The sequence below is a fragment of the Mya arenaria genome, chromosome 3 (assembly GCF_026914265.1).
Source record: "Mya arenaria isolate MELC-2E11 chromosome 3, ASM2691426v1".
NCBI classification, from domain to species: domain Eukaryota; kingdom Metazoa; phylum Mollusca; class Bivalvia; order Myida; family Myidae; genus Mya; species Mya arenaria.
Window position 1 is genome coordinate 784,442 of NC_069124.1, and position 122,500 is coordinate 906,941.

General features: G+C 33.2%; 2 protein-coding genes and 1 long non-coding RNA gene across 4 annotated transcripts; 1 reads left to right on the top strand and 2 right to left on the bottom strand.

The window, feature by feature from the left end:
- Window positions 1-44,303: 44,303 nt before the first annotated feature.
- Window positions 44,304-50,267, bottom strand: LOC128226151 (galactosylceramide sulfotransferase-like). 2 transcript variants are annotated; one of them, XM_052936048.1, is made up of 3 exons: window positions 50,193-50,267; window positions 46,928-47,042; window positions 44,304-45,802 (listed from the first exon to the last, which is right to left on the bottom strand). In XM_052936048.1, exons 2-3 carry the CDS (start codon window positions 46,957-46,959, stop codon window positions 44,746-44,748), a joined length of 1,089 nt encoding a protein of 362 aa, XP_052792008.1. In that variant the 5' UTR covers window positions 46,960-47,042; window positions 50,193-50,267; the 3' UTR covers window positions 44,304-44,745. The 2 variants fall into 2 exon arrangements, with proteins under 2 accessions (XP_052792008.1, XP_052792007.1); XM_052936047.1 differs by having other exon boundaries at window positions 50,129-50,263.
- Window positions 50,268-70,048: 19,781 nt separating this feature from the next.
- On the top strand, window positions 70,049-73,737 carry LOC128228857 (uncharacterized). Its single transcript, XR_008259994.1, has 4 exons — window positions 70,049-70,129; window positions 71,442-71,605; window positions 71,851-71,891; window positions 72,266-73,737. It is a non-coding gene; the product is annotated as an uncharacterized LOC128228857 (long non-coding RNA).
- Window positions 73,738-74,964: 1,227 nt separating this feature from the next.
- Window positions 74,965-110,071, bottom strand: LOC128227883 (beta-1,3-galactosyltransferase 5-like). Its single transcript, XM_052938795.1, has 3 exons — window positions 110,058-110,071; window positions 106,643-106,943; window positions 74,965-76,623 (listed from the first exon to the last, which is right to left on the bottom strand). Exons 1-3 carry the CDS (start codon window positions 110,069-110,071, stop codon window positions 75,604-75,606), a joined length of 1,335 nt encoding a protein of 444 aa, XP_052794755.1. The 3' UTR covers window positions 74,965-75,603.
- Window positions 110,072-122,500: the final 12,429 nt, after the last annotated feature.

A 122,500-nucleotide genomic window follows, 5' to 3' on the forward strand; every position in this document is an offset into this window, starting at 1 on the left:
ACCCTAACCCTAACCCTAACCCTAACCCTAACCCTAACCCTAACCCTAACCCTAACCCTAACCCTAACCCTAACCCTAACCCTAACCCTAACCCTAACCCTAACCCTAACCCTAACCCTAACCCTAACCCTAACCCTAACCCTAACCCTAACCCTAACCCTAACCCTAACCCTAACCCTAACCCTAACCCTAACCCTAACCCTAACCCTAACCCTAACCCTAACCCTAACCCTAACCCTAACCCTAACCCTAACCCTAACCCTAACCCTAACCCTAACCCTAACCCTAACCCTAACCCTAACCCTAACCCTAACCCTAACCCTAACCCTAACCCTAACCCTAACCCTAACCCTAACCCTAACCCTAACCCTAACCCTAACCCTAACCCTAACCCTAACCCTAACCCTAACCCTAACCCTAACCCTAACCCTAACCCTAACCCTAACCCTAACCCTAACCCTAACCCTAACCCTAACCCTAACCCTAACCCTAACCCTAACCCTAACCCTAACCCTAACCCTAACCCTAACCCTAACCCTAACCCTAACCCTAACCCTAACCCTAACCCTAACCCTAACCCTAACCCTAACCCTAACCCTAACCCTAACCCTAACCCTAACCCTAACCCTAACCCTAACCCTAACCCTAACCCTAACCCTAACCCTAACCCTAACCCTAACCCTAACCCTAACCCTAACCCTAACCCTAACCCTAACCCTAACCCTAACCCTAACCCTAACCCTAACCCTAACCCTAACCCTAACCCTAACCCTAACCCTAACCCTAACCCTAACCCTAACCCTAACCCTAACCCTAACCCTAACCCTAACCCTAACCCTAACCCTAACCCTAACCCTAACCCTAACCCTAACCCTAACCCTAACCCTAACCCTAACCCTAACCCTAACCCTAACCCTAACCCTAACCCTAACCCTAACCCTAACCCTAACCCTAACCCTAACCCTAACCCTAACCCTAACCCTAACCCTAACCCTAACCCTAACCCTAACCCTAACCCTAACCCTAACCCTAACCCTAACCCTAACCCTAACCCTAACCCTAACCCTAACCCTAACCCTAACCCTAACCCTAACCCTAACCCTAACCCTAACCCTAACCCTAACCCTAACCCTAACCCTAACCCTAACCCTAACCCTAACCCTAACCCTAACCCTAACCCTAACCCTAACCCTAACCCTAACCCTAACCCTAACCCTAACCCTAACCCTAACCCTAACCCTAACCCTAACCCTAACCCTAACCCTAACCCTAACCCTAACCCTAACCCTAACCCTAACCCTAACCCTAACCCTAACCCTAACCCTAACCCTAACCCTAACCCTAACCCTAACCCTAACCCTAACCCTAACCCTAACCCTAACCCTAACCCTAACCCTAACCCTAACCCTAACCCTAACCCTAACCCTAACCCTAACCCTAACCCTAACCCTAACCCTAACCCTAACCCTAACCCTAACCCTAACCCTAACCCTAACCCTAACCCTAACCCTAACCCTAACCCTAACCCTAACCCTAACCCTAACCCTAACCCTAACCCTAACCCTAACCCTAACCCTAACCCTAACCCTAACCCTAACCCTAACCCTAACCCTAACCCTAACCCTAACCCTAACCCTAACCCTAACCCTAACCCTAACCCTAACCCTAACCCTAACCCTAACCCTAACCCTAACCCTAACCCTAACCCTAACCCTAACCCTAACCCTAACCCTAACCCTAACCCTAATCATAGTTCACCACGGGAATATGCAGTCCGAGATTAAAAAATTAATATAAAATTAATTGTTAGGATTTGAGTGATAAAATTCACACATAAGCTGTATTTAGTGGCCCTCTACCCATAATTATCACAAATTCCCGAAAGGACTAACTTTTTACCGAGATATTCCAAGTCTACTTCGGGACTGCATATTCCCGTTAAAAAGTTAGTCCTTTCTGGCGTTCTGTACGACTATGGCCGTTTTTTTTAGGCTTACATCTTATGTCTAACTATAACAGTTACTATAACAAACATAAAAAAGTTAGGAGAAAGATTTGAAATTTGTCAAAAAATCGGTTGGTCTTGGGATATCCCCACGAACTTACTTGTAGCAACTCAAACCGACTTAAAAGCTCTTACTTTTTTATTCCTTGATGGATATGGAAGGTTTTGGTACCTATGGATGCGGAATGACGAGACCTACAAGACCATGTCACTTTCACCCCTGTAAGGTCAAGGTCAAGGTCAAAATCAATTTTTTCCATTTTGGGCCACCAACGGGAATATGCAGTCCGGGCATTTTTCGAGGGTTTGGTACTTTTTTTAACAATAATTAATTTTTAAACACATATTTTAAAAGAATTTAACGTTTTCTATCCATATATATGAAAAATATTTCAAAAAAATAAAAAATAAAAAAGTTATTCGATTTTTAAAAAAACACACTATAATTACAACAATACTTGGGGGTTAAAAATCTTTTTTTTGCAAAGTAATTTCAAAGGTATTATAACAATTACTTCAAGTCTGTACTATTCTGTAGGGATTCTGAAAATTTTACAGTTGAGTCTTTTCATTTAAGACACTTTCCATCCCCCCAAACTTAGGACCTAAATCGTAAGTTTTTCGACTTAGGATGCAAATATTTTTTTTATTTTTATTAGTTAGTGAATAATTTTTTGACATAAAACACACATTTTTATACTAAGTTGAATGATATATATCAAATTAACACAATAAAAAAAATGTTTATTTTTTTGCTGAATATCCGAAATCCGGATTTTCCAGTGATTCAGTACACATTTCGGATAAAAGAGCACAGTTTTTTTATTTCTTGAAATTTTAGCTCACAACCCCCATTTGTTTTGTTCATATATGAAAGCTGGATTTAAAAATATAAACAATAATTCAGTACGTTATTATATCGTTGCAAACCGGTTGTTCAAAGTCATGATTTTACATAGGGTTGGGGTAAATAATTAGAAAAAATCATTATATTTTTTTATTTCCGCATTTATTTTAATATAACTTCACATGATCGTAGATACTGATGATTTAAACCACATTAACATAAAAAAGTTATGCTGAAATATAATTTTTATGCAAAACATAGGGGTAAAATGGTGCTATATTTATGTCAATATACATTTCTGGTGGGGTATTTGGATCATTGATTAAAAAAAATTGGGACGGAATTAAGAAAAGTCTATACTTAAAAATACTTGCAACATATCATTCTTTAAAATTAAATAAAGTTCATTGCTCAACTCGAAAAATAAATTAGGTTTTAATAGTGGTACTTGTTAACGTCTTTACTATATATTACTATAGGGGAAAAGTACAAAGTTAAAATACTCGTTTAAAAATAAATATTAGTAAATTAAATTTAGAATGTAGGGATATATAATGTATCTGAATTCAAATAAATACTCGCATTCATGATTTAACCATTGGAAATGTATTTTTTCTGTATCTGGGTTATGACATAGTTAGGTTACTGAAAACGGGAATATGCAGTCCGACAATAAAATCCGTTTTATAACTACATCTGTCATTAAGTCTTATATTTTCCACCGTTTACATGTTAATTCTATCTCTAAATATATTTATACAAGTTTCTATGTACGTAAAATATGGAATTTATGAAGAAAATTAAGTTTTATTCTCGGACTGCATATTCCCGATTTCAGTACCCAAAGTATAACACTTGGCGCGAAAACGAAAAACATTGTTTTTTGTCCAATTTTAATGATTTTGAAGTAAAACAACTATGGAAGGTTATAGAATATAATTTATTTCTTACTACTACGAACTATTATAGGTCGAAATGACAACAATCTGGCCACAATATTGGTAAAAACACCAGCAGGTGCGCGAACTAAAAATAGACTTGGCGCCAACTGAAAAAACGTTGTTTTAAGCTTAAATACTCAACATAAGGCTAATGAAAGTATATCAATATCTTAATTATTGCACACTCATTCAATTACATATTAAATATCACATTAAAAACGATCATAAATAGTGATTTCCTTCGCCTTTACTCTATGTATATATTGAAATACTTAGGGTAATGAAATCGGGATTATGCAGTCCCACACTTTAACAGTAATAAAACCCCTAACAAGGTATTTTTTAATCATATTGATACAAATACATACATATCTAATTGATTTACGTATTGTATAACAAATGTAGCCATGAGAAACGGCCCTAAATAGCATAAAATTGATTTTCTTTACCGGACTGCATATTCCCATTCTTGAAACCCTAACTATTTCAATATAGACATAGAGTAAAAAAAATCTACTTTGTTTAAGACCTCAAAATCTTTAAAAAGAAGCATCTGCCATATGTTTTAATACACATAAATGGTATTTCCTACTGGTTACAACATAATAATAAGCCTGAAATATTTTTAACTCTGTAAAACTATGAAGATTTATTAATTTTCCTTCAAATTGGTACATCTAAGCACTAATTTTTTTTTATTACTTTGTTAAACAATGTCCAATCTGGTTAAAACTTGGAAATAACCTTCATTGGGACTAGTTCTTACTATAAGTAACCCAGAAAATAACTTGGATAAGGTTCAAATAATTTTTATCTTTGAATTACAATGACAATATATCAATTTTTCATCGAGCCGGTACATCTTAACACTTAAAAAAAATCCTAACTCTGTTAAATTATGTCCAATCTTATTGAAACTTGGAAATAACCTTCATTGGAACTAGTTCTTACTATATATAACACAGAGAGAAACTTGGATAAGTTTCAAATAATTTTTATCTTTGAATTACAATGACAATATATGAATTTTTCATCAAAACGGTATATCTTAACACTTGAAAAAAATCCTAACTTTGTTAAACAATGTCCAATCTGGTTGAAACTTGGAAATAGTCTTGATTGGATGTAGATCTTACTATTAGTAACACTGAAAATAACTTGGATAAGTTTCAAATAATTTTTATCTTTGAATTACAATGACAATATATGCATTTTTCATCAAGCCGGTACATCTTAACACTTAAAATAAATCCTAACTTTGTTAAATAATGTCCAATCTTGTTGAAACTTGGAAATAACCTTCAATGGAACTAGTTCTTACTATTAGTAACACTGAAAATAACTTGGATAAGTTTCAAATAATTTTTATCTTTGAATTACAATGACAATATATGCATTTTTCATCAAGCCGGTACATCTTAACACTTAAAAAAAATCCTAACTTTGTTAAATTATGTCCAATCTTGTTGAAACTTGGAAATAACCTTCATTGGAATTAGTTCTTACTATAAATAACACAGAGAGTAACTTGTATAAGTTTCAAATAATTTTTATCTTTGAATTACTATGACAATATATGCATTTTTCCTCAAGCCGGTACATCTTAACACTTAAAAAAAAATCCTAACTTTGTTAAATTATGTCCAATCTGGTTGAAACTTGGAAATAGTCTTGATTGGATGTAGTTCTTACTATTAGTAACTCTTAAAATAACTTGGATAAGTTTTAAATATTTTTTTTCTTTGAATTTCTATGAAAACTTATGAATTTTAAATCAAACCGGTATATTTTAACACTTAAAAAATATCCTAACTTTGTTAAAACTATATCCAATCTGGGTAAAACTTGGAATAAATGTTCATTGGAACTACTGCTTACTAGTTATAACACATTCAATGACAAGGATAAGGTTAAAATAGTTTTTATCTCTCAATTACTATGAAGTTTTATGAATTTTTCATCAAACTGGTACATCTTACCACTTCATTTGTTTTATAACTTTATAAAAACATGACTAATCTTGTTAAAACTTGGAATAAATGTTGATTGGGACTAGTGCTTACCAGTTATAACACATTGAATGACAGAGATAAGTCTGAAATACTTTTTAACAGTCAAATACTATGAAGATGTATCAAATTTTCATAAAACCAACAAATATTAAATGACCAATTTAGACTTTGAAGACATGCCTATAAGTATGCCTTTGACATTGCTGACAGATATAGCATTCCTCTGCACAGAAATACAGGTTGCATTGAATATATAATGTCATTTTAGGAATTATTACAGGTTTATTTTTTTTTACTATATGTCTATATTGAAATACTTGGGGTAATGAAATCGGGAATATGCAGTCCGACACTTAAACAGTAATAAAACCCCTAAACAGTTATTTTTTTAATGGTATTGATACAAATACATACATATCTAATTGATTTACATATTATAAATCAAATACAGCCATGAGAAACAGCCCTATATAGCATAAAATTGATTTTCTTTGCCGGACTGCATATTCCCACTTTTGCAACCCTAACTATTTCAATATAGACATAGAGTAAAAAAATATCTCCTCTGTATGAGACCTTATAAGACTTAAAATAGAGCCTAAAATCAAATTATCATTCACGTACAGACAGACGAACAGTCGTATAATATTTTCAATACTTGCATTGTCTTTGAAATGTAAATATCTAATAAAACGGTAAGTTTAAATATGATATATTGACTCATAAGAAAATAATAAGCGCTTTACCATTTAGATGTTTTATAAGGCGTAAAATAGGTCCTAAAGTCGTATTATCGTTAACGTACAGACATACGAACAGTCGTATACTATTTTCAATACTTGCATTGTCTTTGGAATGTAAATATCTAATTAAACGGTAAGTTTCAATATTATAACTTGACGTATAAGAAATTAATAAGGACTTTACTATAATATAAATGTTTTGTAAGGCTTAAAAATAACGCCTAAAGTCCTATTATCGTTCACGTACAGACAGACGAACAGTCGTATAATGTTTCAATACTTTTATTGTCTTTGGAATGTAAATACCTAATTAAACGGTAATTTTAAATATTATAACTAAACGAATAAAAAAATTATAAGCACTTAACCATAATATGAATGTTTCGTAAGGCTGAAAAATAGCCCTAAAGTCGTATTATCGTTCACGTACAGACAGACAAACAGTCGTATAATGTTTTCAATGCTTCGTTTGTCTTAAGAATATAAATATCTATTCAACTAGTGAGTTTCAATATTATAACTTGATGAATAAGAAATAAATAAGCACTTTACCAAGATATTAATGTTTTGTAAGGCTTAAACACGCTATTATAGCCATATTATCGTTTACGTACACACGGACGAACAGCCGTATAATGTTTTCAATGCTTCGTTTATCTTTAGAATATAAATATCTATTAAACTGGTAAGTTTCAATATTATAACTGGACGAATAAGAAATAAATAAGCACTTTACCGTGATATTAATGCTTTTTAAGGCTTAAAATAGCGCCTATAGTCGAAATATCGTTCACGTACGGACGAACGAACAGTCTGATAATTTTTTAAACGCTTGTACGGTCTTCAGAATACATATATCTATAAAGCAGCAAAGTTTTAATGCTAACCCTCGATGAATAAGAAATAAATAAGCACTTTACCATGATATTAATGTTTTTTAAGGCTTAAAATAGCGCCTATAGTCGAAATATCGTTCACGTACGGACGGACAAACAGTCTGATAATTTTTTAAATGCTTGTACGGTCTTCAGAATACAAATATCTATCAAGTAGCAAAGTTTTAATGCTAACCCTCGATGAATAAGAAATTAATAAGCACTTTACCATGATATTAATGTTTTTTAAGGCTTAACATAGCGCCTATAGTCGAAATATCGTTCACGTACGGACGGACGAACAGTCTGATAATTTTTTAAACGCTTGTACGGTCTTCAGAATACAAATATCTATCAAGTAGCAAACTTTTAATGCTAACCCTTGATGAATAAGAAATAAATAAGCACTTTACCATGAGATTAATGCTTTTTAAGGCTTAAAATAGCGCATATAGTCGAAATATCGTTCACGTACGGACGGACGAACAGTCTGTTATTTTTTTTAAACGCTTGCACGGTCTTCAAAATACAAATATCTATCAAGTAGCAAAGTTTTAATGCTAACCCTCGATGAATAAGAAATAAATAAGCACTTTACCATGAGATTAATGTTTTTTAAGGCTTAAAATAGCGCCTACAGTCGAAATATCGTTCACGTACGGACGGACGAACAGTCTGATAATTTTTTAAATGCTTGTACGGTCTTCAGAATACAAATATCTATCAAGTAGCAAAGTTTTAATGCTAACCCTCGATGAATAAGAAATAAATAAGCACTTTACCATGAGATTAATGTTTTTTTAGGCTTAAAATAGCGCCTATAGTCGAAATATCGTTCACGTACGGACGGACGAACAGTCTGATATTTTTTTAAACGCTTGTACTGTCTTCAGAATACAAATATCTATAAAGTAGCAAAGTTTTAATGTTAACCCTCGATGAATAAGAAAGATATAATACCTTACTATCATATACCCCCTTATATATATATGTGATATAAATAGTATAAATAAAAAAATTGAAAATCTTTGGTCAAAAGCACATTTTTCTAACAAAATGTTATAGAATATAACTTAAATAATATTTATTATTAATGCAAAGTACAAAGAACCTAAATTTAATGCTTTTATTTCGTGTTTTTGCATCTGAAATACTTAGGGTTTGGGTTTCGGGAAAATGCAGTCCGACTTTGGGGTTAGAAAAAATTTATTTTTAAATGATATAGAATAATAAAAATAATATATATAATACACATAATTATGACGAATTCATAGATATAAACCGTTTTTTGATATCTTTAAAACAAAAAACTATAACAACTTATTTCAAGAAAAACGGGAATATGCAGTCTAACAATTTTTTTGGGGTTATTAAATTTTGACGTAGAAAATGTTAATTAACGCCATTTAAAAAAGCCATAAACGTCAACAATAAACGTCTATTCAGATTACGTTAATGTTTATAAATAAAAAAATGACACACCGAATACCGCTGACCATATATATGCTGTTCATTTTAAATCTAATTAAAACTAAAGGAATCTTTTTTGTCAAAACGGTCGACAATAATATATTACGTAATATGTGACGTTTTTGGCGTAATATATACATAAATAACAAAGATATTAATAAATTACTACCCGGACTGCATATTCCCGTCTCGGACTGCATATTCCCGTCTCGGACTGCATATTCCCGTCTCCGGACTGCATATTCCCGTTTTTCGGACTGCATATTCCCGTTTTGACGGGAATATGCAGTCCGAGACTGCATATTCCCGTACAAAACTATAACCCTAACCCTAACCCTAACCCTAACCCTAACCCTAACCCTAACCCTAACCCTAACCCTAACCCTAACCCTAACCCTAATTATAGTTCACCACGGGAATATGCAGTCCGAGATTAAAAAATTAATATAAAATTAATTGTTAGGATTTGAGTGATAAAATTCACACATAAGCTGTATTTAGTGGCCCTCTACCCATAATTATCACAAATTCCCGAAAGGACTAACTTTTTACCGAGATATTCCAAGTCTACTTCGGGACTGCATATTCCCGTTAAAAAGTTAGTCCTTTCTGGCGTTCTGTACGACTATGGCCGTTTTTTTTAGGCTTACATCTTATGTCTAACTATAACAGTTACTATAACAAACATAAAAAAGTTAGGAGAAAGATTTGAAATTTGTCAAAAAATCGGTTGGTCTTGGGATATCCCCACGAACTTACTTGTAGCAACTCAAACCGACTTAAAAGCTCTTACTTTTTTATTCCTTGATGGATATGGAAGGTTTTGGTACCTATGGATGCGGAATGACGAGACCTACAAGACCATGTCACTTTCACCCCTGTAAGGTCAAGGTCAAGGTCAAAATCAATTTTTTCCATTTTGGGCCACCAACGGGAATATGCAGTCCGGGCATTTTTCGAGGGTTTGGTACTTTTTTTAACAATAATTAATTTTTAAACACATATTTTAAAAGAATTTAACGTTTTCTATCCATATATATGAAAAATATTTCAAAAAAATAAAAAATAAAAAAGTTATTCGATTTTTAAAAAAACACACTATAATTACAACAATACTTGGGGGTTAAAAATCTTTTTTTTGCAAAGTAATTTCAAAGGTATTATAACAATTACTTCAAGTCTGTACTATTCTGTAGGGATTCTGAAAATTTTACAGTTGAGTCTTTTCATTTAAGACACTTTCCATCCCCCCAAACTTAGGACCTAAATCGTAAGTTTTTCGACTTAGGATGCAAATATTTTTTTTATTTTTATTAGTTAGTGAATAATTTTTTGACATAAAACACACATTTTTATACTAAGTTGAATGATATATATCAAATTAACACAATAAAAAAAATGTTTATTTTTTTGCTGAATATCCGAAATCCGGATTTTCCAGTGATTCAGTACACATTTCGGATAAAAGAGCACAGTTTTTTTATTTCTTGAAATTTTAGCTCACAACCCCCATTTGTTTTGTTCATATATGAAAGCTGGATTTAAAAATATAAACAATAATTCAGTACGTTATTATATCGTTGCAAACCGGTTGTTCAAAGTCATGATTTTACATAGGGTTGGGGTAAATAATTAGAAAAAATCATTATATTTTTTTTATTTCCGCATTTATTTTAATATAACTTCACATGATCGTAGATACTGATGATTTAAACCACATTAACATAAAAAAGTTATGCTGAAATATAATTTTTATGCAAAACATAGGGGTAAAATGGTGCTATATTTATGTCAATATACATTTCTGGTGGGGTATTTGGATCATTGATTAAAAAAAATTGGGACGGAATTAAGAAAAGTCTATACTTAAAAATACTTGCAACATATCATTCTTTAAAATTAAATAAAGTTCATTGCTCAACTCGAAAAATAAATTAGGTTTTAATAGTGGTACTTGTTAACGTCTTTACTATATATTACTATAGGGGAAAAGTACAAAGTTAAAATACTCGTTTAAAAATAAATATTAGTAAATTAAATTTAGAATGTAGGGATATATAATGTATCTGAATTCAAATAAATACTCGCATTCATGATTTAACCATTGGAAATGTATTTTTTCTGTATCTGGGTTATGACATAGTTAGGTTACTGAAAACGGGAATATGCAGTCCGACAATAAAATCCGTTTTATAACTACATCTGTCATTAAGTCTTATATTTTCCACCGTTTACATGTTAATTCTATCTCTAAATATATTTATACAAGTTTCTATGTACGTAAAATATGGAATTTATGAAGAAAATTAAGTTTTATTCTCGGACTGCATATTCCCGATTTCAGTACCCAAAGTATAACACTTGGCGCGAAAACGAAAAACATTGTTTTTTGTCCAATTTTAATGATTTTGAAGTAAAACAACTATGGAAGGTTATAGAATATAATTTATTTCTTACTACTACGAACTATTATAGGTCGAAATGACAACAATCTGGCCACAATATTGGTAAAAACACCAGCAGGTGCGCGAACTAAAAATAGACTTGGCGCCAACTGAAAAAACGTTGTTTTAAGCTTAAATACTCAACATAAGGCTAATGAAAGTATATCAATATCTTAATTATTGCACACTCATTCAATTACATATTAAATATCACATTAAAAACGATCATAAATAGTGATTTCCTTCGCCTTTACTCTATGTATATATTGAAATACTTAGGGTAATGAAATCGGGATTATGCAGTCCCACACTTTAACAGTAATAAAACCCCTAACAAGGTATTTTTTAATCATATTGATACAAATACATACATATCTAATTGATTTACGTATTGTATAACAAATGTAGCCATGAGAAACGGCCCTAAATAGCATAAAATTGATTTTCTTTACCGGACTGCATATTCCCATTCTTGAAACCCTAACTATTTCAATATAGACATAGAGTAAAAAAAATCTACTTTGTTTAAGACCTCAAAATCTTTAAAAAGAAGCATCTGCCATATGTTTTAATACACATAAATGGTATTTCCTACTGGTTACAACATAATAATAAGCCTGAAATATTTTTAACTCTGTAAAACTATGAAGATTTATTAATTTTCCTTCAAATTGGTACATCTAAGCACTAATTTTTTTTTATTACTTTGTTAAACAATGTCCAATCTGGTTAAAACTTGGAAATAACCTTCATTGGGACTAGTTCTTACTATAAGTAACCCAGAAAATAACTTGGATAAGGTTCAAATAATTTTTATCTTTGAATTACAATGACAATATATCAATTTTTCATCGAGCCGGTACATCTTAACACTTAAAAAAAATCCTAACTCTGTTAAATTATGTCCAATCTTATTGAAACTTGGAAATAACCTTCATTGGAACTAGTTCTTACTATATATAACACAGAGAGAAACTTGGATAAGTTTCAAATAATTTTTATCTTTGAATTACAATGACAATATATGAATTTTTCATCAAACTGGTACATCTTAACACTTGAAAAAAATCCTAACTTTGTTAAACAATGTCCAATCTGGTTGAAACTTGGAAATAGTCTTGATTGGATGTAGATCTTACTATTAGTAACACTGAAAATAACTTGGATAAGTTTCAAATAATTTTTATCTTTGAATTACAATGACAATATATGCATTTTTCATCAAGCCGGTACATCTTAACACTTAAAATAAATCCTAACTTTGTTAAATAATGTCCAATCTTGTTGAAACTTGGAAATAACCTTCAATGGAACTAGTTCTTACTATTAGTAACACTGAAAATAACTTGGATAAGTTTCAAATAATTTTTATCTTTGAATTACAATGACAATATATGCATTTTTCATCAAGCCGGTACATCTTAACACTTAAAAAAAATCCTAACTTTGTTAAATTATGTCCAATCTTGTTGAAACTTGGAAATAACCTTCATTGGAATTAGTTCTTACTATAAATAACACAGAGAGTAACTTGTATAAGTTTCAAATAATTTTTATCTTTGAATTACTATGACAATATATGCATTTTTCCTCAAGCCGGTACATCTTAACACTTAAAAAAAAATCCTAACTTTGTTAAATTATGTCCAATCTGGTTGAAACTTGGAAATAGTCTTGATTGGATGTAGTTCTTACTATTAGTAACTCTTAAAATAACTTGGATAAGTTTTAAATATTTTTTTTCTTTGAATTTCTATGAAAACTTATGAATTTTAAATCAAACCGGTATATTTTAACACTTAAAAAATATCCTAACTTTGTTAAAACTATATCCAATCTGGGTAAAACTTGGAATAAATGTTCATTGGAACTACTGCTTACTAGTTATAACACATTCAATGACAAGGATAAGGTTAAAATAGTTTTTATCTCTCAATTACTATGAAGTTTTATGAATTTTTCATCAAACTGGTACATCTTACCACTTCATTTGTTTTATAACTTTATAAAAACATGACTAATCTTGTTAAAACTTGGAATAAATGTTGATTGGGACTAGTGCTTACCAGTTATAACACATTGAATGACAGAGATAAGTCTGAAATACTTTTTAACAGTCAAATACTATGAAGATGTATCAAATTTTCATAAAACCAACAAATATTAAATGACCAATTTAGACTTTGAAGACATGCCTATAAGTATGCCTTTGACATTGCTGACAGATATAGCATTCCTCTGCACAGAAATACAGGTTGCATTGAATATATAATGTCATTTTAGGAATTATTACAGGTTTATTTTTTTTTACTATATGTCTATATTGAAATACTTGGGGTAATGAAATCGGGAATATGCAGTCCGACACTTAAACAGTAATAAAACCCCTAAACAGTTATTTTTTTAATGGTATTGATACAAATACATACATATCTAATTGATTTACATATTATAAATCAAATACAGCCATGAGAAACAGCCCTATATAGCATAAAATTGATTTTCTTTGCCGGACTGCATATTCCCACTTTTGCAACCCTAACTATTTCAATATAGACATAGAGTAAAAAAATATCTCCTCTGTATGAGACCTTATAAGACTTAAAATAGAGCCTAAAATCAAATTATCATTCACGTACAGACAGACGAACAGTCGTATAATATTTTCAATACTTGCATTGTCTTTGAAATGTAAATATCTAATAAAACGGTAAGTTTAAATATGATATATTGACTCATAAGAAAATAATAAGCGCTTTACCATTTAGATGTTTTATAAGGCGTAAAATAGGTCCTAAAGTCGTATTATCGTTAACGTACAGACATACGAACAGTCGTATACTATTTTCAATACTTGCATTGTCTTTGGAATGTAAATATCTAATTAAACGGTAAGTTTCAATATTATAACTTGACGTATAAGAAATTAATAAGGACTTTACTATAATATAAATGTTTTGTAAGGCTTAAAAATAACGCCTAAAGTCCTATTATCGTTCACGTACAGACAGACGAACAGTCGTATAATGTTTCAATACTTTTATTGTCTTTGGAATGTAAATACCTAATTAAACGGTAATTTTAAATATTATAACTAAACGAATAAAAAAATTATAAGCACTTAACCATAATATGAATGTTTCGTAAGGCTGAAAAATAGCCCTAAAGTCGTATTATCGTTCACGTACAGACAGACAAACAGTCGTATAATGTTTTCAATGCTTCGTTTGTCTTAAGAATATAAATATCTATTCAACTAGTGAGTTTCAATATTATAACTTGATGAATAAGAAATAAATAAGCACTTTACCAAGATATTAATGTTTTGTAAGGCTTAAACACGCTATTATAGCCATATTATCGTTTACGTACACACGGACGAACAGCCGTATAATGTTTTCAATGCTTCGTTTATCTTTAGAATATAAATATCTATTAAACTGGTAAGTTTCAATATTATAACTGGACGAATAAGAAATAAATAAGCACTTTACCGTGATATTAATGCTTTTTAAGGCTTAAAATAGCGCCTATAGTCGAAATATCGTTCACGTACGGACGAACGAACAGTCTGATAATTTTTTAAACGCTTGTACGGTCTTCAGAATACATATATCTATAAAGCAGCAAAGTTTTAATGCTAACCCTCGATGAATAAGAAATAAATAAGCACTTTACCATGATATTAATGTTTTTTAAGGCTTAAAATAGCGCCTATAGTCGAAATATCGTTCACGTACGGACGGACAAACAGTCTGATAATTTTTTAAACGCTTGTACGGTCTTCAAAATACAAATATCTATCAAGTAGCAAAGTTTTAATGCTAACCCTCGATGAATAAGAAATAAATAAGAACTTTACCATGATATTAATGTTTTTTAAGGCTTAACATAGCGCCTATAGTCGAAATATCGTTCACGTACGGACGGACGAACAGTCTGATAATTTTTTAAACGCTTGTACGGTCTTCAGAATACAAATATCTATCAAGTAGCAAACTTTTAATGCTAACCCTTGATGAATAAGAAATAAATAAGCACTTTACCATGAGATTAATGCTTTTTAAGGCTTAAAATAGCGCATATAGTCGAAATATCGTTCACGTACGGACGGACGAACAGTCTGTTATTTTTTTTAAACGCTTGCACGGTCTTCAAAATACAAATATCTATCAAGTAGCAAAGTTTTAATGCTAACCCTCGATGAATAAGAAATAAATAAGCACTTTACCATGAGATTAATGTTTTTTAAGGCTTAAAATAGCGCCTACAGTCGAAATATCGTTCACGTACGGACGGACGAACAGTCTGATAATTTTTTAAATGCTTGTACGGTCTTCAGAATACAAATATCTATCAAGTAGCAAAGTTTTAATGCTAACCCTCGATGAATAAGAAATAAATAAGCACTTTACCATGAGATTAATGTTTTTTTAGGCTTAAAATAGCGCCTATAGTCGAAATATCGTTCACGTACGGACGGACGAACAGTCTGATATTTTTTTAAACGCTTGTACTGTCTTCAGAATACAAATATCTATAAAGTAGCAAAGTTTTAATGTTAACCCTCGATGAATAAGAAAGATATAATACCTTACTATCATATACCCCCTTATATATATATGTGATATAAATAGTATAAATAAAAAAATTGAAAATCTTTGGTCAAAAGCACATTTTTCTAACAAAATGTTATAGAATATAACTTAAATAATATTTATTATTAATGCAAAGTACAAAGAACCTAAATTTAATGCTTTTATTTCGTGTTTTTGCATCTGAAATACTTAGGGTTTGGGTTTCGGGAAAATGCAGTCCGACTTTGGGGTTAGAAAAAATTTATTTTTAAATGATATAGAATAATAAAAATAATATATATAATACACATAATTATGACGAATTCATAGATATAAACCGTTTTTTGATATCTTTAAAACAAAAAACTATAACAACTTATTTCAAGAAAAACGGGAATATGCAGTCTAACAATTTTTTTGGGGTTATTAAATTTTGACGTAGAAAATGTTAATTAACGCCATTTAAAAAAGCCATAAACGTCAACAATAAACGTCTATTCAGATTACGTTAATGTTTATAAATAAAAAAATGACACACCGAATACCGCTGACCATATATATGCTGTTCATTTTAAATCTAATTAAAACTAAAGGAATCTTTTTTGTCAAAACGGTCGACAATAATATATTACGTAATATGTGACGTTTTTGGCGTAATATATACATAAATAACAAAGATATTAATAAATTACTACCCGGACTGCATATTCCCGTCTCGGACTGCATATTCCCGTCTCGGACTGCATATTCCCGTCTCCGGACTGCATATTCCCGTTTTTCGGACTGCATATTCCCGTTTTGACGGGAATATGCAGTCCGAGACTGCATATTCCCGTACAAAACTATAACCCTAACCCTAACCCTAACCCTAACCCTAACCCTAACCCTAACCCTAACCCTAACCCTAACCCTAACCCTAACCCTAACCCTAACCCTAACCCTAACCCTTCCACCCACTCCCCCCGGCTGTTCTGTACGACTATGGTAATATTTTTAGGTCATTTATGTATGGCCTTGACCCCTACAATAACCCCGTGATGGAATAAAAGTTACCAGAAAAAAAATAAAAAAGTTTTTTTTTGCAATGGTCCGGAATAATGAAATTTTCTCAAGTTTTCATCTTCAAAACGGTGATTTCTACAACTTTACCAAATATGGTTACAAAAAAGTGGTTAAGGTCTCAAAAGTTGCGCTCGGGTGTCCCCTAGCGATTAAAGGTAAAACCAGGGTCACCAGGTCAAGGACTTTGAAAAAATCAAAAATTTCCATATAGGTGTCAAATGGGTCCAATCTGGAAAATGAGGGTCAAATTTCGAAAAATTATCAAATGATTTTTTAAAAAAAGTAATAAGTTTTAAGACATAATCTTTTGGATTATGATAAACATTAATATTATCTAACGAATAAAACAAAAATGGAGTGAATCGGACCATATTTGGCTTTACAGGCACTAAAAAACCACTCAAAAATTCAGCACGCGCATGCAAAATTTAAAAAAATGCATCATTTTAAATCGGTTTTATATTTTTTATTTTTTAATTGATATTTTTCAAACTTATATGTCCTTTTAGGTCTATTCAAGACCTATCGAGCGCAAATAATGCCCCAGTTGACAGATTAATAATAAGGGAGATATAAGTGTCGCATACGTACCCCTGAGGACACTTAAAAAAACACATTTTTTTAGCTATTTCGCTAATAAATAATTTATTTTCGCACACTAAGAACTGAAACAAGCATTTTCATGCAGCGTTTATTTAGTTCTATCCAGAAAACCAAAATTCGCGAAAATTGGTTCGTCCGTTCGTACGCAATCAAAGGTCAAGGTCAGGACGCGCGCTATTTTTAGCGCTATTTTGCGTGTATTACATCTAAAAAGCTTATTATTTTCTTATTAGTCGAGATATAATATTAAAACTTACCAGTTTAATAGATATTTATATTCTGAAGACTATACAAGCATTAAAAAAATTATACAACTGTTCGTCCGTCCGTACGGGATCAATAATATGGCTATAATAGCGTTTTTTAAGCATTCTTAATAGGGTGTATAATAGTAAAGTATTTATTTCTTTCTTATTTATCAAGATATAACATTAAAACTTTGCTATTTTATAGATATTTGTATTCTTAAGACCGTACAAGTGTTTAAAAAATAATACGAGTGTTCGTATGTCCGTACGTGCGCGATATTTCGACTATAGGCGCTATTTTAAGCCTTATAAAACATCTATATTGCTGTAAAGTGCTTATATATTTTTTATTCTTCTAGTTATGACATTGAAACTTACCAGTTGAATAGATATTTATATTCTAAAGACAAACGAAGCATTGTAAAAATTATACGACTGTTCGTCTGTCCGTACGTACACGAAAACATGTCAATATGCGTTTTGTAAGCCTTATAAAACATCTTTATTGTGTTAAAGTGCTCATTTTCTTGTTATTAGTCGAGATATAATATTTAAACCCACCAGTTTAATAGATATTGATATTCTAAAGACTATACAAGCATTAAAAAAATTATACGACTGTTCGTCCGTCCGTACGGGATCAATAATATGGCTATAATAGCGTTTTTTAAGCGTTCTTAATGGCGTGGACAATAGTAAAGTATTTATTTCTTTCTTATTTATCAAGATATAACATTAAAACTTTGCTATTTTATAGATATTTGTATTCTAAAGACCGTACAACTGTTTAAAAAATTATACGAGTGTTCGTCCGTCCGTACGTGAACGATATTTCGACTATAGGCGCTATTTTAAGCATATTTAAACGTATATATTGCTTTAAAGTGCTTATATATTTCTTATTCTTCTAGTTATAATATTAAAACTTACCAGTTGAATAGGTATTTATATTCTAAAAACAATAAAAGCATTTAAAAAAATAACAGACTGTCCGTCCGTCTGTACGCGGACGCTTATATAGTTATATAGTCAAATTTTGAGTTAAAAGTGACACCTAGGCCCCTTCAAACCCTTACATCTTTTTTATTAAAGGAGGTATATCTTTGATAATGGTACGTATATGTAGGTATGATATATATCTATAACTACATGGTCATTATATATGCCCATATATGGAAATGGTTATGTTCTGAGCCTTACATAGTGAATATAAGGCTATGTGACACACATGTACTCACTTTGAAAGGCTATAACTTTTTATTAAGAAGTGATAATTCGGCAATTCTTTCTTTTATGTCGATAATATATATGAAATATTAATTCTGGATGATTTAAAAAAATATTTTATGTCATAATAATTTTTCTTAAGTGGTACCCCTTATAAGGGTTTTTAATACATATATACCTTGATAAACAGCTTATAACTTCCCTAATAAGCAAGATATAATCCTGAAACTTAGCAGTTATATAGATGATTGTATTATGAATACAATACAAGTGTTTAGATAATGTTCATACTGTTCGTCCGTCCGTACGTGAACGCTAATAAAGGTATATAGTAATAGTCAATTTTAAAACGTGTCACCTAGGCCACTTTATACCCTTATATCTTTTTTATTAATAGGAGTATTACTATGATTATGGTATGTACATGTAGGTATGACATATATCTTTAATATCATGGTATATGCATATGCCCATATATGGTAATTTGACCGTACTGAGCTGTACTTAGAGGAAATAAGGCTTTTTGACGTACTATTACCTTCTTTGAAGGGCTATAACTTTTTTAATAGTCAAGATATTCTGGTAATTCTTTCTTTTCTATCGATATAATAGATGATATAATAATTCTAGTATGTTTTTAAAAATATGAAAAACTTATGATTTTTTTCATAAGGGGTAACCCTTAAAAAAAAAAAATGTGATTTTTTCGTTGGTCTTCAAATAGGAAGTGTGATATACCATTCGACGCGTCTTGACGAGACAAGCTCAAAAATGTATACATATATATACCTGTGACCACTTTGGGGACACTTAGAATCCAAATATGGGCAAATATTGAAAAAAAATATTTTTTGTCATTATACCCATTTTGGATATTTTTTTCTCCTTATACCTATTATTTATATATACAATGCTTACATATCCATGTAGGTATTTCTAATACCTATCGAATGCAGTTAAATTTATTAAAATATCTTTATTTTTTAGGGAGAAATCATTTGTCAAAGTAGGCCAAGGGACCCAAAACGACAGTACCAAAATATAGCACAACAAGGGAAGTAACTCAAAAACGCGATGGAGTATGAGTTATCGGCCATGACATGTTATATAGATGTCAAATACCTACAACCTCACCAACTTTCATCCATATAAGGTAAAAATTGACAACTATTTTACACTATACTTAAATATCTGGAAAATGACGAAACCCCCCAAACCCCAAATTTGGAAATAATTAATCCCCTGCCCATATTTGGATATATATTAAAGATATGACATTCACTTATAAGTATACCAAAGTAGTGAAGGCGCTATGTCCATAAATAAAAATTTGGTGACCATATTAGGAAACGACCACTATATGAATGACCATATTTTTACTAATAAAATGTAAGGGCTATAACTCTGACAGTATGTCTGGATAACCTCCCCCTGTCTAAAAAATATTAATTCCCCCTTGTAAGTCCCATAATTAGTCATCCAGGGGGAGATAAAAAATATGCCCAGCGTCTTCCAGTTTTGCCCCTCATTTTCCAGATATGCCCCACAAACTCCAGACTTAAACCCACATTTTCCAGAAATGACCCACAAAGTCCAAAATGACCCCCTGTTTTCCAGAAAAAGTATAACCCTAACCCTAACCCTAATTATAGTTCTCCACGGGAATATGCAGTCCGAGATTAAAAAATTAATATAAAATTTATTGTTAGGATTTGAGTGATAAAATTCACACATAAGCTGTAGTTAGTGGCCCTCTACCCATAATTATCACAAATTCCCGAAAGGACTAACTTTTTACCGAGATATTCCAAATCTACTTCGGGACTGCATATTCCCGTTAAAAAGTTAGTCCTTTCTGGCGTTCTGTACGACTATGGCCGTTTTTTTTAGGCTTACATCTTATGTCTAACTATAACAGTTACTATAACAAACATAAAAAAGTTAGGAGAAAGATTTAAAATTTGTCAAAAAATCGGTTGGTCTTGGGATATCCCCACGAACTTACTTGTAGCAACTCAAACCGACTTAAAAGCTCTTACTTTTTTATTCCTTGATGGATATGGAAGGTTTTGGTACCTATGGATGCGGAATGACGAGACCTACAAGACCATGTCACTTTGACCCCTGTAAGGTCAAGGTCAAGGTCAAAATCCAATTTTTTCCATTTTGGGCCACCAACGGGAATATGCAGTCCGGGCATTTTTCGAGGGTTTGGTACTTTTTTTAACAATAATTAATTTATAAACACATATTTTAAAAGAATTTAACGTTTTCTATCCATATATATGAAAAATATTTCAAAAAAATAAAAAATAAAAAAGTTATTCGAATTTTAAAAAAACACACTATAATTGCAACAATACTTGGGGGTTAAAAATCTTTTTTTTGCAAAGTAATTTAAAAGGTATTATAACAATTACTTCAAGTCTGTTCTATTCTGTAGGGATTCTGAAAATTTTACAGTTGAGTCTTTTCATTTAAGACACTTTCCATCCCCCCAAACTTAGGACCTAAATCGTAAGTTTTTCGACTTAGGATGCAAATATTTTTTTTATTTTTATTAGTTAGTGAATAATTTTTTGACATAAAACACACATTTTTATACTTAGTTGAATGATATATATCAAATTAACACAATAAAAAAAATGTTCATTTTTTTGCTGAATATCCGAAATCCGGATTTTCCAGTGATTCAGTACACATTTCGGATAAAAGAGCACAGTTTTTTTATTTGTTGAAATTTTAGCTCACAACCCCCATTTGTTTTGTTCATATATGAAAGCTGGATTTAAAAATATAAACAATTATTCAGTACGTTATTATATCGTTGCAAACCGGTTGTTCAAAGTCATGATTTTACATAGGGTTGGGGTAAATAATTAGAAAAAATCATTATATTTTTTTTATTTCTGCATTTATTTTAATATAACTTCACATGATCGTAGATACTGATGATTTAAACCACATTAACATAAAAAAGTTATGCTGAAATATAATTTTTATGCAAAACATAGGGGTAAAATGGTGCTATATTTATGTCAATATACATTTCTGGTGGGGTATTTGGATCATTGATTAAAAAAATTTGGGACGGAATTAAGAAAAGTCTATACTCAAAAATACTTGCAACATATCATTCTTTAAAATTAAATAAAGTTCATTGCTCAACTCGAAAAATAAATTAGGTTTTCATAGTGGTACTTGTTAACGTCTTTACTATATATTACTATAGGGGAAAAGTACAAAGTTAAAATACTCGTTTAAAAATAAATATTAGTAAATTAAATTTAGAATGTAGGGATATATAATGTATCTGAATTCAAATAAATACTCGCATTCATGATTTAACCATTGGAAATGTATTTTTTCTGTATCTGGGTTATGACATAGTTAGGTTACTGAAAACGGGAATATGCAGTCCGACAATAAAATCCGTTTTATTACTACATCTGTCATTAAGTCTTATATTTTCCACCGTTTACATGTTAATTCTATCTCTAAATATATTTATACAAGTTTCTATGTACGTAAAATATGGAATTTATGAAGAAAATTAAGTTTTATTCTCGGACTGCATATTCCCGATTTCAGTACCCGAAGTATAAAACTTGGCGCGAAAACGAAAAACATTGTTTTTTGTCCAATTTTAATGATTTTGAAGTAAAACAACTATGGAAGGTTATAGAATATAATTTATTTCTTACTACTACGAACTATTATAGGTCGAAATGACCACAACCTGGCCAGAATATTGGTAAAAACACCAGCAGGTGCGCGAACTAAAAATAGACTTGGCGCCAACTGAAAAAAACGTTGTTTTAAGCTTAAATACTCAACATAAGGCTAATAAAAGTATATCAATATCTTAATTATTGCACACTCATTCAATTACATATTAAATATCACATTAAAAACGGTCATAAATAGTGATTTTCTTTACCGGACTGCATATTCCCATTCTTGAAACCCTAACTATTTCAATATAGACATAGAGTAAAAAATTCTACTTTGTTTAAGACCTCAAAATCTTTAAAAATAAGCATCTGCCATATGTTTTAATACATTTAAATGGTATTTCCTACTGGTTACAACATAATAATAAGCCGGAAATATTTTTAACTCTGTAAAACTATGAAGATTTCTTAATTTTCCTTCAAATTGGTACATCTAAGCACTTATTTTTTTTTATTACTTTGTTAAACAATGTCCAATCTGGTTAAAACTTGGAAATAACCTTCATTGGGACTAGTTCTTACTATAAGTAACCCAGAAAATAACTTGGATAAGTTTCAAATAATTTTTATCTTTGAATTACAATGACAATATATCAATTTTTCATCGAGCCTGTACATCTTAACACTTAAAAAAAATCCTATCTCTGTTAAATTATGTCCAATCTTATTGAAACTTGGAAATAACCTTCATTGGAACTAGTTCTTACTATATATAACACAGAGAGAAACTTGGATAAGTTTCAAATAATTTTTATCTTTGAATTACAATGACAATATATGAATTTTTCATCAAACCGGTATATCTTAACACTTGAAAAAAATCCTAACTTTGTTAAACAATGTCCAATCTTATTGAAACTTGGAAATAGTCTTGATTGGATGTAGATCTTACTATTAGTAACACTGAAAATAACTTGGATAAGTTTCAAATAATTTTTATCTTTGAATTACAATGACAATATATGCATTTTTCATCAAGCCGGTACATCTTAACACTTAAAAAAAATCCTTACTGTGTTAAATGATGTCCAATCTTGTTGAAACTTGGAAATAACCTTCATTGGAACTAGTTCTTACTATTAGTAACACTGAAAATAACTTGGATAAGTTTCAAATAATTTTTATCATTGAATTACTATGACAATATGTGCATTTTTCCTCAAGCCGGTACATCTTAACAATTGAAAAAAAATCCTAACTTTGTTAAATTATGTCCAATCTGGTTGAAACTTGGAAATAGTCTTGATTGGATGTAGTTCTTACTATTAGTAACTCATAAAATAACTTGGATAAGTTTTAAATATATTTTTTCTTTGAATTCCTATGAAAACTTATGAATTTTAAATCAAACCGGTATATTTTAACACTTAAAAAATATCCTAACTTTGTTAAAATATATCCAATCTGGGTAAAACTTGGAATAAATGTTCATTGGAACTACTGCTTACTAGTTATAACACATTCAATGACAAGGATAAGGTTAAAATATTTTTTATCTCTCAATTACTATGAAGTTTTATGAATTTTTCATCAAACCGGTACATCTTACCACTTCATTTGTTTTATAACTTTATTAAAACATGACTAATCTTGTTAAAACTTGGAATAAATGTTGATTGGGACTAGTGCTTACCAGTTATAACACATTGAATGACAGAGATAAGTCTGAAATACTTTTTAACAGTCAAATACTATGAAGATGTATCAAATTTGCATAAAACCAACAAATATTAAATGACCAATTTAGACTTTGAAGACATGCCTATAAGTATGCCTTTGACATTGCTGACAGATATAGCATTCCTCTGCACAGAAATACAGGTTGCATTGAATATTCAATGTCATTTCAGGAATTATTACAGGTTTATTTTTTTTTACTATATGTCTATATTGAAATACTTGGGGTAATGAAATCGGGAATATGCAGTCCGACACTTAAACAGTAATAAAACCCCTAAACAGTTATTTTTTAATGGTATTGATACAAATACATACATATCTAATTGATTTACATATTATAAATCAAATACAGCCATGAGAAACAGCCCTATATAGCATAAAATTGATTTCCTTTGCCGGACTGCATATTCCCACTTTTGCAACCCTAACTATTTCAATATAGACATAGAGTGAAAAAAAATCTCCTCTGTATGAGACCTTATAAGACTTAAAATAGAGCCTAAAATCAAATTATCATTCACGTACAGACGGACGAACAGTCGTATAATATTTTCAATACTTGCATTGTCTTTGGAATGTTAATATCTAATAAAACGGTAAGTTTAAATAGTATAACTAAACGAATAAGAAATTAATAAGGACTTTACTATAATATAAATGTTTTGTAAGGCTTAAAAATAACGCCTAAAGTCGTATTATCGTTCACGTACAGACAGACGAACAGTCGTATAATGTCTCGATACTCTCATTGTCTTTGGAATGTAAATTCCTAATTAAACGGTAATTTTCAATAGTATAACTAAACGAATAAGAAAATTATAAGCACTTTACCATAACATGAATGTTTCGTAAGGCTGAAAAATAGCCCTAAAGTCGTATTATCGTTCACGTACAGACAGACGAACAGTCTTATAATATTTTCAATACTTGCATTGTCTTTAGAATGTAAATATCTAATAAAACGGTAAGTTTCAATATTATAACATGACGAATAAGAAAATTATAAGCACTTTACCATAATATGAATGTTTTGTAAGGCTTAAAAATAACGCCTAAAGTCCTATTATCGTTCACGTACAGACAGACGAACAGTCGTATAATGTTTCAATACTTTCATTGTCTTTGGAATGTAAATAACTAATTAAACGGTAATTTTAAATATTATAACTAAACGAATAAGAAAATTATAAGCACTTTTCAATAATACGAATGTTTTGTAAGGCTGAAAAATAGCCCTAAAGTCGTATTATCGTTCACGTACAGACAGACAAACAGTCGTATAATGTTTTCAATGCTTCGTTTGTCTTTAGAATATAAATATCTATTAAACTGGTAAGTTTCAATATTATAACTGGACGAATAAGAAATAAATAAGCACTTTACCGTGATATTAATGTTTTTTTAAGGCTTAAAATAGCGCCTATAGTCGAAATATCGTTCACGTACGGACGGACGAAAAGTCTGATAATTTTTTAAACGCTTGCACGGTCTTCAGAATACAAATATCTATCAAGTAGCAAAGTTTTAATGCTAACCCTTGATGAATAAGAAATAAATAAGCACTTTACCATGATATTAATGTTTTTTAAGGCTTAAAATAGCGCCTATAGTCGAAATATCGTTCACGTACGGACGGACAAACAGTCTGATAATTTTTTAAACGCTTGTACGGTCTTCAGAATACAAATATCTATCAAGTAGCAAAGTTTTAATGCTAACCCTCGATGAATAAGAAATAAATAAGCACTTTACCATGATATTAATGCTTTTTAAGGCTTAAAATAGCGCCTATAGTCGAAATATCGTTCACGTACGGACGGACGAACAGTCTGATAAGTTTTTAAACGCTTGCACGGTCTTCAGAATACAAATATCTATCAAGTAGCAAAATTTTAATGCTAACCCTCGATGAATAAGAAATAAATAAGCACTTTACCATGATATTAATGTTTTTTAAGGCTTAAAATAGCGCCTATAGTCGAAATATCGTTCACGTACGGACGGACGAACAGTCTGATAATTTTTTAAACGCTTGTACGGTCTTCAGAATACAAATATCTATCAAGTAGCAAAGTTTTAATGCTAACCCTCGATGAATAAGAAATAAATAAGCACTTTACCATGAGATTAATGGTTTTTTTAAGGCTTAAAATAGCGCCTATTGTCGAAATATCGTTCACGTACGGACGGATGAACAGTCTGATAATTTTTTAAACGCTTGTACAGTCTTCAGAATACAAATATCTATCAGGTAGCAAAGTTTTAATGCTAACCCTCGATGAATAAGAAATAAATAAGCACTTTACCATGAGATTAATGTTTTTTTAGGCTTAAAATAGCGCCTATAGTCGAAATATCGTTCACGTACGGATGGACGAACAGTCTGATATTTTTTTAAACGCTTGTACTGTCTTCAGAATACAAATATCTATAAAGTAGCAAAGTTTTAATGTTAACCCTCGATGAATAAGAAAGATATAATACCTTACTATTATATACCCCCTTATATATATATGTGATATAAATAGTATAAATAAAAAAATTGAAAATCTTTGGTCAAAAGCACATTTTTCTTACAAAATGTTATAGAATATAACTTAAATAATATTTATTATTAATGCAAAGTACAAAGAACCTAAATTTAATGCTTTTATTTCGTGTTTTTGCATCTGAAATACTTAGGGTTTGGGTTTCGGGAAAATGCAGTCCGACTTTGGGGTTAAAAAAAATAAATTTTTAAATGATATAGAATAATAAAAATAATACATATAATACACATAATTATGACGAATTCATAGATGTAAACCGTTTTTTGATATCTTTAAAACAAAAAACTATAACAACTTATTTCAAGAAAAACGGGAATATGCAGTCTAACCATTTTTTTAGGGTTATTAAATTTTGACGTAGAAAATGTTAATTAACGTCATTTAAAAAAGCCATAAACGTCAACAATAAACGTCTATTCAGATTACGTTAATGTTTATAAATAAAAAAATGACACACCGAATACCGCTGACCATATATATGCTGTTCATTTTTTATCTAATTAAAACTAAGGGAATATTTTTTGTCAAAACGGTCGACAATAATATATTACGTAATATGTGACGTTTTTGGCGTAATATATACATAAATAACAAAGATATTAATAAATTACTACTCGGACTGCATATTCCCGTCTCGGACTGCATATTCCCGTCTCGGACTGCATATTCCCGTCTCCGGACTGCATATTCCCGTTTTTCGGACTGCATATTCCCGTTTTGACGGGAATATGCAGTCCGAGACTGCATATTCCCGTACAAAACTATAACCCTAACCCTAACCCTAACCCTAACCCTAACCCTAACCCTAACCCTAACCCTAACCCTAACCCTAACCCTAACCCTAACCCTAACCCTAACCCTAACCCTAACCCTAACCCTAACCCTAACCCTAACCCTAACCCTAACCCTAACCCTAACCCTAACCCTAACCCTGTAAAGTGCCTAAATCTGCATTTTCCCGTTTCGGACTACATATTCCCGTTTCGGACTGCATATTCCCGTGCAAAACCCTAACCCTAACCCTAACCCTAACCCTAACCCTAACCCTAACCCTCTAGCGTCCTCATCAAGCAAATTGCCCCTGTTTCGCAAAGGCCACCATTGAGCAGAATGCCCCTGTTTCGCCAAGGCCACCGTTAAGCAAATTGCCCCTGTTTCGCAAAGGCCACCATTGAACAAATGCCGCTATTCATCAAATGCCATTGTAGAGCAAATTGACAAACACTGAGCCATGTCCTATCACAGCTTTGCAGACAGCCTGACAGACAGACAGACAGACAGACATACAGAATAAACCACAGGAGGCAATCATGTTAAAAAAAAAATCGTTTTTTTTCTTTTTTAAGTGTTTTTTGACTACCAATATGTTCCTACCAGAGATTTGTTCACTCATGTCCTGCGATGATTTTGGTATGCTAGTTGGAGAAAAATGACAAAAAAAATCTATGTCCGTAGCCCTAACCTAACCCTAGGTGTGTTTTGTTTTAAAATAAAGTGGCTGCCAACTGTTAGCTGGCTGTCAATTGCCAGCTGGCTGCCAACTGTAAGCTGTTAACAGGTAGCCAGCTGGCTGCCAACTGTTAGCTGGCTGCCAACTGCCGGCTGGCAGCCGTTCACAAGGCGGCTGCCAAAGGGCGAGCTGGGCTCTACATGGCTAAGTATAAAGTGGCTGCCAACTGTTAGCCGGCTGCCAATTGCCAGCTGGCTGCCAACTGTTAGCTGTTAACAGGCTTCCAACTGTTAGCTGGCTGCCAATTGCCAGCTGGCAGCCGTTCACATGGCGGCTGCCAAAGCGGCTGTATACTGTCAGCTGGCTGCCAATTGCCAGCTGCCATTTGTCAGCCGGCTGCCAATTGCCAGCTGGCTGCCAACTGTAAGCTGTTAACAGGCTTCCAAATGTTAGCTGGCTGCCAATTGCCAGCTGGCAGCCGTTCACAAGGCGGCTGCCAAAGCGGCTGTATACTGTCAACTGGCTGCCAGCTGGCTGCCAATTGCCAGCTGGCAGCCGTTCACAAGGCGGCTGCCAAAGGGCGAGCTAGGCTCTTCATGGCTAAGTATAAAGTGGCTGCCAACTGTTAGCTGGCTGTCAATTTCCATATGGCTGCCAACTGTTAGCTGTTAACAGGCTGCCAGCTGGCTGCCAACTGTTAGCTGGCTGCCAATTGCCAGCTGGCAGCCGTTCACAAGGCGGCTGCCAAAGGGCGAGCTAGGCTCTTCATGGCTAAGTATAAAGTGGCTGCCAACTGTTAGCTGGCTGTCAATTGCCAGCTGGCTGCAAACTGGTAGCTGTTAACAAGCTGCCAGCTGGCTGCCAACTGTTAGCTGGCTGCCTACTGCCAGCTGGCAGCCGTTCACAAGGCGGCTGCCAAAGGGCGAGCTGGGCTCTACATGGCTAAGTATAAAGTGGCTGCCAACTGTTTGCCGGCTGCCAATTGCCAGCTGGCTGCCAACTGTTGGCTGTTAACAGGCTGCCAGCTGGCTGCCAAATGCCAGCTGGCAGCCGTTCACAAGGCGGCTGCCAATGGGCGAGCTGGGCTCTACATGGCTAGGTATAAAGTGGCTGCCAACTGTTAGCCGGCTGCTAATTGCCAGCTGGCTGCCAACTGTTAGCTGTTAACAGGCTTCCAACTGTTAGCTGGCTGTCAATTGCCAGCTGGCAGCCGTTCACAAGGCGGCTGCCAAACCGGCTGTATACTTTCAACTGGCTGCCAATTGCCAGCTGCCAATTGTCAGCCGGCTGCCAATTGCCAGCTGGCTTCCAACTGTTAGCTGTGAACATGCTTCCAACTGTTAGCTGGCTGCCAACTGTTAGCTGTGAACATGCTTCCAACTGTTAGCTGGCTGCCAATTGCAAGCTGGCAGCCGTTCACAAGGCGGCTGCAAAAGCGGCTGTATACTGTCAACTGGCTGCCAATTGCCAGCTGCCAATTGTCAGCTGGATGCCAACTGTAAAGTGCCTAAATCTGCATTTTCCCGTTTCGGACTGCATATTCCCGTTTCGGACTGCATATTCCCGTGCAAAACTGTAACCCTAACCCTAACCCTAACCCTATTTGAGCCGGAATTGAGTGACGAAACTGCTGCTGCTGCTGAGATTCCTCCAGAAACTAAAGAACTGATGAACATTTCTTTTGATGATTTGCCTGAAGTTAAAATTAAAAATTAAAGTGATAATGAAAGTTCAGATCTAGGTCAACAGTCTAATGAACGTAATGCCATCCCAACCATTCATGAATATAAACAACAAGGCAGTAGGTTTAATGGTAAAAATATTGTCTTAAGCAAAGAATAATGGAATATACATATCAGAGTGTAAACAAGTCGGCTTAATCTAAATAACTTACATGAAAAGTGCTGTTAATCCGTTAAGAAAAAGTAAAAAAAAATAGGAGTCGGCAGTATTAATACGATTGGGAAGGCTACATGTTATTTGGACTTATCGAGTGATGAATTGCGATTGTTGGATAATAGCAAAATAAAAATGATCTTTTATCGGTGAGATGAAAGATAGTTGTTATTATAGGTATTGAACATTAGTTTTCTGCGTTTCATTGATATATGAAGTGTCGGAAAAATTCCACCTAATACATCAATGAAAGGCAGAAAATGATATTAAGTTCTTAAAGAAATCCAGGTCAGTAATCCTATTAGCGCCGTAAATCGGCCCATAAAATGAGAGCTTCGAATTTTGTAACCTTTCTCAAGTTATTATTAAAAATTGGTTATAGGCAAATAAACATAACATATTATATACAATGAAAACAAAGTCAAAGTTCAACAACAGAAAAACGAGTTTTCAGGTCGACATATGATCAGATTTATGCGGTTACAATAGTTACAATGGTTTACAGCAAAGTTTTTGAAATGTTTTTAAAAAGTGTTGTTGTTTTTCTATCTCAAATAGCGGGTTACGCGGTTACATTGGTTACAACCGGTTACATCGAAAAAAAAGTTCAACATAAACAATTGAGTTTTCAGATCGACATATGATCAGAGTTATTCGGTTACAATAGGTACAATGAGTTACAGCAAAGTTTTTGAAAAGTTTGAAAAAGTGTTTTTTTCTATCTCAAATAGCGGGTTACGCGGTTACATTGGTTAAAACTGGTTACATCGAACACATTCAAAGTTGAACATCAAATATCGAGTTTTCAGGTCGACATATTATCAGAGTTATGCGGTTACAATAGTTACAATGAGTTGCATCAAAGTTTTAGAAAAAATTGTGGTTACAACGGTTACATCGGTTAAATCGAAAATTTTCATCAAAAATCGAGTTTTCAGGTCGATATCTTATTAGAGTTATGCGGTTAAATAAGCTACAATGAGTTAAAGCAAAGTTTTAGAAAAATTGGAAAAATTGTTTGTTTTTTTTCTATCCCAAATATCGGGTTACGCGATTACATCGATGAGTTACAACAAAGTTTTTGAAAAATATGAAAAAGTGTGTTTTTTTCTGTCTGAAATATCGGGTTTCGCGGTTATTGGTTACAACCGGTTACATCGAAAACTTCATCAAAAAACGAGTTTTCAGGTCGACACCTGAACTAAGTTATATGGTAACAGTAGTTTAAATGAGTTACAGCAAAGATTTCAAAAAGTTTTAAAAAATGTTGTGTTTTTCTCAGAAATCGGGTTATCGGTAACAGTGGTTACAACTGGGTACATCGGTTACATTGAACATTTTCATCAAAAACGAGTTTTGAGGTCGATATATGTTCTTAGTTATGTGGTTTCAAATCAGCTTTATCAGTAATGCTCTTTTTACAATCAGTTAAACCACTGATGTTCCATGACAGGATGGAAACCTCACTGCCGTCGTGTGCCTATGCCCTCACGGCGTTTCCGCCAATGTAGAGGGTGAAGTAGGCTTGGTCAGCCCTCTTACCAAACCGCAAGTAAGGGTCACGTTTTGTAGAAAATGTAAATGCATTTTTGGGTTTTAACAGCCTTTGATGGAAATAAACCGACATCTTAATGATTTGACAATGCTGAGTGGTATTACATTTGACAGTATATATATTATGATGAACATTTATTACATATACCATTGACTTATTCGTTATACCGTGTTTCGCAAAGTAACAGGAGTCGCGTTTTGTAGAATACACTTTTATGTGTTTTAACAGCCGTTGAAAAATTACAATGACATCTATATGATACAAAATGATTGAATTCGTCAATGCCGGGAGGATAAATTCACGACTAGGGCTCGGGAATGTTAAGTTTCCCTTACATGATGAATATACTGGCGTGTACAAATCCCGTATATTATAGTTCGGAAATATACAAGTAACATAACCCGTACAAAATGGTAACACGGACATGGTGTGTTTCCCGTACACGCTTAGTGTTCGGGAATGTTTAGTTTCCCCGTATATGATAAATATATCAATGGGGCATATACGTTATGAGGGGAGAGGCTCACTCCTAAATGCTAGGACTTATCTACATATAAACACATAAGGCTATATCACTTTTAGTAAATCGTAGGAATTAACTAATTCTTTTTTCAGATCAGTCCACAGACGACTGTTTCAATTTATGGGTGCCGAAGAAATAGGATGCATAACTAATATATGTTGTTTTTATATTGAAAGTTGACACCTAATATATTTAAGAAGTGTCATCACTGTCTTTTTCTCGGGTACTTTTATGGCCCTTCCAATTAGTGTGTGTCGCGCGGAGATCATTTGTATGCATAACCACATGGACAGTGGGTCACATTGCCAGTGGATCATAAATCTACAAAACACAAATTATTAAAATTATTAATAAATTTTATCGACAAACTGCGGAAAATATTATTATCATATTATGTATGAATTAAATAATGATAGATAAATATTAATAAATTAATAAAATAAATAAAAAAGTAAATAAATATCCAGCATGTTTATCCAGGCATAATGGTATTCAAACAGTTTTATATTATCTGTGACATCTGCAACAAAAATATTTATTAATTTCAAGTTTTTTTAATTTCATTTTATTAAAATTACATTAAGTTCTAATTTTAAGACACCAGATTTGTTTTTATCTTGATTTTATTGAAAATGGCTCTTATTGTTAACTTACTTTCTTCATAGTTTGATTCCTATTATGAACTTCCTTTCCATTGAAAGCAGTTTACCCTAATCCTCATATTGGTATGAGGGAGTTGAAAAAAGATGCTCTTTAAAGATGTATTTTCAAAGATTAACAATTTTAACATTTTTTAAGTTTTGTCTCATATGCTGAATTTGGCATCAATGCCTTCATTTCATTCAATCATAAAAGATAAATAACAGTATAACAGATCGTAACTATTTTGAAAACTGCCGAAATGTTTAGAATGTTTAAAGACTTAGTGTTATTGTAAAGCTTTTAGCCATTAAACATCAATTTTCAAACCTAAATATGAAGAACTGATCATTTGTCAGCAGTCTTATATCACTGAAATCCAGATATTTACGCAAAATTGGTTCATTCCAAGACAAAAAAGTTGTCAATACGGTCAATCTGTGAGTGTAGTTTTAATACATAGTTATTATTATGTATGTTAAAGAAATGCAAAGGAAGTCAACCTCAACGTAATTTTATTAATGTCAGCGTTTTGGCTCTCCTTATTCGTTTAACCTTGATCTCAATCAGAAAGAACACACTTGTAATAAATATATAGAGGAAAACGTTTTATACTACTGAAGTGCAGATTGTAGGAGGTCATGGCGGATAGCAAAGGGCAACTGATAAGCCATGCCTTATTTGGAACCTGTTTGGTCAGTCGGGTATTGGCCGGCAAGTTTGACTGACTGCCCGCGTTATGTCAATTAGTGACATGATCATTTGCTTTGAAAAACTACATGGCAAGTGGGTCATTAAACTATACGAAATACAACTAAAACACATATTCAAAAACTTATCAATTAATTCGAAAGACTGCAGGAAATTTTATGACCGAATTAAATATAAATTGAAATAATGAAAGTAAGTACATATATAAATAGCCAGCTTCCTCATTTCACTAACTATTATATTTAAACAATTGTGACAACTGTTTTGAAGAATGCTGATAAAATCCGCTCTGAAATAAGGGGCATCTGTTTTAAAGAAACTAGACTAAAATCAAGAACAATAGATATTAATTTTAAGTTTGCATGATATTGAAAGTTCTGAACTGAAACTTATTGTTCAGCTTCGTGGTTAAAAAACAACAGTTTAACAATTAGATAAACATTTAAGAAGCAGCAAACCAGATTTTTTTTTTATTCTTTAATTTATCTTAAACGGCTCCAATTGTTAGCTTACTTTCATAGTTTGTTACCCATTATTAACTTTATTTTCATTGATATTTGACCCTAACCCATCCATTGGTAAGAAGGAGTGGCAATAAAGATGCACAATCTTTAAAGTTGCACTCTCTTAAGTTTTACAATTTTTACTTATTTAAGTTTTGTCTCAGATTAAGCTAAATTTGGCATTACTGTCTTCACTTCAGCCATTAAGATAACTCGCAATAACGATCTCAACTATTTGGAAAACCGCCGAAAATGCTATTTATTTTAACGCTTTCAGCCATACAACATCAATTTTTCGTTTTTGCTATGCATATTTATGCGACTATAATAATTTAAATTTACGATAATATAAGAATGATAATAATAAAAAAAAACAATAATACTAATAATAAAAATAATGATAATGATAGTAATAACAAGAGCTGTCACAGTATGTGACGAATGCCTCCGAATGTGACATTGACCTATGAACAAGGTCAGTACATGAAAGGTTGATCTTGCATTTACGTGTCAAATAAATATGGCAAGTTATTTTATTGCCCCTGAACATAAAAAATACCACCCATACTTAACAACCTACACTGTTATGTCCTTATATGCAGCACTCCATTGTGAATAAACACATGTGGTAAGTTATTTTAAAATCTGTCAATACAGGGGAAAGTTACAGCCCGGACACAACAACCTATACTTTATGTCTTTATATGCAGCACTCCATTGTAAATAAACACTAAGTGTGACCTTGACCTTAGAGGTAGGAACACGGGTCTTGCACGCGACACGTCGTCTTGGTATGTGGAACACATGTGGCAAGTTATTTCAAAATCTGTCCATACAAGGGAAAGTTACAGCCCGGACACAACAACCTATACTTTATGTCTTTATATGCAGCACTCCATTGTAAATAAACACTAAGTGTGACCTTGACCTTAGAGGTAGGAACACGGGTCTTGCACGCGACACGTCGTCTTGGTATGTGGAACACATGTGGCAAGTTATTTTAAAATCTGTCCATACAAGGGAAAGTTACAGCCCGGACACAACAACCTATACTCTATGTCCTTATATGCAGCACACCATTGTGAATTAACACTAAGTGTGACGTTGACCTTAGAGGTGGGGACACGGGTCTTGCACGTGACAAGTCGTCTTGGTATGTGGAACACATGTGGCAAGTTATTTTAAAATCTGTCCATACAAGGGAAAGTTACAGCCCGGACACAACAACCTATACTCTATGTCCTTATATGCAGCACTCCATTGTGAATTAACACTAAGTGTGACGTTGACCTTAGAGGTGGGGACACGGGTCTTGCACGTGACAAGTCGTCTTGGTATGTGGAACACATGTGGCAAGTTATTTTAAAATCAGTCCATACGAGTTATCGGACAGACGGACGGACGGTGCGATTTTAATATGCCCACCTTCGGGGGCATAAAAAAAATAATACTATTAATAATATTTATACTACTACTACTACTACTACTACTACTACTACTACTACTACTACTACTACTACTACTACTACTGCTACTTCTACTACTACTACTACTACTACTACTACTACTACTACTACTACTACTACTACTACTACTACTACTACTACTACTACTTCTACTACTACTACTACTACTACTACTACTACTACTACTACTACTACTACTACTACAACTACTACTACTACTACTACTACTACTACTACTACTACTACTACTACTACTACTACTACTACTACTACTACTACTACTACTACTACTACTACTACTACTACTACTACTAATAATAATAATAATGATAATAATAATTGTATTAGTAATAGTTAATAAAACAATTATAATATTAAGTTGTAATTTTCAAAAAATGAGTAAGTTTCAGCCAATATTAAGCTGCTGGTCATTTAACCAATCAAGAGCGTATAATCAATAGCCAATCGTAACAGCGAGATGCAATAAGCGCGAGAATCGATATCATCTGTGTCATAACATGAGACAAATAGCAACAAGGAAGAATACCCAACAATAATGAGGTAAGACTACGAGCTAGCATATCATAAGATATCATTGTTATTTATTTTTTGATGGGATTATTAGTTAGTTAGTATGTATGTGAACCGTGCATTGGTATTAACAATTCGAACGTGAACCATTGAACGACCGGATAAACTTTAATTCTGATGAAATGTGGGTTTGTCATTTTAATTAAGGTACAACATTGTGAGCTTTAAATAATGTTTAAATAGAATAAGTTCACATCAGAAAAAAAGATGGCAATCTTAAAGGTTTGACATTTTGACATTAGACAATTTTTGGCTCGCTCGTACAATTTTGAGGGGAAACAAAATAATAAATATGTATGCCTTTATGAATTAATACAAGTTATGTATTGAATTTTCTTTGATTAAATATTAGTTGGCATACATCAAAAATATATCATAGGAATATCATGTACAGCACATATCTATGTTAATGCATTATCATCACATCTCGGAATAGACTGGCTGAATTGTTTAGAGCTGCACTCTCTCAGATTGACCGTTTTGACATAAACTATTTTTGTCTCAGATTTAGGTAACTTGCTTATCAATTCAAGCACAAAGATTACAGTAAATTGCTAAAAACTGCCAAAGATTACAGTTTTTAATGCTTTGAGAGTGCATCTTTAGCAAATCTAGACATTTAAAGGTTGTGTCACATATTCTAATAGATTTCGATCACGGGGTTCAAATGTCTGTAAGCCATAAGCTTGTTATGTCTGTATAATATATTTTTTTAGTGACCTGATGTCCGTGCGCAATTTGACCTAATGCCTGAAGCCAAGAAATCGTGGAATGGAACTTATATCAGTTGTGTAATGTGTTCTTGATGTTTGTTTTAACAGCCTGTATAAATTGTTGTTGACAAGACAGTGGAATTTTAATCTTACCACATTTTGTTTGAGCAAATGCTGCAATAAAATGATTATGTTAAGGCAGATCTAGAATGATATTTAAAATTGATTTATCAACTATGCTATTTTTAAATCTTGTGAATTTATATAAATAGTAGTTTTGTCTATGTCTATAAATAATGTTTTATATAAAACAGCATGTATTTGTTTTTTTCTTATCATCCGTGTCTAACACGGTCAAACCTTACCTAGGTCCATACCGTATAAAGACCGTTCATTCATCCGTCTACGGGGTCCGTATTCCAATCCCGTACATGTTGCGTGTACGGGTCCGTATATCCATCCCGTACACGTTGCGTGTACGGTGTCTGTATATCCATCCCGTACACGTTGCGTGTACGGGCTCCGTATATTTATCCCGTACATGTTGCGTGTACGGGTCCGTATATCCATCCCGTACACGATCCGTGTACGGAGTCCTTCATCCATCCCGTACATGTTGCGTGTACGGGGTCCGTATATTCATCACGTACACGTTGCATGTACGGGGTCCGTATATCCATCCCGTACACGTTGCGTGTACGGGCTCCGTATATTCATCACGTACACGTTGCGTGTACAGGGTCCGTATATTCATTCCGTACAAGTTGCATGTACGGGGTCTGTTAATTCATCCGTTTACGTTGCATGTACGGGGTCCGTATATTCATCATGTACACGTTGCACGTACGGGGTCCGTATATCCATCCCGAACCTGCGAGTGTACGGGCTCCGTACATCATACATATATTTTTGCCAAAAAAATGATATGCTAAAAATATGTATTTCTTCAAAAATAAGTGAAAGAAATACATTTTTTTTACTTTTATAATTTTGTATATCTACGGGTACGTGGATGGTTATACGGAAGTCCATACACGTGGTGTTCCGTATACGTATTCGTGTACGGGTCCGAACACGCCCGTATATTCAAGATGTACGGGACCGTTCTTTCCCGTATATTCAACCATTTTCCGCAGTGCAAATACTTTACCGTCTAAATTTTCATCACCGTAAAGCTAATGATTATTCCTGTTTAGAATGTCACTAACAGATGTAATTCCAGTGTCCAGATCTCCGGAAGCGCCTCTTTGTTTACATATTTTCCGGATATTGGTTTTATTGTCACTATCATTTATCTTTTTTTTTTTTTTAAATTTAGTCATTATATTTCATTGCGGATGTATTCCAAGCATTAAAATACATTAAATCCAGCATTTAACTAATATTATAAAGATTTTATTTTTAATGTATTCCAAAATTATTTTCACATTCAAAATTCGAGTGTTCGCGCCTAGATCACGTGACATAGAGCAATACATTGCAACAAATCAAATAACAACAATAGCGAGAGGTTTAGTACGTTTCTTCATAGCTTTAAATATTTATTTTGAAAGATGTCTAATATTCCGACTGTTATTACTTGACACGATGGCAACAAATTTATTTTTATAATTAAAGGATCTATTCAGGTTAATTTTAGTTTTTAGGTCACTATATTGAGGACAAATACACAAAAAAGTGGAACTCTGATCAAACCGTATTAATATTACATATTTTACATTTTCTGTTTCCTCTAACAATATTGTTGTATCTACTAGTTTCTATTAACAATGAATGTGCACTCAATCTTAATCTTGACAAAGCAGTTCGATGACACTCGTTATCAATGGTATCAATATATTTTTCAAATACAAACTCCTTTTTCAATTTAACGTAATATTCTTATTTACTTTGTGAATTAACAATATGAAATCATTGTTGAACAAACTGATCTCCTAATCTTTGTTTAAGCCTGTGGAATCAGCTTGTTTCATTGTTATAATTTAACCAAATATTACTAAACCCTAATTCATCGAGTAAACCTTTTACCGCTTTTTGCCCAGGAGTTGTCTCGAACAGTGTTACAATAAACCGGTACAATTAAAGAATTTTGGGAGTTCATAACTTAACACTTAAACTTAGAGCTCTCTCTTAACAAAGAACAGAAAGTGGAAAGCGACTATGTTCCCCCAGAACAGAAGCATCCGATATCTGCTGACGGACGCCTAAAATGTATTTACAAAATTTGTGATGTAACTTGTCAACTTTATTCAGATTATAAATTCCCCACACTTCAGTTTCATATGTTTTAATAGGCACAACTAAAGAGTCAGACAATAGCAGTTTATTTTTAACATCCAGTTTTACTCTGCTCAAAGATTATTAAAAGCAAAATATAATAAAATACCAACAATATCATTATTGTCAAGATAACTTAATCTTTAGTGTCATAATTACAATATCCTTAGTGCTAATTGTCATTTTTCAACAATTATCAACACTTGTTACGTTTTTCACTATAAACTGTCTTAATGTTCGTTTTATTTAAGGCAACCTTAGTGTTTACTTTGCTTGGCTATTACTAATCTGTACAAATGTGCTTTACTTGTATTTTACACAGGAAGCGCCATGTAGAGATTGTCTGTAATACATCTTGAGTAGATAACTCTGAATAGTTATCGTTCATATATTTTGCCAATTTAGACTACATCTGACTATCTATACATAATTGTATGTGCATGGAAGATGTTGGTTTTGTAAATGATTACTGAAAATGTTTAATGTTCGTAATATCCATCTATATTATACCACAATGGTCTTTTGATGTTCGTGTTTATCATATCATCGATGTGTGTATATATTTTTTGTTACATCTGTATATATGTTAATCTCTTCACTTATGGAGGAATAAAAAGTATCTATCTATCTATCCATTGATAGTAAATTGAACATCTTAAAAATTTGTACATGCTTCGCTGATGACGTCATTCTTTGGATGGGTTAAATGATTTTAATTCTTTGTAGAGTATATCATAGTAAGAACAACCTCCCTGTAGCTTCTTTAAAAATGAACAAAAGTAGTATTTGACAGGAAGCATGTACTCTGTTAGATGGAGGTAACCCAAATGTATAAAGTATATATTGAGAAAATATTCAGAACCATGGTGTAAATTTCCAGAATTGTCATATAAGATAGGACATCCATTTTTATCTAAAATATTCTCCTTAAAATAAATATTATTTTTATCAATTTTTATAAACACCTTTAAAATTCCGAATAACTAACTGCATTAACAATAAAATATTGTCAAAATTAAAGATTGGAATATTTTTAGATAAAAAGGTTATCCGGGAACTTATTCAATTGCATATGTGCGAATCTACTTTTAAATTTCGACCAATATGCACTTGCAATCCTGGACCACGGTCGAATCCTATACCGAATAAATTGGTGCTGGTGTAGGCGCCGATTATGCCTACACAAGTTGTAGAAAAGCACTTCATTGTGCTGTAAAGATAATGTTAATCTAAGTTAAATGTTACCGTTCGATTTAGTAAGAGAGCAAAGCTGTCCCTTTGTAAGATATGGAATAGCAGTTGTCACAATGTATATTGTACAATACAATAAAGACACATCTATCACCACACAATTATTCGCATTATTGTGCGCATTTTGTCAAATACTGAGACAAATTATAATCTTTTTTGGGAATGCCAGAAAGCATAACCATTATGGAATGAACTAAAAAAATCCTGTTTTTTATCAGGGATATTTTCTTTTATTCAAACAGTAGATACAACAACATAACAGACCACGAAAAGTAACATTCATACATACGTATTCGACTGTTTCATTATAAATAACATTGTTCAACAAATCCGTGATTTAAAAATAAGGGAAAAAAACGGAAAGAGAAAAAAAGGAAGGAAAGAAATACACATGCAAGTATATCAGATATTGTCAACGTATGTCAACGTCAATGCTTTATATTTAACTGTTATTTTAGTATAATTTTATTGAAAAATAAGTTAAAATAGAAAACGTTCTACAACTGTCAAATCACTTCTTTTCCTTTTTGATAATTTCGTGCTATTATAAATATTCAGAGCCAGTCTTAGGCTATTTATAAACCCTGGCATTGTTGGAACTATATTTTTTCTTTAACATCAAAATATGAAATTCTTAAATTTTAGGAACAATAAGTCAAACCTGAAATTATTATTTCCAGACCTTAACAAAACAAACATGCTATCTTTGACAGTATTTGGATCAATGGAAAACACGTTTTGTAAAATATGTTGTAGCAAAGGCTATATCTTATTACAATCCCCCAAAAAGATGAAAAAGAGTTTCTTCACAGCGTTCACAAAAAGAACATAGCTTATCATCGACTAATTTCATTTTATAAAGCAACGATTTTGTTGGTAGTATTCTGCGAATAAGTCTTGTCTGTAACCATTGTATATATGCGTCTCTTGCGGAATAGAATAAATCGCTATATGCAACTTTCCATTTCATATTGATATTTCCATATAACAACACTCACTTTTGTTGACTAGTTGGTATTTCATTGTTTTAATAAACGTGTTGTAAAGAAATCTATTTAGGTCCTGTTTTACCAAAATAGGATATAAATAACAATTTATACATGGGTTAATACAAAGACCAATATCAATGTCTCCTAACACAATGTTCTTTTGTTTCATATATGAATCTATTGTAGATTTAAGCTCATTGTAATGCAATAAGTTTATTTGTTTGCCAACAATCCATTCTTAAGCACTAAGACTATACATTTTACCAATTAAATCGATTAAGTCTTTTAAATAGTGTAACCCCTTATTATATAAGGCAGGTATAAAAACATAGTTTTCCTTTTTAAAGTTATGGTTATAGAATAAAGGCATATGCAAAAACTGCTTTACTTTGCCCATACATATTTTATCTATATAAAGCATATATGCTTTTATTACACCTGCCAAAAATTATTTGACAATTTTTGGCAAATATTTAAAAAAAACCATTTTACCACAATTAAACATCTTAACCACATCAAATAAACTAGCCATCACTTTGAAACATTTACTTTCAGTATGTACTATATAGTTTTTAATCCATTTTATTTTCAAGCTATACATATAACTCACAACATCTGTCATATTTATACCACCTTCTGTAAAATCATTCACAAACACTGTGCTTTGAATGCTTCATAAAATCATTTGATGGATTAGGTAAGCTGAAATATAAACAGTGGTACTACAATTGACTTTACGACAGTCAGTTTGGTGTTAATTTTATTCTTTTCCAATATCGAATGCTATTCTTCACTTTCAACAGTTTCTCATCAAAGTTTATTTCACACATTTTATTAAGGTCTACCTCAAAATGTACACCAAGTAGTTTAAATCTAGTATCACCTCATGACAATTTGAATTTTGTTTTAATTGATCTGGCAGAATATTTGAGTGTTCCAATCTAAACTAACTTCGTCTTATCAAAATTTACCTTTAAACCTGATAATTGTGAAAATCTATATAACTGCACTATGACTGTTTTTACTGTTTTTTTCTGTACCATCTAGTAATACAGATTTATCATCCGCAAATTGTGAAATCCTATATTCCTCCCCATCGACACATACACCTTTTATATCTTTACAATGTCTTATTTTAATAGAAAGGATTTCTGTACATAAAATAAATAACTATGGAGAAATTGGATCTCCCTGTCTACATCCTCTACCTATCTTAAAAAAATCTGACAAGTATCCATTTATCTGAACAGCCACCTCAGTATTATATAAAAATATTCTGATTCACCTTTTAAATTATCACCAAACTTAAATAATGCTAAGGTTTTCTCAATAAAATTAAACGATATAGAATTAAACGCCTTTTCAAAATTTCCAGTTAGAAACTAAAACATCTAATACACTTTTCAATTTGCTATGCTACCTGAAGCTATCTTGTAAATGACATTTGGCAAAGTAATAGGTCTCCAATTTTTCAAGAATTGTTTAGGTTTATTCTTTTTTGGTATACAAACAATCTTACCCAATTTTATATTTCTAGAAAACGAATTACACTTAAAGGCATGATTTATTGCTCTAACATCAAAATTGCCAATATTTTTCCAATAAATTTTGTAGAATTTTACTGTGAAACCATCACATCCAGGACTTTTATCATTTCCCATATGTTTTTACGTATATGATACTATGTTAGAAGGCCCTTCTCACCATTTTCTTTCCAGTCTGCTCTAGATATAATAACAAAGCCTTTAACTCAGTCTCTAAAATTATTAACTGTTCTTTATTATCTTCTGTTATATTACTTTGTAATTTTAAAATATCATTTAGCAATATTTCTTCTTGTTTATTTCTTTTTTCAGACTTGTAACTCGCAAAATATATAGTTTTACCATGAGCAAAGTTTCTAAAAATGATTCATCATTAATTACAAACTGTATTTCTGATCTATCCATTTCTACCACAATATCACTATCATATACAGGATTACAATGTTGTAAAATAACATCATCAATCTTTTTTGATACATTCTAAATATTCAATGTCTAATAAAAGTGAGTTAATAAATTTCCATAGTCTATTTGGAAGTTAACAATTAATTTTTGCATATTCCAATTAATAAACATTCACGTATGTACTTTACCTTGGCCTGTAAAATATCCTGTATATTAAAGCATTTATTGCTTTGAAAAATTTCTTACTTTATTATTTTATTATGTTGTTTATTTATCAGTTTTTATGATGGCTTTACACATTAACTATGATTTGCCAATTTAACTTTGTACACACGGGATGACAATTGCTGTCTACCTGGAAACAAAATCAATCCAATTTTGTGACATTTCCTTACTATTGTAATATGTTTATATATTTCATCTTCCATTTTCGTGGTTGTACATACCGTTTATTCTTAACCTATGAACAACATATTTTATATTTTTTTTAAAACTTTGATTGTCAACTTTGCGTATTAAACCAATGCTATATTTGGTAGTGTGTGACCTAGAAGATGAAAAATCCAATTTTGTGACATTCTTGACTGTTTTTTTTATGTTTAACGAATAGGTGTTAATTTTTTGGTCGTGACCAAGACAAAAAAATAAAATATTTACTACATTGTTCAAATTCAAGTGCATACGTCAACGATAGTGGAATTACATTCTGTAGTGAAATGTGTTTTTTTTTATCTCATTTATTTTTTCACATATAATCTGTATTAGCACACAGTTCTAACTTCTTATCTTAAAATTTCAATTCTATTTATTTTGTTAGGATAAATATCCATACTAAACAATTATGCTCACGCACACACATATACTATTACATTAGCACACCCAAGCGCAGGCATGAAAACACACACTGAATCTTATTCTTGCGCGTAATTATCGGCTTGTAATGTAAAGACACGGATAATTTTGTAACAATCACTTTACTGGTTCCCACTGATATTCCTTCCATTATTGTTCAAACACAACAGTGCTGAACGTCTCTTTTTACAGATTGTCATAATATTTTGCGACGCCATGACAATGTAAAATATTAATGAAAACCTGTAAAATATAATTTTGAAAAATAATACAAAGATGAACTGTTTATTATTCAGTCCCGCATATACAATATACGTATGGACCTATTATCTTACAATTGATTACATGGCAATTTTTAACTTCTTAGAGCTCACTTCCCTGTTTTTGTCGCAATACTGATATAAAATCAAGCTCATTTTTTAACATTAGGTCGCATTCTTCACGGTGCACCCTAAAGCCCGCATCCCAGGTACTTGTTTCGACCTCTAGACTTCTCTCAACGCTATCGTTCCCCGCACGACAGAACGACGCAAGACGTTCCAGAACGCGCTTGAAATAGAGCACCTCCATATGAATATCGAGTAACTCAAACCGGAACTTGCGCCAAAATTCTTCATAAAAATGGTCATACACATAATAGTCAAGCCAATTTCGATGCTTAAATTTCGCAATATCATCTGGAGTAAGGTCTTTTTTTGACCAGCCTTCCTTGCTGTGAACATTGGTTGATATAAACAATATATCCACAAGCTTCCATTTAAAATACCGTTTCAAAAGTATCAAAGATTCTTCAAAATATTCAACCAACAAAACCAATTTGAAAATGCTATTAAGCTCTGTCAACTTTGCAGCAATTGTTTCCTGATTGGTTGAAATAGATATTCCAAAGTCTCTTGCCATACTGTTTTTAGTGTATGAAAAAAATCCTTTGTCGAATTTTGGATTACGTATGAGTGCAGTTAGTTTATTTCCAGGGATTACCGATATGTATGGGAGCTGCGAGGATGGTTGAGAATAATAGTTGATAGAAGACACAAATTGTTCGAGCGGTTCTCGCACAATTGCAATGTACGTCGCATCCTTCGGTAGTACGCTTCCATAGGTCTGTATGTTAAAAATGCCATGTGTACACAGAATGTCATGGTCGCCTCGGAACCTTGGCATTTTCAGGGGAAGGTGCTGTGACACCGTTCTCGAGAAATAATTCGGATGATTTGTAAACACGAACGTTAAGTTACGCTTTAAGCCGAACCGAAAGAAAATGTTTTGCATTGTGGAACTAGCAGCTTTGTGTACCTTTAGGAAACCTATGTGCCGAACCTCTTCAAGCTGACTGGAAAGAAATATCGCAGTGCTCATGGTTATATTAACCTGCTGTGCCAACATGTAAATAGATACAATCACTGCGACAACCAGACACCTGAAACAAACACATGAGAGGGTCATTACTATGCGTGCCTTTATACACGGAATTGGTATTGTTAGTGTCGATAATATTTTAGTTCAAAACAATGTGTCAAAGAAATAATCAAATAATTTATAACACTTCTGGAATGTGTCAGTTATTTTTGAGTTATGGTTTGCGAATTGCTAGGCAGCTATTTTTGTGATTCTTAAGAAAAGTGGTCATTAGAATACGAAGAACCGCGAGTCTGAATAACGGAAGCATAAGAACAATTTTAAGAATGGTTTTGATTGTCGTCACAATTATTTTTAAAAAGGTCGGTAATATAACCTCACGTTTAAACGGAGCATGATGATATACTAAGTACAAATGAAAACAAAACTTTTGTATCGACTTTGAAATGAATGAAATTTGTTAATGTAGGTAGCAAAATTTAAGGGTCAAATATCTTGCGGTTTAATGTAAAATATAAGGATTTATATTTGCCTTTAGTTTTCATTCTTTTTCCAAAAACAAAAAAGCAGATTAGCGATATGACTCAGCTTTGACTTAAGAGGTGTTTCTGATTAAATTCGGCCGAGTGTATGTGTAGGAAAAAGGTGTAATATATTATTATTTAAAAATATTGATTAATGTTAGGACAAGTGTGAGGTTTTGGACATACGACTAGTTTAATATCGAAGTGAAAGTATGTGTGGGTTCATTGACCGTTCCAGGGCGATACCTCAACATTGATCAATAAACAAATTGTTTCTTTCGTATTGAGTTTGTCCTGCCGTCTTCTGTCATCCATTCTTCGTTTGGCTTGATAACGTGTACTGTAAATGTTTTTTTGATATATTGTAAGGACAACAGCCCCCAGTAGACTCATCCTGTAAACTGTTTAACTGGCCGTTTCGAGGCGATGATCCCATCATTTATCGGAATGCTTTTTTAATGAGTGTGTGATATGTTTGTGGTGTTTTTTTTATTTGTGTATGTGGTATTTGAACGTTTGTGTCTCTAGTTCATTGTCATTTCCGCCCTTGCCATGATTAAGTCTTGGCTTGTCTTCGAAGTTTATTTTGTACTATTAAATTGTCACAAAACAAAACAAGTGATAAAATACGTACTGAGAAAAAAAAAACACATTAAGCTTACCAAACGCATAATTTTCTCTTCATTCCTGGCATGTCGCTCACGAGATATCAGCTGTGCACTCAAGTCCTGTTATAGGATAATGTGTTCTAGCTGTAAGGATGTCTTCAGTAGGTATCTGCAATAAGACTGGAATCGGTCTCAAATCGATTGAATTCCAATATGAAATAGCTCGTCGATATTAGAATTGGTTTGAAAAAAGAAGTTTGTATTTGACATGTCACAAACATGTAAACTAGAAAATTCTAAAATTAATAATGCAAAATTGTATTGAAAGTTGCTTAAAGGATATATTGTTAACAACTCATGTTCCCTTACATCTGGTGATGTTTTAGAATATTTCAGATCTATAAATAATCCTGAATCAGTGTTGTTTTTTTTTCAACCTGATGAAGACATATTGTGTTTCAATGAATGATATTTAAAGGAGAATTAAATGTTATGTTTGAGGTTCTTAATGTACCTTTTACTATTGAGGCTATCACTAAGGCTGTATTAAATTGAATAATGGTAAATCAGGTGGCCCTGACTGTTTTTTTAATGAATTTTTCAAGTTTGGATCGAACAATGATGCATTTTGTACAGTTTTATGTAGATTGATTGTTTAACAAATTATTTGGTTATTTCTCTGAATAGTGGTCTGAAAACGTTTCAGCAAACATGACCATATCGGGCCGATGTCGGCTGAATATCGGCATATCGGCATATCGGCCAGTGTTTGCCAGTGTTTGCCGATATCGGCCAGACATCGGCCCGATATGGGCATATTGACTGAAACATTGTATTTGTAATAATACTATATGAATTAAATTTGAATGTTTAAACATTATAACATAAACAATAGCTTTTGTTTTTTTAATGGACAAAAACCATTATATAAATATGTCGATATCGGTCCGATATTGGCCCGATGTATACTCGGTATTGCTTCAAGGGAGAGCAATGCATATGTTGCAAATTTCACTAGCAGTTCATTCCCCTGGCGATAAATAAATATCTAAATTCATTATCATTAAATAATAAAACCAATATAAGTTTATATGGTTATTTTTAATAATTCTGTAATTAATAGATTCAGTTCATGTTTATTTGATTTTTATCTACGAAATGATCTAGTTTTATATTCACTGCGGTATTTGTGCCATTTCAAAAAGATGATGCAAGTCAAATCCTACTTTTGGTATTTATCAATGGTAAGTAATCTTTGAATCGTTGTTGAACGCATGAATATAAGGAATTATTATAGTACTATTCTGTTAATCTATAGTTTTATTCTCAAAAGTTATATTAATACTCTTATTTCGAGTATGTGGAAAAGGAATTCGTGTAACATATTTTCGTGACTAGTTCTCTTTGTTGTTTTATGAGTTTGATTAAAATCTACATTTAGGTATTATGTGCACACAAAAGCAAAGTATTACATTGATGATTTGGTTGGGTTTGAACGATTAATTTATCTAATTCCATTGTAGACAAATTTAAAAAGAACATTTTGTTATCAATTATGAATCATGATTGAGCCATTGCAATTTACAGTATAGTATATTGTGGAAAGATCGATCAAAGTTGCAGAACGCGGACAACTGGAATAAGGTATACGACTGGCAAATATTAGGGGCATCACCATACAAAATATATCACTTTATAACAACCTCGACGTTCAATCCGCCGTTCCATCGACAGTCACAGTATAGGTTTGCAAGTAAGTGTTACATTAACTCAATATTTATGCAAAAAGATACAGAAACAAGCTTAGTAGCAAAAAGTTTAAACATAAACCCGGTTGAATGGCATTGGGTAGACGCCACAGACATAGAACATAAAATCACAAACAAGAACATGGACGAACAGCATAAAACTCAACAAGCAGAACAGTGCATACATACTATATACAAAAAACTAGGTATATTCATCAAGGATTGTTAGGTACCGCATTTGAACGGTCAGTAAAATGTAAATTTACTGGAGGGGGGGGGGGTAAGTTTAAGTGCACATTTTGTTATTGAATGTAAATTGTATACTGGTATAAGAAAAGCTTACATTGATGAATATTATTATGCAAGACCTAATATGCTTAAATTTGACAACACAGTTATGTGTATCTGACTCAGGTAAAAATATCATTATGTTAGCAATGAAACATACTTGAACAGTATACTAGCAACATAATTGGAAAAATAAAATAATTGAAAAAAATTGTCCCATCTTCACATTATTTACTGAAAATTTGAAGATGAATCATTAGCTGTAACTAGATTCAAATGGTTTTTAAAACGTTGTTATATCGCTGTTAATCTTTATTTCTTTTTTCTAGCCCCTATGGCGGAAGGCTGACCCGGTTTATTCCTCCGTTATTAGTCTATGCAACTTGTAGACAAACGTGCTGCCACATCGTTTATAGTGTAAAACTCCTTGACCAATCGTTTTGTTTCAGCTGTATTATGATCATGCCCTTGCATAACTTCATGACGCCGCGTTATTCATTTTCACTATTTGTCGCTATTTTTCCACGTCGAAATCATGTCCGTAGCCCCCGATAGTCTCGTTAACAAGAAAACTCTGTTCCCTGACCATTTGATTGCGGTAATCCAATCTTTTTCGATAAAGCTATTTTGACGAATATATTCTGCGTGTACATGTTTGTGTCTCTACTTCATTGTCGTATAGGTCCTTGCATTGTGCCTTTAAACAGGGTTTTTTATTCATTTTTTGCCTACTGGGCATAACGACCTTAATCATTGTTATTTCTCATCCAAAATACAATTGGTATATCTTTCGTAGTGTCCTGATATAAAATGTAATTTCAAATCCGACCAGTTTATAAAGATAAATTTGACCGTCGTTCAACGTTCAACACCATTAGCTAGAAATGTGGCCTCTAAAGATAAAGCAAGTTGTCGTTTGTTATATTTGAAATTTTGAGTAACATTTTCAAAAAAAGAAAATATATGTGCCACTTTTGAAATGGCAACACATGCGATTGTAATGTATTGGTAATCAATATTAAGATAATGGACAGTAATACTTATACATGATTTGTGTCCTTGTGGTGATAAACCAGTAAATTATTTGCTTGTGTGTTTTATTAGTTTAGGTTATAACCTAATATGCTTTGCTGATTCAGAATTTAACTGACTAAGAAACTTAACGAATATAACTTTAAATAAGCATTAGAAATAAAGAAAGATAAAATAAACAACAAACCAAAAATATCTATGCTGCGGCAGTAATCTGGGCAAAATACGTTCTTAATTTCCATAATACTAACATTATATTATTTTTATACCGAGTGTAACATCCGCACACTGTCATTATAAATGCTCTTAAAATGACAAGAATATCCATGCACATAAAATATAGCATTGTACTATCACATTACGATTTCTAAACATATCAACTTACATCCGATCCGATGTTATAGGAAACATTATACTTGTCACTGCAAAAGAACAGTTACAGCAGAAATATTTTATTATATATATATATACAGTTGAACCTCGTTGGCTCAACTCACAGGGACAGGCCAGAATACCTCGATCCTCAAGCAATTCGAGCCAATGCTTACATTGAGGTTAAAATTACCGGATCTTTACATGTAGTTCGAGCCAAGCGAGTTCGAGCCAACGTGGTTCGACAGTACTACATATTGATGACAAAATTCCCCTAAAAGAGAAAAAAAATTGTGTAAACTTTTCTACCTGACACTGTTACAAATTTAACCTAACAGACAATAGCTATGATGGGCTCTAAGACGTGACGTTCGCCTACGGTATTTACGTGAAAAAGACCTTCCTTTTCTTGCCATATTTTAGGCGCCTATGAACCATAAAATAGAAACCAGAAAAAAATTGTCATTCATTGTTCATTAAATGCAATGCAGACACATTTGTAACCAAGATATACTTAGAGAGCTATGAAGGGACAAATATATTTTTTATATTGTTTGAAGGTTTAATAACAGTTATTAAGAAATACTTAAACAACATGTTAAGTTACTTTTCGTAATAATGATAGAACTCAAAACCCATCAATGTCATGTTATGGTAAGAATACTTGGCTTGAAATCAAAGAAAGTAATAGTAAAAGTAATAGTATATAGAGGTATATAAACTTCTCGTATGTCCTTATACAATGCGCATTTGATTAAAAAATGGTATTCATCCTCTACAAGGTTTTTACAAAATAAACAAAATCTTTAATCTCTAGCAATTCCAGAATGTCTGCCTGTTTCAATAGCCAGGTGGTGCGAAGAGCATCTAAAATTAGCCATACATCTTCGAAACTTGTTCACAGTAATACAGTTCACATATTTATTTACACTTAAGCACGATTTTACATGCACATACAATTTATTAAGTTTCATGCTTTCTGCACATTTATGATTCCATGTTTGAAGATGCTGATCCCTTATTCTAGTAACATACTCATTAAGAAAAACAAATTCGTTTTTAACATACTGGTCTTCCCATATATAACCAAAACCATTTTTATACAAATTCATGCGTAAAATAGTAACCCAGTTTTCATAACCTAAACTATCATACAATTTCAACATATTATAACACAACATATCTATCATAAGGAAGTTTTAAAATTTTAAACCAATATTTTAGACATCGTTTAAAAGCATGAATATGTAAAGGAAAGCGCCCTAGATCACCCAAAACCGCATCATTGAATGCTTTAAATGATACATTCAAAAACCTTTTACAAGTATAAACGTGCGCATTTTCAATAACATTTATTGGAGTCAAGCCCCAAAGTTCAGCACCATATAGCATAATCGGTGATATTTTTGTATCTGAAGGAGTGAATGGTCCGGGATTCGTTTCGACGTCCTTAGCGAGAAGCAGGATTCTAGAAAAGTAGGTATAATAACGCGCATTTGACCAAGTTGTGCCATACTGCATACAACCATTTAAATGCACTGCCATATGTGCTGGAATACACCAGTGTAATAGCAGACTTGCTTCTGGTTGAGATGAGATGTTTGCAGATATAGCGTTAATCAAGAGAACTCCACCTCCGAATATTCCAATAAAAAAAACGCCAGAAAGAAACATCACAAGATGGATATCTGTGCCAGTGGTAAAAGGGTCGTATTTAAAACTTTTGTGACGTCTGTATCCTCTGCCTGGTCCGAAGAATCCGAAATGTCAATACCCATAATGGCCCTATCCTTCTTCCGTAGAAAGTATTGCTAAATACTCGGCTTAAATGCTTAACGGTATTTCCTCGAGTTCAAAACACAATCAGTCACATACAGCACCTCTATTTAGCGTTATGCTCCATTACTTGTTATGTATATAAATCGCATGTGCAGCAAAGCATATCTTTGTCGGGTAAAACCTTTGTCAGTCTATTGTTTATGTTCAAATGTCACAATCATCATAATTATTATTATTTTTGGTATTAACTGATCATATAATTGAAGCACAGTACCTTATCAGAGTCCACATATATTTTTTATCCAGATTTGATCACATTTTAATAGTTTAATTCACGTATTTGATCGAGAGTAAAAAAACGGTGTACAACACTATTGAGAAACCTGTCAGGCTAAATGGAACACTGTTTGCAGGATGTAAGTTGGAAAAAGCTATATTGAATGGTATATAGTATTACAAAAGACATATATATAATGGCTTCAAACAATAAATAAACATAGGATTTAGTTTCAAACTAACTTTAGTTTAGATGTTTATTGTTAATGATAGATTATGTACATTCTGTTTGTCTGAAGAGAAAACCTAGAATTATATATTCTGGAATTGTGAGATTGTTCAAAACTTTTAAGTGACACTCTCTTTCAAAATCAATAAATACACGTGTATAACAAACATAACTTCTGATTGATAAACCTTTAATAACTTACTTGTATGCATTTATGGAAATCACTTATTAATTATAACAAGATTGCAGTAGTGTATTTAAAGCTGCATTCTCATAGACTTAACGTAAAAATGATTTATCTGTGAGAGTCCAGATTAAAAAGCTGAAAAAAATATTGGTGAATGCTAAAAGATTAACTGTGATGTACTATAGTCTCATAAGGTAAAACACTGTGCTTATTTCATTTAAATTAAACTCTTTATCCTTCATAAGAACCCTAGTTTTGGACATGTATTTAATCCTTTTTGGTATATTTTAACAATCATATTATTTGTAGTAAATCTTATTTTAGAGTAGTAGTGCATCTTCAATAAACAGTGTAAAAGAAATTGTATCTGCCCTATATGAATCTTTACCATTAAATTGCCGGATAGTTTTAATGCATACTTTGATAAGATTTACCTTTTGTGTTTTATCTTTATTAAGAATTGTTGGGATAAGAGTGAGGTTTGTGCACATAAACTGGTTTAAACCCCCAGTAAAACATTTAACTGACCGTTCCAAGGCGTTACCTAACAATTATTGATAAACATACCAATTATTTATATAGATATATATAGTGTGTATGCACTGTGCTGTTTGTAGAGTTTTGTGCTGTTCTATGTTTCTTGTTTGTGATTTTGTGTTATATGCCTTTGAAGTTTGCCCAGTGCCACTAAACCGGGTTTATGTTTAAACCTTTTGCTGCTGAGCTTGTTTTTGTATCTATTTTAATAAATATTGTATGAAAACTCTTGTAAAAATCAAATAAAAATAATATACTTAGTTATGAAATAAAAACAAAACTTATCTTTTTGTAAAAGGAGAAAAATAAGACCATCCTTTATTTGGTAGTTTAAAACTTGCTTGGAATATTTATTTGAAATGCATATCAAAGTTAAAGAACACTTATTTTCAATTCAATTATTATATATCTAAATAAATTGAACAAGATGCTACATCAGCATCAAATAAAACCGGTTTAATGGAACTGGGTAAAGGCAAAAATCACAAACAAGAATCATGAAAGAACAGCGCAAAACTCCACAAACAGCACATTGCATACATAATATATATTAAAAACTAGGTATGTCTATCGAGGATTGTTAGGTAACGCCTTGTAACGGTCAGTAACATGTAAATATACTGGGGATTTAAACCAGTTAATGTGCACAATATTGATGCAAAAAGCTACAGAAACAAGCTCATAGAAAAATATCCAAACAATCCTAGATAACGAAAAAAAGCAAAAGGTAAATCTTATCAAAGTATGCATTTACTTGAGAAAACTTAACAATAAAACAAATAATATTTAACTTGCAGGTAAACCCAAAGAACTGCTATCAAATGATAAAAGCCGACTTGCTCCAGATATGATACACGCTGAATCATACTGAATCCGTTCTCGCTCTACAACCGAAATATTATCCATACAATATTTGCGTATTCAAGAGTTTGGAGAATGAATGTTTTGCATCACACACTGTGGTCAGATAATAATTATCTATTATGTTTTCTTTCAATACTTTCAGCCAAACATAAATTATTTATTTATTAACCTCATAAAGTATAAAACAACGACTGTATAGGAGTGGTCTATACCGGGCCAATACATTTATTCAATGATCATACACGCAATGGTTTCATGAGGAAAAAATGACCACTGAATGTGGCATATTGTGTCCATGCACTTATACATAGTAAAATGAAAAGAAAAAGAAAAACACATTTCACATGTAACTTTTTAAATGTCCATGAAACCTCTTCTCTCAGACTTAAGAAGTATGTCATGCACACCCAACTTTCATCCGAAACGAAACAAAATCGTTTATCTGAAAAGATACAAAAGTTATTAACATATTCTTGATAAACATGGTATTTCTAATGAAACACATAAACATAAAGAACATCGAGGGTGGGCGGGAGGGCGACCAATTTTCTGATGGTTTAACTGGCCCGGTACAACCTCGAATGACGAAAACACGTGGACAAACGGCTTTTATACCAGCCGTTTGGTTATATAAACCCACTGACCATTACCATATATGGCAATAGTCGGAAATCCCCCCATATATGGTAATTATCGTAAATACGATTTATTCCGAACAGAAAATAAATATATTTATGTTTTCTTTCAATACTTTCAGCCAAACATAAATTATTTATTTATTAACCTCATAAAGTATAAAACAACGACTGTATAGGAGTGGTCTATACCGGGCCAATACATTTATCGAACGAAAAAGAACGGGAAAAACCCGATTTGTATAAACATATTTTAGTTACTCAACTTTAAAGTAACTGACTTCTTGCATTTTTCACTTTCCCTGATGTAAATATCTTTAGAAATCTCTGATCTCCATCGACCATGTTTTTTAATTAATCTATCTGGTACGCCCCTTTCAGAAGCTGTTGTCGCACCTCCCGACCTAAACGAATGCAATCCGTATTTAGAATTATCTAATCCTAAAATTGTAAGATTTTTAACAAATATTTCTCTTGCTGTTGTATATGAAATATGCTTCCCCTTTCTTAATCTATGTCTATTATCTTTCTTGGAAAAATAAACGTTTCTAAACAAAAAATCATCTGAATCTTCTGAAAGCTGAGCTGAATCCATGTACATTCGTAAACAATTCACTGGACAAATATCGTTTTAAACTAGTACCACCATAACTAACAAAATCCGTCTTATTCCGAGACAACGGTCGCCATGAACAAAATCCGTCTCATTCCGAGACAACGCTCGCCATGAGCAAAAAACCGTCTCATACCGAGACAACGCTCGACATGAGCAAAATCCGTCTCATTCCGAGACAACGATCGCCATGAGTAAAATCCGTCTCATTCCGAAACAACGATCGCCATGAGCAAAATCCGTCTCATTCCGAGACAACGATCGCCATGAGCAAAATCCGTCTCATTCCGAGACAACGATCGCCATGAGTAAAATCCGTCTCATTCCGAGACAACGCTCGACATGAGCAAAATCCGTCTCATTCCGAGACAACGCTCGACATGAGCAAAATCCGTCTCATTCCGAGACAACGCTCGACATGAGCAAAATCCGTCTCATTCCGAGACAACGGTCGCCATGAACAAAATCCGTCTCATTCCGAGACAACGGTCGCCATGAGCAAAAATCCGTCTCATACCGAGACAACGCTCGACATGAGCAAAATCCGTCTCATTCCGAGACAACGATCGCCATGAGCAAAATCCGTCTCATTCCGAGACAACGCTTGACGTAAGCAAAATCCGTCTCATTCCGAGACAACGCTCGCCATGAGCAAACCTGCCATCATAAGCATAGACTCACGTCATGAGCAAACGATTCAATTCATAGACACCTCTCATCATAGGCAAACCCTCACTTGTCATGTCAATTAATCACATTCACATTAGTCACTCCTCGTGAGCAAACGATCGCATGCATAATCATCGCTCGTCATGGGCAAATAATCGCCTTCAGAAACGTATCTCGTCATGAACCAAAACATTCGCATTAATTTCATACTAATTACTCTTGTGAGCAACACATCATCTTACAACAACGTCAAAACAACTTTATAATTAAACAAACTGAAAACTTTACTGAATGTCGCTATATATACCAAAACAAAATACGGTGCATTTAAATATGATTACAACATACATCAAGCTTAATAACGCGCACAAACAGCGAACACGTACGTTGACCTAGTATATTAACGAACGCTTATACTAAGAATACCTTAAACATTTGCAACAATTCTAATTGCCAATACCTTACTAGAAAACCTTCTAGGATTAAAAACGCATTTCTTGTTACCATTGTGTGTAAAAGTGTTTTGCTCTTTGCCAAATTCCATAATTCCACAAACGTAATCTTTCTGGACATAATTAGCATTGAACCACATAGGCCAAAAGGCCGAACTAGGCCACTTATGAACAATAAGCGTAGCAGATGCATTACAATGCAAAACATGCAAAATGGCCTTAGAAACTAGACATATGGGTGGCACCAGCCAATTATTGTCATTACCCCAATCTTGAGTAAAACAGTCTACTGCTTCCAACTCATAGTCCATAAACAAGGAATTGTATCTCTTGATTTTCCTGTTTTTGTATGTAGCAAAGCGATCTACATCATGCTCTCCCCAATTACTATCTACATAGCTAAAAAACTCGTCGGTGACTTCCCACTCATCAGTGTTGGATAGTTTGCTTATATTATCCGCAACTTCATTTAACTCTCTCGGAATCCACTGAATACGCAGATCTATCTTAAACTTCAAGCAAATGTCAAATATGCGTAAAGATTCTTGTTGTAACTCTACTTTGGTACTTACACACTGAACGATATGAACGCACGACTGGGAATCAGAAAACCATTTTACCGTTTTACCATTTAACATATTGCCATAAACATCTCATGCAAGTTTGACAGCCCTTAATTCTCTAAAAGTAGAACTTTTGACTACTTCCTCTTCCGACCATATAGAGCGAAAAACGCTGTTTCTACAATTCACTACATAAGCGCCCGCACCCGAATGGGAAGCGTCGGAATACACTAACACTTCAACTGGCGAATACGGAGCTAGAAAACTAACGTTAGATTTCTGTAAATTCAACTGCCAAAATTCCAGTTCCTTAAGAAACGGGTGTCCTTCAGGAATTTTCATACAAACATCCCAAGAACTACGGCCTTCTATCAAAATATATAAAAAACCTAGTCATTAACCTCACAATGTTGCCTAAAACTGGTTTCATAGAAATAATTTTGCCAACGCATTTTGCTAAACATCTCGCTGTGACTGAACTGTAATTTCTAAGAACGTGTTCAATGTTTGATAAACAATCTAGTACTCTCCTTTCCGGAATACTTATACAAAATGCTATACTATTCCAAAATATACCTATCCATTCAATGCTTTGAACTGGATTCCAAACTGACTTTTCGTTGTTTATGATGAAACCAGCCTTAATGAGACTATCATGTACAAATGAAGCATCTGTCAGCGTCCTTTCTAACAATTTATTTGTGCCCCATCCATCATCTAGAAACATTACAATCTTAATGCCGTTTATTCGCCAATATTTGACCATTTCTCTCAACACTTTACTAAAAATAAAAGGGGCAGTACTGCATCCAAAAGCCAACACCGTGAAACAATAATATTTCCCCTTTATAGAAAAACCTAAAAATATCTGATGAGCCGCAAAAATATCTATGTGTTGATACCCTTGACTTAAATCAAACTTAAAACTGTAGGAATCTTTTTCAAAATACTCTAAACCCGTTTTCCAATCTTCAAAAGAAAAACTTTCTTTCCACAAAAATTTATTTATTTTTCTGAGATCCAAGATCAATCGATTTTTTTTTTTGCCTTGTTTGATTATAGCAACACTCAAGGGATTCACTGTATGCGGAACAAAAGGTGTCTCGACAATACAATGCTTTTGTAACAATTCGTTTACAGCAGAGTTTACAAAATCTATATTATCCAAAGCGGACTTATTATTTCTCGCAAAAGAAGGTTCCGGCACCTCAAAAAATGGTAATTTGTAACCATTATCTATAACATCGACAATATCTTGATTTGCGCCGATTTGTTTCCAAAAATCTATGTGGGATTTTAATCTACCCTTAACATTTTTGGTTCCACTTGAACAATCTGTTATAAAACTATTTCTTCATACTCAAAGAAATCTCTATCAAACAAACAGTCAAAAGAATACTCATCATTTATATTCTGTCTTGGGCTGTGTGGTTGCCGCTGCGGCTCTGGACCTGTCGGCGTAGTAATAGTTGACTCTACGTGGAGCGCCTTCGTTTGCGCGGCAATCCCTCCGGAAGTGCCCTCGCTGACCGCACGAGAAGCAGATGTCGTTGCCGGTGCTGATACGCAGGGCACGAAAAGACTGCTGTGTCGAATGACCCCATCCCTCTTGTTGACGTGGCTGCCGCTGACTTCCGGTGGTGGCGCTCGCAATGGTAGAAGAACGCTTATAAGGATTAAATTTGTTATCTGTAGAAAGCTTGTAGAAATAGCGGCCTTTCATACTCATTCACTGTCAACCAGCCCCCGGGGGAACAATCTGCCACTTGAATTAATTTATTCCTGTGCTTAACTTTAGAAAGTAAATCTTGTAAAATTTCCTGAGCTCCTTCAGGTAAGTTCTTACACAAAGCCCTTTCCAAGCCTTCCTGAATTTCTGAATTAAATTCAAACTGATGTTTATTTTATTCACTTTTAAGTCTTGTCTTTGCTAGTTTTAGTACTACACAAATCTTATTTAAAGTCCTTCAATTGACTGTCAAGATATGTTTTAAACAACGAAAAAGCTTCAATTGCTGAGTCCCCCGAGGACTTACCGTTTCCACGTGCAACTCCGCCGCCTTCTTCGTCGCTTGCCATAATACAATACACCAATTTTCTGATGGTTTAACTGGCCCGGTACAACCTCGAATGACGAAAACACGTGGACAAACGGCTTTTATACCAGCCGTTTGGTTATATAAACCCACTGACCATTACCATATATTGCAATAGTCGGAAATCCCCCCATATATGGTAATTATCGTAAATACGATTTATTCCGAACAGAAAATAAATATATACCATGTAGGCCACCTGAAATACCATATTTTATTAATTTGAATAGCAGGGCATGGTGCTGGACTCTGTCAAAATGCGTTGGACATGTCACAAAATGAGCCATGATGTTATTGACTTTGTTTAGCGCTTGACAGAATGAATGTTTAACACAAGACAGCTGATTGACAGACGAATCTTATACAAATCCATATTGCGAACAGGTTATAACATAGTGTTGGGTGTAAAGGTTGAACGCATGTTTGTTACTGATAATTTCGAGAACTTTACTTAGCATACTCAACAAAGATATAGGCCCATAGTTACTAGCACCATGAGGGTCCTTCAATAAAACAAGTGTGAGATTTCACTGTCTTTAGGCTACCTCCAGATGTGTTGAGAATGTTTGCATTATGTAGAGAGTCTTCGAATGGGCTAGGGTAAGGGTCTGGTTGATTGAATGCAACGGCATGTTGACTGTGGTGCAGTGCTAAAATGCTTCATCAGTTTCAGAAGTCAGCAGATTGATTTGAAGGGTCCCGAAGCGTAGTTGCTAATTTGATTAATTGTTTTGCTGATCAGTTTAGTGTGTTTGTTTTGTTTCCTAGAAGATAATAAGTGGACTTTGATAGAACGTTATTTGTGTTTTGTTACATTTTTTTATCAATTTGATTTACGATTCCACTGTTTAACCCTTCATGTTAAGAGGTTCGAATTGTAACAGTCTTGGTTTAAACAATATTTATTTCGGTATAATATTTACAAATTGTTTAGTTTTAAAAAATTGAGCATAATCAAAATTAACAAAGACTAAATACGTAACGCATTGAAACAAAAAAACATGTAAATTATGCACAAAACAATAGAGTACACAGAATTGAGAAAAAGCCTTCGTAAGTTATTCACGCCGCTAGGCTGGTGCGCAAGTTGCATTGACTCGAATAAATATAATCTTATACTCGTATGGTGTAAACTATGCTATGTACAAACAAGTTGTTTTAGTTTGTAATCAATTAGTTAGAAGGAAGAAAGGATAGAGGTTGAAGAAAAGAAAGGTGTAATAAGGAAGGTGGTCAGTGACTGGTCAGATCTGGTAATAAGTTCTGGACGTGGTCAAAAATAAGTTTTTTCGTTTGATATGAAGCTTCCTTCGATCCAAAGAGTAATAGTGGAAGCGACAAATGACCAACGGTGGATAACTGACCAATGAGATGATTTCGTTGGACGTTTTAGAGTGGACAGGTGAAGAAAAAGTGATAAGTGTTCTCAATTTCACCGCATTGACAATTAAGACGGTTGACAATATTTTATGAGAATAGATGCTCAATAAGGTTGCTACAGTGCATACACAACCTCGCGTGATTGACACATGATTTGGGATCACCTTCGTAGTAGAAGTCAGAAACTTGTTTTATGTTCTTATTAAGTTTGTGTTTGAAATAGGGCACGTATGGCGATAAACGAATTTCTTCCGGGAGTGCGTTTCATTCGGATATAGTTGATTGCAGAAATGAACTCGTCAACAACTGTGATTTGCATAAAATGTTTCGAAGGTTAGCTGCATTTCGAAGGTTATACGAAGTAGTATCACCAACTCTTGTTGGACTTAGAGTAGTTAGATATGCTGATGGAAGAGAGTGAAACATCTCGTAAAAATAGGATAAGTTTATGCTTAAGTCGTCTTTCTTTGAGTGGTTCGATTCCAGTTTCAACATAAAGATTTGTCAAAGATACTAAACGAGCTGCACCGGAAATAATTCTGTCTTTTTCTAAGTCAGCCTCGTCAGCTTGGGTCAGATTATTCCAGACAACATCGGCATATTCCAACAAAGGCATAATGAACGGGAAATAAAGAACCTCAAGCGATTTATGATCAATAACGTATTTGAATGATCGCATGAAGTGAATTCGCTGCAAGGACTTCTGTTTGACGGATTGAATATGATTGTGTCAGGAGCAGGTGCTATAAAGTCTGACGCCCAAGTGTTTATGAGTTGTAACTTCATATATTTCAGTAATATTTATGAATACTGAGGGGTGCACATGCACATTGGACTTTCTAGTGAAAAGTAGCGATTTGGTTTTTGCAGGATTAAATGTAAAAAGCCATCTCTCAGCCCACATATGAATTTTGTCTAGGTCATTAGTAAGTTGCTGTGCAGCAATTACGGGGTCTTCGACAATTATATAAAAGGTTGTATCATCTGCGAAGAGTCGAATATGTGATTGAATATCACCAACAATGTCGTTTATGTAGATAATAAAGAGCAGAGGCCCAAGAATTGAGACTTGAGGAACTCCAGCTGATATTGTAACTGTATCAGACATAGAACCAGAAAGAACAACACATTGTTTACGTTCACTAAGATAATCACAAAGCAATAAAAATAAATAACCGGTAATGCCACTTTCAAGAAGTTTATGGATAAGTCCGTCATGCCATACTCGATCAAAGGCTTTCGAAATATCACAAAACACTGCTCTTTCTTCATTTCCTTCATCTAGAGCGAGGCAAAACGAATGATAGACCGATACGATCTGGTTGACAGTGGAGTCTTTAGGAACAAAACCAGATTGAAATGATGATAGTCGTTTAGACGCAAGTAATTAAACATGTCCTTATGCAAAATACTTTCAAGAACCTTACTGACAACACTTAAAAGTGAAAAAGGTCAATAATTTCCAACATCTTGAGGGTCAGATTTCTTATAAATAGCACATACATGAGCCCACTTCCAGTTACATGGTACTTTACCGAGACGAAGTGAGGAAATAAAAAGATCACGGAGTGGGTAAGAATTTTAAACACAATATTTCGGTAGCACAAACAGTCATTACGGAGGGAGTTTAGAGCTTTCAAACTCAAACTAGGGGATTAAATCAATATTCACAAACAACTTCTAACAATGGCATGCGTTTCCCACCAGTGATCACAGTCACAGTGTGTTCTTATCGCCTATTGATAAATCGATTTTACTTAACGCTTTGCTTACATACTGTTTGGTTCACGCAATAAATATATAGTCTATACTCGATTTTTTTGTATTTGTCTTTTATTTTGCTTCTTGTATTCACTAAGTTGCTTATTGTGTATGTTAATTCCGTCGACAGATGCTTGCTAATTCACTTGACGCTTTGCTTACATACTGTTTGGTTCACGCAATTAATATATATTCTTTATATCAACGGGAAGGACTGTAATATATATATATATATATATTACAGTCCTTCCCGTTGATAGAACCCGTAACGCCCATCCGGTGACATTTGGCGCCAAACATTTGTGAATTAACGGAAAAGGCAAGGAGCTGAAGTCTATTTGATTTGAACAGCTATATACGCAGTGCCGTTGTTGAACCCTGTTACATGGGACCAGTTACGTGCGGTACCGGTAGTTGACCAGTACTGTCTGATGGAATTCATAGTGAGCTAGCTGGACATATTTATAAGTGCACTTGTGAGATTTGGAAACTGTGTTAAGGCCGTTTCCCGGGAACATATATATTTTGGCCAGTGAGTACTCCCCGCAGTCTTGGACTCCAGAACCAGGATCGTCGCTTAGGATTGCGTAGGAGGATAACCCGCTACACAGACTTTACATGTATTTGTACATGTGTGTGCCTTTTTGTAAGGACACATTTTGATCAGTTTTTCCAAATGATCATTAACTGTTTTTGTGTGTGTTTTTTGTGTTATTGGCTATTATTCTGTCGACGGATTGGTGATTGTTTATTTAATGCTATAAGGGTATACACTGTCCGCTAGATTGGATAATTACTGGCTGCTTTAGTAAAGGGGGGAAAGGATTAAGGGATCAAAATTGATACAGTTATATCGGACAGGTGTATATTTTTCGATAGTCACTGATTGTAATACTTATGTTCGCAATTTTGTAAATTTTTAGGATGTAATTACAACCCTAATATTAGTGTTTATCAGCATCAGTTTTTATACCATAAAATTTAATCTCCTTTTATGGGCCATAAAAAACGTATATATTATACATCACTGCAAAATGTTAAAATGAAATGCATGCCTGGTGCTGGGTATATATACTAACCATCTTATAGCTAGTATATGTAAAGGAGACTTACGAGTCATTAGTTTAATTATACAAGAAGCCAATTATATACGATGCCAATAGCATTTAAGATAGGTTGATAATCGAGCGAAACGTCAGAACAAAAGGATCCTTTCGCGCCGAGTAGAAATTCCGCGAGTCGCTTATAAGTCGCGTTGCATATACAAGCCATAGAACGAACGGGCGCTTGGCGCAAATGATTAGGCGGCCGACTGCTAATCAAACGACCACGGTTCAATTCCCCGTTTCTGCATGATAATTTTTTCTGTGACAGAGAATTTCATTTTTGAACGGGGACCCTTCAGGGCCACGTTCATAGTAGGCACATCAGATCGATTACACGGTGATTCGGTCGAAATAATGCGCTCATTGAATGCTTGAATACACATGACATCTTTAAACTTCAACAAATCTGAATTGATGTATAGTAATGTACACTTGAACTCGTACATTTTGCATATCCCTGAAATTGCAGCTGAAAAAAAAAATCACAAAATGAAGACAACATATTTATACGCAACCGCTCGAAAACGGCGATAAACTAAATGTATTGTTACAGGTGTGAGTAATGATATGTAAACACTATTTCACTGATCAATAAACAAACGAACGAAGTGAATGCTTTTTGGAAACCGTATATCGATAAAGTATATTATAAAGATTACTCCGCCTATATTTAGCATGATCATTTCACTTTTCGATCGTCGCCATTTTGTAAGCGCCCTGCGTATGGGTGACTCACGGACTTCAGCTGGATTAAATGTGTATTGTAAGTATTTTATAATCAGATTGTTTCCCATGAACGGCTCTACGTGTGCGTGGCATGACAGTTATTAAATTGCTTCATTATTTGCACTGTATCATATTGTTCTTTGTGCAAATATCTGTGTTTTAACTGCGTTGTTTATGTGCCTGACCTACATTAACTGAGAGGCCTAAATCATGAACCTGCGTGTTTATTCTATCACTTAATTTGTTTAGATTACGATGTGAATTTGTGTAGTTAATCTAGCTAATTTTGATGACGTGTATTATGCTTTTCGTTAATTTATGCATTTGTGCCGTTCGTGGCTCACACAACTTCGTGACCTTAGGTGACCTACTACGTAGTTACATACCATGAATGTACTGTACAAAGCGATGCCAAGTTTATTGTAGTAGTCTCCCCTTATGAATCTCATGAATATTATTTTTTCACGGAAGGCGACCAAATGCTGGTACCGGTTTTATACACCCTTTAAAACACATATATCAACATTTGCGGAAAACCATGTGGCTATTTATAGTTAACTAGATGAAATATTCTGGGATCCAGTCAGAGTTCACTGAAAACGTGTTTTTTTTCTAAAATAAAAACGAAAGTGAAAATTTGATTAAACGTTTTTTTTCAAGTTTTAAGGCAAGTACAAAGGAATATTTGGTTTGTTTTTAAGTATGGGAGGGGTCTGTCATAGTTTTTTTTATCACTTTTGACTTCTACACATATTACATAGTACATATTTAGTACTAGTGGTATTGTACAGCGTAATGTAACGTATCACTTAGTTAGTAGTTTAACAACTTCTAACAATGGCATGCGTTTCCCACCAGTGATCACAGTAACAGTGTGTTCAGTCAAGTGTGATCTTATCGCCTATCGATATATCGAATTCACTTGACGCTTTGCTTACATACTGTTTGGTTGACGCAATAAATATATATTATATATATATATTACAGGTATTTTATTCACATAAGGTTTTTGTCATATTTATCGATTGTTTTGTATTTGTCTTTTATTTTGCTACTTGTATTCACTAAGTTGCTTATTGTACATGTCAGTTCCGTCCACAGATGCTTGCTTATTCACTTGACGCTTTGCTTACATACTGTTTGGTTCACGCAATAAATATATATTATATATATATATATTACAGGTATTTTATTCACATAAGGTTTTTGTCATATTTATCGATTGTTTTGTATTTGTCTTTTATTTTGCTACTTGTATTCACTAAGTTGCTTATTGTACATGTCAGTTCCGTCCACAGATGCTTGCTTATTCACTTGACGCTTTGCTTACATACTGTTTGGTTCACGCAATAAATATATATTCTATACATATATATTACAGTCCTTCCCGTTGATAGAACCCGTAACGCCCATCCGGTGACATATATTCAAATACATTCTATTTGGACACTACACAAAATTTTCTTTGTTGCCTTTCGAAGAATGTATGAAAAAACGCAATAAACAAATATTGAGTTTGTATGCTGCTTGGACAGATTTAGATATAAAACCAGTATTGATTAAAAGGTGCTGAGAGTGTACAGACAGTGTAAATGTATACACTTTTCCTCAGAATATATTGAATGTCATTATCACCAACAACTATAATAGTAAAAATGATTACATTTACACCGATACAAGTATCTTGAGACAATTCAGATGCTCAACATGAAGAAATTATAATGAGTGATCTCGACCCTAAAATAGAGTTGGAAAAACTATACTGTTACTTTCTATTATTCTTAATTGAATATAATATAAACAACAGCATGGTATAAATTTAATGTAGCACTAAAATGAATTTTGAAAAAAACAAATGAAGATAAAGTACCATTTTTATTATTAAATATAAGCCTTTAAGAGGTTATTCATATCTACCATTACCAGCAATTATTTAAAACATAAAAGGATTTATCTATATTACGAATGTAAAAGACAATGAATGTTTCAGCGGTGTAATTTAGCTTATGTGCTACTCAGTACATTAAGAGAGTATCACTCAAAAGAACGCACATATACAACGACTAAGTTATAAAGAAAAACAGTTACCTGTACAAGTAAGTATATCTAAAACATAAAACAACTCAATGATAATAATATTAAATGTTTTTAGATTTAATTGTACTTTCAAAACCTGTCCAATTTATATACTATAAATCCTGCAAACGGATCTTGTGACCTTTTGTTATTAGCAGTTATAAAAAATCTCAATATGTATGGATACACGTTTAAAAGTTCAATAACAAAACACGAAGGCTGTTAGTTCTGTTGTAAACCCTGCATCCAACATTTTACACCAAAAATAATACTCTATAATCATACAGATATTTGTTTAGATATTAATGGTCTCCTTTAGTCAGTATCAAGGGGACAGATAATGAGATAATGATACGTTGTTTCCTGAACTCCACACGCACAGAGGGTTGCGGGCACAATATTCGTAACAAAAAGGTGATGGTTCAATGGACTGCATTCGTTTCGTAAGCGAGTGTGAATGACCTGTAATCAACGTTTCCCATAATAAAACAGACTATTTGGTTTTGCGTTATCCGACTTAAGGTACGTTTTAAAACCAGAAACATTGTAAATGTTTTGTGCTTCAGCTGGGAGACTATTCCATGCTGAGATTGATGGAGAAAGGAATGAATTCATATAAAGTGACGTATGTGTAGAAAAGCTTGAATTATTGGATGCGTTTCGAAGTGATCTTGTTAATTGCTGAGGAACCAAACTTGAAAGATAATCAGGAAAGAGACCATGTTTCATTTCGTAAAAGAGTAAAAGCTGATGTTTTTCACGCCTTGTTTCCAAGCTCTCAAAGCCAGATTCAATATGAAGCAGACGCAGAAAAACAAGGCGAGTGCAACCAGTAATAATGCGTTCGCATTCGTTTTGAATTTTGTCAAGATCATTCTTCCATACTGTGTACAATTGTTCCAGATGACATCTGCATACTCCTAGTTTGGCCTAACAAAAGAAAGATAAATAACCTCCAGAGACCTCCTATCCGTTTGATAGCGTAGACGTTTCGTGATGTTAACTCTAGACCAAGCTTTGTTTTAAATATAGTTATGTGTGTATGCCAATTGCCTTCATTAGAAAGAAAAATACCAAGGTGTTTGTGAGATTTAACAAACGAAATATCAGTGTCAAACATGAACACAGGCGGATGAATGGGTTCGTTTCGTTTTTAAGATATGACCATTGATTCAGATTTGCTGGGATTGAACTTAACAAGCCACGTATCAGCCCAGATATATATTTTGTTTATATCTGTCTGTATTTTTAAAGCTACAGTCTTGGGGTGTCCACTATAACAAATAGACTTGTATCATCAGCAAATAGGCTAGCATTTGAATCTATCTCGTTTACTTTGTCATGTATTATATAAGAAACAAAAGAGGACCCACAATTGAGCCCTGAGGAACTCGAGCTTCAATTGCTTTATATGCAGAACTTGCTCCCGGAATAACCACACACTGGCGCCTATTCGCTAAGTAGTTGGAAAACCAAGACAGTAAGGTACCACAACTGCCTGCTTTCTCGAGTTTTTACAGTAGACCACGATGCCAAACTTTGTCAAATGCTTTACTTATATCAAAAAAGACAACTTGTATTTTAAGACCATTGTCGAGAGCTTGACAGAAACAATTATCGAGGTAGATAAGCTGATGGACAGTAAAATCACCTGGTAGAAAGCCGGATTTGGATCGGTTAAAAACACTTGTATCACGAAGAAAGTTGAATAAATTTTAGATACAATTCTTTCAAAGACCTTCTCCATAGTATTCAAAAGAGAGATTGGGCGATAATTTGTTGGGTTGGAAGGGTTTCCCTTTTTTTTAAGACAGCACAGACATTTGAATATTTACAATTAGACGAAACAACGCAAGAAGTTAACGAAGCATTGAACAATTTCACAAAGGTTGGCTAAGTTCTGAAGAAGCTTCAAGTAGAATACGTAATATCAATGCCATCAGGCCCAGATGCTTTATCAACCGAAATACTACTTAAAGCATCTTTGACTTTGGAAGGTACGATAAAAATCGAATCAAGTTTGGCAGCATCATTAGTTGAATCAAATTCAGGTAAAACTTGTTGAATCGTCAACGTTGGTCAACGTATGTCTGAAGGACGAAGAAATCATTAAGGATTTCGGCCTTGACTTGGTCGTGTTTTCCACCAGTCCCTAGAACTAAGTTCACTGGATTGAAGTTTCAAAGCAAGAGAGTCGAAGCATTTCAATTTTGAACACCGGATCAGAGCGACAACTTCGTTACGCAATTTGCGTAACTAAGTCCTATGTATTGGATTGTTAGTGTGTTTGACCTTTCTATAAGCTCTTTTACGCTGTCGACTTTTTATTTTAATGTCATTAATTATCCAAGGAGGTTCAGGAGGATTGGTAGTTATAACCTTGTTAGGAATACAGCTGTTGAAAATATCAACAGTTGGTTTAGTAAAATTACTTGTAATGATAATATCCTCAATTCCATTTTCTCTCGCCAAACCCATAGAACCTTCAACAAGGCTATAATACTTATTATCAGAGTTAGGAGGACGATAGAACACACCGATTAGTACACGTTAAGATGTGCGTATCTTTATTTCTAACCAGAGACACTCTAGCGCAATTAACTCAAAATCATTCATTCTTTTAGAATTGATAACGGCTTTGATATAAGCGGCAATACCACCATATGAATGATCTTGTCGATCTGGCCGAACTGGTCTTGAGAAGCCAGACATTATCATTTTGGTCGTATGTGATTGCATCAGCTAACCAAGTTTCAGAAAAGGTAAGGATATAAATAATTTGGTCCAGTTGAAAATAAATATAGTTTCGGTTTTATACTGCATAATAGAATGGTATTTAGGAAAACACCGAAAAATTGAAAGATTAGTGGACATATCGATATGTGAACTACCTGGGGAAGTAACGTGTCTCGAACTGGGACCTAGATTAGGTTGAATATCGCCTGACAGTGAAAGAAAAATATGCAACCAAGTTAAAACTACCATGGAAAACATCAAGCACACAAGCAACGTTTTGTGAAGCTTCCATTTGTACTAAACGTTTCACTTTCCGTGTGACTTATTGAACTTCGATCGCATACATTGATCAAATTTAACTTTGAATCTTTGACGTGCAAGAATACCTTAGTTATATGTAGCTGTGAGATTTAACCTTAAAGAGTTAACATTACTTGCGTCGCTTGCTAAGCTCAGTAGGAATAAAAGATGGAAAAGACCTATAATGAGCATTTTGGACGACTATTTATGTAATTGAACTAACAAAAATGACATATGCTACAATTATCGGCGACACAATGTTACAAACAAGGTACGACCATGAAGTATCCACAAGCACACCACAACTTCACTGAAGGTGAAAGAAAGAGAGATTACAATGAAAGCAATAAACATGTATATAAGTAATCATATGATAGTATGGAAGACATAGTTTATCTGAATTTGTACCAGATATGAATACAGTTGTCCATGTTCATAGATCTATAAGAGGACGTTTGACAAATTGTAAACAGAGCCTACAGTAGCAATAACAACGTGACGTCGTATTTTACATTTCCCTATTCTGCACAATGCTAATACCACTCCTCACTCCAATGGATTTTACTCCTGCAAACATTTATACTTACTGCCGAAAATGGTACCAAAATAATCATGAATAAATTATCTATCAACTGTAGTACGGGTTTTATCTAATTTTGTGAAACAAAATAAAACGAGCAAAAAGTTTCACAAGCATTTTTTGTAATATGTCGTTTTTCTGCCGGGATTGGGACGTTTTGACTGACATATTTTACTTCCGATTTCGGATGTTTGAAGATTTGTTTTGATTGTCAATGACTTTACAAGGATACATTGACGTCTACTGCATCGGTGAGTATAACTTTTATGAATTATTATGTAGTGTTTCTGCTTTTATTTTGACAAAAAACAAACAAAAAGGGATAAAACATGCTGAATTACAGGTCCAAATCGAAAGAGATCAATAATGCATCATCGATTTTCTGAAAATTCATTCATTTAACTACACAGTGATACTATCCATTTCATTCAGTAATCTGTCGCATTTTTCCGCAAGGACTATTTATAAACACATCGTTTCTGAGAGTGGCCAAAAAAGGAACAATTTGATGACTCATAAGGCATGCAACCTTAAAAGCTGAGAGTATCCGAATTAATCAGGAAGTATTTTTTGTTTACTTCAAATGCCCACCTCTGTAAATAGTAATTTATTTTGAGTAAACATTGAGGTAGGTTGTGCATATCATTGTTTTTTTTATATATAGAATGCTATTTATTAGGGGTTGCCAATTCTTTTGCAAGACAATTGGTCAAATGTTTTATAATTTAAATAAATAAGACTTTTGCAATTGTTTTTAGTTTGGATAGTGTGATTGGTTTTAATGAAATCAACAGACCGGGTTGTTAAGGGATCTGATCACTTTCGGTTTTAAAACAAGAAAATAAACTAATGGAGAATTGGCGGTTATTTAAAGCCATTCTAACTTATTAATTAAAAATATGTCAAGCTAAAATTTGTTATTGTTTATGCGCATGTTTCTGCCAATGACATTGCCCGACAAATTCATATTTAATAAGCTCGACAACCAAAAATCAATTTATCAAATTACAACGCCAAGTTTCCATTTAGTGTTTTATTGGTTAATAAGAAAAATGCAGGCTGGCTTATATACAGTATAGGCATCTCACAATTGAAACTAAGAAAGTAAGCATTTTTTAATATTCTAAACAGTGAATTGGATGCCTACCAATTTTAATTGTTTATAGATCATACATACTCACTAAGTAACTTATACTTAAATAATGATGGGAAAGTTTCAAATTTTAACATATCAATGTTTTAAGGTGAAAATTTCAGGATTTTTTTTATGTTCTGTATAGTCACTTGGATTATAAAATCACTCTCTGTAAAAAATATTCAACTTTTCAAACATTATTAGTCTTCAAATTTATTGGAATACCTGTTATGATAGGATTTCAATTGCTGTCATTAATTTTCAACTCAATGTTGTGATTATTCATTTAAAATGATTTTAAACTTCACTTTTCATAAATGGCTGTTCTTACTTTTTGACTAAATATTATGAGTATTTTTACACATTAGTAAGTTTGCCAATTCCTGGATGGTCAGTTTTGTCATTTATTGGTCTTTTTTCCCTTTCAGTGAGATATAAAGCCATAGAATACATTCATGCCAATCAAATTCAGCCACTCAGAATGATGGAAAGGATTGCAGAACTGAGTAACTTAGAACTATGATGCATATTTACCAGAGAATATCTCATGAACATGACATTTGCTTAATTTTCTTTGGAATTATACATTTTTGTAAGTTATTGAGAACTCTTTATAAACTGTGACATTTTGTATGATGGCACATTTTATTATTTGTAAAATAAATGCTATTGACATTTTTCTAAGCTGTGAAGTTGAATTGATTCTTAAATTGATTCTGATCAATACCAAACTGTGTATAGACATCAAACCTCATTACATATAATTTTTTAATATGCATAGTTGTCCCTCTCTGAATAATACATAATTATCTTTAATATGTTTCTTTTTACTTTCAGTTTCACTCTCACCTGACTGATGCAGATTAAGTAACCTAATTGTATGTACTTTTTTGTCAAATTGTATTTTTTTGCTCTATTAAATATATAATGTAGACCTTTTTGAGGAATAATTTGGAAAGTAAAAATAAATTATTATAAAGAAAAAGTAATTTGCTATGTACAAAAAGTGGACAAAAATGTTGAACAGTATTAAGTTTTAAATCAGAAATTCCTTACTTCTCTCTGTATTTATGTCAACTTTATTAAGATAATATCTGGTAATGTAATGTATTCCCTTCATGAATTGTGATAAAACCTTTTTAAACCGTATGTATACATCTGTATATGTATGTTGCCATATAAACTGAATGCATGTAGTTTATTTTGTCTACATGTGTATTGAAATCAACACATTCCTTTGTTATATTTTAAGGCTCATGATGGTTTCTGAGAAAAAATCAGCTTGGTGTAATTTGACAGTATTTGACTTTGGTTCTATCATGCAACAGTCATACCATGCAGTGTCTCACAGATTCTCTCTCAATTCCTGCAATATCCAAGATTACAGTGTAGTGCAAAGAGGATTAATTTTCTTGCAATAAGAAGTATCTGCACTTCCAAATACCCTGGTACAGCATGAACAGTTCCTTCATTTTTGAGTGATTATAGAGTGAAAATGTTTCCGTATAAAATGTTTTCTTTTTATGTGTAAAACTTCACATGTAATGATTGGTTACAAATACATGCATGGACATTTTGATTCCAAATCTATGCACATTTTGAATCCAATAATTAACCACAAAAGAATTTTAAATTTCGTTTGAAACAGAAATATTGTCATTTTGTTTGTTTCTAAACAGTAAGTGGTATTATTCGTGTTTATAGTTTCCATGTCAATTTAAAAAAAAGTCAGTTCTTTTAAAGATGCACTCTTACTCCCACATTAGATTTACCACAATTAATACTATTGTTTTATTATTCCAAAAAGGATGAATAAATGTCGAAAACAATGGTTCTAATGAAGGATACCTATTTTAACTTGAATGAAATGTGCATAAAACACAGTATTTCTACCATTTAAGATCATAGTAGATCACAGTAAATATTTAAGCCTTCACCAATCATTTAATATTTTTGCGTTTTCAGCTATTAAATACACGGTTACAATCTTGTTATTAGTACTAAATATTTTCCATAAGTGAATTATTAAGTAAGTAGTTAAAGTGTTAACAGTCAAAGTATAGGTTTGTTATACATGTGTATGCATTGATATTGAATAAGTGTGTCAATTTAAACAGTTGCCATGGTAACAAGAGTCTAGTTTTCTTAGGAAATTGTAATTGTTGTCTAAAAACCTAAGTATTTTCAATGAGATACTTTTTTAGCATGCCCGCTTCAGTCAGTGAAATATTTCTGTTATGTTTTATTCATTTGGTCATACTTTGTATACAATTACAATTATAAATTAACCTTAAAAATTGCTGACAATCTCATACTTATATTAAAATATTTAGAATTGCTAGATGGGTTAAAGTTCACCTTTTTTACAATTGTCAGGCAAATCAATGCAAGATATACATAATTCTCCTTTTAAACAAAAAGCGGTTTCTTAGCATTTTTTTGTATTTTTATTGAATGGTTACCATGGCAACTAATTTTTTGTTTGCCTTTCATCTTCATATTCATTATACTATTAATTGTAAAATGCAACAGTCAAGCAGTGAATGGAAGAATGTAAATGTTCTTTGACTTTTACCTTATTGCTAGCTGATTCTTCAAAATATATGGCATTTTTTTAAATTTCTTGAAACTAGACATTTTTTCCTCATTTTTTTAACGTGAAATAAATTGCTTAAAACATTGTGTAAGCTCTGATATTTAGGAATGTGTATTAAATTGATAGAAAATAAACCAAATGTGTTGTTTTACATTATTTATTCCGTTTAAATTCCGAAGTTTTGAATTTGACCTATTTTGGCAGAAAAATTGATAAAAATGTAAAATTAAAATGGCCATAATTCTGTCAAAATTTGATGGATTTAAAAAAAAAAATGTGCATATTTGAGTTTGTAATGACATTACCTTTAAATGATATATCACTTAACTATACTGCATGAAATTAATTTTTTACGTTGTTATTGCTACCTACAGTCTGAAGTGCAAGTAAACAGACGAAAATTCTTAATGGATGTTGGAAGCGTAGTCAAGTTTATTATGTAAAAAAGAAAAATAAGAATGCCTAAGAATAACATTCCATAATAAACATTAAATGACATTATGACGTTCATGTTATTGACAAAAAAGAAGTAAGAAAATCTATGTACGGACAATAATGTATTGCAAATGAGTATTGTTCTATAGCATGCATATACACAAAAAGCATATGTCATTACCTTGCTGACTGAATTCAATACAAATTTTAACCATTTTACAAATTATATGTACATTTATTAGAGAAAGGAAAATATGCTAAACTCCACTTCTTACTTAAACATGGTAAACAATTATTAACAAATCAAAGACTTCGTTATCAATTAAGTTTATAAGTTTAGGAAGACAAAAGAAATAAAGTAGTTCAAGATGACTACGAAAAGTATGTACATCAGTCTATGTACACAATCATCTCCATGCAACAATATGCCAGCGTGTAATGTATCACATTGACAGTAAACACATTCTTATAAGTATATAATATTTCTAATTTATTGAACTTAGAACATTTTTTAACCTAGCATAAATTGTTAAATCATTGAAAATGTCTTACAAAAACAATTTGTATCGAAGTTTATCAATCATTTCTGTTTTAGAAGCCGCAAAGATAAAATTCAATTATGTAAGCACAACTGAAAAGACTTCAACAGATATGATTTTGAAGGTAATGTTTTAGTTAAAGTAACGTTTATATAATATATGTAACAGTGGGCGATTACGGTATTAACTAGTCATGATACAAAGGCTCTTATACACACAGGTGCGTGAAATAAATTCAATTGAATCGATTCACTAAGTCGTAAGGATGTGCAGACAGCATACTTCAGGTATTAATAGATATTAAATGCTTATGAAAGTAAGATTAAAGAATATATTGATGGACATATGACATATGCTTAGGTACCATACTTTCAAGAACAAAATGTTGAAACAAGTATTTGGAAATTTGTTTCATTTAATGACCACTCCTTGGTTAGCTGCACACAGTTAAAGCTACTTCCTCTATAATCTCAGTATTTAAAATCTTCAAAGCTTAGTATTTAACTTATATAACGTATCAGGTAAAGGGAGGTAACACGGTTGTTTTTACAGATCGTCGTTTTCAGTTAATTTATATCGTTGTCGGACATAATGGAAATTTTATGGATGCTATTTTAACATTTGCTTTACTTTAGGTTCAATACATTAAGCCATGAATTGGTGACTTATAATAATGAAAGACAGTAAAACAAATGTTCAAAACTTTAAAGTTTAATTTTTTTCTCAAAATTGAAATTGTCAACTTTGTACCCACAGGCGGCTTCACAAATGAAGTAAAGTTCAATTAAATATATAGTTATATCTTACTCATTGCTTTAGAGGAAGATAATAAGAGTACCACTTGTGGAACTTTCAACACAAATGTCAACACAGTTATCAATGTTAATTAACAGATCAAAATCTCTACAATTTGTCTATACAATAATTGTGGCAATCATAATTATTTAACTCTCAACTTCATATCGCAAGTCTTGAACGATGACATGTATATTAAAACATTTAGGGCGTAGTCCTCGTGTCTTAAACAGATCCATTCCTACACTGTTGAATATCTTCCCATTCGTGCCAAAATCTTGTTGGATTAAATCCGTGCGCTGTTATGACTGATTTAGAATAGTTGCATTTCGACATTTTTACCGCTCCATTATTAAATCCATTTAAGTTTTTAGGCGTGTAACCTAATGCGTTAACACACAGCCCAATATAAACGTCCTCTAAATAAAGAAAAGGAATCTTTGCAGATATATTCAAAAGTTTTGGAATTAAGTCTTTAGATATGATATATCCTGATCCACTGCAAAATACTGGATAATGCGTCCGGTTGTATTGTTCAATACTTACAAACCATTTAGATTGTTTGTTACGTATTGGTTCTGCCGGGCCCCAACAGCGACCACCGATAAAATGCGAAGAATTATATTTGGAAGCAGATGCTTGCAGTAACTCTGTATTCACAAACATATCATCGTCTGTTTTCATAACAAAACGTGCACTTTGACAATTTAAATCAGTCCACCTCAACCCTGCCATTGTTTTATAAGTCAAGTTTGCATACGTATCAGATATGTTAACAACAATAACATCTTTGAAATAACTTATTTCAGATTTTAGTTCACTGATTGAGTTGTTATTATCAAGTGTCGTCCCAACCACGAAAACACAGCTGATATTGTGACTTGAAGAGTTGAAACAGTCCTTGCCCCATGTCGTCCGAACAGCGTTTCTTTGTAAAGTATTTTTTGGAGCTGAATGTATGAATATTATCCAGTGTGGGTTCCATTTACATATTTCAGTAGGTTCGAATATGAATGAGATCTCTAAGTCAATGTTTTTGTAGGATATTCTGTCTCGTCTGCTGTCGTTTATTATGTTTTCATTGTACGTTATTGAACTTTGTGACTGAAATGAGTGATCAGCAATGAAACCTTTCTTTGTTATCAAAAGTAAGCTCAACACAAATACCCACAAAATTAGTACGCCGTACACGTATAGTATCTTCTTCATACTTGTGCTGTAATCTGATATGAATACACTTGAAAACTGATATCAAAAAGAAATACAAGAGTAAAATATATCATCTAGATATTAAACAGACAGTTATTGTCGTTCATACAGTTGTCGTAGTTAATATGCGCTTCGTTTTCGATTGGATAACTATATGGTTTATTTATCACTCTAAAGTTTTTGCACACAATATCGAAGTGTCTAGCTTTTCTGTATGGGTACCACTCTATCTTTTTTACATGATGAACGCGATGTCTTACATTGATTGTGTATATGATGAATTGTGTTGTTTGATGTGGAATAATAAATTATTATAAAAAAAAATCTCCGGAATCCATGATACCTTAGATGCTTTATTTTGATTAAGTGAGATATCATCCGTCAACACAAAAAGTAATTCGTAAAACGACTTCAAAAAGTCCTCAAAGCTCCATGCATCAGAGTTCGCTTGATTACACAGTTGTTGCATATATTCATAATACATGTTAGATAGCAGTAAAAGGGAGACACAAACGAAAACTTAATAAAATATACCGTCTGATCATTAATACCAAATGGCCAGTTTGAATTATTTGGCATCATAACACCTATGCACATCCTACAATACGGCTCACATTTTTACCCTACTTACAGTGTATGTCTAAAATATATCAATTACAACGTACCCTTTCTAATTGTATTCATAGTGTTAAGACGATAATGATTTTCACTTTTGCTTTTCATTATGAAACCAAATGAGCACACAGTTTTAAAACAATTATTTACTAAGGATGACTGCGTGGGATTTTATAGTTTCAAACAGTATCTACATTTTATCTTTGAAAGGTTTTTGCTTAAGGTACTAACGACCTCCAAGACCAAGAATATATTATGTGAAAAAAATGACTCTATTGACAAATTGAATCCAGTTAAGATCATTGTCAGGTATATATTGAACAAATGTGTTATTATTATTCAACTTCGATGTTAGGGCTGTAATGAGTTCTTAAGTAATCGCGAGTCAAAGCAAAATATTCGACGCAAATACTCTTCAATGCTGAGATCGCTGGAACGCGATTCAAGTGCAAAATTTATAAAAGAATAAAACAAAATGATTTAATTCAACTCCAGCAAATATTGTGGTTGTTCAAAATAAAAACATTAATTTTTGAACGGAAACATGAAAATCATTGATCTGATCTTTTGTCAACAATATTATATCGTTGGTTTGTAGATATTTACGCGAATAATTTGCTTTTTCTAAGACAAAACATAATAAAAGTTGGAAAAATGGTAAATCCGTGAGAGTGCAGCTTTAAATGGTAGAGAGTTGTTGTGTTACAACAGTGATTTTTTTAATTATCTTTACCTTCTGTGCCGGGCAAATTGGGGAAAAGGTCAATTTTGGGGAAAAAAAAACAAAATTAGGCCAAAATAGCTAATTAATATAATGTTTGTAGAGTGTTCTTTTATGTTTCTCGTTTGTGATTTTATGTTATATGCCTTTGGCGTTCACCCAGTGCCACTAAACCGGGTTTATGTTTAAACATTTTGCTACTGAGCTTGTTTCTATAGCTTTTTGCATATGTGTAATGGTATACTTTTTATGCATATTTTATGCTGTGAAAGAGTTAGTCTTGTCAAAATTTTGTTTTATTTTGAAGTATTCGATGCTTATAATATATTTTCTTATGATATTTTATTATTAGGTAATGCTTAAGTTCATAAGTTATACGTTACTTTATTCGGGATTGTTGGGATAAGAGTGAGGTTGTGCACACAAACTGGTTTAAACCCCCAGTAAATTTACATTGTACTGACCGTTCCAAGGCGGTACCTAACAATTCTTGATAAACATACCAATTATTTATATATATATATATATGTATATATAAAGTATGTATGCACTGTGCTGTTTGTAGAGTTTTGTGCTGTTCTGTGTTTCTTGTTTGTGATTTTGTGTTCTATATCTTTGGCATTTGCCCAGTGCCACTAAACCGAGTTTATGTTAAACTTTCTGCTACTGAGCTTGTTGCTGTATCTGCATAAATATTGTAATTGCAAAAACACATAACAAGCATTTATGATAAAATCTGGGACCTATAACAGCTCCTTCTCCCAGAGTAAATACATTAAATAACAGGTTTTAACATTCTAATCAAATTCAGTAAGCTTCTTATTACACAGACAACTGTTTTGCCTGATCTGCAGGTTGATGAATAATTGGAATGGCTTATTAAGCTGACTGCAGTGGTCGAAATTGACACAAGCCCGTAAGCCCTGCACAGGTAAACTGTCTTCCATGATTGCTCAAATTCTGACTTTTATATAGGAGGGCTTGTTAAAAAAATGAATGCCAAGTTTTAGTATAAGAAGTCATGCCTGTGCCTCCAAAGGTCTAACTGGATGACTGTGACTCAGTATGTGTATGTTTTGACAGATTGATGTTACTGTTTGGACTTTCTAGTAACATAGTTGTGCTTGTTAGATGTAATATCCATCCCTCAGAATAACTGTAGCCATATGGTGTGTGTTTTTTCCATGTAAATTTCCTCATAAATATTGTTAAAGTATATATTACACTGTTATATCAGATTTCAGCCGTTTGGACTATATTTGGTCGTTATGATTGTCAGTATATTTGAAGTTAATATATACGTCTTTAATCCTGGCTGATTATTGAAGTATTTCGTCTAAGACCACTTGTGATTTGGTTTGGAGGGTACCTGGTTCAATGAGAACCAATCAGTTGATATTTCAAGTATGATTGCTTGTATTTAAACCAAGTATATATACTCGAAAAGCCAGACGTTGTTGCATAAGAAGGTAGTAACTTGTCAGTTAATGTAAACAGTTTTATACAATAATTGTCTGGATCAGTAATTAAATATTTGTACATAAGTAATTTTATCAAGGCCAGATGGTCAGTCAGACCTTTCAGTTGTAAAATCAATTTACTTTGAGATTAAGAGTATTGAAATATTGGTTAAACCCAGACAGTACTTATCTAACTATAAGATTGGACTTGAATAACTTTTAAACATAAATTTAAAAATATGAAACAACATAAAAACCTAAAAACATGAGAAAAGAATGAGGCAATATAAAATGATGAAATGATGAGATTGGATATGAATAATATGAAATAATGATGATAATTATTAACACAATAAAAATGAAAAATAACTTTGTTAAACAGTCCCTGAATTACTGTTTCCATGTACATGTCCTTAGAACTATAAATTTGTACTGTATAGTCATGAATGTCAATGTAATGTCCGTCGCTGAATAACTGTCCCTCTGGGGTGTATCTCTGCATTCTACTTGTCCTAACAAAGCTTAATATAGTATATGTCAGTGTAACATCTGTCCCTGAATAACAGTTCCCATGGCGTGTGTCTTCGTTATGTACCATACATTTTAGAATGACTATTACTATATTGTAAGTCAATGTAATGTCCGTCTCTGAATAACTGTCGTTATGGTGTCATCCTTTGAAAAACCATTCATACTATATTGTATGTCATTATAATGCCCGTCCCTGAATAACTGTCCCAATGGTGAGATTCTTTGTAAGGTGCATGTCAGAATATATATTACTTGAGTGTGTGTCAATGTAATTTTCATTCCTAAATAAATGTCACCATGGTGTGTGTCTTAACAATGTACATGTCAGAATTACTAAATCTGTAGTATGCAATTAATTCAATGTTCTTTCGTCCCTGAATCTGAATAATCGTATCATTCTGTGTAAAATAAATGTCAGTACACTATTAGTATATGGTATATCAGTGTTGTGACCGTCCATAAATAACTCTCCTCATGGCCTTTGTGCCTTTAATAAAATGTTTATGTCAGAATAACTAGTACTATAATGTATTCCAATGTAATGTCTGTCCCTGAAATACTTTCCTCATCGCGTGTGTGTCTCTAATAAAATTGTTATGCCAGAATAACTATTACTATAGAGTATGCTAATGTAATGTCCGTCACTGAATAACTGTCCTGACATAGTGTTTGTGTCCTTAATAGAAATACTATGACAGAATAACTAGTACTATAGTGTATATCAATGTATTGTCCGTCCCTGAATAACTGTCCTTATGGCATTGTGATTTTAATAAAATATTTATGTCAGAATAACTAGTACTATAATATATGCCAATGTAATGTCTGTCCCTGAAATACTTTGCTCATCGCGTGTGTGTCTCTAATAAAATTATTATGCTAGAATAACTAGTACTATAGAGCATGTCAATGTAATGTCCGTCCCTGAATAACTGTAGTGACATGGTGTTTGTGTCCTTAATAGAAAAACTATGACAGAATAACTAGTACTATAGTGTATGTCAATGTATTGTCCGTCCCTGAATAACTGTCCTTATGGTATTGTGATTTTAATAAAATATATATGTCAGAATAACTAGTACTGTAGTGTATGTCAATGCAATGTCTGTTCCTGAATATTCTGTCCTCATGGCGCTTGTGTCTCTAATGAAATGTTTATGTCAGAATAACTATAGTACTAGGGTGTATGTCAATGAAATGTCCGTCCCTGAATAACTGTCCTGACATGGCCTTTGTGTCTTTAAAAATGTTAATGTCAGAATAACTAGTACTATAGTGTATGTGAATGTAATGTCCGTCCCTGAATAACTGTCCTCATGGCGTTTGTGTCACTAGTAAATGTGAATGTCAGAATAACTAGTAATTTAGTGTATGTCGATGTAATGTCAATCCCTGAATAACTGTCTTCATGGCGTTTGTGTCTCTAATATTTTTTATGTCAGAATAACTTGTATTTTAGTGTATGTCGATGTAATTTCCGTCCTTGAATAACAATGTAATGTTCGTCTCTGAATAACAGTCCTAATGGCATTTGTCTTTGCCCATTATTGATGTTGGCTGATGCAGTGTTTTCAACACAGAGACTTAGGTTCAAGTTTTCCATTTCTTTATTTTGTGAATAATGTTCCTTTAAAATCAGAGATTTCAAATATCATAAATCCAATTGCAAATCCAGTATAATTTAAGTTTATTTCATATATAGCCATACGAAATCTTCATATGCGGCAGGACTATTTAGATTTGTTTGTTTATGCCACTGTGACTGCGGTTATGCAACTTTGAAGAATTCAGCTGTTTCCTAATTGGAAGTCTAAAGTGCAGTCCTGATCCACCCCCAAAAATCACTATAAGGACACATTTACAAATTAAAAAATAGAAGGAAAGCAAATCTCCAAATCATGTTTAACAATTGCAAATAACAACAATAATTTTTGTTTTGTCTTGCTTTTCACACTCTTAAAAAAACTAATTTCTGAAGCAAAAAACATTAAAACTGCATTTCCAGAATATTCTTGTAATTATATCAAAATGTCCTTTTATACAAAAACACCAAAAACTGAATTAATTAAGAATTAGCAATTTAAGCAAAATGTAAGCATTATATTAATCTGTGAAATGTTACATTTGCCTTAAACATTTTAAATCATTTTAGGATATTAACTTGTTGCATAAAATGTATGTTCAATTCTAAATTCATGTCATGTATGATAATCATGTATTTCTTCCAATATTTTAAGGATTTATATGTTTTTAATTAGCATAAGGAACATGTACTTTGATCAATTAAAGTGCATAACTGTAGATTATATTTATTATTTTTAATCAATTATAAGCCAATTCATAATCATATTTATAGCCCACTTTGCAGAATTATGATTCTGATTGTCACAATATACCAGGCTTTCCCTGTATAAAACTGTAATTTACAAGGAAACCTTTAAAGGCATATTCATTCAGCCAATCAAATGTCAAATTCAGTGATAGGGGCGATGTCAAGTCCAGGAAAAGGGGCGGAGCTAAGAGAAATACTGACATGAAATGTAGAAAAATCTTACTAACTGAGGAAAAACTTTAAGGTGTTTTGTTTTTCCTCATTTGCTTGTAATCAAAAATACGTATTTAATATTGAAACAATATTAAAATGAATAATTCAAGCAAAATAATGACACCAATCATGACACATCTTGCAAAGGATCTTGATATACTTCCTGAATATAATAATCAAAAATACCTTGCACCAATATCAAATCCTACACCCAGACAATGAAATGTAATAAAGAAAAAAAATATATACAGTATGCAAAACTGTCTTCAAATAAAATCGTTATTTAGGCAAAAAAAAAATTCGTAGTTTCTACTAACATCTCCCAAAAACAGGGTAGAAAGGTAGGCATAACTTTTTTCTTTTCATTATTTTTCTGAGGGCCTTGTTTCTTTAGTAAACTGACCAATATCAGGGTATTATATAGGTCTCTTAAAAAGTACATTTTCAAAACACTAAAATAATAGGAAAGAAAAAATAAATTCAAATGGGTGTGAACGAAGATTTGTTTACGCGTTATTATGTCAATGTTGTCATGTCAGTGATCAAAATAATCACAAGCCCTGCAATTATGAAGTGCTTCATGGGCTGCGGGGCCAAATTCTTGATTTATGGTAGGTCTTGATGAAACTGTTTGAAGCCGAATACTAGTGAATTAGAATATTGTATGAGAAAATTTGATTATTCATTCTGAAGTGTTATTTCGAAGACTGTTAAAAATGTGCAACAAACAGTACTGTTGGTTTAATTAACATAAGACTAAGGTTCAATATTAAAGACACATGAAACCCCTTAAATATTAAAACATGTCATTATAAAAAAGAGAATTATAACTGTAAACAATGATAAGGTGTTTTTATAATTTAAAATAAAAGGTACATATAAAAATAGCAAATGTCTGAAATGTATTTATAGTCAAGCAAAGCAGCATGTTATAAGTATGAATATTAGATTTTGACCTTAAACTCATTTAAAGAAGTCAGAGTATTTTGATGTAAGTATTGAAATGCTGAATTTGACTATATTATAAGTGTAGCTTTGTAGCAAATTCTTTTGATCTAAGTTACTGTGTATTCCTTATGCAGACATAAAGGCATCCATTATTAAAAGTAACACTTCTAAACCTAATAAATGGAGTGAATAAGGGGGTTTATTGGGGGTAATAAAACACATCTTGATAGTGACAGTTAGATTTAATCTTTCAAGTGGTGGTTTGACTAAGGAGGGTAATATATAATCTGTAACATTTTGAACTTCATAATAAAATGTTAACTTACTAAATATAATAATAAAATATATATTTTATTTAAATGTGAAACATTTTTGTACTTTGAAAAATAAGGTCACAGCTTCACAATCTCTTATTCTTCTCTTATTAAGGCCTTCTACATATATAAATGAGATCCTGAAACAACCCCTGACGAAACAACTTCATGTACAAGAGCAACTCTGTCTATAAGAACAACAACACTTTCTACAAGAAAGAAAACAGCAACCCCAGTTTCATGAACAACTCTGCTTTCTAGAACATGAACACCAACCCCATCTACAAGAATACCAACACCAACCCCAGCTACAAGAACATCAACACTTTCTAAAGGAACAACTACAACATCACCAGCTTCAAGAACAATTTCATCTTCAACAAAAATGACAGCAACACCAGCTACACGAGTACATAAACTGTATACAAAAGAACAACTCTGACTACAAGAACACCAACAACACACTATTTAAGAACACAAGCATCTTCCTCATCATCTTCTAGACCAGCAAATGCAACAAACTTCAAAGACAAAATTGAATGGTATGCATATGAATGCAAAATTTTGACATATACGATAATCTTAAAAGGACTAGACACCAGGTTGGCAAATACAGTATTTCTTGGAAAATAAACATTACTTGTCGATGTGAGCATTTAAGAGGCTGATAATACATAATTTTACATGATTAAAATAATAAACAGCACAATCATTTAACTGTCTCATTTGTGTCTCCTCGTTTTAAAATAGCGCATAAAGGTTTCAAAGTTATAATATTATATCTCCTAATGAGCACAGATGAATATACTGACGTGTTTTTTTAACTTACTGGGATATATGTAATAGACAATCCCAGTAAAATATTGATGTGTTTTAAACAATGTTATACATGTATTAAAGCAATATTAACTGTTTTTTGACAATTATCTATTTTTCTTGCAGTTGTATCACCTGGTGTCTAGTCCCTTTAATAAACACTGACAAATGCTTACATTTTATAAGCTTGTCTGATTTTTGTCATCGTCACGGTTGCGTTAATTTAGTCTTGCGTTCATGTCAGTTACATGGAAACTATCAAAGCTTTCACTTTGAAACTTGGGGAACTTGTTCATCTTATAACCTTCTTCACATTATGCCCTAAAGATATTGGGTCTCACCTGTTTTGGGGGAAGAAAACATGAATTTGGAAGTTCACATTATGTTTTATGCATTTTTCTTAAACCGTAAGTAACAGTTTAAAGCCATGAAATTAGTTGGCGTTTCAATATGACAAACTTCCAAAAAACATTTCGCAAACAAAAAAAACACCAAGATCATACCTTAATGAAGCCTTCTAACTAAATGATAGGCCAGTATTTAATTACAGCGTTATTAAACGGTACCTGAGTTTGCGAAATCTGGGGTTTGTAAACACAAAATTGAGGTCGTAAAAAGATATGAATATAATAAAGAACTCTGAATTGTATTATTTCGATGCAGATAGAGATGGGATCTTTATTCATCAAAGTTTACCTATCAGTTATATTGTTACTTGTTTAATTAATTTGTTTTCTCAAGTTAATGCATACTTAGATAGAATACTATGTACGATTTCACTTTATTCGGTAATGTGATTCGGTTATTGGGATAGGTGTATATATTACATATGTAGTATGTTGTTTGTAGAACTTCACAGTATTAAGCTGCATAGTTGTCTTCTCTGTTACTGGGTCTGTGATAGTTAGTACTAGTCTGTCCAACGGCAAGCATAGAAATTATAAGCTGAACCGTTATTTTACGTGTAGAACTCGTAGAACCCTCCACTCTGCTTGATTAATTCCGAAAATAAACCCCGTTATTTACAACGAAAAGCAACCGTATCGTAGTCGGTTACACTCGACTATTTAAGGCGTTACTCATCGTGTGTCGAAATCTAGCATTATTCCTTACAATATGATAAGAAATATTAAATATAATCCCAATGTGTTTAGTAATTTTAAAAAGTAATCAGTAACAGAAAATAAGACATATGAAAAACCTCCTTGTTAAATACTTAATACCTCATATAGCCGTACCCATTGTACGTTTTATATTACGTTTGCTAATGCTGTCCGTATGTGGGACCTTATGCTTTTGTGAAATAAAAGTTGAAAGTTGAAATGGCAACTAATTGAAGCTTGGTTGAAAAGAACACTAGGTTTGCCACTGTACCTAAGTAATCGTTGTCTTATTTAAAAACATTAAATAAATCTATCAAGTAAAGCAACATAACTATTTCAAATATTTGTTCCAATTATACAGCACTCTTGTAAACCTCAAACAAAAAGACACATCTAATACAATTATAAAGTTTAAACTTAATATTTGTGCAAAAAGGTAAAGAAACATGCCCAGTAGCATTTTTTTAAACATAAACCCGGTTTAATTGCACTGGGTAAACGCCAAACACATATAACATAAAATTACAAACACGAAACATGGCAGAACAGCAAAAAACTCCACAAGCAGCACAGTGCATTCATACTTTTGTATAAAAAAAACTAGGTATGTTTATCAAGGAGTGTTAGGTACCGCATTGGAACGGTCAGTTAAATGTAATTTTACTGGGTGTTTAAACCAGTTTAAGTGCACAAACCTCACTCTTATCCCAACAACCCTAAATAAAAATAAAACACAATTAATAAATCTTATCAAAGTATGCATTAACTTGAGGAAACTTACAATAAAACAAATAATAATAAACGTGTATGTAAACCCTAAGTACTTCTATGATTAGAGATCCCAACTTTATCTGTAGACGGAGGAATGCAATTCAGAGCTCCTACTGCAAAGACTTTTTAAAGATACGATGCATTCATTGTTTGAAACTATGCGCATTACACAGAGTCAGCCTTATAAAATAAAAGGTTTAAAACTGTGTGATCATAGAATTTCATAATTAAAAGCATATATATATATATGACTCAGATTATGTACAGATATAACATACTTCTATATTTGAAAGTAGAACACTGGACGCAGCTGGGTTGCGATTGGTTTCTTACGACCTTGAACATTATAGATTTAGATAAAAAAAAAAACATCTGCTGAGATTGAACTTTCATAAAAAGAACTGCACACTAGATTCGTCTTACTCTGTACAGCCTTATGTTTATGAATGTGACCGCAGGCCTTTTGTGAAATTTTCTTTCTCGTTTCGGGAATGGAATACATTTAACGCCACCTTCCAATCGATCTTTGTATCATCTCTCAAAATAACACAGACCGTTGTTACATTTTCATTTTCTGCATCATGATATGTAGATCAACTCTAGCAGTACAACAATAAACAACAAACAGGTTAAATCATAACAGGATGCAAGTACACAACATTCAAACATATAAAATTAAATTTCGAGTACACATATGTGAATAACACGTTTAGTAAAGCAAGCCCTGTGTCTATTTAATATTGTTTTAATAATAGTTATTTAATAATATGAATACAAATAAAGAAAACACTGTAAAGACCAATACTATATACACATGCTAATAACTGAAGACATTATTCCCATTGCATGCGTTTCCTAGAAACGAAAACGAAATATCTAAATAAATTTGCCTTATGAATATATTTACAGAAAGCAATAGTATAAAACCTTGTAAGTGTAAAAATGTCATTGGCAAGGCATGGTATTAAAACAAAGACTTTCGATGGATAGAAGCATCTTCGTTCAACGTGGAAACTGTGGAAATATCACAATAAAATTAAGATATTACACACTGTTTGATTTTTATCGTATCGTAATTGGATATGGACGAAATTTGTTCACACATGACGTAAGTTAATTCGGCAGACAGTGCGTAAAACCACACACGTTACAATCTAACACAGTCTGCATTTCTGTGCAAAGTATATTTAAATCACAACAATAGTAGGGAAATCATAGAAAATGGGTTTCTGTTCGTGTTTTAGGAAAATATTATGCCATGTCTAAAGATTCAACTACAAATAAGTTAAATTTCTAAAATGTATAATCATATTACAAAAAGGTTCCAAAGATAAAAGACTAAGAGTTTACACGTACGTGTTAAGTTTAATTTTAAACACATAGTGTGTAACATAACATCATTGACGATGACAAATGGCCAATGTCCTTTTGCTGTCATTGTGTTCATGTCTAATGGAAGATCTATAGTTGAATCTGGAGTACTAAATTAATTCATCGTGTGTAAAATCCAACAAAGAGGTCTTAATTGTATCTTAATTGTAGCTCAATCATTGTGAAACACAATCTCAAACACGAACCTTATAGTATGCAAAGGGTTTCAACAGAAAAGAAAATATCAACACATAATTTGTGGAAAAAAGGTTTCTTAGAATACCAGAAACATATCGGATTCTGTTAACAACTCAGATGTCATATGTATGTTTAAACAAAATGTCAACATTTGTTCAATAAGTTTTTTTGGCAAGTATTACTTGCAATACGACAACATTCGGTGACGTAAAAGTAAGGGATTTTATTGCAGTAACAAATTATGTGAAAACAATATCAAATCAAGTATAAACGACCAGTTAAATTCATATTCTGTATATGGATGAATATTGGTTGGGCTCAATAACCAAGTAAGATAACTCCAGTTTGCATTAAATTAAAATAATGGCCCCTTTTTTATTCGATATAGAAATTCTGGTTAAGGTTTTGCATGTAACCAAAGTCAATACCTCAGCGAATATGTCATGTATTGCATTGAAAATTTACACACAGGCTCCCATCTATTTAACCTTCTTATTTAATCAAGTAAGATAACTCTATCTTTTATAATATATAATTTTTGCCCCTTTATTATACGACTTAGAAATTCTGGTTAAGGTCTTGCATGTTAGCACACATAGGATAATATCTCAGCAACTATTTGATGTATTGCATTGAGACTTTACACAATGGTATTCAACCACCCAACTTAATTGAATAACCAAGTTAGATAACTGTATTTTGCAAAAAATGGCCCTTTATTATTAGACTTAGAAATTCTTGTTAATATTTTGCATGGAACCACATTTATCTTTATATCTTAGCACACCATGTATTGCATTGAAATCTAATCTAAACGTGATCTATGCATGTTTCGCCAAAACTTTTCAATCCTTACATTAAAAAGCGGCGGAATAGTCGAGCGCGCTGTCTCTGTGACAGCTCTTGTTTTAATTTTATTTGAGCTTTAAAATTTTGACATTTTTTTTAAGATTTGCCTGCCCCTGTCTGAACACTTACATTCTTGGTCTTTGGACTATTGTCTGCAACTTCAAAACACACTTTTTGGAACATGACACATTTTTCTGATATTTTATCCAGTTTGACTGCAATAGTTGTATTTATCAATAATTTAAGTTAAAAAACCCATTTATATTTCCATAAATACCTGGTAACTTTTTGTTAATTTATTTTAATTCATGGATAGGTTTATTGCAAGTGTCATGGAAAACTTGAACTTTTCAGTACACAACATGAGAATGAACTGGGTGTGCCGGCTTTGTGAACAAAAACGCAAGGCGGCTATGGTAAGTTGGGTCAAGATATCGTTGGGACCCCCCCCCCCCCCCGGACACGCAATACAATTCGTGTTTCGCTGATCTTTTGGTTGGGATCAGATCATCCATTTGGGGATTTAGATATGTTACCCCAGCCAACAGGCTGAATGTTTAATTTTACTCAATACTAAGCTTTGTTTTAGTACGAACATCAACATGTTTATCCAAATTCAGTCGCTGCTTGGGACAATAAAGTTAAGTCTGCAACCGTCTACCAGATTGCAAGATTCATCTCTTCCGAAGGATGTCGTACCAGGTGGGTGTGCATTGATTGATTGATTGTGAATTTGTGTAAATGAATAACTGTGAAACTATAACCAAATGTTGGGCTGTTAAGGTGTGTGAGTATGAGCATGCTTCACATATTCTCCGTCCTGGTTCGCATACTGGACCGTCATCAGACACTCTGCCATGGTTGTGAGAAAGTTTAAAGCTATTTCTGATTTTCCTGTGTAACTATATTGATGTCTGATTAAATTTACGCCGCCGTGTTACTGAGTAACAATTTGAAATTGGGCCAAATTCATCAAGCTAGAGCTTTGCATAATCTTTTTCAAACTTCTGCGAGATTTCTGCCCTTGAAAATATTTGCTTGCAGCCCGCCTCAAAGTTGCACTTCGTTCAGTATTTGAAGCTTTCAGATACACTTTCTTGTTAATTTGAGATCTTAATGAGGTTACTTCTAAGTAAATAGATGCCCAAAGTAACTAGATGCTCTGGGTGTTCACTGGGTGACAAAGGCTACCCAGTATTGGTTGTTTCTTTTTTCTGAAAAGAAGTTTCTAGTGAATTGCCAAGGTGCAGTGGTTTTGACGCCACAGAACCAGCATAGCTCCATGACAGATATATAAGTTTTCGCCATTGATGTCAGTACTGCTGTATTGGAGGCCTCACAATTTCTGTGTGGAAATGTCATCTGATACAATCATAACGGCGTATTTCTAGAATAGCTTTCATAAGTGCATGGCCATTCTCTGTCATTTTCAGATACACTGTGTTGTGTGTGGATAAGAAATGCGTAGTGGTAGCACCAATCACCAAAGCCACCATTCCCCTATCAGACAAAAGGCTCATGGGGACAGTTCCTGCAATTTACAGCAAAGCTCTCAATTGTAGCCCTACGAACTTCAGGTAAGCGATAAATCTGGACTTCAAGATATCTCTGTACTCACTGTAAGTTTTTACTTCATTTGAACAAAACATAGGGCCGAATTCAGAACAATCACCCTCACTCACACTCAATGAGATAATCCTCCGTAATCACATAATGGTCGAGATATTTTCGAGTGACAGTTATATCCGTATATACAGGTGTGAGTGGGACTCAAGTGTTTTGCGTGAGTGGGACATTTGTGAGTGATCGGCTAGGCCACTTGAACCGCCCTCGAGGATTGGTTGTGAATGCGAATTGAATGAGTGTGAGTGAAAAAAGTACATGGCAGGTAGAAAAGATGAAATATGTCAAATATTTGGAACAAATAAGGGCATGCTCATTCCCAGACAATATTTAAGAGACCGGGATAATCCATTGAAGTACATGTTCATTCAATAACGTGGACATCTATAAACAAAACAAATTCAAAAGGATGCGCCTATCATACATTTGTTTTGTTTCGCAATGATTTTGAACCTCCAGCAATGTTGATGTTTGCAATTCATCGATGGCTGCAAAGACAGGCAGCTAAATGTACGCGAAGTATGCAGCCTACCGGCATGAAGTTAGCGGTCTAGCGGCGTGAAGTTAGCAGTCTAGCGGCATGAAGTAGGCGGTCTAGCGGTGTGAAGTTGGCGGACTAGCGGCCTAAATTTGTTCTCTATTTCAAGGTTCAAGGGTTTATATGGGAAATATGATAAATCAATGTTTTTAGTCGTACATTAACATAGACGCCTTAAATTGTTTTCTACTTCAGAACATTTTTATATGAGTTTTCTTCTAAAACAATGCTAAAATAATTGTTCTCCTGTGCAAAATACATCACGCTTGAGCGGCCTTGCGGCGTGAACTTAGCGGCCTGGTGGCCTAAAAATCCCCAAAACTCAATCCAGCAGCCCAGGAAAAGGGGGAAATGCTGATATTCGCTAAAGGATGTTGATTTATGAATAGGAACATTTAATTTATCATTGTTTTAGACAAGAACGCATATAAAATGCATTGGAATAGGAAACAATTTTAGGCCGCTAGTCACATGAGGCGGCTAGGCCGCCGGACCGCTAACTTGACGCCGCTAGGCCATTTCATAGCGTGGTCAGGGAATTGATATGTATTTTCCAGCCTACATTCAGCTGGATTATTATTATTACTATTACTATTATTATTATTATTATTATTATTATTATTATTATTATTATTATCGTCATCTTCATCCATTTTCCCCTATATTTCTTGAGTTGTTTTTCACTCCGAGGTGTAATTTCCCCATAAGAAGTAGATTCATTCGCTAATTCTATCCATCTGCTATTTTTTTCTTAACTTCCTTATATTATTTTCAACCGCTAAGACCGCTTTATGTAGAATACAAAAGCAAGATTATATATGAATACATGTTTAAATTATGTGATACAATGGAAAACGGCTACATATTTAAAACAGCAACAACAACGACAACAAAAAACATTTATTTAAACGCATTTTGCAACAGTTATTTACAATCCAGAACGTTTATTTTTATTAACCAATTGTTTTAAAATGTAAATTTCAGTTTCAGAATAACAATTATTATCATTTGTTTGTTGTCATAACTAACAATAAGGTACTCAAATCTCAAATAAACATATGTTTACAATGTATAATGTAAACATCACCATAGTCAAACAGATAATCCGATATGATCATATAAACATACGTGTATAATTATATACTGTATTGCTCACTTGATGAAGTGGATTGTTAGCGAGGCGTGTGAATACGAACAGAACACTTGAGTGTCACTCCCCGTATTCCACTCAAGTGATCATTTGAGTGTCCCTTATGGGAATGTGGTTGGAGTGTGAGTGAGAGTGGATGTTCTGAAATCGGCCCTTACAATTCAGCATCAAAATCCAGGTTTAGATCCCAGACCGAACTTTGTCTCCTTCATTAAACGTAATTTCAGATGTTCTATAAGCCACATACATGTTTACTACTTATGACGGATAAGAACTTTTGCAAATTGATTATAAATGCGTTTTCCCAGATTTACACCCTCCTCTTGCAGATACTGCCGATGGTGAAGCTTGGGTGCACCGGGCCGGTTTTTCAGCCGTGTGGAATCAACATCTCCAGCTGAACTGGGGCCGGGAATTATATAAGACTCCTTAGCAGCATGGTGAGCTTTTGCGTATTTATTTCCAGGCTCGTATACCCGGCCAGACTTCTGCGTTTAAGCTTTCCTTTCGTCATTTTTTTAAATAACGTATCTCAAGTCTTTCAATGAAATCACAACTGTGACACCTTTGGAGACTAGATTTAAATTAAGGAACCATTATGTGACACAGTGTAGAAAGCCTTTTGGGTGATTTAAAATCAAATTAGTAAACAGGATTCTCATGGTTCATGGTTTATAATTGGCCTTGTGGACCTTTCATTCTTTACTTTGGTAAGAGCCGCTTAAGTATGTAAGAAGGGGTGGGGGGTACAGACGTGATAGTAAACAGTGTTTAATAAGGTATATTTGTTTTTATTTTATCACCATTTTGAAGGTAATGATTGTGTTAAATCAGGGATAAGTAACAAGTTTAACACAAACACTGTATCATGTTCTTCATTTCAAATAAATCTATAAATATTTAGTCTGATCTCCATTTCTCAGAAAATGTAGCTGTCTAAGTGCCTATTCCATCAATGAGTATCACTGTCTTTAAATTGCTGTTGCAGTACAGTTTAAATAGCAAAAGTTTATGGCCCTGCTTGTTTGCAACTCCTCATTCATAAGGAGGAATAAGTGTGTACACAACTCCTCATTTTATTTCTGTTTATTATTTATATATGTAACATAGATGTGTACAAGACTTACGGTATTTTAGAAACATGACATAAAAGAGCTCACTTTGATAAATTTTCTCAAACAAAGATATCTTTACTGTTTAAGTAAGAACTTTTACTTCATAGTAAGTAATGTCTTCTGCTCATCTTTATGACATCATTTCATGGAATGATGTCAACTTCCCAAGACACATTTCAACATGGCGCAGCTCATTTATATATATTGCTGATGGATTGTTTAGAATGGGGCAGTTTTAATTGGACAAAATGTTTTATTCGCCATTTTACAGAGTGCCAGCCAGTCATTGCTGTTCTTTGCATTGCTGAGGAGGACAGTCCTGCCAACATAACAGTTTGTTCAATAACAGGTAAAAAACTGGTCTCACTTTACATTTTCAACCACTGCCAGATAATATAATCTTATATAATGATAACTCCTTCTTCACAACTGGTGTTAAATATATAATGTTTAATCTAACAATAAAATGGAAATTATGCTCTTTAAACTCAGAACCATTATTGACTGTCAGATGCTACTGGTAAATGAACTGGTCTTGATGTCCTTTTTCTGAGATAATAACTATTTGCATATTACCCTGGTACTACTATTGTACGTTCAATATAGAACGTACGTCTTGTTTGTATCGTTAAATGGCTTTATAATATTCCCCACTTCCTGATTCTTGAAAATTACGTGAACAAATGACAATTCTACTACCATTTAAAGTTTGATTAAATTTCGGACAAATGTGTTTGTTTTAATTTGCCTTGTTTTAATTTGCCTTCCGCTTAAAGTAAGAGTATAAATATACTGGGCAAGAAGTGCTGAATTTCATCGTGAATGACAGTGATTGTCCAAAGTTTGAATTCGGTTTGGACATATGTTTGACGGGAATTCAAAGACATTTTTTGTCAGCAGTCTTATATCACTGGTTTCCATGCATTTTCGCATACATTGGTTCATTCCAAGATAAAAAATATAACCTTTTTCAAAACGTTCAATCTGTGAGAGTGCAGCTTTAATAGACATGTAAAGTCTTGTCGATGTGAAACTAAACTCTCAATCAAACTTTGGTAAAAGATCAAATGCGGGGCTCCGTGTGCGGTATAGACTGTGCCAATTTTTATTTAATATGATGAAGAGCTAGTTATCTTTGTTAAAAGTCTTCATTTGAAGCAAAAAATGTTTTAATACCCTGTATGAATTTTTTTTTTACCGGATATTGATTCATAAAAAACATTGCTCCAGGGTGCGGAGCTTCTTTTTGCTATATATCTATATGGAAAAATCTTCTCCTCAGAAGTCAACTTTGTTCCCCCAATGTGCAAGGCACAATCGGTGAAAATAATTTCAATACAAGTCACTGATTATTATTATTGTTATTATTATTAATAAACTTTTACTATTTCAGGAGACAAACAGAAACACAGAGGTGCTATACATTCCGATGGAAAAGACAACAAAAACATCTTCCATCATTTTGGCGTGGCTCAGATCAAGAGGAGAATTTTAAGAAAGGTAATAACTGAGCAACCAAGAACATGCAAGTTGCAGTGGTTAGAGTGTAAGACCCATCTCGCTTCATAAGAATTGATAATCATCAATGTATTAAATCAAGAAATTGAAACGTATATGTCTTGTCTTTTGCAGTGTTTTTGAAATAGAATATAATTTGGAAAAAAAAACTAAATATTTTTTAATATGATTGTGAATGTGTGATGTTTTCTTCTGATCATTCTCTCTCAAAAACCAGATACAAAAAAAACATATCTGTGATTTTTGTTTTACTTGTAGATATAGTTTTAAGGTTGTATTTTAGGTTTTTCTGCTCAATACAAACTTAAATACTGTAAGAGTTATGGCCCTTTGTAATTTTTAAACAAATACATTTTATTCATGTTTTTGTAAGCCCATTATTAAGGGACTTTTAATATTTTCACCAGCTGCATTATAAAGTCAGACCAAAAGTGTCCAGTGTCCAAACAATAACTAAGTTAGAATCCTTTCTCAAATCAGGTGAGCGCTATAGGGCCATCTCTGTGCTTGTCTGACAAAAAACAATAATCAATATTTGAGTTAAATTGACAAATATTGCTGTAGAATGTTTGTGAAGACATACAATTGGATTACTTTTGTGTCAATAGGATTAAGGTTTCTGCACATAAAATTTTTATTTAGAATAGCATTTGGGTCAGTCGGTTCACGTTCAATATTACAGATAGTATAAGTGGAAGCAGTGACTTAAAATTAATTACCAAACAGTTTCTGCTCAATTGCTTTGAGTTAACATACGAGTTATGAAACTTTGAATACTAGTTCTTGGGGGCATAAATGAAAGACCTTTTTTTGTCACATTGACTTGTAATCAAGCCCTAACTTCCTCTAAATTCTTTTCAGGTGATAGTTGGGCACACACAAGAAGACATAGATCACAGGTGTCCAGGCATATCAGTAGACAGGAGTTTGCTAAACTTACTTCATCAGAGGAGCAGAAAGCTTCTCAAGATCCCGCACTGCATACTTAGATATAGTCTTTGACTACAACAAGGGGATGAAAGTACAGAGAGGTCCAATTGAAATCAATTCTGTGCTGCATCATTTCTTCATTCTTGAAGTTGATGGACATGATTTATCATGGCATCAAGTGTGCAGTTTGTCGACTATCAGCAGTCTTGTTTACCAGCTGTGCAACTTGAGCTGGTAGCTTTATTGCTTGAAGCCACTGCATAAGAGGGGGAAGGTGCAGGCTCATCAAAAAGTCATAAAAGTTGAATATAGGAAAAGAAGTTTGTCAAGAGTGTGAATCTATTTGCTTTGAAAACAATCGTTACAATGATTTGGTTTCCTTTGAAACTTGATACATACAATGTGTATGTTGAATGAATTGAGATGCTTAAATAAAGAACCGCTATTCAAATATCAGGAAACTGCATTTTTCATACTAAAGGGTAAATGATGTTGCCATTTCCAGTATGTATTTAAATAAGATATGTTTCCACAATTAATATTTTTAGGGAACCTAATGAATGAGATTAAATTGTTCAACGTTATATGAGCTTAATATGTGTTTTCTGTTTCTTTAAAATTTGTGAAAAATTGTCAGAAGATAATTAGACCAGTATCCATTACTGCAATTATACAATCAAATATACAGATACTAAACCGCTATTGACACAAAATTGTCTTAAATCTGCTGATTTGGTTATTATTCCTTTAATTCAGTCATATTAGATAATTCACAATAGAACCAATCAAAAATGATTGGTAAAACTGCCGAAAATTTCATTTACATTAAATTGTTCGTAATGCTTTTAGCCATAAAACATCATTTTTTTTAACATAAATATGATAAACTGCAATCTGATCTTTTTTCAGCAGTCTTATATCACTTAAAATTGGGTCTAAACATTTCTGCAAAAAATAGTGAATTTATAGACAAACAATAAAAGAGTACCGGTAGTCAAAACAATCAATCGGTGAGATTTCAGCTTTAAATACACCTTTTAAGACTGCTGTAAAATTCCAATGGTTTGCCTTAATCTTTAAAGCTAGCATACTGTTTAATTGATAACCATACTTATTGTTTAAAAGTGTCATGATATCTTTGTACAATGTTTTTATATAATTCATTAAAGAATTCAAAACAAATTTGTTTATCTTGTAATTTGTTTTCTATTATTTAAATGACCCAGAAAAAAATGGGAACGTCAGTGCTAGTTCTTTTACTATTAACATCCCATGAAGTTTATATTGGTGTAGCAGCAAGGGGTGTTACATTAAGGATGCATCATTTAAACCAAATCATACATTCATATGCACATCATACAGGCGTGTAGCCGCCTATACGTGAATACGCGGCTGAATCCTCATGATTTTGAAAAAAAAAATCAATCAAAGTTGCAGTATACAATCTTGTCTACATGAATCTAAAACTGGTTATTTTCCAGTACTAAATAATGCACATCGGAACGCCCAGAATGCACTATATTGCACCATGGTTTTCAAAATTTTCTGAGGGGGCATGCCCCTGAACCCCCAGCACATTTATGAATCCACATGAATAGAGGGGTAGCTACGCCCCTGACATTATTAAAACTATTGTGGCTAAACAACACTTGTATGTTTATCCTACGCAGTGATCTCCCATGGAAATGTAATCGTCAAATAATCTGAAGGGGCTGTTTATATGGACTAGATTTGAAATGCACCAAGTGTTTAAAAAAGTTGATTTCAGTCACGAAGAGAATCAACCATACCCTACACTTGTTGGAGCAAGATAAAATGTCCACTTTCCGCGAGAAAGAAAGTACATTGAAAATGTTCGTTTGATTCAATTGACTTTATCTTTTTATAAATATGTTGCAATACATAAAATACATAAAATACGTTATTTGTTTTAATTGTTTACAAAAATAAAGCTAAGCTTTTGATATCTGAAACCCTTCAATAAATGTTGAAATGTGCTAAAATATAGTCTGGGGTCCAAAATTTTGAAATGAGTTACTAACCCGATTCAACAAAAGGCTGTTGCACAATCAGTTATTCAACACCTTAGTATGAGTCCCTGTGGGCGAGTGTATAAGCGATCCGTTTTTTATTCTATGTGTTATCTGCACCCCCCATGTGCTTGCTCCCAACTTTAACAAGATTAATTTTTAATACTTTAATCGTTTCTTAAAAATGCAACTGAAGTATAAAAGAAAATCAACCTGGTTACTATTATTTCTGCAATTTCAGTACCAAGGAGTAAAATAAATATACATGTAAGTGTTTTCAGATGCTTTGCAAAAAAAATATGTTTGGTGCCAAAAAGAGAGTCTGTTTAAACAGAAAAGTTTTGGCAGTTACTCAGTCAGTCAGATGATGATAAATATAACGCATAGCATCATCGCTCTGGAGTGCGAGAACGTTGTATACAGAGTATGTTTTTAGTCTTTTTACTGAACATGCGTCTGTTTATTTCGATGTCATAAAAGGTTTAAACTGTTTAAAGGAACTATAACATTATGAAACAACAAATCTGATTACAGATATCAGTGGCAGATCCAGGAATTGACTTAAGAAGGGGTACATGAAACTCATGGGTTTAATCTTCCACATCCGCCCCTCTCTCAGAACAGAAATTGAATGGCTTAAAATGTTGGACCGGGGTGGAGGTTAGACTCCCCTAATTTATAGTCCGAAATAGTGCATTTTATCTTAATATTGTATTTTTTCCCGATATTGACTGAGAACGTATTATAAACGGACGATTCAAAGAGGTGGGGGACGGCGCGCGCGCTGGGACCGACCCCCATCCCCCTTAATCTGCAATTGAGTACATGCACTAAAACCGTCTCCGTAGCCTATTGGTTAAGGCGTTCTATACCCTTCATTCAATGGACTTAATACTTCAGACAATTGTTCAGGACAATCAGCCAATGAGGTTACATAACTCCATATCCTTAATACAAGTTATGGCCCCTGATTGACTTAGGTTAAAGTTTTAGGCAAATAAAATTTAAGGGAAAGAAGTTGGGATTTTAATAAAAAAACTTCCATGGGTCACAATGAACACAATGAACAATGTTCTTTAATCATGAGCTAACTGTTCAAGCGTAAACAGATACATTCATGTGCAGACGAAACTTTTATTTAGCATTTACAGTTTCTATATAATTCAACTGAAAGTTCTATTAAAGATAATATATCAAATATTAAGTCCCCATTCACTAGCGGATTGAGAAGGGGGCGCAGTCGGCGTGCGCTCCCTTTAAAATCGTCCAAGTTTACTTTTTGTGTCAATATATGAGAATAAAATAATAAAATACGCACATAATGCATCATTTCCGACTACAAACTGTTAACACATGGATGGTCTTGATTGAGTAACCCTCAATCCTCCTGCAAACGCCCTTAAGTAACGCCCTTTCCTGAATCCGCCCCTGGCCATTATATATTTTGTTTATCAAACGGTACACATACCAAGTGACTGAAGCTGAATTTCATTTAATGAATGAGATGGTCTGTTAAAGATTTTCGATTAATATCCAAAGAAATGTGCAGTCCTCCCGTTGCGAGTGGTCATTGTTTGTGGATTTATTACACACAATTATAAAAAAATACTATTACAAAGTTGTCTCTTAAGGTTACGGGAGCCTTCACTGTCAAAAGTAAGATATATATTATTTGTCCCCCTAATGCCATAAAATATGGATGGTCCCATTAATGCCTCAAAAATAATATAATATATACACTGGTCTCCATAAACCCTTCGACATATATACCTGTCCCCTTAAAACCTGCAACATACTTACAAATTATTAAGGAGACCGCAAATAACGTATATTTTTGTTAATTAATTTAAGAAGCCTAAATCTTGTACACATAATAAATGATTTTTTCAATACTAAATTATCAACAAAAAAGCAAAATAAAGTATAAAACAAAAAAATATACAAATTGTCTTCTTAATGCCGTAAAATATATACGGTCTCCTTAATGCCCTAAGTATATATATATATATATATATATATATATATATATATATATATATATAAATAATTGATATGTTTATCAAAAATTGTTAGGTACCGCCTTGGACCGGCCAATAAAATGTAAATTTACTGGGGGCTTATACCAGTGTATGTGCACAAACCTCACTCTTATCCCAACAATCCTTAATAAAGGAAAAACTCAAAAGTTAAATCTTATCAAAGTATGCATTAACTTGAGGAAACTTATCAATAAAACAAATAATAATAAACGTAAAGGTAAACCCCAAGTATTTCTATGATTAGAGACCCCAACCGTATCTGCAGACGGAGGGAACAATTCACTGCTCCTAATGCAAAAACTTTTCATAGATACGATGCAGTCATCGTTAGAAACTAAAAACATCCCACCTTATAAAATGGAAGGTTTAAAACTGTGTCATCATAAAGTTTCATAATAAAAAGCATCATTGTACTAAAACTGGGGAAAAATAAAGGAAATTATTATTAAAAGTAAAAGCGACTTGTATTTGCCAAGCTCTCCTTCCAAATTAAATTTGAAAATGTAAAATATTTGAAGAAAATGAAGTCACATGCCAAAACACTCACAATCAGCCAACACGTGGTCGCCAAATACGGTTTTAAAGATAACATGAATTAGGAAAATCTTCATAAAAATCAAAGCACTGAAAGTTAAGTTATGAAAGAATGCTATATTCAACCCGATATTTTGTTTCATGTATTCATCTTCAAAAACAAGAAGCCAAGTGCTATTCTAAATATTACCTTTATATCCACCGTTTAAATAAAATCCAAGTAATTCATTAAGTCTCTTTGCCCAACTACCTGCTGGAAACATTTTAATTTTACGAATTTTCTTTAAAACATCACCATAAAAATCGGGATGAGCAATACTATCAGCAATGAGAGATTTAAGACTACTATTGTACTTTGATATGAGATTATAATGACTATTAACAAATTTTGAGAAAGTTTTCCTTAATTTATAATATCTCAAACCCTGTTTTAGAAGTTTTTGAGTTATACGTTTACTGCGAGAGCTGATTTGTTTTACATCTGTACATATTCTAGCAAATCTTAGCAACTGTACAATGAAAACACCATATGATGGTGAAATAGGAACATCACCATATAAAGAAGTGTAATAAATTATTTTAAAATTAAAGTCATCACGTTTATCATAAAGATTGATACTCAATATATCTTCCTTTACTTCCAGTTGCAGTATCTGATGTATTAGATTTATTAAGTTGCAATTGCGAAGGGTATATCGAATGAATGTTATCTGTAAACACGGGATTATCTAAACTTAATATATCATCAATGTATCTAAACGTGCTATTTAATTTATCAACAAAAGCTAGATCTCCAGACTTAGATAATTAACATATATTCACTTTCATAGCAGTATAAAAAGAGGTCTGGTAAGGTGCATAATTGGCAACTTGTTTAGTAGAGCAAGAAATAGAATTAACAATAAATCGTGATTTATACGGATTTTTATGCATCTTAGGCAACCAATGTATTCTAGGAATGTTCTTATGATCATCATTCAAAAGAACTTGAAATTTAGCATTATAATCAATATGATTTTTAATAACATTTGCTTCATCGAGTTAGCTAGAAATGTAAGTTCTGGAAGATTGTAACTCTCCAATGAAAGTATTTACATAATATAAACGTTAAACTATGATTTCATTATTAGCTGCTTTATCAGCTGGTACAAATACAAGATTTTTATGTAGGGATTTGATATCCATTATCAACTTTGTAGTTATCGAAATAGACTTCGGGGGAAGTGCCAACGGATTATTTTTGAAAAACTCTATTTTCTTATCTATAAGGAACAATATTTTATTCATCCACGGTAATAAGGCATTTGGTTCGACCCCTTCTCTTTTGCACCAACTTTTACTATATTTGGATAAAGTGTCTGTCAATTTTAGTTTACAAGTATGGAAATTAATTTCAGATACTATCCGGTATTTTAGCAGTTTTCTAAGAAGATTATTTTTAATAAAAGAAAAATCTCCTGTAACGATATGTCCAACAGGGTCGTAGCGGTACATAGAGTCAATACAATCTCAAGAAGAAATGTATTTGCGGAAATATCATCTTCTGATACTACTTTATTATAATTAAATATGAATTTTCTAATAGGCTTTTTCATATTTGTAACATATCATTGGCATTTCTTTATACTTAAAGTATTGTGGAATACATTTTTCTACATTTTTATTCTTAAATAAATTATTAAGATTAAGAAGATCTATACCCTTGTTGCTAAAAGAAAGTTAAATGCGATATATTTTGCTAGTATCAACATTTTCAATAGTGGGATGAAGGTAATGTTTAGTATATCTATTAACGATACAAGCGCATTCATACTTCGGACCAGTTTTAAAATAATATTATCAGCTTACATATCAAGTGACCCTAAAGAAGTTAATGAAAGGGTACATAAATTCGAAAGAAGCCGATGTTTGCCATTTTGTAACAAGATACTATTACATTGCTCCATATCAATTGTTCTATGTTGTTTTCTTTTAATATTGCCATTAATTCTCTTGCCATGTGATCTTGTCTTACGCGTACTTTCTTTAAATCATGAACACATATCAATATTATTACATTTCGAAATATTACCTTCATTAAATATATTATCATTAAGTCCAAGCGGATATGGAGTTTACAAGCGTTTAATCTAGTTAAGTTCTGCAATGCATCTTGCTTTAAATATATCAGAATTTCTTTCTTTATCTGTAAATATAAGGTGTTCATCTGGATGAATGGTTAATTTATCTAAGCTATGTCCCGTCTTGTAAACATGTTGATATAGAAAATTTAAGGAATTATTATTCTTTTTGATTTTATAAACATGTTCACGTAATCGGGCTTTCAATGGCCTCCCTGTCAATGGCATATGAAAAACGATTAAAGTTCCAACTATTCGGTAAACATAAAAATTAGTAGAAATTTGACATATTATCGGATATTTGCCTTTTATAGGTCAAAACTAATGTTTTCGTTCATAGGTCAAGAATAGAAATTGAAAACGTGTGTGGTAAGTACATTTGCAACACATAGTGTGTAAAACCATCAAATAACTTAACATTCAGAATTAAATATCTAACATCTGCTGAGGTTGAACGTTTATAAAAATTATTGCACCTCTGTTCCGGCTTGTTTAATGTTTATGAAAGCGACCACAGGCCTTGTTTCTTAAAGTTTCAATCCAGCCAACCAATCGATCGGTTTATCGTCTGTAAGAATAATATTTTATTTGCTCTATGATGATAAGTAGAGCAAACCTAGAAGTTTATTAATATGCAACAATCACGTTTACACCATGGCAGTTTGCAATTACATAACTTACAAAGTTAAATTTCGAGTTATTTTGGAATAGCACATTTGGTAAAGCCAGGCCTTTGTCTGTTTCATATTGCTTTACTAATATTTATATAACTATTAAAGAACACATAAAGAACAATTGAAAGACCAACATCATATACACACATAGTTCTTGAAGACATTACCACATTGCATGCCTTTTCTGGAAACGAAAACTTACTATTTAAATAAATTTGCTTTATGAATTTTATTTAATTTCTACAGATTTACAGAAAACAGTAAAGAAAAACGTTTTAATGTTATTTGCAATGCATGGCAATTAAAAAAAAATCGATGAAAAGAAACATTTTCTTTAAACCCGGATAACGTCGAAAATTAACTTTTTAAATGATACACAATTTTTGATTTGATCGTATCTGGATAGATAACCCACTGTATAAAAAAGATGATTATTTCTTTATATCAAATAAAAGTAATTATTTAAAGTTTTCATCAGCATTATCATTTAAGCAGATTTTGTATGTGTATTTCTCATTATAAATAATAACGTCTACGAATGGCATATGGACTTACATATTGATTTTTAGATCAGCCGTCATGTATCTATTGGTAGAGTTTGCTGATAATAACTAGATTGAGGTGATACTAAGTAACTGGCGGGATGGAACAAGTTGTGCTCTCTGGCCACCATACACATCGACACACAAACTTATCAAGGTTGCAAGAAGAAGGGAAGACCCTGGTGATGACTGGAAGTCTTACCCAATTAAAAGAGTTCTGTTCAGGAGTGGTAGGTTAAATCTGTTTAATTTTGAATTAATTGTTAAGGTTTATCAAATATTAAATTCTATGAAAACACACATATAGAATCCACATATAGAATGATTGGTAAAATACCTTGATAAGCAAGTAAATATGTATAATGAGTAATGCTAGCCAACAATTTTGGTGCACTTTATTTATAAATATGAAATGAAAGTGTATAATACAATATAAAATAGTGATAAACCTTATAATAATCGATATTAACCTCTACTTGCAGTCCAGTTTTAAGCACAGCTTAAAATAAAATTTGGTTGAACTGCCCCAAACAGAAAAGTAACCGACCAGTTGGATGTTCATGAAAAGATATTTTTCGCAAATTTGAACGGGGCCAAACTGTATATTTTGGCCAGCAGCAGATTCTGTATCACTGTATTTTTGACTGCATCTATTGTTCTTAAAATAATAATGATAGTTGGATTTGGAGTAGTAATTATATTATTCCTTACAGATGATTACCAGACGACACGCTCTAGAACGTCCAAGCGAGTCTGCTTTTCCTACACCTCAGATTGGATACAACAGTAGTATAGCCACATCCAGAACGTCCAAACAAGTGTGCTTTTCCAACACCTCTTATCAGACCGAATTCAACAGAGGATCGCCACATCCAGAACGTCCAAGCAATTCTGCTTTGCCAACACCTATCAGACCGAATACAACAGTAGCATCGCCACATCCAGAACGTCCAAGCAAGTCTGCTTTGCCAACACCTATCAGACTGAATACAACAGTTTTATCGCCACGTCCAGATAGGTTGACAGAACCCCAACCCACTTACAACAGCCAGTCAAAAACAGTTAATGTACTTCGAGGTAAGTTGATAATTTTGATTGTTATGAATATGTTCAGGCATATCTACCATTGGCTGCCTCTATGTAACATAATTAAGCTAAGCACACATGTATGTTGCTCTCCTTTAATACATGTAATATATACTTTTTATTTATTTAAATGGAGTTTATATAGTACAGGTAGCTATTTGGCTGAATGCAAAAAGTTTATTAGGCCTGTTATGCTTAAATTTCGAAAAATTAGGTCATATGTTTTAAAATTTTGTTTGAAATTTACATCTTCATTGCTTCAACCCTACTTTTGTCCTTTTTCAGATAAGACTTCGAATACATTTTATGACAAATTATCCAAACAATACTATTAAAAGGCTTAGTATATTCCTTCTGAGAGAGATTTTAGCAGGGTTAAGTAGTGAACTTGTGACTTCTATTCGAATGGATCAATCCAAATAACCAAGATGGCGTGTTTTTAAATAACTTGGTAACAATGTCATGACCCATTGTTATGTCTGTAAGACGATCTCACATTAACAAGCTAGGTCGCTCTAACTCTAAATTTATTGTTTTTATATTGGGCACAGCAATTTAATAAAGTTTGTAATCAAGGGTGAGAGTGATGACGAATTGTATTGCTAGCAAGACCAATATTTTTCGATACATTGTGAAAGTCACCATATGATTCTTACCATATAACACTAGTTATTTATCACATGCAATGCATATGAACCTTATGCAAGGCTTCCCAACCATCACATCAATTGCAATAATCAAGTATAAATACTCAATAGTGCATTTTATGCAAATTATTGCTCTTCATTTCTTTACTTAAATATTATGGTTAAAGATTTGCATGCAACTGCATTAAAGTCACTATCTCAGTAGCCTCTTTTTATATTACATTGCATTTTTTTTTACACGGGGTATCATCCATTACACCAACTAAATAATTGAGTAAGATAACATACTCCATCTTGCATATAATTATTTGTGTACTTCTTTTGGTTAAAGTTTTGTATGTAACTACATTTAAGTCCATATCTCAGTAGCCACTTGATTTATCACAACAACTGAACTTACAACAGAAATATAACTCTTAATGCATATTATGGCCTCTTCTTACATTATGTATGCATTCATTTCAAAGACAAAGCGGCGTATAGTCGACTAGCTCTTGTTGGCATTTTTTATTCAGTTCTATATGTGCATGATAAAAGGAGTATCGGACCTTTGGCGGACATATGCATTAAGTGATGTCTGCTCGATAACGACCCTGTGTATTGCCAACATTACTTTAGAATAGCCAAGATATCGGTCCGACTTGTAACCAATGTCGGATTAATATAGGACCAATGACGGATAGACGGCTATATTCATATATGCCCGATATCGGCCCGATAACATGCTGACAAGATATTGGTCCGACTTGAATCCGAGTGGCAACGCGATATCAGATATATATATCGTTTTCGAGATCACTGGGAGTTCAAAATCGGTAGGAATAGGAATTTAAATTGTTTATCTTTGTTTTTGTTTTATATTTACTGAAATTCACTGACAGCGTGTTTATGTATCGCACTGCGATTTTCTGTTCATTCTGACAAGTAAAGGTTGCGTCCTCAACGATATTGATTTTTCATTGGCTGTTCACTCTGACGTATGAATTCGTAATTAACCCGCTCAATCTTATCTCAAAGTACATGGTCGTTCTCTTTTAGGTGTCTTGTGATGCTTAGCGACAGCATTAACCTTTTGACAGCACACTTACTTGCTACACGATATTACGGACGAGTTTGAAAATTGCTTTGATAATTCCGCTTCTTATTTTGTTGTAGCGTTGTATAAAGTGAAAAAGATTTTTGTAGCATTTGATTGGTTGAATTTAAGACATTCTGAATAATAATTGTTTTATTCTCAGGTTAAATAAATAGATTTCACTGCACCTACGTGCGGAAGCAGAAACTGGAAACGTTCCCACAGTCTCCTGGCCTTGTCAGTGACTCCTTCTACTTCAAAACCACTCCCAGATGGAGTGACCTTCTTGTTCTTGATTTCACTCAGCTTGGACCTTGTGGACTGATACCACTGTTTGATATCCTTGGCATCACGGCCTATAAGTTCGCTCAGCTCCTCCCACTTCCTCTCCCTGGATTGTGTATCCCTCCATTGGTCTCTGTGTTTGTCGTACAGGAAGTCATTGGCTAACAAGAACTCACGAATCTTGTCCTGATCTTCCTCGGAGATGATACTGAAAGTACACAACAAACAAAGCATTTGAAAATAATTACATAGGATGAGAACACATGCATTTTCCGTCATATCTCAACACGGGCTCGACATAATTTTTTAAATGGAATGATTAAGCAAATCACGAGCTTAACATGAATGAAAAAATGGTAGGAGTTGACATATTGACGACCCTAACCTAACCTAACCCTAACCCTTGACGGTTAAAGTTTCAAGGAAAACATGGATATGCTAATACAAACTAGGTAGGTGGGCATATGGTAGGCTATGTTAAAAGTTAAAGAAACTATTATAAGTATATGTATTACCTTGATTTTCGGCTCGAGTCGAGCTTTTTGGTGACGCCATCTTGCACTGAAACCTACCATTTGGTGACGTGGATTCCCCGCCGTGAAATATATTTATGTGAGCGATCATTTAACTAAAAAAAGGCTTTTTTACATTAACTGCCATTTTAGTATTTTTCTCGCTCGCAAAAGCGTTTTCGATAAGAGGAGTCAATTATTTTGTAACTAAAAATTGTTGAATAAATGTATAGAGCGTTGAAAATCATAAGTTTTAAACGCTGAGACATTATACCGTCTATTTTCAAAATCATTAACTAAATCTAAAGAATTATTGATAGACCAAAAGAGATTAATTCCTGAATTCTCATAAAATTTGCTACAGTATTTTTTCACATGAAACTTAACAGCAGTTAAGCAGGATGTTAATATAATTAAAACTTGTTTAGTAGAACAAGAAATGAAATTAACAATAAATCGTGATTTATACGGAATTTTTATGCATTTTAAGCAATCAGTGTATTGTAGGAATGTTTTCATGATCCTCATACAACAGAACTTGAAATTTAGCATTAGAATCAATATGAGTTTTAATAATACTTTCTTCATCGAGTAGGTTCTAGAAGATTGTAACTCATTAATAATAGTATTAACATAATATAAACGTCAAACTATGATTACATTATTAGCTGCTTTATCAGCTGGTACAAATACAAGTTTTTTATGTAGAGATTTGATATCCATGATCAGCTTTGACGAGTAATATATTGTAAACATTGTTTTAAGCCAGATTGCCTTTTGCATTTATAAGACCTGCTTTTTTGTGAAAGGAGATCCAACCAATCACAAATATGTACCATTAACATAATGATTTAAAAAAAAAATAAAGTCACTTGAAAAATTAAAAGCATTTTTAAACGATTTCTTTTAATAATTTTACAATATAAAATTAAGGTAACATTTCAATATATATATTCTTTTCAACCAATTGATAAATGCTATTGTTATTCTTTTTCTACATATAAAATATATATTGTATGTGAAGTTTGTTCTAAAACTGAAAGGGTAAAAATATATGCGCAAAATTGACGTTTAATTTCTTTCGACAATTTTGTAATTGTGTCGAAATGTATCGATCTGCAATTAAAGCTGCACTCTCACAGATTTAACGTTTTGACAACCTTTTTATTCTTTTATCTTGGAAAAAGCCAATTTTCGCGGATGGAAACCAGTTGTATAAGACTGTTGACAAAAAAATAGATCGCATATTTTTATATTTAAGTAAAAAAAAATGATGTATTATACATTTTTCTTAAACCGTAAGTAACGGTTAAAGCCATAAAATATTAATATTCGAACAAAAACATGAAAATCTACGATCTGACATTTTGAGAGCAATCGTGTATCATTGCTTGCAGATATTTAAGGTACCACTTACTCCGAAAAATATGATTGTCGGCCGATTTTAATGAAATTTGGAGCAAACAATCGTCAATGACTCTTATTTAACGAGGAGAATTTTTTTTAATCCCGTCTTTTGTTAATTTACAGCGCCACCTAGTGGACACGAACATTTTGGTGCCAAACGTTGATAAAACCTTACAAAGTATAATTTTAAGGGTTTTTTTTGTAAAAAAAGTCGAAATATAATTTATTGTACGCTAAATAAATAATTCTATAATTTTTTTTTTATTAAATTTAAGTTTTATGACGAAAGGGCTTTAATAAGAAATCGTCAAAAAACAGATACCCATCGGTGAATGTGACATATTTATTTCGAAAACGAGCTCGGGTAGGGTATGATTTTATTTAATCATAGGAAACGGGACGGAATAATGAATAAAATTATGTAAAGAAATGAAAAAAATTGACGGTGAGGTAAAGTGCTTAAGATATAAGTAACCTAAGAATTTCTGATTTCGTGATTTCTACGCCACCGTCAACGTCAATATAAAACACGTCAAGTTAGTGACGCCTTAGGTTTGTTTGGTGCATGAAAATAGTTGTGGAGTGCCATTTTGTTTAGGCAAATGATTTTAATTTCACTGTTTGCAAATGTTCGAATTGAAATCAGAAATAAGTACAAAGTCAGAAAAATGATAATATTGTTTGTCATTTGTTACATATGTTCTGAATTGATATTTAGTAGTTATGTATACGGGAGCGAACTAATTAACGTTAGTAAGCTTTCTAAACATATAATTTAAACAACGAACTTAAGTTTAGTGGAAATGCCGCGAAATTGTCATGTATACGTTACTGACGTAATTTCAAACGGATTGTCCTTCCAGGCACGTTCCGTTCACAACATCCGATAAACATGAGGAGCAAAAAAGGTCAGTTTATTTCTTAGAGTAACGCAAAACGAGCCTCAATAATACACATCGTGAATGTGGAGAAGAAAACATGCATTTCTGTTCCTGAAACCATCCCGACTTGGAGAGAAGGTCGCAGAGTCGTAGAAATCGGTGTAATTTTGGAAAGATTAAACTCCTGTTGTTCTTGTGGAAACAGTTTTTGCATCAATGGCATTGTAGGGAAGCTATATATGGCCTTGGGTCTATCCTTCATATCAGCTGCAACACCTGTAGGATGGTTAATCTGGTGCCTACGGGAAAACGGCATTCCACGAGTGACGATATTGTAACGAAATTTGATTCCATCATAGATTCGTCATTTCCTAGAAAAAAGCATTATTTCTAAAACAACAATAAAAGCAGTAAAATGGACAAAAGTATAAAATGAGTGCACCATGATTATCGATTATTAAGTGAAGGCGTCAATAGATATCCGGAACACGCATCCTTGGGTGTGATTCTCGTTTATTTTACTTGTTCGAACACATGCTTGTTGTGTATATCTTTTAGCGATGATCAACTTAGGTGTAGGAGAGTCTCAGATCAGTGCGATATTTGCTGAACTCAATCTGCCTGGAATCAGTAAGACCGCACTGAAGGCCCACGAGCGAGAGATTGGACCATCTATTGAAAGTGTGGCCGAAATCTCATGCACCACCGCTATTCAACAGGAGATGATGTTGCTTCAAGCAGTTAACAGCATGTACATTTTTATTTCAAGACGCTTTTACTTGTGCATAATGAATTATCTAAGGATGAGTTACTACTGTTGATAAAAATATAGATGATATTGGTTATAGTGATTATGCTAACGATGATGATCATTCAGTCGGCGAAAACGCGTATTATTGTATGTATGAGGCTGTATGAACGCACAGATCCCCACCAGCCCCCCCCCCCCCCCCAACACACACACATGCATACACGCATGCCCATATTTAGACGCAAAAACACAAACAGGCACGCCAACAAATAAGCTAAATCAAGCACGCACCGCAGACACAAACACACGCACAAGTCGCAAACAGTCTATACAAACATACATGCGCATGCCCATACGAGCCCACGGGCACGAGTACTACTTTTGCACATTTGATTTTAGGGATCCAGCTGGTGATCATGTTGAAACGGATGCCTCTGCAGATGGGGCCTTGCAAAAAAGAGGCTCCAATAGTTTGTCCGGTAATTATTTTAACGCATAAAATGTACATTTATAGAAAATCTGTGAAACATGTATATTTAAAGTTTGATGTAATATTTTAAACATATGATGTTTTGAGCATAGGTCTGAGTTAGTTATCCCGTATATTTGCATTATATTCTAATCTGTATTTTACATGTATTTGCAGGACACGTTACTGTTATTGGAAAACTCTCAAAAAAGTGTGTTTCGTACTCAGTTGCTAAAAAAACTTGCACGACACGTAAGGTGGCGAAGAGGAATAAAATGAAAGCAAAACTTCATTCATGTAGAAAAAAATTGGAATGGCTCGTCGAAAGCGATGGAGCCCTTTCTCACATCTATCTGTTTACAGGATGTGAAACAAAAGGGGTTGAATATCGAACACTTGACAATGGACGGAGATTCAACCACTTGTACTCGCGTCAAGCGGTCTTTATTTCCAGACCTTAAAAAATCAAATGATAAAAATCATATTGTCAAATATTTCGGAAATGAATTGTATAAGCTAAAATCAAAACACAAATCATTATCATACAATAATATTGCCCATATTCAGAAATGCTTTTCCTATTGAATAAGTCAAAATAAGGGTAGCACACATGGAATAAAGACCAGTTTAGACGCCGAACAGTATTTAATCTATTAATTAAAGTGGCTCGCTCAAATATCATCTTTGAAGATCACAATTTTCATTTGCGTTAATAACTCGATTGAAAATTTATCACGGCTGTGGTGTTGCGTGATTCGTTGATTGACATTATCACGTGATGTTATCAATGCATCCTTAAAAGGTCAACATATCCAGCATTTGTTAAATTTCCCGTGGCCGTGTGGACTAGCCGGATGTTTTCTATTTTCTTTTTGACTATACTGGCGGGGGTTAGAACCCGACGAAACCAAAATACTTTTTTATGCTATAACAACTTTTCTGCTATATAAATATCATATAGTAATATAATTATAACATCATTGTTTTCAGATGCTGTATCAGGAAAACATTTTGTCTAAAAACACGGTCGAGTCACTTAAAAGTCGCATTGATGACAAAATGTCAAATTTCAGTATGCCTGCAATGATTCAATTTTCAGGTACACAATTGAGTGTATGCTGGAAATTCTAGCCCATGTGCAAAGTACTAACGCAAACAAGAACATGAATCACATGGTTGCAAGGAAGGCGCCAAAGACTGTCACGTATTCAGAGTCAGAGAGCCTCGACTTCCGGGTGTCCGCTGCGGTAGCGCAGAAGAACGAAGGTCGCCAATACATTTTGCAGGTAAAGAATGGAACATTGAAAGCGGTTATAAAAACTGTATTGGCACTTCTAGTGGATGCATATCCGGCACCCGCCCACAAATCACACACGCCAATACGTTGTAAAGATTATGCAAATTAATACAACGCAATAGCGGATTAAGGTGGGGGGGGGGCAACCGTCGACCCCGCCCCTTTCCCCGAACTCAAACGTTTATGTCAATATCGAAGAGAAAAAGAAATGATATGTTTAAGGGATAGTACCAACAAATACCGCTGCCGCGATTAAATCCAATCAAATTCGATTACGATATAGGGGCGCAATTCAAAAGGTTACACCCAAAGTTACGACACCTCTAACGTGTAATCCTGTATCATGAATACAATAAGATACTATTTGATGTTGACATCTTGATTTTTGATATATTTGTTGAATAAAATGTATGTAAACTAATACATTTGAATGAATGTGAGAATTATAGTTTCAAACAATACTGAAAGAGCCAATCCCATTTCTACAATGAAATTAATTTCAATTCAGACGCCATAATTGTTTTGTGACATTAATATGGTAAAATATGTGTCGTGTAAACGGTTCTCAACGGTTACACACAACTATTTGTAATCTACGGATTTTGTTTGCACGACTGCCTCTAATGAAAAACCTTTCATAGAAGGAATTTAATTATGTAAATTATATTAAACATTATGTAATTACTTATAATGTTGAAATAAAATTACAGGTCAACGAAACGCACGGACTTTATCCTGGACATTACACACATAGAAAATGTAGTGTGCTTGACGAAAGGCGATCAAACCTATCAGAGGAACAGAAATCGGTGTCCATGAAAAGGCGGCGAACTGAACTAAATGTATTTTTATATTAATGGAAAAGTACATACAGCCATAGTAGCTAGAATAGTTATCTTGTAAATATTTCATTATCGCAAATACACGTTTACATGATTTTCTTTTTAGTTATCACTCATAATAGTAAATGCATAAGAAAAAATCATCATTACTTATATTAGGCTGAACGCATGTCTAAGAACTTCATAGATGAGGTGTATGAGGGGGAAACATACGAAACAGCGGTTGGCGTCTCTGACATCGAAAATGAGCATATTGAAGACACCCTAACCTGCCCTGCTAAACGCAGTGAAACGTCCCATGCGTACGGACAAGATGATGTCATCGTCTTCGACCTTGAGACTACAGGATTAGTTAAATAGGACATTTTAAATAAAGTCAATTGTACAAATGAGAATATAAATGTTTGTCTTATCCACTGATATTTAAAAGTTTATCCAAACATGAGTTACTGTGATTATTTTGCTTTCAGGAACAAAGAAAGCAGCATTGTACAGATTGCAGCTTTGCACGTGTCCAAGGGACAACACATAAATTTATACGTAAAACCCAAATGTGGATACATTACCACTTCTGCCTCCAATATAACAGGTCTCGAGTTCCATGGTGGAGTATTATACAAGCACTGTAAAGAAGTGACGAGCTAGCCAGCCGGCGAAGCACTTCTTGCCTCGAGGCATTTGGAAGTCATATTTTGCTTGTGGCACACAATGTCATGTTTGACGCAAGACTGTTAGTAGCAAAATATCAGAAAGAAGAAATAGCTGTCCCAGAAACAATAGGCTTCGCAGACAGTCTGCGTTTATTTAGAACAGTTTACCCAGGGAGACAGAATTACCGTCTGGCAAGTTTGGTACATGATATTGCAGATGTAGACTTCGGAGCTCATGATACCTCTGAAGACATGTACGCGCTTTCTTCAATTCTGCAGTTGCAAACAAACCTAGACAAACTGTGGAATTGTGCTACTACCGTGTCATCCGTGAAATTCAAGCTTCAGGAATTAAACAACGAAAAACTATACAAGGGATCATATACAACTTTTGTTGAGTCAAAAATTATATCAATAGCACAGGCCACGCGCCTATCTAGGAGTGGAATTTCAATAGATCAAAAAAAATAATTCAGATACCATCGTTTATGGACGAATACAGCGTTTCACTACACAACTATTCTCATGCATCAAACAAACCTATGGCGTCAATAACTTGACGTGTTTTATATTGACGTTGACGGTGGCATAGAAATCACGCTAACTCTATCAATTTTCTTAGGTTACTTATATCTTTTAGCAATTTACCTCACCGTCATTTTTTTTTATGTTTTTACATAATTTTATTCATTATTCCGTTCCGTTTCCTATGATTTAATAAAGACATACCCTACCCGAGCTCGTTTTCGAAATAAATACGTCACATTCGCCGATGGGTATCTGTTTCTGGCAATTTCTTATTAAAGCCTTTATGTCATAAAACTTAAAATTATTTTGTTTTTCTTAAATACTTATACTAACATTATAGGATTATTTATTCAGCGTACAATAAATTATATTCCGATTTTTTTCATTGAAAGACGTGTAAAATAATATTTTTTTACGGTTTTATCAACGTTTGGCGCCAAATAGCACGTTTCCGCTAGGTGCGCTGTAAATCAACAAAAGACGGGATTTAAAAAAAAACAAATACACCTCGTTAAATAAGAGTCATTGACGATTGTTTTTTCCAAGTTTCATTGAAATCGGCCGACATTTATATTTTTTCGGAGTAACGTGGTCATGTACTAAAACATTGCTCTTTCAAAGACAAAAAATAAAAAAGTTGTAAATCTGTGAAAGTGTATCTTTTAGATATTTCCTGTTTTTGCACATGTATCCATATCTAGTTCATACTAAAATATATATTCAACCTGAAGTAGAAAGTTAAAATATCAAATTTCAAAAGTTTTGAAACTTCTTTAGCTTTAATTAATCTACATCAAAGATCCATCTTTTTTGACAACATAATTTGTAAATGAAGACATTATCTTTGATGTAGATACGGTAAATATTATGTCTTGTGACAATTTTCTGTGTTGTTTTGTCAGAGATTTATGTGGATGTATACACCAAATGTGCTACATAAGACAAGAAGGCGTGAGATGAATTTTGGTTTTGAAATAAAAAAGATTTTCTTTTCCAAATTTCTACATATGTTTTTAACATTTTTCAACTTGCAATAGATACTTTAATTCTGTAGTCATAAACTTTTGTAATGTTATATAACATGCGTGTCAAATACATTTCCTACCTTTTGTTCAGTTTTGGTCTTAATTAAGATACGACAAAACAACAATTTGATCGTTTCCCATAGGTTTGTGACTTTTCCATATTTATTAAACTGGATGAAATATCTTTCTGATATTAGTATCTATTACCTTAAAATTAAAAAAAAACAACACTATACTTTCATGATATAAGTTCGATTGTTTTTGTTTTATTATATACGACAAACATATTCAATCTTTGTCATGTGTTAAATTAGAAAACTATTTTTCCCCTATAATGAAAACCTTTTCGTGGGTTTTACAGACTGTGTATGCACATAAAATCTTGTTAAATTGTTTACTTGATGTTAATACAAAAAAATGTCCATTTTCTATCTCATTTTTTGATATCTTTGAGATTTGTCGCCATATAATAAAATAATTATTGTCCTGTCGCCCAATTGTGCGGTTATAACAAATATTTGAATGATGTTTCGGCATCTAAATTGGGTAAGAAGTGTTGAGACACGATGTTCAATGGCAAAACCGCAGTTTCGACCTGTGGGGAAAATCAGAAAAGATTCAAATGTTTTGAGCTGTTGTTGTTGTTTTGGTTTGTGATTGTTTCTTTTTGTGTTATATGTCTTTTGCGTTTACCCTGTGCCATTAAAGGGGGTTTATGTTTTACTTTCGGCTACTGTGCTTGTTTCTGTAGCTTTTCATATTAATATTCAAAATGTGAGAAAATTCGACATTCGTCATATAAACAAAGGACAGAATTTTAGCAAGTGTGTTGTAAGTTTTATATGCTATAATAATCGGTAAAACCGCAAATTCGATTACAGAAGGATTTTTTAAGTTAGAAATCCTTTTAAAAATCGCGAAACGAATCAAAATGTAAACTGATTGGGATATTTTAGGTATCTACATCATACCGTATTTATTATGTTTGTACTCATTTAAAATTGCTCATTTTGTTTCTAAATCGGTGACAATCGATTATAAAAAGAAACGCCTTTGTTGCGGGCCACAGTCTACGAAAAAAGAGAGCTTATTCCACTTCATATGTAATCGAATCAATTACCAATCAATATCACTGGCGGTTGCTACTGGTATTAACGACATAGTCATTACAGGAGATTTTAACCTTAATTTGAATAAATTAATATCTGGACAACAGATTGAGTCCATTTAACAATTTAACCTCTCACAAGTCATCCGTGACGCTACTCATTTTATCGAAGCCTCATAATATCTTCTCGACTTATTCTTAGTTTCATCATCAGATATTGTTTAAATTGTGGTGTAAAGGAAACATTTCTAGATCAGTTAGTTCGTTATAACTGACCTATAAATGGCATATTGAAATTCAATAAAACATTTGGATCAATATATAAACGAAAAGTCTGGAAATGACAAGGGGTCTCTGTAAAACTCCGATCGTTTGTGTCATTTTTGACTGAAGTTCATGTTTTCACACAAATATCGATATATACGCTACTAGTCTAACTCATCATGTAAACCGTCAAAGTCTATAACGATTCGCACCCAGGACCCCCCCCCCCCTTCAGTTTCATAATTAAGATAATTCGTCAAACAAAGAGCTTATGAAAAAGCCGGACTCTCGAACAATGAAATCCACATGCGAGCTTATAGGACGAAACGCCATCATGCCAACCATATCATAAGAATTGCCATGCAAATACATTATGACAAACGTTCTTCGATACTTCAGGAAGATACCTTCTCCTCAAGGGACTTTCGAAAAACTATTTCAAATTGTACAAGGCATACATCGGTATCCAAGAACTCCCGCCTTCTCATCCATGTTGGCACCGTATCAACGAACCAAACATTGACACAACAAATCCTCTGAATAACTCTTTTCAATCACAGCGCCTTCTTACTATACCTAATAGACCCCTTCCCGTTGTCTCTGATGTCCTTTACATATAGAATTTTAATCTTTTCAGTCAAGATGTTCTTGACTTCATAGAGGTTCTGAAGACTACCAAGGCAACAGAACCTTACTCTGTAAACAGAAATATTCAAAGGGAGATAAGAACCGAAATTGCACAGCCTCTTCGAGACCTTTTTAATAACACCTTTCGTTCTGTCAAAGTACATAGCGAGTGGAAACTTTCACATGTTCGCACATATTTTAAAAGACAGATCCCCAAGATGTCCGTAGTTACAGTCCAAAATCCATGTAAATTGTTATAAGAAAATACATGTTCAACTTCTGCTGTAATAACGACTTTCTAACACCACTTCATTCAGGCTTTGTTCCCAAGGACTCCACCGTTAATCAACTTATATCTATCTAACAATCATTTTGCCTCTCTCTAAATGAGGGTTAATAAGTAAGAGCAGTATTCTGCAATATCAAAATATATTGATCGCGTGTGGCATGAAGCTTTCCTTTTCAAATGCCGGGGTTCCACAAGGTTCAATCCTTAGTCCCTTACCTTTTTAAGTCTATATCAATGATATCGTTCGTGAACTAAACTCACCCATGCATCTTTTTGCAGATGATACTACCATGTATATCTTTGTCCATGACCCCTTGTTTGCAGCCCAACAACTAAATGGGGACATGACAAAAACCCATTTGTGCGCAGAAAGGTGTATCAGTTAACCCAGCAATAACTGTATAACTTCTTAAATCTCGAATAAACAGACAGGCACATCCACCTAGCATTAAGGATAATGTTCAAATAGTGGAAGTTACTACTCATAAACATTTGGGCGTCAACCTCTTCAATAATTGGCCATGGCATGATAATATTCAGTCCGTAAAAAACAAAGCCTGGCAACGTACTAACATCGTGCGATCATTCAAATACCTCATTGATCGAAGTGATAAGTAATGCAATTATTCGTCCACTTTAAGAATATGCAGATGTGGTTTGGGACACTCTTAGGCCAGCTGACGAAAACGAAATAGAGAAGTTTCAAATCATTATATTGAAACAGGACTTGAAATTCTGAAGGTGAGTAGACAAAAATAACTCACCTTTTTCAAAATTATGCCCGCCTATCTCACTTCACTAATTCCTTCCCGAGTGAGTAATACAATCTCTTATAATCATCGGAATTCTGTTAACCTTCGTAATATTTCTTGTAATACTCATTTATTATTGAATCCATTTCTACTAACTCCAATATCGTCATGGAATGCACTTCAAGTTAAATCTGAACAGGAATAAACAATCAGTTCATTATTTCTACTTTAAGGGTGAACGCAAATTGAATGCCACCCATGCAAGATTGCGGATGCACTGTAGTAATCTTATAAGCATTGGTTCTCCAAACAATATCAATAGCCCCATTAATTCTTCACTTGTTTGCTAGTAGGCCTATGTCACTTCATGTTATATTGTTCGGATCCAAAAACGCCAAGGCATTGACCAACCCAACGATATTCATTCACGTTCAGCACAACATTCGACAAACGTAACCTTTTTGATCTCCTTAAGACAATTTAGAACAGCCTTGACTCTGCAACTGACTTGACCTACCTATGCCCCCTCTTTCTGCTCTTTTCGATACTTTCTTTGGCTACTTTCATACTTCCATCGAATTTGATCAGTATTTTTCTACTTTATATATTTGTCATTCGCCTTACCAATCAAATACTAATGATGACATCAATCTATAAATAATTACAACATTTACACAATAACAAGCAGCTTAAAAGAGCGGCAGAAGCGGGCATAGTATAAGCAATTGCGCTTCTTTCATAAAGCTTCGTGAGTCTGAGATTACTTAACATCTTATTTGCTTGTTATCTTTGGTTACTGACATTAATACCTCATTTTGCCATCTAATGTTGTGGTTTAACCAACTACGTAGAGTAAAGTGTTTGTTTCTTATAGTGTCATCGCTTTCTGTTAAGGATCAGTTCGCTGGATTTATGAGACAATTTCATCGATGATCATCTATAATCCGATTCCTTTCCTCTTAAATGCCTAATTGAACACTTTTGTTTCATTTAGGCGATGTTTTGTGACTTCCTAATCTCTCTTTTCGCATGTGTTAACTTTGGTATTGACCAAGATACGGTAAATGAACATTCTTCGGCTGTTTCTGTTGTTGTTTTTACATATTTCATTCTACAACCCTGTATTGCCCTACCGTCGAAAATATCAGTAAACACAGACTATGTGACAAATTGAGCTAAAACTCACTTTTAACCAGTGTTATCTGTGGTATTTACCTATATATACCAAAATTCAATTTCGTCACATTTTTCGACTTGATTTTTGTTTATTTTCCACTTTGTAAAAATGCGCTTCAGTATAGACTTTTATTGGTCATGAATAGTCAATAAACTTTTTATGCACGTGTTTAGAAATACATGTCGACTGCAAATGTATACAACAACTATTTTCGGTCTAAACTCTCGAACAATGAGCATCACTGGCGAGCTTATAGGATGATACGCTATCATGCCGAACATAATCATAAGAACTGCCAAGCAAATACATTATGTAACACTTGCTTCAATACTTCGGGGTGATACCTTCTCCGTAACATAATTTTGAAAAACTCAAGTCCTACGTTGTTAACCAAGCTCATTCCCCCTCTCATCCACGATGACACCTTCTACGAATGAAACATTGACAAGGCAACTCTTCTCAATAACTTTTGTTTCCAAACACAGAGCCTTCTTACTATAATATTCTTCTAATTTAACATTTGTTTACTTTTTTATTGACCTAGGTACGGTAAATGTTCAATTTTACGACATTTTTCGGCCTTTTCTCTATTTTTTTCTACATATTTCCTTCTACGATACTTTTTTCCTTCCCCAATTACTTTATTACACACGTGTTTAGATATATATTTCGACTGCAAATGTATACATGACTTATTAAAGGTCTGGTTAAGATATGTTATAAATACAAACTGCCTTTTCAGTTCAATATTCAATTATAATAACAGTTACAAAAATGTTGGTCATATCATCACTTAAGTTTTTTTTAAGTATATTTTTTTTTACTCAGGATACTGTATAACCATAGTCCTAAGTACCGAAATTCCTCTAATATTATGGTTGATACCTTAACAATTGCAATGACGCTTGATGCTTTAAGGATATACAGAACTAACAAGAGCAACACAGAAGGTGTTGACCTAAAAGCCTGGATGCCACAGAAATAGAAAACGGCGTCATTGCAAAAACAGATAATAGAATATACCTCTATTACTTTACATTGGCTTATCAAGCTTTTAATATATCTAATTGAAATACAATATTGCACGAAAAATTCGTACATTCGTAGCAGTAAATGATACAAAAGCAGTCTTTACTACGTACCTTTTTACAAATATATTTACTGGACCTACTCTGATGTTTCTGGATTGTTTTCTTTGGTATTGGGTTCTTTATTAATTCAACTGTATGCATGAGTTTTATCTTCAAACAATAGGTAGACTTGGCGGTTTAACACATTCAGTATGATATGCCAATTTAAATTATTAACCAGCGATGACTTTGGTTCTTGACCAAGACACAGAACGGTTGCAATGTTGCCTTTTATATCTGCAATGTAATTAAAAATAGTAATGGAAACACACATCATATGTTATAGACATTTGCTTACAGTTTCACAATCCAAGTCGTTTAAGCTTTTTTTTTTAATTTTGAATGTATGCAATATAGGTTTAAGTTACAGAACGGTCGACGATGAAACATCTTTAATCTATCGCTATTAAGTGTGTTTTGAATCATTTAAAAAGGAAGAGTTTGAGAAAATTCAACACGAAGCTGTTTACTTATTTCCCGTGCAAGTGTAGTGTGCTTTTAAATTTATACACCGAAATTATCATAGAACCACTCAAGGACAGAAGACGCAAACACAAGCTCATCCTATTTTACAAAATGGTTTTTGTAATGACTCCGCTCCCCTTGTCGTCAATGATACCCTCCGCTGTTTCGAGATACAACAACCTGTCATCTTCGTTACTCGAGAAATATCCGCTATATCCCATGCAGATTTCAGCTACAGTTAATCTTTCTTCATTCTTCTACTATCTCTTCGTGGAATGCCCAACGTGACGAAAATTTATCAGCCCCGTCCCTTCCAGCTTTAAAACCCAATATGAACAATATTTATGCAAAAAGCTGTTTCGAGATACAACAACCTGTCATCTTCGTAACTCGAGAAATATTTGCTATATCCCATGCAGGTTTTAGCTACATACCACATACTTCATACTACAAAACCACCATAAATTTTCCTCAGTATAGTTATGATGGATATCGAGAGTCGAGTTTGTACCATGTAAGGTTAAGCTTACATTTAGCTTGCTTAAGGAGCATTTGTTGTTTAAAAATGTTGTAGATGTTGCATGTTGCCAGTGCGGGAAAATTCAAGGCGCATAGCACTTTTCTTCCTTTGCATACTTTACCAAGATTTAAGAGCAAGCACACTTGAGAAGTTGAACATCCCCAGACTAATCCCACTTCGACTCTGTCTCTTCGGCCCCAAAGAGGCAAATGACCAAACTTCAATTGTGTCCAAATAGTTATCAAACAGACCAACATGTTTTGATTCATCATCAACATATGTAGAATATACCTGACTTCTACCACCTACTCCTTGACATGTCATTTCTTGGGATTTTCACACGCAATCTTTTATGAAATTTATGCCATATACCGTTACACGCGTAATCTCTATTATTTACTCAAATATACCCTTTTACAATTTGCAATACACTTCATGATAATTTGCACTATTCAATATTTTTACTACTAAGCCCTTCAATACACGTATTTTACACCAACCATTTTACATTTTAAAGTCGCTTGTTAGAACGACAAAAACGACACAGTGTAAAAACTTAAAACTTCCTTCTTATTTCTATCAATAAATTCAAACCAATGCATTTGATATCTAATATAGTTTGTGCTTTAACTTGTACTTGTCTTTATAGCTTATATGTGTCTGCGGAGAAATGGTTTTTGCTGCAGCTGTCATCCAAAATGATTTCAGCTATTACGAGCAAAACTGTTAGTTTATCCGCAACAATTATATAAGTCTCATGGAATTTGTCTCTTATGCTGTCAATATTACGCTTCCTTACGATCTGACGTTAAATGTTTTCATTTTTTAGAGCTTAAATAATGTCAAAACCATCTGAAGATTCAATCTTCGTACTACAAGCTATAGTAAAATCATAAATCATAGGGTGTGTGGTCTCCGCTGTTGTGTCTCCGCCAGGTTGAAGTCAGTGTCCTTCAGGATCAAATATTGGAGTCATGTATATCTTTGAATTGTTGCAACTGTCAGTTACAGATGTTCCAGGTTAATCTGGTTGATGAGTTAATAATAACACGGGAGTAGGAATAAAACAGT

Coding starts and splice junctions, on each gene's coding strand:
- LOC128226151 (XM_052936048.1), bottom strand. CDS start 46,959: ATGCCAGGAATGAAGAGAAAATTATGCGTTTG. Junction 45,803..46,927: donor AAGAGAAAATTATGCGTTTG/GTAAGCTTAATG, acceptor TGTTTGTTTCAG/GTGTCTGGTTGTCGCAGTGA.
- LOC128227883 (XM_052938795.1), bottom strand. Junction 76,624..106,642: donor TCCAGTTTCTGCTTCCGCAC/GTAGGTGCAGTG, acceptor TTTTGATATCAG/TTTTCAAGTGTATTCATATC.